The 121,896-nt window shown below is 43.2% G+C and overlaps 2 protein-coding genes across 5 annotated transcripts; both read left to right on the plus strand.

Annotated features, from left to right (window-relative positions):
• The first annotated feature begins 6,702 nt into the window (after positions 1 to 6,702).
• Positions 6,703 to 52,220, plus strand: GFPT2 (glutamine-fructose-6-phosphate transaminase 2). 2 transcript variants are annotated; one of them, XM_030844745.2, is made up of 19 exons: positions 6,703 to 6,839; positions 22,127 to 22,234; positions 23,112 to 23,210; positions 23,710 to 23,835; positions 26,258 to 26,316; positions 26,984 to 27,118; positions 29,414 to 29,475; positions 31,835 to 31,914; positions 32,352 to 32,469; positions 38,574 to 38,737; positions 40,176 to 40,271; positions 40,351 to 40,448; positions 40,735 to 40,855; positions 43,498 to 43,655; positions 43,806 to 43,920; positions 46,640 to 46,767; positions 48,771 to 48,938; positions 49,958 to 50,119; positions 51,345 to 52,220. In XM_030844745.2, the coding sequence occupies exons 1-19, from the start codon at positions 6,833 to 6,835 to the stop codon at positions 51,387 to 51,389; spliced, it is 2,049 nt and encodes a 682-aa protein (XP_030700605.1). In that variant the 5' UTR covers positions 6,703 to 6,832; the 3' UTR covers positions 51,390 to 52,220. The 2 variants fall into 2 exon arrangements, with proteins under 2 accessions (XP_030700605.1, XP_069901387.1); XM_070045286.1 differs by lacking the exon at positions 6,703 to 6,839 and having other exon boundaries at positions 22,216 to 22,234; positions 23,715 to 23,835.
• Positions 52,221 to 61,324: 9,104 nt separating this feature from the next.
• MAPK9 (mitogen-activated protein kinase 9) lies at positions 61,325 to 120,420 on the plus strand. 3 transcript variants are annotated; one of them, XM_060296704.1, is made up of 12 exons: positions 61,325 to 61,461; positions 79,746 to 79,916; positions 92,232 to 92,361; positions 94,869 to 94,927; positions 97,338 to 97,476; positions 106,836 to 107,001; positions 108,041 to 108,112; positions 111,712 to 111,894; positions 112,909 to 113,033; positions 114,056 to 114,119; positions 115,885 to 115,956; positions 117,319 to 120,420. In XM_060296704.1, the coding sequence occupies exons 2-12, from the start codon at positions 79,795 to 79,797 to the stop codon at positions 117,459 to 117,461; spliced, it is 1,275 nt and encodes a 424-aa protein (XP_060152687.1). In that variant the 5' UTR covers positions 61,325 to 61,461; positions 79,746 to 79,794; the 3' UTR covers positions 117,462 to 120,420. The 3 variants fall into 3 exon arrangements, with proteins under 3 accessions (XP_060152687.1, XP_030700544.1, XP_030700541.1); XM_030844684.2 differs by lacking the exon at positions 108,041 to 108,112 and adding an exon at positions 108,456 to 108,527 and having other exon boundaries at positions 117,314 to 120,420; XM_030844681.2 differs by lacking the exon at positions 108,041 to 108,112 and adding an exon at positions 108,456 to 108,527.
• The last annotated feature ends 1,476 nt before the right edge of the window (positions 120,421 to 121,896 follow it).

A 121,896-nucleotide genomic window follows, 5' to 3' on the forward strand; every position in this document is an offset into this window, starting at 1 on the left:
CTCCGCCAGTATGACACTCACTGGTTCTCATAGACCTGATTTAGGCCCCTTGTCCAGCCCAGACCCACCCCTGTGTTCAGAATATGGTGTCCTCATTATCCAGACCTGGGTCATGTGCTCACCCCGGGAGCCAGGCAGCAAGCCAGCCCTTGTGATCCAAAAGGCTGAGAGTAGAGAAGGGGTAATTCCACAGAGGAATCCAGGGTGTTGTCCCCAAAGGGGAGGGAAACAGGCCCAGATGTCTCCTCTGCCCATCGGTTACTCCAGAAGGCACCTTTGTCTGCCTACCTAGTGAACACCCAGACAGTCCCTCCCTGAAGCCTCCTTCCTGCGCCAGCAGGGTCTGGGAAGGTCTCACATCCCACTGCCTCAACAAACATGTAAATGAGGACACACATGGGTCAGGAGTAGCTCCAGTAATGCCCTGGGGTCCGGTCCCCTGCCTGGTGGGATTGGACTGACCCTTATGTAGGATGCCCTCCATCGCCCTGCAGGGTGGCCCACCCAGAAGCACCCCCTCTCCACTGATGGAGAGGGAAACCATCAATGAAACTTTCCATGGAGAGTCCTGGACCCCGCACCTGGGAAGTCCTGGACCCCGCACCTCCACCTTCCGTCCTTTCTCGGGGCTCTAAGAATCACAGCCAAATGCCGCTGCTAGACTGAACGACTTGGAGGGACACTAACCCTTGGAGAGCCCCCTTCTTCACTCCCCCACCCCCACCTGGGAAGCTGTAGAATATCAGCAGTGTGAAGGAGTATCTGGCCCGCCTGCCTTTGGGGCCAGGCAGGAAACCCAGGCAGGTAGGACAGGCAGCACCAGCCTAGGAGGAGAGACAGGGAGAATGTGGGGGTCAACCTCTTCTCAGGACACTGCCACACTCAGTGATGGGCAACTGATCCTCAGCGTGGGGCCCGGATGGCCAGCTCTTCTAATTGGTCACAAGAAACTGGAAATCCAGGGCACAGCCTGGGCCCGTTTTAATCTCGGTTTAGTAGAGGGGAAAGCAAGGAGACAAGAATGCATATCAGAGTCTCTGCAGGGATCGGTGGCAGCTAGAGTGACCAACTGTCACAGTTTACCCAGAATTGAGGGGTTCCCAGAACGTGGCAACGTCAGTGCTAAAACCACAACAGTCCCAGGCAAACTCAAACAGCCCAGGTCACCCTGGGTTGTGCCCTTGGACAGAGGGATTCAGAGCATTTCCTGAAGGGAATGTGCAGGGTTAAGGAGACCAGTAGGGCTGGGTCAGCTTCAGGGGGTACTCAGCCCAAGCATAACCACTCTGTCAGGAGCCAGAGAGGGCAGCTATGGGAGAGGCCACCAGACAGAACCTGAGGCCTTGGGGAGAGGATGGCTATCCTGACCGTACCCCCCACCCCAGGCCTCCTGCTCAGTTTCTCCCCCTGGCTAGAGCCAACCAGAAGTCAGAGGGCTTGGGACCCCAGATGAAGGCCAGCTTCCCAGGGCACAGAGCAGGGGGAGGGATGAAGAGTGAATCTGGTGCCTTTTTGTCTCTGAGATGCTTGCCTGAAATAATATACTGCTTGGCGTGGGTTGAGCTCTGGTAGTGCCATGCAGGCGTTACCATCACCAGCTCCTGTGTCTTGGCCAGAGAGCCTCCAAGGCCTGCACTCTGTGGGGTGGACCTGCTGCTCACCCCTCACTGCCATCCCACAGCCAATGCTTGATGCAACCTCAGATTTTTGCTCATCCCGCACAGACCCACACCCTCTCCTGGCCAAGCAGAGCAGAGACCCAGCTTTCTCTGGGTGCAATGGCACCAGAGGTACATCGGGTACAAGGCTGGCATCCCTGGTCAAATCCAGTCTTCACAGGACAATCTGAAATTCTTTCTAATCAGAATTCAAGCATCAGCTATGAAACAATTTTTGCAGTAAGGTGTTTTGCCAAAAGCCCGCTTTGGTTTCAATGTTTGTTGGATCTGCTGGCAAAATAACCACTCGTTTCACACAACTGAACAGATTTAATTAATTTTTTAATAGAAGATTATTAATTTATATAACTTCAATATACAGTCATTAGAAGGGGAAAACGTATGAGAGACATAACAGAGTATAAATCACCAGATTGGGCTGACACCTACATCCAGATTCAAACAGCAGCTGGGAAGTCCCGCGTAACAGCAATCTGGAGTCCCAACTGGGAGGGATCCTGGGCGGTGCGTCCACCCCACAGGTGAGACTTCAAATTGCAGTTCTCGGGACTTCCGTTTATAATCCCAGGTCGCAAACTGTTACCATCAGTTTGCGCGCAAAAACGCAGCTTTGATTCAATCATAACAATGCTGTTGGTTTCAACGTGTGAGTCACAAGATTTTCTAGACCTGGGGGGACTGGCCAGGTCCCCAGGGCTCAAGAAGTTCTAAGACCCACTCCCTTTCTTATCGTAAGTGCTGCTTGACTTGTTTATAACAATTGTGTGTGAGCAGGCACGCAGTCCAGGCAGGGTCACAGGTTGGTCAGAGGCCTACTTCTGCCTCTGAAGCCTGAACAAGACTACTTTACTAGTTTTCCCAACATAGGGCCATGTTGTTGTTTAAATAATGACTATATATGCAAAAAAAAAAGAGCGTTTGTAGTGGGGGCAGGGGGAGGTGGCATAAAACGTTGACAGTGATCAACCCTTAAAAATTTTTTTATTCTGTATTTCCTAAAATGGATATGTATTTCTTCCAAAGAATGAAGTTATAAAGATTTATAATTAGCCCTATTTTTTAAGAAATTAACTTACAATTATAAAAGAATACACAAGTTCAGCCTTGTGGCAGACCTCCTCCTCAGTACCTGCAGGAGAGAGAAGGTGAAAAAAGTTCTCCAAGGAACTCCTCAGGAAGGTCACCTCTGTGCAGCCCCAGCCTGTGCTGAAAGGGTGGTCTTCTCTTGCCTCAGACCTGGGGTGAGGTGGGGGTGGAGTGGAACCATCTGGCAGCCAAAACTTGAGCTGCACAACCCTCCCTCTTTCCCATGCCCTAGCCAAGCTTGAGGCCTTCCTCCCCCAGGCCCTCCCTCTGTGGAAGGATTTCTGCCTCACTTTCCCACCCAGCTCACCATTTTTGGCTGTCCTTGAACCCTGGCCCTTGGCCAGTCTCTCAGACTCTCCCTAGCCATGGGCTTTTTGTACCCCACTCATCCCCCATCCACCTACCCCAGCTCCCAGGAGGGAGGGGGTGGAGGGCTGGAGGGTGGCTTCCTGCCCCACAACCAGGTCTGGTCTCATGCTTTGCTGCTCCTTGTTCTCCCCATCTCAAGTCTGAGCCGAGGCCCAGCTGTCCTGAGTCAGGGTACTCCATCTAGGTATGACATCTAAGGTCTGGCCCAGGCTCCCTGAACCTCATCTGCTGTGGGGACCATTCAAGGTGCCCTTAGAATCTTGTGCCTGCCCCCAGATGCAGTGATCCAATACAGGGCTCCCAGATGCAAGCACCAGTACCCTGCATCCCCAGCTCCCTGGACCCTCCCGAGGCTTGGGAAGCACTGTATTCCACAGCTCTGGGCAGGGCTGGGTCTCTGGACAAAAGGAGTCAATATCGAGGTCTGCCTGGCATTTCTGCTCCCAGAGGGGTACAAAGAGATAAGGAAGAACAGGTCATCATCGCAGGTTGCCCAGTGGCCACAGCCCAGCTGGGGCAGTTGGAAACGGGGGGCAAGGCCCCTGATGGGAGTCCTTGGGAGCTAGTAACAGCCCAGCCAGAACTCCTGCAGGAGTTAGAGAGTGGCCTTCACCATACCACGACCCTGTAACACTCCCTATGCCCCAGCAGAAATGTCAAAGGGAAAACAGCTGAACAGGGCTTATATCAGCCTTCAGGAGATAGCAGGCACCTTCTTTGTCTTCCAGAACAGCCATGGGACTCAGCTGTACTGTGTATGGGGTGCAGGAGAGCAGATCTTTGGGTTGTTTGGGAGAAACTAGATCAATGAGCAAATCTTCTGACTATAAAAGTTGGCTTGAGGTTGGAAAAAATGTGCAGGTGAAGAAGCCATGTCTGTGGCTGCAGTTTGCAATCCCAGTGTGAGGTCCCACCCTGCTGGCCAGAGGGGTCAAGGTCACTCCTAACAAGTGGGGTCAGAGCTAGCCAGGGTGATCAGTCTGGGCACTAGACACCTAGCACCCACTGGGAGTAAGCTCAGAGCCCTGCTCCACCACGCCCTGTGGGCTTCTGGCTCCAGCTCCTCAGGCTCACCCTTCTGGAAGCACAGGTATGGGGCCAGGCTGGGGAAGGTGTCTATGCATGGTCCCACATCCTCCCTCCTCTGAGAGGGACCAAGCCTTGGTCTCCAGATCCAGACCAGCCCCCCACTTCCTGGCTTTGTGACTTTGATCAGATTGCTTAATTTCATCAAACCTCAGGGGACTCCTGGGCTGCAACCAGACAGGTCCCAGACACAAGGCGAGAGCAGGAAGGGGCTCCAGCCAGCAAGACCTTATGGGCTGGGGCCACCAGCTGCCTAATTGCTCCCCTGGGCCTCAGATCCCAGTTCCGACAGGTTGAAGGAATCAGGACTCTACTTGGTTGCAAATGATAGAAGTCACTTCAGAGTGCCTCAAGTGAAGATGGTAATTTACTGAGCTCTGATACTGAGAAGCCTAGCGATAGATCCTGGCTTCAGGCCCGGGTGAACCCAGGGCTCCAAAAATGTTTATCTTTCTCCATTTTAGGCATTTGCTTTGCTCTGGGTTCTTCACTCTCAGACAGCCTCTCCCCACCCAACCCCAAAGGTGACAAGAAGGTCCCCGGCATCACCACTCTACCCTCTAGCCAGCTGTGCCACTGGGCAAGGGACAAGCTCATCTTTTCTGCTGATTTTCCCATGTCCATAAGCAGATTGACAAGGGCCCAGCATGGGCCACACACTAATCCCTGAACCAATGCCAGGGCCAGGGGTATCTAGTGGTTATGTAGCCAGGCCCAGGCCACTGTCCTCCCAAAGGTCTCTCAGGGGCTGGTCCCCAAGGCAGGGCAGCAGTTGCAGATACCTCCACAGGGGTCCTAGCATTCATGCTCCTCTGCACCAGAGAGCTGTGAATCCCCGAGGAGGATAGGGGGCAGATGTGGACCCTGCTAGGACCTCAGGGTTCCTGCTGTCTTGGTGCTAGAAGAGGGCCTAAGAATATCATCCTATCCCCACCGCAGTTACAGAGGGTAGAGGCCCTGGGGCAGAACAGCCTGATCTCCCAACTCAAGCTCTAGCCCTCAGCCATGGGACCTTTGCACATACCAGTACCTCCGTTTTCAAGTCTGTTAACTTCCTCTGGCAACTGCCCTAACTCTATACTGACCTGCACCAGCCCCACCCTCAGGCCCAGCCAAGTTCCAGGCAGCCTGGAACCCTCCCCATCAGCCAGGTCTGTCCCTCCTCCCTATATCCCACTTGGAACCATCCGGCTCTCTGTGACACTAGACTAAGTGTCTGCTGCCCACCACTTTTTAAGTGCCACGAGGGCCCAAGCTGGATCTATTTTCACTCACCATTAGGTCCCTAGTACCAGGACAGGCATGAAGCCGGCTGCTTAGGAAAGAGGGAACGAGTGAGTGAAAGTTGACAGTGCACTGTGGAGGTTGAGAAGCAAATGCGGCAGCTCCTGAACCAGCTCTGCTGTTTCCTAGCAGGATTACTCAACCAACCCGCTCCTTACTGTCGCTGAGCCTCAGTTTCCTCAAAGGTCCAATGTGTGCAATAAATGCCTACTCCTGCCAGGGCCTGCAGAGCCTTGTGAAGCTAGAGACGGATTACATTAGGAAAAATGCTCTAGAGAAGACGTAAAAAGCTTCGTTTTTTCTCTAACACAACTGAAGAGTATCTGTTTAGAATTTCAGGACTTTTTTTTTTTTAAGTAAAATAAAAAACACCAGATGGCTTCGAAGTACGCAAATGTTGGGCCAGTTCTCGTGACCTTCCTCGTGAGACCCAGCCCAAAGTACAGGGGGAAGGGGAGGGGGCAGCCGGTATCCAGGCGGGGGAACGCAGGCCTCTGTGACTCACGGCGGGGCCAGATTAGGGCTCCTGAGATTAGGCCGGCGGAGCGCAGGCCAGCTGCGCGGAGAAGTCAACCAGCGCCCCTCTGGGAGGAGGCGGCTTCCTGGGTTCCCCCAGCTTTGCTCAAAACTTGGGGAATCCCGGCCTCCGACTTCCGGCTCTGCAATAAATCCCAGGTTCGAGTTCTGACACCGCCTCGGCTGCCCAATTTTGGCAAAGTCCCTTTCCATCTCTGGGCCTACCTTGTGCTGCGTCTCTGGTGCCCTGAGAGGAGTCTGGCACACAGAGGGGTGCACACCCGGAACACGTGTTATTATGCCCGACATTGTACTCTGTGACTTACACAGACTGCCTTAAACAACATTACGACCCGGGAGGTAGGTTCCATTGTTATCCCTATTCTACAGACAGGAAGGCTGAAGCGCAGAGCGATTCAGTCCCCTGCCCAAGGTCCCACGTCTACTCACTGGTTGAGTCTGGGTCTGAACTCAGGAAGCGTGCTGCCCCCACCGGCCCGTTTCCAGAATCTAACGCCGGACGCCCACGTGCTACAGCCGGGACTTGCGCCTGGGAGCCGCCCCTAGCCCGCTGCCCAGACTCCTGGGGGCCAAGTGCCCGCCGTTGTCACGACAACCGGGGGCCAATGGGAAGCGGGCAGGCGGGAGGAGGCCACGCCTCGACCCCGCCCCTGGAGGAGGGCTATGAGCTATAAGGGCCAGAGGCCGAGCGGCGGGAGCTAGAGTCCAGGAGCGCGAGGTGCGCACGGGGCTGTGCAGTGTCAGCTGAGAGTAGAGGCCCAGAGCTGGGAAGGGTGTGAGGAGCGGCCAAGATGTGTGGTGAGTGCAGCGCCCACCTGCGGCCCCCTCCGTGGCGGCCGCGGGTTCCGGCGCCCCGGCCTCTCAGAGCCTGGGCCCAAGAGCCGGGCCCTGGGGACTGGAGACGGCGCGAGATGGGGGCGTCGATTTGCCCTGGTCCCCGACAGAGGGACTTTCACGGGCTGGGCCTGCTTCCCCTTGCCCCGGCCGCCGAGTGGGTGTCCCAAGGAGGGGTGAAGGGGAGGGTGCTCAACCCCGTTCTCGAACCCACAGAGGGGAGGGAGTTGGTCCTGTCCTAGGCCTGGACCCTCGAAACACAGAGGTGTGTCCGCACCCCATGTCCAGTGAGGAAAGCGCCCCCAAGTCGCCCACAAGGCGGCCAGGCGCAAGCTAGCGCGCATCCCGGGCGCGGGGTGCCCAACGCGGCTCTTAGCCCATCGTGAACACCGATGAGAGGCGACCACACCTGCACCGTCCCCGTGGTGTCGAGAGCAGCCCCTCGTGCGCTCGGGAAGGGCCTGTGCGTCCTCTTCGCGTCCCAAAATGAACTTCTTGTCCCTAGAAGGGTTGATTCCGGATTGCCGCCTCTTCGCTGGAAAGAGCTCTCGGCGAGGCGCGGGGAAGAAGCAGCACCTACCGCCGAGCTTCGGGCGGAATCTGGGAGAGGGAGCCCTGGACTGGGAGCGGGGTCGGGCCCCGGCGTCTCGAATACCGCGGTGACTGGGCGCGGTCCCTCAAGGCTGCGGGACGGTGGGGAGGGCGGCCCGGCCTTGCGCGCACATCTGCAATTCCTTACTCTCCTTGCTGGACCGCCTCCGCTGGCTTGGGGAGAGGGCCGAGAACTTCTGCTGGGACAAAAGGTCACTGTGCATTTTTTTTTTTTTTTTCCTTGAGTGGGATTCAGTTTCCCATTACAGCCTCCTGTGGCTGGAGGACCTGGTGGAACTTTTGAAGCCATGAAAGGCCTCTGTCTGACCGTGCTCAGGGCTGCTGGGGTCGGGTGTGCCAGCAGTGAGCCGTGGGCCAAGGTCTGTACAGGCCTTGTTTCTGAGGCCAGGCGCTCCTGAAAAAGTGAAAAAGGACAGACTGACCAAGGAGCAGGCAGCTGACTTTTGGGGTGCAGCCTTCCCCAGGCCAAGCAGACATCAATTTAAATTCCTGAACCCTCAGCAAAAATGTCAGTACTCCTGAGTGTCATTGGTAATGTACATATAGGGCTGCCGGTAGGCATTCCTGGGGAGAGAGATAAGGCAAAGGTGGCAATTTTGCCAAGAAGCTTTGGGTTCCAAACTCCTTAGTGTGGCATTCAAGGCCCTTGGCCACCTGGTGGTCTTAGAGCCAGACTGGTGCACCAAGACTCTCCCACTGGGTCTGCCCCTCCAGCATGAGCAGCTTCCCTCCTTCCTCCTCTCAGATGCCCTCCGCCCCTACCACCACCCTAGCCATCCTGCTTCCTATGTATACCCACCTTTCTCTGTTGTCCTTCTGAGCCTGGGGGCGCTCAGACTCTCAATTCTGAGTTTGTTCCGCTTTCTTAAAGGGCTGCTGTGTTTTTGGCCCCTAGGGAAAGGATGAGCTTTGGTTTGTAACTACCTGTGTCCTCCCAACAGGGCTCCCTGCTGGCACACCCCACCCTCCAGTCCTCAGTGAAGTCTGGGAGTCTTGTGGAATTCCTGCATGGGAAAGTTATTTCCTTTTCAAGTAGCCAAGAGAAAGTCTCAGCTGGGTGCTAATGTGCCTTTAACATCTTTCTGACACTTGCTGGAGCACCCCTTGCACGGAGGAAGCTGTCCTGGGCTCAGAGCTCAGAGCAGCAGATGGCTAAAATTGAACCCATTGGTGTAGTTTGTTTGTGGGTTTTTTTTTTTTTTTTGGATTATGATCTGTGTATATATGGCAAGTGATACTAGTTTTCCTTTATGTTTGTTTTCTTTTGCAATGAATTTATTTAAGTTTTAAAAACTTTGGTCAGTTTTATAGAAAAATATTAAAGAAATGATTGTGCTTTTGGTACAAGGATAGTACAAAAATTGTGAAGGTGCTCCTGGAATAAACCACTTACCTCTTCACTTTACATTTGGGGAAATTGAGGCCCAGAGAGGTCTGTGCATACCTTTGTCTGAGCAGTTCTTTTAGGTCTTTTCTCTGGACTGGCTGTAGCCCTGCTGGGCTTGAAGCCACCTCAGAGCTCAGATCTCTGGGGCTGGTTCCGCAGTGGTCAGCAGGGGTTGAGCTAAAGGCCTTTCCTTATCAGTTCCTGATGACCGGGCTCACAGTGCCTCCTGCTCTCCCTTGTCTTTGCTGCTTCTCCCACAGGAAGCTGGACCCAGTTCTAGTTGATCCTCCACACACTAAGCAGATCACCCTCAAAGTTTTAATGAACTGAGAGTTTATCTGAAGCAACACATAGGTACTCATGGGTGGTTTTGTTGACATCTGGGAATTGCTGGCATTTTGCTGACTTTCTGCTGATGAAAATGTTACTATATTCCCTCTCCCTCCCTACTTTCCCCACTCTAGAGAATAACTGCTCCTGGAGAGGCCCTGTTTTCCAGGCCCTGGGGCTCTGTGGGCATGGTCCTCCCCTCAGAGAAGGGGCAGGTAGTTGGAGGGGCAGTCCAGAGGCTGACCAGGGATAGAGTAACTCATGAGGTAAATGTTGCCATAGAGGGAAGACCTAGGGCACGAGCTGCAGCCTGGCAGCCCCATATCAAACCGGCAGCCAGACACCTTTCTGTTTGGTGCACAGAATTTAAACTTTTTTTTTTTAAAATTATTGTAGTTACCAAATAACACAATTGGGAGATTTCACATTAAATAGGTAGGATTTTGACTTCTCTTGAAAAAATCGAAGATGAGCAACTCTGAGTCCATGTTTCTGAATAGTTTACAGTGATCCCTGGGATGACAGGTGCAAGCTCCCCATTTCTCCCACCCTGACCCAGCTGCCCCACTCACTGATGGTACCTGATGGCCCCCATGCAGTCTGCGGTTGGGACCCCAGCACAGTGGAAGCAGAGACACTGACTTTCCCCAGAAGAGAGAGAGGGACCTGGGACAGTGTCACAGGCCTGATTTCAAGTATGAGCTCTACAGAGAGAAGAGGGTGATAGGTGTGCCAGGCTGAGGGCACAGCATATGGAAGGGCATGGCGGCATGTGTGCTTGGGGATGTGACAAAAAGGATTGCATGTCCCGTCTATGAATTCTTAAATCTTCCCTGTCCTTCATTACTACACTTAGTCATCTATGAGGCGGGAAAAAAAGACTTGAAGAAGAAAAAATTCTTAGTTTTTGCTAGAAGGTAAAGCCCTTGCCTTGAATTCATCATCTTTTGTATTAGCTCCTCTGACTGCTGTAACAAATTGCCACGAACTTGCTGATTTAAAACAACATAAATCTATTTTCTCACAGTTCTGAAGACTAGTTGTCCAACAATCAGTTTTACTGGGCCAAAATGGAGGTGCCAACAGGGCCCCACTTCCTCCAGAAGCTCTAGGGGAGAATCTGTTCCTTGACTCTTCCAGCTTCTGGTGGTTGCTGGCATTCTTTGGCTTGTGGCTACTCATTCCAGTCTCCTCTTCCATGGTAACATCACTTTCTCCTCTTCCATATTAAATCTCCTTCTGCTTCCCTTTTATAAGGACACTTGTGATTTCATTTAGGGCCCATCTGTATAATTTAGAATAATCTCCCATATCAAGATCCTTAACTTAATCACATCTATAAAGACGCTTTTCCATTTACAGATAGATTCTAGGAGTTAAGACCTAATATTTTTGAGGACGATTATTCATCCTGCTACAGTTGGGTTCTTGCTTTCAGATGCCTTCTGCAAGAATAGTCCAGTGTTGCCAATCCCAGATGGGTACAAGAATGTTGACCAGAGGGCTACCAGCATCTGCACCACACACACCCAACTCCTCTGGTCCCAGTCAGAAGGTGAATGTAGGCATCAGTTAAATACCCCTTCCTTCACTGGCATCATGCCACACACCCAGATGGACCAAATAGTGTTCATACTTTCTCTAAAAGTCAGTTCCCATGTCATATAAATATCTTGCATCTTGCTTTCCATGTGTGTACGTGATACCCTTCCCACTCATCTCTTCTCTGCAAGAAACAGGCATGGTTTTATTCCCCAGAATCAAGAGGGGCCAGGACACACACCCGCACCCACACACAGTGTGTTTACTGCACAGCAGTCTTTCAGGAGAACTTGTCAAATGCTTACGGGGACTCGCTTGCCTCTCGTCTTAGGTGAGGAAACAGCAATCCAGGGAGATTACTTGGCTCGGGAAAGCTCATCCTTTTGTCCCAAACTTCTTTTGGCTCTCAGAACCCTGTCATATTTGACACTCCCTTCCTCCTTATAACAGTTCAGTTCATGGATGGATGCCTCAGAAGAGACTGGACTGGAGTTGATGGGGCACAGACTCTGGGGTCAGGACGCCTAGCTTGTTGCCTCTCCAAGCCATAGGAGCCTTGAGAAACAGAGCCCCCTACACAGTAGTGTGCAGATAAATGTTTAACAACCGGCTCTTTGGTTTGCCAGTTTCTATGGTGTGAATACTCTCACCGTGGCTAATTTCAGGTCACCAGCATGAGGTCCTTGAGCATGGAGTTGGGAAGAGATGCACACAGTTGGCTCTTCGGAGCCAGTCTTAGCAGCTCTTTAACACCCCTGCCCCTACTTATGGGACTTTTATGGCACTCTCTGGAGGGCTGCAGAGAGGCCAGCTGGGCGGCCAGCCAGGCAGGGGCTCAGCATGGCCTCCACCCTCCTCCACATCCTCCTTCTCCCCCCGCCGCATCATCATGCCATTTCCCCATCAGTCTTATTCATCAGGGGTTTCCCGAGTTCTGAGAAACCTTCTGGACACTTTGTGATATAAGATTAGTAAATAGTGCTTTTAAATTGAGGAGTTATTTTTATATTTAGCAAAATTTGCTTATAAAGGAGTAGTAACTTGAGGTTACAAACACTCTTGGGAGAACGTTCTGAAGATTCATTAGGTGCAAAGCCAAGTAATTTAATCTAGTCATCTGCCTCTTTTTAATTTTCAAAGGAAATATTTCACTGGAAAAAAAAGTCTGGCTTTTTCATAGCTGAATTTGGCAGTTTGAACTTCTTTTTTTTTTCTTGAAAGTTTTTTTTAAGTACAATTAAGAGTATTTGTATGTTGCTTCCCCTTTGTTTTGGTGAAGCCCTAACGGGACAGGGACACCAGGAATTTTCTATTAAAAAGAAAAATGCCTTGCCCACATTTACTGCAGGAAGCAGAGTCCCCTGTTATCTCAGGGATTAGAGTGTTGTGGTAACTTGAACCTTTGGAGTCCCAAGGAGGCCTGAAACAGGGTAAGGCTGTCCCCAGAAGAGCCAACCCCCTCCTGACCCTGAGCCAGGCCTGGGGACTCCTCTGCCTTTGTGAGAGGACCCAGCTGAGCGATCTCCACCTTTACTCTTACTTCTGTGAGGAAGCAGCAGAAATTGTCCTTCCCACTTCATGAATAAAGTGGCCTTCCCCAGTCTGCACAAGGGAGGCCTGGACATCCAGAGAGGCCACAGCCTCCTTTTGCAGCCCTTGCTCCTGGCCCAGTGGCCTCCCTTTCCTCGGGGCCTCACCTGGAAGGGTATACTGCCCGCCTCCCCTGGCATACCACACACACACTCAGGAATTTTATGAGGCATAAATCCAACTGGCCATGTCTTCCAATTTGGGACTTAGAATATTACCTAATCTCTAGTAGACTCACGGACTAAGGAGGTCAACCTCTTCAATTCTGAGAAGCATTGGATGGTGGTGGAAAGAGTGACCTTGGTCTGGAGAGGGTCCCATCCTGGCTGGGTGGTGACATAGCTCCAGTGGAGTGAGCCTTACTCTGTATGAGGTACAGGTGGTATCTCTGCCTGGGACTGTTCACCCTCAGTCACAGTGAGGGCAATGTCTTTCATTGGGAAGCTGATTCTTGGAAAGATGGAGAAGTTTTCCAAAACGATAGCCACAGAATCATAATGTGGACCCTAGCCCACCCACTGTAAACTTAGACCTTCTTCCCTCATCCTCTAGGCCCCAAACAATCCCTCCCCCCATCCAATACCCCGAGCACCCCAGGGGTTGTAGAGAAGGTTCCAGGAGTTCAGTGATCCTAGTTCTGGCTGGGAATCCAGAAACATTGCCCCTCCATCTTGTCATTGTCATTATCTGTCACTTGAAGGTCGAAGCTCCCCTACCTGCATGGATGGACCTCTGTGGTGCATTTGGTCCTGAGTTCCTACATGATCTCTCAAGCCATATTTGGAGGGAACATTAGAATTCCCAGACCCCCCCAAGGTGGGCTGGGTTAAGGAGCCACAGTCCCTTCTTAAAGGGCTCGTGTCCATCCTGCATCACATCTACAGTCTCTTCTGGAGTCCCTCTGAATTTATCTGGATTTTTCTACCTTTGGAACCTTTTCTCACTCACTTTTCCCATCAGTTTTAAGAGTGGGACCCTGAAAAGCTGTTTCGAAGCTCTGGATGCTAGGATGGCAGTGTAGGCAAGGGGTATACACTGAGCTGCAGTGGTTGGGCCAAGGCAGCCTCTGCCCTAGGGCTGGGCATCTCTCCAACCAGCTTGGAGGTATTTCGCCATCCCTCTTGGTCAAGGGAAGTGTGTAGTGGGAGCCAGCCTTGCTGTGGTTGCCTCTGCCCTGTGAGGAGGGGCCTAGATGGGAAGAGAAAGGTGGAGTTAGAAGCAGGAATGTCCCGGGGAAGGAGTGACCTCCCAGGGGTCAGGGAAGGGTGTATCAACATGGCCTGGACCTCACCAGGGGAGCTCTGAGTGTGTCCATCAGAGGCCAGATGGGCATCTCCCCACGGGCCAGGCCCCCTCTGCAAGCTATTTCTCATCCCTTGGAGTAGGATTCTAAGACAGGTCTTATGCTAATTTGGGGGGCAGCAGTGATGAGCCCCCTGCAATCAGGTGGACCTGGTTGTGATTTACTCAACTCTTTGGACCTGGAGCCAGAGATGCCCTGTCTGTCCATGGGAACCACAGCCTGGATATAGGCATTGTGAGGATTAGACAAGATGAAGTTATGAAAGTATTGGCACATGGAAAGACTTCATGAGTGGTGATAGTGGTGGTTGTGATTTACTTTGCAATCCCACCCAGTGGAGTTCCGGGATCCTTCCCCAGGACCTGGTTCATTTATCTAGAAGGCTCTCCACTCTATTCCTAGGGTCCTCACAGTGCATGATGGTTGGGGGTGGGTAATGCTGGGGCATATATGCCTTTGTGCTTGAGTGTCTTAGGGTTACCTTTAGAGCAGTGCCTCACTGCCCTGGTGAAAGGAGCTAACACTCAGGGACACCAGACTCAGCACTACCCACCTCTCTTGCCTTTCTGTCCCTCGTGCTTACACTTGGGGGTTCTCTCTGCTTGTCCGTGGTTGAGGGTGGCTGTCTCCAGCCCAGCTCAAAGGTCACCTTCTCTGATCAACGCCCCCCACCAAATCCATTCATTTATTCATGTATTCATTCATTCAAAAAGTAGTTACTGAGCACCTAAAATGTACCACGCTCTGTGCTGGGTTCTGGGAATATAGCAAGGAATAAGACAGATAAACAAGACACGTGTGGTCTCCATCCTCATGAAGGTTACAATCCAGTGGGGAGTCAGACAACAGACAAGAAGGGAAGTGCTATATAGGAAATAAACAGGGCCATGTAACTTTTTAAAAATCGGGATAGGAGAAGGCCTGTGGGTGAGCTGTCGGCCACCTTTGCAGAGAGCCGGTCCAGGAGCCTTCTGCCCCTTTCCCACCTCTCAGCTCTCAGCCTCTCTGCCTGCAAGTCTCCTGAGGGGTCGGGTGGTCCCTGTGCATCATGTCCTCTCATGACTTGCCTTGCAAGGCCCCCTGACTGGTCTATCTTGGCACTTCACAGCACGCAGCACAGTGATGAAGCCCCTGTGGGCCAGAGAAATGTTTATGGGATGATTTACATCTTAATCAATCTGTAACCAGATCACACATTTGCTTTAATCATCATTTCCCCAAGTAGAAAGCCAAAAATAAATACCAGTAAACTGGTACTGTTTTCCTTGTGGTTTTATTTAATGATAATTTCTCAAGGGCTTCCTCTGTGCTGTATACATACCTGCATTTGTGCTGCATGCTCCCCAGGAGGAGGAAGCTCTTTGCCTGCTCCATTTTCACAGATACAGACACTTACTATGCAGCAGGCACTGTTCCTCTTGCTTTACAAAGACTCCCATGAATTCTCACAACAACCCTAGGAAGTAGTGCTGCCATCACCACGCTCCACTGGGAGTTCAGTGACTTGCTCCAGGCCACGCAGAAGAAAGGAGTGGGCTGGGATTTGAAATGGATATTTGGCGAAGGTGGTAGGCCATAGCTGCCACCCTCTGTGCTTCTTGCTGTTACAGACTAGTAAGCAGGCGAGGGAGGAGGAACCCAGGCGGGGTGACCCTGACCCTGTCTTTTTACGCACTGGACCGTGTGCTCAGACTGCTTTCTGCCTTCTCATGGCTGTTGTCCCTCCAGGTGAGCAGAGCTGGGGAGCCACGGTGAAGTTGACTGGGCTAGCTGACAATCCTGTACCCACCACTCTCTAATTCATAGAGCGGTACATGGTAACATACTACATACAGGCACATGGCAAAATATCCTGACTGTACAAAAGGGACACATGCAGTGGGAGAGGAGTTTCTGCCTTCTGTCCAGCACGCTCGTCAGTGGCAACCACTGCTCCTTGGGTCTTCCAGGAACACGCTATGTGTCTCCCTGCCCCACCTTGGGTAATTTACAGATGTTCTGCAGGCCACTTTTTTCCCTTGACACATCTTGGAGATGTAGCCTGTTTTCCAAGAGAACACACAGCTTCACCTTGTTCTCTGTATAGGGCTGCCTGCATGTGGCCCTACAGTGGCCACGTGTGGCCGTGCCACCACTTACCTGGGCCCTGCCAGGCATCAGGCTGTCCCCAGTCTTCAGCTATCACAGACAGCGCTGAGCAACTATCCTAATGCATGCACAGTTGAATCTCTGCACAGATATCTGTTGGAGACATTCCTAGAAGTGCAGAAGCTTTGTGCAACAGATGTGTACATTTTAATTTGAGAGATTGCCAAATTGCCTTCCAAAGAGAGTGTACAAATTTAAACTCTCACTTGTTGTCAAACTGGTGGATCTTTACTGATTTCATAGGTAAAAAATGGATTCTCACTGCAGCTTTTATTGCAGATGAATGGGATTCCAGAAGGGAATTCTGATATGAATAGCAAACAAAATTCCTGGGAAAGCAGCTTTATTCTATTCCATTATTTTTTTAAATAATAAGAGCACAGTATAGGTGCTGCTTTATTCACTTTCATGTGGTGGTGTGCAGGGAGAATCCAGCCAAGAGAGAGGAGAGAGACAGTGCTTAAAAGAATTTACTGAAAAGAGGTTGGTATGCAAGAGATTTCATGTTAAAAATTAGATTTATGCCTTCTTGCACAAAGACCTTGAAAACCACTTCTTGGCAGCCCCTCTCACCACAGTAATCAACCAAACGGTGCTTGAGTGGCTGCCAAGCCTCCCAGCTGGGTGTGGACACAGCTGGTGGTCCTGATGGCAAGGACCCTTTAGCCGTTCCAGCCAGTTCCAGCCCACCAGGGGCTCTGGCAGCAGCACCTCCCACCAAGGGGGCTGTTCTGGGTCTCAGAGCCAGAGATGCATAAGTGCCTGACGTGAGTTCAGAAGTGAAGTTTGTGTATGGTGTTAGGGAGTGTTCTAATCTCATACTTTTACATGTACCAGTCCAGTTTTCCCAGCACCACTTATTGAAGAGGCTGTCCTTTCTCCACTGTACATTCCTGCCTCCTTTATCAAAGATAAGGTGACCATATGTGCGTGGGTTTATCTCTGGGCTTTCTATCCTGTTCCATTGATCTATATTTCTGTTTTTGTGCCAGTACCATACTATCTTGATTACTGTAGCTTTGTAGTATAGTCTGAAGTCAGGGAGCCTGATTCCTCCAGCTCCATTTTTCGTTCTCAAGGTTGCTTTGGCTATTCAGGGTCTTTTGTGTTTCCAACTATCAAACTCTTAGAGGAGAACATAGGCAGAACACTCTATGACATAAATCACAGCAAGATCCTTTTTGACCCACTTCCTAGAGAAATGGAAATAAAACAAAAATAAACAAATGGTACCTAATGAAACTTCAAAGCTTTTGCACAGCAAAGAAAACCATAAACAAGACCAAAAGACAACCCTCAGAATGGGAGAAAATATTTGCAAATGAAGCAACTGACAAAGGATTAATCGCCAAAATTTATAAGCAGCTCATGCAGCTCAATAACAAAAAAACAAACAACCCAATCCAAAAATGGGCAGAAGACCTAAATAGACATTTCTCCAAAGAAGATATACAGACTGCCAACAAACACATGAAAGAATGCTCAACATCATTAATCATCAGAGAAATGCAAATCAAAACTACAATGAGATATCATCTCACACCAGTCAGAATGGCCATCATCAAAAAATCTACAAACAATAAATGCTGGAGAGGGTGTGGAGAAAAGGGAACACTCTTGCACTGCTGGTGGGAATGTGAATAGGTACAGCCACTATGGAGAACAGTATGGAGGTTCCTTAAAGAACTACAAATAGAACTACCATATGACCCAGCAATCCCACTACTGGGCATATACCCTGAGAAAACCATAATTCAAAAAGAGTCATGTACCAAAATGTTCATTGTAGCTCTATTTACAATAGCCTGGAGATGGAAACAACCTAAGTGCCCATCATCGGATGAATGGATAAAAAAGATGTGGCACATATATACAATGGAATATTACTCAGCCATAAAAACAAACGAAATTGAGCTATTTGTAATGAGGTGGGTCGACCTAGAGTCTGTCATACAGAGTGAAGTAAGTCAGAAGGAGAAAGACAAATACCGTATGCTAACACATATATATGGAATTTAAGAAAAAAAAAGTGTCATGAAGAACCTAGGGGTAAGACAGGAATAAAGACACAGACCTACTAGAGAATGGACTTGAGGATATGGGGAGCGGGAAGGGTAAGCTGTGACAAAGCGAGAGAGTGGCATGGACATATATACCCTACCAAACGTAATGTAGATAGCTAGTGGGAAGCAGCTGCATAGCACAGGGAGATCAGCTCGGTGCTTTGTGACCGCCTGGAGGGGTAGGATAGGGAGGGTGGGAAGGAGGGAGACGCAAGAGATATGGGAACATATGTATATGTATAACTGATTCACTTTGTTATAAAGCAGAAACTAACACACCATTGTAAAGCAATTATACTCCAATAAAGATGTAAAAAATAAATAAATAAAAAATAAAAAAATAAACATAGAAGTGAAGTTTGGCCCAGAGAACGGGGAATTGCAGGGGAGAATCGGCAAACATACAGCGCTCTTGTAAAAGAATTTCGGATTTGAAAGAGTTGGTGTTTTTCCTTTCAAAACATTTAAAATAATTTATGCATATATTTGTTTGATGACCACCTCTCATTCTGACTATAAGGATCATGTATGTTTTATTTTCCTTGATATTTGTAAGACCTAACAGAGTGAATGCCATGTAGGAAAAAGGCTCTAGATATTTTCAAAAGAATGAATAAGAGGATGAATTCTTGCCAAACAAATAAAAAGAAGTTGAAGAACACAGTAGATTGTATATAAAACTGTGTATTATTTTTTTAAGGCATAAAGCCAACAAAGAAGACAAGGCCACTGAACAAAATAGAATAAAAAAATATATATCTTTTATTCCATGCTTATGGGAGAAAAATAGACAATAATTTGACTTTTGGAAATATACATTGTCTCCACCCAGCCCCCCCCACCAAAAGCAAAACAAGAGTTGGTGTATGGGCCTTTGTGTCATCTGCAATGCCTGTTAGCTCCCCTTTGTGAGGGTGCAGGTATAATTCTAGAATAATTCCCAAGGTGCCAGGAGAGTTTTGCAGTTTAAAAGACTACAAAAATGGTTTGTGAGTTGCTCCATCCTTCATATAGCCACCTCCCGTAGCTATGTGCTCTTTACATTGACTGGAATTTGACCATATCCCTCCAGGGAACTTCCTGATTTTTTTGCAGAAAAATTAATGTTATAGAAAGTTTTACCTAAGCATAGATTATGGTGATGGCTACACAACTCTGTGAATATACTCAAAAACCATTGCATTGTACACTTTAAATGGGATAATATTATGGTATGTGACTTGTATCCCAATGAAGCTGTTAAAAAATTTACATTAAAAAGTAGCTGTCTTTTTTTTTATATATATGTAAGGTGACAAAAATACATCCTCTGACCAGAAGTGTTTAGGTTTGAAGCGTAGGGTAAATTGTGAGCTCTTGAAGCACAGATGCTAAGCTGGGGAAGCGCTTCTCACCTGACCTAGAAGACAAAAATAGCTGACTGCCAAAATTATCCTTGGCCATTTTTAAAAGAAAACATCTGTAACTGCTCAGAAACCACAGTGTGCGTGTTTTTAAATATAAACCCTGCCCCTTAATACTTGTGTGCAAATATATCCTGTGTACAGTAGCATACAGTACCTAAGAATGCAAAATATAATTTTTAGCACTGTATAATCTCATCGCCTATTTTTTGACTGTGTCTAGATTAATTTTAGCAAGTTAAATTTCTATGATGTGACCCTACTTACTGCTTAGGAGTATAATATTTGCTTTAATCATTTAATTTAAATCATTTAGATTAATCATTCATTCAAAAATACTATATTGACTTGAATATAACCTAGAGTCATTACAGATATTACAGAGATATGACATGTGGTTTGCTGTATAATCATGATCATCCCTTAGTTATCTGCAGGCAGGTTGCCCTCTCCAAGGTTTATATCTGGCAAATATTTTTCCCAGTTTTATTGAGATATAATTGATGTATAACATTGTATAAATTTAAGATATACAACATAATGATTTGTATATGTATATATGTATTGGTATATGTTACATATGTATGTGTATATGTATATACATATTGCAAAATGATTACCCCAATAAGATTAGTTAACATTCATCACCTCACGTAGTTAAAAGTTTTTCACTGTGATGAGAACTTTTAAGATCTACTCTCTTAGCAACTTTCAAATATACAATAGAATATTAACTATAGCCACCATGCTGTACATTACATCACCAGAATTTATCTTATAACTGGAAGTTTGTACCTTTTGACCACCTTCACCTAATTCGCTCACCTCTCATCCCCCATCTCTGGCAACCACCAATCTGATTTCTTTATCTATGAGTTAGTTTTTTGGTTAGATTCTATATAAAAGTGAGATCATACAGTATTTGTCTTTCTCTGTCTGACTTATTTCACTTAGCGTATTGCCCTCAAGATTCGTCCATGTTGTCACAAACATCAGGATTTCCTCCTTTTTTATGGCTGGATGATATTCCATTAATATTACATATATAGGGCTTCCCTGGTGGCTCAGTGGTTAAGAATCTGCCTGCCAATGCAGGGCACATGGGTTTGAGCCCTGGTCCAGGAAGATCCCACATGCCGTGGAGCAACTAAGCCCATGTGCCACAACTACTGAGCCTGCGCTCCAGAGCCCACGTGCTACAACTACTGAAGCCCGTGCGCCTAGAGCCTGTGCTCCACAACAAGAGAAGCCACTGCAATGAGAAGCCCGCAACCAAGAGTAGCCCGCACTCGCTACAACTAGAGAAAGCCCACACACATCAACAAAGACCCAACGCAGCCAAAAATAAATAAATAAAATTAATTAATTAATAAAAATAATACTACATATATATTCCATGGCTACTTTATCCATTCATCCATCAGTGGACACTTAAGTTGTTTCCATGTCTTGGCTATTGTAAATAATGCTGCAATGAACATGGGAGTGCAGGTACAGGTATCTGGAAATTTTAAAATTTTGCTGACCTTTCTGTCATACCAGAAAAATGTTGAGAAAATTTAAAAATAATAAAATTTAAAAATTAAAATTGAGAAAATAAACCTTCTTTTAACCCTATTCATCCCCAAGGCAGTGCTGCCCAGAGGTTAGTATCATTTAAGTCCTAAAATCAGGTCTCTTTGGTTCCACTCCTGACTCTGGCCCAGTTCCAGAAGGTAAGGGGAGGGTAATGGCAGGTCCAACCTCTAAGACTGCTTCAAGCTTTGATTGATACCTGTGTAGCAGTGCTTAGCCCAGTGCCTGGCATATAGTGAGTTCTCAATAAGATGAGTTCCTTTTCACGATCCATATTGTTGCTTCCCTGCTTAATACAGATTCATGGTCATTCTATCCACATACATTTATTGAACAAGGACCATGTGCCAAGACGCCTGTGACCTTGTCAGGGGATGTAGATGTCTCAGGATGTAAGAGCAGGTGAACACTTCTGGCCAGGGCCTGGACAAGCCTGCCCTGGGAGGTGGGGTTGGAGCTGAACTTTGAGAAGGGAGGTTTTCCTGTGTAGGGCAAAAGGACAGAGGGGTAATGGGATGGGACACTCACAGAGCAGGATAGAGACAGACCAAGGGTCTGTAGTCTCAAGCAGGGAAGTGGAGGAGTTTGGAAAGAACCAACATGATGACTGTTTCTTCCTATTTGGGAAAATATTATTTTAATATATGAATGCAGAAAATAAAGCCAAACAAAATCTTCTAGGCTGGTGGGCCTCCCTTGAAGATAAGGATTCTCTATGAGGCCAAGAGATGATTTTATGCTTGCTGTCGTAAAGGTAGTGCTTATTGATGGTAATACTCCAAGCAGTAGGGCCAAGTGGAAAGTGGAGCAAAGGCCCCAGCCCCTGTTCCTACCTGTCATAGGAGGCTGGGGTGACCTCCTTTTGACTCTTCTCAGGTGTGTTCTGTGCAAACCAAGGAGTACACATAGTGGGGACTTCCAGATGGCCCTAGGTGGTTGCTTTGTTTTGCTGATCTTTTCTGTTATAAATGTTGCCACAATGAAAGGCGTCTTCTTCGAGTATGTCCATAGGAGAAATTCTCCACAGTGGAATGGCAAGGCCATGGTGTGTGAGTGTGTTCTTCACATGCTTTGTGAGTCCTTTTGTCACTGCAGGAGGGCTGCATACAATGTCCTTCTAGAAGCAGGAAGGGAGTTCTGCTCTTCCATTATGTCTGGGGAAGGCCACACCTTCCTCTGCAGGCAGCCTGGAAGCCCTTCAGCGATGCGCCTCCACTGGTATCTGTTTCCCCAGAAGTGTTTTCTTCTAAACACGAACCAATTGTTTTATAAACATATGGTTTTCCCTCTTTTAACAGGAATCTTCGCCTACATGAACTACAGAGTCCCCCGGACAAGGAAGGAGATTTTTGAAACCCTCATCAAGGGACTGCAGCGGCTTGAGTATAGAGGCTATGACTCAGCAGGTAGGCTTTGCAGGCTGCTGCCATATAAACATAATACTTGTTCATTAAACAAATTTGAAAATTTCTATAGAAAAGTAGAAAGAAAAAACAAAGGTAAAAAAATATCCATCACAAGCACCCCCATCAATATCTGTGTCCCTCCTGTGGTTGTCTGGGGTCTGGGGATGGTAGAGGTGTCATGCAGATATTTATTGTTTTATCTAATTATAATTATGCAATTCTGTAATTTTGTGTTCTTCTTCTTGCACTTACATTGTTTTTTTCCATTATCCTAAACACTTCCTAACATAATCTTTCTAAGTGGCTGCACAGTCCTCCACTGGATGCCTATCTCAGAGTTTACTCCTTCATCCACATAACAGGTGGATATTTAGTCTGTTTCCCATTTTTAATTAAGCAGCCTTAGGAGAAAAAGGAGAGCCAGATAATTATATATTCCTATAAATTCTTAATAGAAAGCAAGTCAGATGAAAGATTGCAGGAACACTAGTGCAATGGAAACACCAGCTAAAGTAGCAGAATGCAAAGTGCACAAATGTCCTTAAATGAGCCCACTGCCTTTGGTGGCAGACGTGGTGGCACCTCTCCTGCAGGCAAACTCTGAGAATTACCCTGGTTAGAAGCCGGGGTGAGGCAGCCACAGCCTGGGTTCTAGGCACATCTTCCCTGATTGCTGGTTAGCACTGTCACAGTCACAGCCTCCTCTTTCCAAGTCAATATCCTAACACTGTCTAGTTCTCTTCTGGGTAGCAAGCCTGGGGAATAAGAACTAATAAATCCACAGTTCTGTATAGCCCTCACCCAGGGTCATTCCCTGTAATGAAGCATGGGAGACAAAACTTAAATTCCAGTACAAAAAATCATGTTTATGTTACAGGTGTGGCAATCGATGGAAATAATAACGAAGTCAAAGAAAGACATATCCAGCTAGTCAAGAAAAGAGGAAATGTCAAGGCTCTTGATGAAGAACTTTACAGTATGTGAAAGACATTCCAAGTCAGAGTAATAATCGCAGCCTGGATCACTTTAAAATCTTTAATTCCAACAGCATTGGAGACTAAAAATATTAACCTACCCAAGCATGGAAAAATAGGAGGGTTAAGTTCATGTTGCAAAACTGTTTCCCAGAATGTGGGATGGTTTATTTCAGGTGATGGTGCGCTGAGAATTTTTTTTTTCAATATTTAGTACTTACGTATTTTAATGTTTCTGGCAAATGATACTGCTTTTCCATTTATGGTAGGGACCTGTAATTTTCTTTTTAAAGTAAGTTTATTTCAGTTAAGTGAGTTAGATTACTGATAAGTACTAACTAAAGCAAGGGTCTGGCAGAATTCTCCAGAATGGGGCCTTTGTGGTTGATGGTGGGATGTACTTTTGGTGTAGCTGATGTGTCTTCATGTAATGAAGTCACCTCATGTAACAGTACCATGTCAATGCTTAAAGTTCGGCAAACTTATTTTTCCTTCATCTAGAACAGGACAGCATGGACTTAAAAGTGGAGTTTGAGACCCACTTTGGCATTGCCCACACACGCTGGGCCACCCACGGGGTTCCCAATGCTGTCAACAGCCACCCACAGCGCTCAGACAAAGGCAACGGTATGTAGTATAGCCTTGCTCCCCTGTCCTAGTGGTTGTGCCTGGCCCTGACCTGTGCCAGGGTTGATCCACACCCACCACCAACTGGCTTCTCAGCATCCCTGTCTTCCCCGAGTATCCAAACTGTTGGCACTGGGCCCTAGAAAGGAGGCAAATTCAACCTGGACCCTGGTAGTGCTGACCCTGCAGGCATCCACAGGAAAACAGTGGCACTTCCCATGAATGCCTTTGGCTCTGGGGACCCAGCCTGAGTGGGACTTGGTGGTGTAAAGGGTTGAAGGCCTGGGCACTGCTCCTCAGTTAGGGACCAGAGTGTTCCAGAGGGCTGGGCACTTGAGGAAAGATTGGGGTTCCTTCCTCGTCCAGCTATACCCATCCCTGCCCCTGAAGAGAGTGGTCCTGAGCCAGGGCAGGTGGCAGTGCCGATCTTGTTTAACATCTGAGGTGCCTGCTCCAATCCTGGTCCCTGTAACGAGGGCCACCCAGTTCTCCCAATTCCCCCCTCACCATGTCAGCCCCAGCTCATGGGTCCACATCACTTGCCTGAGCCCCCAGGACAATTCTTTATGTGGTGGTTCTCTTACATGATGTCCCAGTCTCCTCTCATGGGGGAAGGACTGGTAGGTCTGGAGCTCCCACTGGTAGCTCTCAGGGACTCTGTGGTCAGCACCCAGGGGTGTCAGGCCTCTGGCAGTAGGACACATGGGCATATGAGATGGAGACTGGGCCTTCTAGTGGGTCTCCACTCTGGGTTGGGCCTGGTCAGGTCAGAAGCACCCATGACCCACACCTGGGCATGATGCGAGAGGGTGTCCGGTGGAGAGAGTGATTTCTGGAGTCAGCTGGGATCCTCCACCCCAAGCCGACTCCAGAATGTGGCATAATGCAGGTTCTTGCCAAGCCTCATATTAGAGTAAGAGTAGCTGTAGGGTATTTACTATTAGCTAAACACTTGGCACGCCTCACTGCCATTAATTGTCTTGGAAGTCAGGCCACAGGAGAGAGCAGCACCTCCCTGGTCAGTGTCCTTTGCCCCTGTGGACACTGCAGTGCCTGGAGGCAGCTCACCCTGCCCGATTTGGAAAGGAAAGCCTCCCGGAGAGAACAGGAGGGCCCCATGCACCTCTCTCATCAGAGCAGCCAGAGATAGCACAGGGACCAGGCTATACATACACCTACATGGTCAGAGACTTGGGTAGTGAGGTTTCTTTGCTGGGGACCATTCCTTGCATCTGGTCCATGCCCTGAGCCATGAGACGCCCCACTACAGGATCAGGCACCCTGCACTCAGGAGGGGGACAATAGACCCCACGGTGCTGAGGACCTACGATATACATCCAGCCAAACCCCAAGCCAGATGCAGAGGCTGGTCCCTGGAGCAACAGTGTTGGCTGAGGTAACACACTGTACCGAGACCATGTGCCCTGAAATGTCGCCACCTCAACCTCAGCCTCCTGCCCACTGAGATGATAGGGTGAACCCCCGCTTCACTGCAGACAATGATTCTGTGTCCCCAAAGCAGCTAGGCTCCAAGGAGATTGCCCCCACACCCAAATTTGGAAATGCCTGCCGTGACTCAGGATGAGTAATTGAAAATAAAACAACATGGGAAATAAGAAAAGATTTGTAAAATTTCTCCAACGACTTATCAGTGATATCTGAAGAGCATACTTTTTTTTTTTGCGGCGGGCCTCTCACCGTTGTAGCCCCTCCCGCTGCGGAGCACAGGCTCCGGACCCGCAGGCCCAGCAGCCATGGCCCACAGGCCCAGCTGCTCCGCGGCATATGGGATCTTCCCGGACTGGGGCACGAACCCGCATCCCCTGCATCGGCAGGCGGACTCTCAACCACTGTGCCACCAGGGAAGCCCAGAGCATACTTTTAAGGAAGACTTATACCCAGCAACTACACTGCATATGAAAATTACACAAAGAAGTTTTCACAAAGAAAACACAGATTCTAGGAAACAAATTAATGATGAGAAGTTAAGACAATAGGCTGAGATGAAAGAAAATGTGACAGGGTTAAGAAAATAATGTGAAGAAATAAAGTCACAATAGATATGAAAACAATGGAGAACGGGATGGTTGTGAAGACAGTTAATAGATAATGAAGGGTTAATCATCCCTTTTGACATAAATACCAAAGCCTATTTCATGCTACTGTAGGCCACAAGTCAGAGCTCAGTGCGTGGCCAGGTTGGTGGATGCTTTTTATCAAAAGAGAAATGTGTTATTTCCTTGGGTTTAAATTGCAGTCATGGCAGATGTCAGCTCTAATCCCTGTAAATGCAGTTTGCTTAACACAAGTGTCTGTATGAGCAGAGTTTGTAGGTTTCAAGCTGTCAAATTGTCTTTCTTCACATCTGACTTGAACTTCATTTCTTCATAGCATTTCTCTCTTGACTAAACTTTTCTTCCAGAATTCGTGGTCATCCATAATGGGATCATTACAAATTACAAAGACCTGAGGAAATTTCTGGTAAGATACTTCCCCTGGGTAACATCTAAGTCAAGTGGTATTGGTCTTTCCCAGAAACTTTCCAACCAGCTCATTTCCCTCCAGAAAAAAAGGCAGAAGCTGATTGAGGTCCACTCTTGGCCACGTCACCACATTAGACCCAAAACTCATCCCCAGCTCAGGCTCCTCCCCAGATCTTGCTGGAGGAGAGAGCAGGGCATTCTCATTTACCTCAAAGACCGTTGCAGAGTCAGAGCAGAATCAAAAGAACATGAACTTCTTTTTATTAAAGTATCTGCACTGAATAACATACCAACTCATACACCAAATGGAATGTGGGGTGGGAATGCAGGCGGCGAGAGTTTCAGGTATGAAGAGGTTGTGGTATTGGTTGGGAGGTGGGTGGATTTGACTCAATGTATTTGATCATTCTGATTGCTGTTATTTTGCAATGTCCAGATTAATGGCAAGGACAAGCTTCTGAGGCGGGATGATCTCAGGGAAGACTACAATGACTCAGCTGTGTTAGGCTGTGGGATTCAGGCAAACATTTCTCATCCCTTCCCCGTTTTCCTTGTTCTTGCCTTAAGTCACTCCAAGGACAAATCATAAGGGAGGAGAGGGAGCTGGCCAGGCCAGCATTGCACAACAACCATTATCTGACACTCTGTCCAACCAAATATTCCAGGAAAGCAAAGGCTATGAGTTTGAGTCAGAAACAGATACAGAGACCATCGCCAAGCTGATTAAATATGTGTTCGACAACAGAGAAACTGAGGACATTACATTTTCAACACTGGTTGAGAGAGTCATTCAGCAGTTGGTGAGTTACAAGTCTCACTTATCTAAATCATCCCTTCATTCCTTCAGTTTTTATAAACATTTATTAGGCAAACTTGCACCAAGTACCTGAGGATTAAAGATGGCTCATCTACAGTGCCAGGCCTTAAAATGTTACATCCTTGTAGAATTGGGAGAAGTTCTGAGGTTTTGGTAGTAAACATCAAATAGAAACTGCTTTGCTTTGTTTTAGCATCTCTGAAATGGTGATAGGCCTTCTGATCTGTGGCTTCTACCAATGGTGTGTTGCACAAGGGACCTTGATTGTGGCAGTTCATGTTGTCATCTTATCAGTTGACTTGTATGCATTGTTGACTTGTGTGCATACATACCCAAGATGAATTTAACTGATGTTGGAGACTTAGAATTGTAGTCTTTCCTCCTGTTTCAGTAAAGCAGTTATTCGTCATGTGGGAGAAATGCCCACAAGTCCTTACTGAGTGGAGTTAGAAGGAAGGAAGAGGCAATAAAGACAGCAGGTGTGGACTTTTGAGAAGTTTGGTTGTAGAAGAAGAAGGGTGCAAAGAAATGGCCCAGTGAAGGGAGAGGGTTGCAGTTCTGAGGCAGGATTGTATTTTTGTGGTAGGAGATATCAGATCATGTCTGTGTGCTGAAATGAATGATCCAGGTGGGAGAAAGAGATTGGTGATGTCCCGGAGGGCTGGACCCATGGAACAAGGTCCCTGCAAAGAGGCATATTGTGGAGGGATTGTCCAAGAGAGACACCTCGTTGGAGGAGGAGGTAGAGCAGACCCAGGCCCGCCATGGGACGGTGGAGGGAGGAGGAGAGGGCTCCAGACTTACTAGAATCCATCCTTCTGAGCATCAAAGCTGTCCAATAGCTCCCCTGAGATGGAGACAGCTTGGAGACTGTTCAGGGCCGAGAATCTAGAACATCTGGGGTCAGAGGCTGCTTTGGGTACAACACTGTGGTTTAAAATATATGACCCTTTGGTGTTTTCAGTCTTTTTTTAAAAGTAAGTCAAACCCTTTGCCCTATGACTCCCATTTTGGGGGACCTTAATTTAGAGGACATATTTATAAATAAAAGCCTGTCCCATAACTAATATACAGTAAACCAATATAGTTTTGCAGCATAGTACTTTCTCTTTTCCATTTGTAATTTTAAATTTTGGGAATGTCTCTCAGTGATGGCACTTTTAAACTTCAGTGATTTATCTGAAGCAACACAGGGCTCTTTTTGGCAGAGAACGGGAAGAGTTTTTCTATTTAGTCCTACTTCATTGCTGACAAAACCAGCAGGGTGAATGTCAGGCTCCTCAGGTTCTGTCTAAAGCCCCTTCATTTTGGGCAGTTTGAAAGGCCCTTAGGGACCTGGAGATGCTGGCCCTGGGGTCTCTCTGGTTGTGTTACTGAGTTGGCAAACTGGCCATAGCATGAGGCCATGAGGTCTGCCAAGTTTTCCAAACCTTGTAAATCCAGATTATAGCTGGCTGTACATAAAGTCAAGTAGGGTCATGATTAGTACAGGATGGTCAGAATGTTGGAGAGAATTTTGCATTGAACTTTTAAATAGGAAGAGCGTTTGGAGTCTTGAGTTAGGAGAACTATATTGTAACTCTGGTTTGCACAAACCAACAAGCTGAGGCACAGAGCACAAATGGCAGTCGTTGCCATAGAAATAATTGTAACAACTCATACTTCTGATGTGTCTCTATATGTCAGGCACTGTTCTAAGCATTTAAAATGCATTAGCTCACAGAAGCCATACAAGGTAGGACTATTCTCATTTCCATTCACCATGAGACACAAAGAAGGCTGCAGTGATTGCCCAGTTAAGGGGTGGAGCCATGATTTGAACCCAGACACTAACGTGTGTTGAGCTAAACTTAGGTCGTGGATTAGCCCCTTTAATCCTCACAATTGCTCCCTGAGTAGGCACCATCCCTGAGGCCCAGGGCAGGACCCCTGACTATGGTTCTCATTTCCTGAGGTTCTAACTGCAGCAGTCCACCCAGGTCATCACAGAGCTGGGAACTGTTCCTTGTGGTCCTGGACAGGGAGGTTTATATTGCTTACAATGAAATCCACAAGTTCTGGTCTTTGATACTTGACTGTGGTACTGCCTGTTTCACTTTCCCCTCCTGACATCACCCTGCGCAAGCTGTCCTACATTCAGCACCCTGAGTGAGTGACCCCAGGACTGCCCGCAGTGAAGAGGCTCCCAGGGAGAGCTGTCTGGGGTAGTGGGCTGAGCTGCAGCAACCTAGCTTAGCCAGAGTAAGTTGTTCCTCACTCTCCTTTCCCGTCTTTTCAGGAAGGCGCATTTGCATTGGTTTTCAAGAGCATCCACTACCCCGGAGAAGCCGTGGCCACAAGGTGAGGCAGAACTCATTGACATTTCCAGTAACAAATAAAATAAAATCACTTAGCTTGAGGCACAAGGGCCTCTGGCAAAACAGAAGGTGCTCACTCTATCTAAGGGACAACTGTGGCTTAGCCACAGAGAATGTACCCCACCAGCTCTGTGGCTGGAGCTTCTGATTTTTTTAAAGAGAAACTAGAAAGTTGGATTTTTATTTGAAATCTCTAGACTTTTTTTTAGAAATTGACAACAAATTCAAACTAAAAATAAAGTTGTATAGCAAGGGCAGGTCCAGGTTTCAGGTCAACTTCAGAGATTCCCTTTAGAAAAAGCATGCAAAATTATGAACATGAAATTAGGAACAAAAATGAATGTTGATTTGAATCCAGTAAAGAAGAGGCCTTGAAGGCCAAGAGCTCAAGCTTCATCACCTTCATGCCAGGTGTGATCCAGGAATCAGCTGAGAGGGCCTGGGTCAGCCCACATGTCCTTCTGTTAGAGCCCTGTGGCCCCCAGCAATGTGTGGATTCACACAAGTGGGCATGTGAGTGCCATCCTATAATATTATATTCAGATGGGTGGATTATCCACCCATCTGTCCATCTGTCCATCCACTCATTTGTCTATCTACCCATTTATCTGTCCATCTAACTATCCATCTGTCTATCCATCCATCAATCAATCTGACCATCTATCTACCCATCTATCTATCCATCCATCCAACTAATATTTGTTGAGTATTTACTGTGTGCTGAGCCCTGGGGACCTAGTGACACCCAACCTGGTCCTACCCTTAAGGTAGCAGTCCCCAACATTTTTGGCACCAGGGACCAGTTTCATGGAAGACAGTTTTTCCACGGACCAGTGGCGGGGGGATGGTTTCGGGATGATTCAAGCACATTACATTTATTGTGCATTTTATTTCTATTATTATTACATTGTAATATATAATGAAATAATTATACAACTCACCATAATGCAGAATCAGTGGGAGCCCTGAGCTTGTTTTTGCTTGCCAGTCACCAATAGGGTTTTTTTGTTTTGTTTTGTTTTTTTAAATTTATTTGTTTATTTATGGCTGTGTTGGGTCTTCGTTTCTGTGTGACCAATAGGATTTTGATATGAGTCTCTAGCAGTTGTTTTATTACAGTCTCTGTGCAGTCAAACCTCTCTGCTAATGATGATCTGTATTTGCAGCCACTCCCCAGTGCTAGCATCACTGCCTCAGCTCCACCTCAGATCATCAGGCATTAGATTCTCATAAGGAGTGGGCAACCTAGATCCCTCGCATGTGCAGTTCATAGTAGGGTTTGTGCTCCTATGAGAATCTAATGCCACTGCTGATCTGACAGGAGGCAGAGCTCAGGCAGTAATGCAAGCAATGGGGAGCGGCTGTAAATATAGATGAAGCTTCGCTCACTTGCCCACCCACCACTCACCTCCTGCTCTGTGGCCTGGTTCCTAATAGGCCACGGATCGATACTGTGGCCCAGGGGTTGGGGACCCCTGACTTAAGGACTGGACAGTTGTGCAGGAGGACAGAGCAGGGCAGAAGATGGTGATGCTCTGTGATGGGGGTTGGGAGGCAGTGCACGGGGGGCCTAAGGGGAAGCAGGTGTCAGCCTGGGGAAGGTAGGCAGAGAAACCAGCGTGAGCAAAGACAAGGAGCCCAGAGTGATTGTGGCGCTTTAGGGATCTGCAGTTAGGCCAGGATGGTGATAGGGAGGGGCACTGGTGGGACTTGAGGCTCTTCTAGTCTCAGTGTGTGCTTACTGACACCTTTTGTGTACCAGGCATGGGTGACAAGAGCAAACAAGATTGTAGGGTCACTGCCCTATGAAACTCGAGAGCTGGTGGGGAGTGGGGAGGTGGGCAGAGGCCCAGCTCTGCAGGATCTAGGTTGCCCTGTGGTTGCAGGCTTTATTGTGAAGACACTGGGGAGCCATTGAGAATGCACCTGTGGACCAGACTGTCATAGTATCTAGGCAGGAAATTATGTGAATATATTATGATTTTATTTTTTTCTGGGACAGGAACTAATTTACCATTTGGAATTTAAGTCTTTCAAATCAGAGAATTATAAAATGCCAGTTGGTCCCTATCAAATTTTGAAACTCCTTTTAAAATCTATTACCATGTTATTACTAGTTTGCAGAAGAAGATAGTGTGAAGAAGCAGTAAAGCTTTACTTTTCTAAAATGTCTATAATTAGTGGCTCTATAAATTCTGGGACAAACTTTGGCATGTCTTGGGAGCACTTTGCACTGGGGAGAGGGCTAGATGCGGGGACCCTCTCTTCAGTGCTCAGAGGACATCCAGCCAGGCCCAGGGTGTCAAGGCAATGGGTAACTCGATTCCCTCTTGTCCCTACAGGAGAGGCAGCCCCCTGCTCATTGGAGTGAGGAGCAAATATAAACTCTCCACAGAACAGATCCCCATCTTATACAGGACACGTAAGTTTCTCGAGAAGGACTTGAACAGCGCAGCACTGTTCTGGTGCCAGCAGCTCCCCTCAGAGGCAGGATGCCTTCCTTCACTCTGCTAGGGCCAGGTCCAAAAGGTTTTCCTGCAACTGGGACTTGGCTCCATTTTTTCAAAAGCTTTTTCTTGTGGATATTTTCAAGCACATACCCAAGTTGAGGGAGCTGCTGCTGTGGTTCTGTTATATAAAGGCACCTGTGCCCTGATTGGAGTGTTGATTTGGTTTGTTTTGTTCATAGCCGATTCAGTGCTCTTACTATTTGGGGATCTTTTACACAATTTGGCTGATGCAGCCAAAGCTAAAAATTGCCCATTTCTCCCACACATATTCAAAGGGGAAATTGGCTTCTTCGTGTTGTTCCAAGAAAATAGTCTAATGGGATTTGTGATCCTTTCCTTCATTTGCTAGGCAATATTGAGAATGTGAAGAATATCTGTAAAACAAGGATGAAGAGGCTGGACAGCTCGACCTGCCTTCATGCTGTAGGCGATAAAGCAGTGGAATTCTTCTTTGCTTCTGATGCAAGGTAGCTACACCTTGTTTCCTGTCTTTCCTAGGATGATGTAATCAATAATGACTGGCTAAACACCCCCATTTCTTACTTACTCCCCCGTTTGAGCTGTTTTCTCAAGGGTCAGCAAGGCGAAGCGGTGATGGTAGATTTCAGCTCTCGGTGGCCCTCCTGAGGGAATCCTTGCCCACTGAGCACTTTTTACATGGCTGTCATCAGCAGCCCTGGTGGCCAAAGGCAAGGTCTACTGATCTACACAATGTTTTGGGCCTGTACAGAATAAAGGAATTAGTTGCCAACATTTTAAAACTGGGAAATTTCCCATAAAAATCTGAATTTCTAGCTTTTCTAAAAAACGAGCAGATCTGAGCACACCAGACTGCTCCCCCAACCCTCTTTGGGGCCATTCAAAGTCTGCTCCCTTTAGATGGGGCAAGTGTCTCCAGACCTTTGGTCCTTCCTGAACCTTGCCTGCCTTTGCCAGAGTCTGACCATTCATAAAAGACAGAGCCAAGATTGAGGGTTTTGGTCCAAAGTCCATGTTCTCATCAATACACCAAACAGTAATTCTGAAATTTGAGAAAGTAGGCTTCATGCCCATTTTAGTACAAAAGATGTATACACACACATACACTTAGAAAAGACCAAAACACTTTCCTGCTAGTTGAAATAGAAAACCACCATAAACACCACCATTACTACCTCCTTTATCCAAACCTTTATTATGCCTCTTTCCCACCAGCCTCTGGTAAGGCCTTGCTGTGAAGCAGGGAGGACACCAGGTGAGGTCTCCTGGGACACGTGAAGTAACAGGAACCTACAGCCCAGGCTGCAAGGCCTGTTTCAGCCCACAGCCAGCATTGTACTTAATGCTGATACGAAAGGTCAGCATTTCCCAAACTGTGTTCCTTAGGGCACCATTTCAATGAGAAGCTAATATTATTTCAATGATTCTAGGACATGCAATTATTCTATAGATTTTAGCATCTGTAAGTGGCATCTGGGAATTATAATTTGCTACAGTTTTTATATACTTCTTAGAAGTATATAAAATAATCATGATCTTAAGATCAATGTTACCACTCTATGACATAAATCACAGCAAGATCCTTTTTGACCCACTTCCTAGAGAAATGGAAATAAAAACAAAAATAAACAAATGGGACCTAATGAAACTTAAAAGCTTTTTCACAGCAAAGGAAACCATAAACAAGACAAAAAGACAACCCTCAGAATGGGAGAAAATATTTGCAAATGAAGCAACTGACAAAGGATTAATCGCCAAAATTTACAAGCAGCTCATGCAGCTCAATAACAAAAAAACAAACAGCCCAATCCAAAAATGGGCAGAAGACCTAAACAGACATTTCTCCAAAGAAGATATACAGATTGCCAACAAACACATGAAAGAATGCTCAACATCATTAATCATTAGAGAAATGCAAATCAAAACTACAATGAGATATCATCTCACACCAGTCAGAATGGCCATCATCAAAAAATCTAGAAGCAATAAATGCTGGAGAGGGTGTGACGAAAAGGGAACACTCTTGCACTGTTGGTGGGAATGTAAATTGATACAGCCACTATGGAGAACAGTATGGAGGTTCCTTAAAAAACTAAAAATAGAATTACCATATGACCCAGCAATCCCACTACTGGGCATATACCCTGAGAAAACCATAATTCAAAAAGAGTTATGTACCAAAATGTTCACTGCAGCTCTATTTACAATAGCCCGGAGATGGAAACAACCTAAGTGTCCATCATTGGATGAATGGATAAAGAAGATGTGGCACATATATACAATGGAATATTACTCAGCCATAAAAAGAAACGAAACTGAGTTATTTGTAGTGAGGTGGATGGACCTAGAGTCTGTGATACAGAGTGAAGTAAGTCAGAAAGAGAAAAACAAATACCATATGCTAACACATATATATGGAATCTAAGAAAAAAAAAAGGTCATGAAGAACCTAGGGGTAAGATGGGAATAAAGACACAGACCTACTAGAGAATGGACTTGAGGATATGGGGAGGGGGAAGGGTGAGCTGTGACAAAGTGAGAGAGTGGCATGGACTACCAAACGTAAAATAGATAGCTAGTGGGAAGCAGCCGCATAGCACAGGGAGATCAGCTCAGTGGTTTGTGACCACCTAGAGGGGTGTGATAGGGAGGGTGGGAGGGAGGGAGATGCAAGAAGGAAGAGATATGGGAACATATGTATATGTATAACTGATTCACTTTGTTATAAAGCAGAAACTAACACACCATTATAAAGCAATTATACTCCAATAAAGACTTAAAAAAAAAATTTAGAGGAGAAGTCACAGAGAAACTTGTCTTTGACCTGAACTTGAGTTTCCATTAAGATTGCAATGCAGGGATATTACAGATGAAGGTAATCACATAAACTTACTATACCGAAATTTGCAGAGGTTATGAGTGTTGTTCAAGATCCCAAAGCAAGTGCATTGTGGAATCAGAATTTTAAGTGAGGCCTAATGAACTAAAAACAAGCCCTTTCTGTGATACCATGTTGCCTTTGAAGTAGTTTTTTTGGTGGGCTGGTAGAAACTGGTTCCAGTGTTTCTTACAAGAATGACTAGTTCTGTCCCCCTGTGGCCCCCCACCCCCGAGTTGATCCTCAAAGTTTCCTTTAGAATGGACTTGGTAAAATGCAGACATACAAGTATTCATGACGCCTGTGTCCAATCATTTCTCCTGCCATAGACTACTTCACTTCTAGGATTATACGAATTGAATTATGCTTTTCCCTCCTCCAAGAATTCCTTTCTCCCTATGGGGCATCTGGGAAACCCACTTCATTTTTCAAAACTCAGTTTACATATTATGTCTTTTGTGCAGACTTCTTTTTAGTGTTGTGATCACATGCTTCTTTTTGCTACCCTTGCACTTCTGCATGCCTGATTGTTGCACTCGCTACACTGTATTGTATTTTTTACATATCTCTGTCTTCTCCTGGGCAACATTCCTTGGGGCCAGGGACTACCTTTTTTCATCTATTGATGTTGCCTTAGCATGTTAACTTGTTGTGAAGTAGTTACTTATAAAAATGAGATTTGATTAAATTGAAAAATTGTTATGTAAAAAAAAAAAATCAATGTTACCTTATATTCAATGAAGTATGGTAGATGTTTCTCAAAAAAAAAAAAAGACAAATGCTTGAAAGGAGATTAAAGAATTATTTGTAGGCAATACAATTATATACTTTGAAAATCCAGGGCTTCCCTGGTGGCGCTGTGGTTGAGAGTCCGCCTGCAGATGCAGAGGACACAGGTTCGTGCCCCGGTCCGGGAAGATCCCACATGCCGTGGAGCGGCTAGGCCCGTGGGCCATGGATGCTGAGCCTGCGCGTCTGGAGCCTGTGCTCCGCAATGGGAGAGGCCGCAGCAGTGAGAGGCCCGCGTACTGCAAAAAAAAAAAAAATAAGCTAAGCGTTCTTTGGTTGAGAGTCTGCCTGCCGATGCAGGGGGCACGGGTTCGTGCCCCGGTCCGGGAAGACCCCACATGCTCGGAGCGGCTGGGCCCATGAGCCATGGCCGCTGAGCCTGCGCGTCTGGAGCCTGTGCTCCGCAACGGGAGAGGCCACAACAGTGAGAGGCCCGCGTACCGCAAAAAAAAAAAAAAAAAAAAAATCCACTTGAAAGGCTGTTAGAAGTTATACTTGTGGCTGGTCAGAGTATAAAGGTATAGAAATTCGACATTCCAGCAGTTGTCACTTTGCTGTCAGCTCAGTGAGGTGGGTGGTAGGGGACCATATCTACCCTGTTCCCCCTCATGTCTCCACAAGTGACTGGCACAGTAGGCTCTCAGCAAACTTTTGTTGAACTAAAAAAGTAATCTATTTACCAGAGCTGAAAAAAAAGTTTTAATCCCTTAAAATAAATTTAAATAAAAATAGTCCAAGAACCTGTTTGGGGAAGACTACAGAAATTTACCATGAGAAATAAGAAGAGATTTGAATAAAGGGAGAGATTCCACATTCCTTGGTAGGAAGCCTTAATATTATTCTGAAAACGTTAATTGGTTTAAAGTTAATTTAATAATTAAAAATTATTTTTAAAGATATTGACTTCTTAATCTGTAAATTCGATGCTATAATTAAAATCCTTGACATTATTTTGTTTGTTTAGGTTTTTGGAACTTAATAAAGTGATTCTATAATGTATTGTGTGTAGATGAAAAAGCATATATTGAAAAATAAGAGTGACCAAGGTGACCGTTTCAGGTACGAAGGCACATAGAGCTCTCGTGACAACAGTGGCCAGCATTGCTGTGCACTTATGGCTGGGCACTGTGCTGAGGGCTTCACCAAGACTATCCCATTTAATAATCACAACAAACCTCTGGTGAAGGCACAGGGGTCATCTCCCAGTTTAAAGCAGAGGAACCCGAGATGGGCTCAGAGGGGTCATGTCTGTGTTGCCTGAGGGCAGAGGCTGGTAAGAGACAGGGATGAGGATTCCACCTCAGGTCTAATTCCTGGGCCAGTAATTTTGATGACTGCCATCCATTCTGTAAATTAAAACAAGTAATTATATTTAAACATGCAGATGTACACACACAGGTGAATACAAACACACGTATTAAGCACTGTCTGAAGGACAATACTTGTAAGTAGCATTTATCTACTGGAGATTGAATCGGGCCGTTTTTACTTCTTCCTCTTGTTGCCTGTGTTTTCTGCTTTTTATTCAAAGAATGTATATTGTTTAAAATATTTTTTCCAGTGCAGTGGCTTTCCATCCTTCTTTGTCTTTCTTCCCTAGGATCTGGAGACACCTCTCTTAGAACCATAGAACTTGATTATTTCTCTTTTTAACTTTGCATCAGGAGTTTTAAATGCTCCTTTTTCTGCACAGGGCACATGTCGGTGTAGCACTTGGTAGAATGAGGGTTTTTTTCTCCCATGGTCCTTCAGGTACCACCTTCATGGTTTTTACCATATCTATGTACCACCTGTACTATTGATTACCTAACTTTCTTTTTCATTTACCAACTTTTCTAACAATTTTATTTTTAAAAGAAACTTTCTGTTTCCATCTCAAGGGAAAAATTCTTATTTCCACACAGAGAAAGTTACTATAAAAATAAACACAATGACTGCACATTTCATTAGTGGATAGATCTTATAGTTTGCTTTTAAGTCCCCCCGCTTTTTCTTGCTTTGTGTGTGTGTGTGTGTGTAAGAAAAGGAGTCATCTGTCCTAATGAGTTTCCCACTATATGGATTTTGTTGAGTGCCTCCTCCATGTTCTTCTGTTCACCGTATTTCCTGCAAACAGAAGTTTATAGGTGTCTAGAAGCTTGATCTTCAGGTTTGCTTTTTTTTTTTTTCTGGCAAGACTATTTAATAGGTAGTGTGTCCTTCCATCAGGAGGCACTATGTCTCATTGTCTTTTTGTAGTACTGTTAAAATTGATCAGGGGGTTCAAAGATCAGAAGCCTTATCCATCCATTATAAAGCTGCTCTTAGCTTTTCATTTCTTCATTTCAGTAGCCACTGATGGACCTTGATTAGGGCTATTAATGATTAGGAATTCGTAAGTTGATTATTATAATTCTATCATTCCTTCTTTATTAGCTATATTTCTCCTATAAAGAGAAACTTGCCTTCATAAACTGTGGTTATTCTGAAAGGTCATTTGGAAAGGCAAGATAAATGTTTCATTCTTTCCCTTTATTATTCAGAATGTGTTGGTTCCTGAGCATTCTCCAAAGGTGACATTGTTTGGATCCTGATTCGAGGAAAGCAATTATAAAAGGACATCTATGAGATTACTGGGGAAAATTGAACATACTGGATACTTGATGATATGAAGGAAAAACTATTGCTCTTAGATGTGATAATGGTATTGTAGTAGGGTGAAAAATAATCCTTGTCTTTTAGAGCTATAAGCTAAAATGTTTACACATGATTTGATGTCTGGACTGGCTTCAAAATAATTCTGGGTGGAGGGGAGGGGCGGGAGGTATGAATCAATGTTTATATGCCATATCCTAAAATGCTATTCAGTGTTACTGATATGGACCCACATCTTGTAACTGTCAAGGACAGGCCCCATCTCTGACACCCATATTTTCCTTGCTCCAGCGCTATCATAGAACACACCAACCGGGTCATCTTCCTTGAGGATGATGACATTGCTGCAGTGGCTGATGGGAAACTCTCTATTCACCGGGTCAAGCGTTCGGCTAGTGATGACCCATCTCGAGCCATACAGACCTTGCAGATGGAATTGCAGCAAATCATGAAAGGCAGGTGTCCTCTGAGGGTCCCTGTGCAGCAGCCTCATGGGGCAGGTGCTCTGTGGGGGAGCTCCTGAGACTCTCTGCCCTGTCATGGGTGGGCACTACAGCCTTCCTGCCTGCTGTGAGCACCGGAGTGGGGCTGCAGGTGGTCTGTGGTTCATACATCTCAGGGAATGTGGGGCACCTGGCCTGGCTACTCCAAAGGGGCTTCTGACCATGCCCCGGCACCAGGTCTCCCTGCTTGAACTGACCCCAGTCCATCAACTACCTCCCTTTACAGATTCTCTGGGACACATTCCTACACCCCAGGCATCATTTCTTCTCTGGATGAGAGGCCTGCAGTAACGGGGGACTGTGGACTACTTTCTCCTTGTGAGGGGAGTCTATCTTCCTGCACCCACACTTGTCTCCCTACACCCTCCTCTCCACAGGGCAGCCTGGGTAAACGTTTAAGAACGTGAATCATACCCTCTTATCATGCTGTGTAAAGCCCTCCAATGGCTTCCCACTGTTCTCAGCATAAAACCCACACTCCCTGCCACAGCCCACAGCCATCCACACACAGCCTGGCCCCACCTTGCACAACCCTTCTCCACTGTGCCCCTCCCTGCCCGCCCTGGCTGCCTCACTGTTACTCAGACAGGCGGAGTGCTTACTCCCCTGGGGGTCATCACACTCACTCAGCTTCGCACAGGACCAGCTCCTTTTGATCATCTCTCCTGAAACGTCACCCCCTCAGAGAGGCCTTCCCTGAGCCATATCTGCAATGGCCCGACCCCTCCTCACTTGCTCTGTTTGCTTCGTGGCACTCTTTCTACAAGTTCTCTGCCGAGGGCAGCAGACAGGGACACTGTGATGCTTGGCATCATGCGTGTGTGTATCCCAGAGGACACTCCCGCCTTGTCTGTGGACACCTGTCGACAGGCATCAGGCACAGCACCCGTCGGGGGTCTTAGATGTCATCCGGTTTCATTCACATCAGAGCCCTAGAAATATGTGGCTAAAAAGATTTTTGGTTTTTTGTTTTAATACAGTGTATAGGAGGGAATTTGGTTTAAAAAAAATTGCCTATTTCCTTAGGCTCGCTTAATTTGTACTTCCCTTAGTAGGTGGGTGTTAGGAAGTAAAACATTTTACTTTCCTCTGGCCTTGTTAAGAGGAGCGTGGCCCAGGAAGGCCAGCCATGCATTTGTTACTTACATCCCTCCCTCCCTCAAGTTGCAGGGTCTGATACGCACATTGAAGATAATAATCATACCTTATCTGGCTTGTCACCATGAGTATCAGGTGGGACAATACCTGGAGACACCTTTTGTAATCTGCAGTAGCCTTTACATGTGTCACTGTGACTAACTGCATAACAACTGTTCTTCTTGATTAAAAGCTAAGCAGTGAAAGTGTAACAACATTAAAATTGACATCCTGTTGATGTTTGTTTGACCAGGTAACTTCAGTGCATTTATGCAGAAGGAGATATTTGAACAGCCAGAATCAGTTTTCAATACCATGAGAGGTCGGGTGAATTTTGAGACCAACACAGGTAATCCCTCGTCCGAGCCCTGGGCCAATGCACAATCCCTGTGTCATGTCAGCATTAACACACTGCATGTGTCCTGCAGTGCTTCTGGGCGGCTTGAAGGACCACTTGAAGGAGATCAGACGATGTCGCCGGCTCATTGTGATTGGCTGTGGAACTAGCTACCATGCTGCTGTGGCCGTAAGTGCAACATGCTGGGCCCTTGATAGTGCCTGGGAGGCAGTGTTGGCTAGGACAAGATGAGTCTTAAATGCTGTCATGCATTTGGCCTTCCAAATTTGGTGCCATGAGCCAGTACGAGAACTGGCATGGAGCCATTTCTCCAGCAGTTTGGCCTGTGAATGCCTGAAGTTCCCTGCTCACCTGGACGCAGAGGTTCCATTTCATCAACTGTCTTAGAAGCCCAGCCACCTTTGTCCCTGTACTGTTCATGACTGACTTTAGTCCCCATTCTTGTTGGCTTCAGACGCGGCAAGTTTTGGAGGAACTGACCGAGCTCCCGGTGATGGTTGAACTTGCTAGTGATTTTCTGGACAGGAACACACCTGTGTTCAGGGATGACGTTTGCTTTTTCATAAGCCAGTCAGGTAAGGGTTACAGGTTTTCACTAGTTCATCTCAGGGCTCTGTCCTCTCAGTGACACACCATGCAGCTCCCTCCCTCCTTCATCCCATGAAGTTCTCTGCACATAGACCATGTGCCACACTCTCTCATGCCCAGGGTCATTCAACCCTCAGAGCCATCAGCTACTGTCCCGTTTTATGGGGAGGGCCATGCAGCCAGGTTCTCCCTCCTCCTGCTGTTCCAAGTCCAGGACTTAAGGGACCACTCACCGAGATACTCAGAAATGTGTGCTGGGTTTAAATTAGAGGAAAGTTTAATTCTGCTAGTTGAGAGTCACTTCAAGAACTGTGTGGGCACCACACAGTGCTCACGCAACCCAACAGTGCGAGGCATGGAGAGACACTACTCAGGTGTAGAGAGCCCAGGCTGCCCTCAGCTCAGGAAACCCTGCCTGGGCGGCATTCTAACACTAGGCTTGGGTGTTTGCTCCAGCTCAAGGCAGGACGGAGGGTCAGGGAGATGATCCATAGCCATATGCTTGGAGTCCCCATGAGCTCTAGGAGGATTTTTATACACTGAATTATGGAAAATCCCAAACTTTTATAAAAGAGAGACTTGCATAAAGAAGCACCTAGGCTCAGCAGTTATGTTATGGAATAACTCACCCATCTTGTGTCATCATATCTACTTTAACCCCTCCCCTTCACTGTGTTATTTTAAAGTCAGTCTCAGACATCATGTTATTTCATCCATAAATATTGCAGAACGTATCTCTAAATGATAAAAGAAAAAATATAACACCGATGTCATTATCGCAATTGAAGCATTAACAGCAATACCCTAATATCTTTTTATACTGCTTTCATTATGAAGTTTCAATACCATTTCCATTTCAGTAACAAGCTAAGAAAAACTAACACAGACACAGCCACCATCTAGCTGACCACCTCGTACCCAGGTGCTGCCCTCTGACTTCAGTTGCCACTGTTACCTTTGGGTTTACAATCCCATCAGAGCCTAAAAATGTTTCATGAATTGGTGGAAGCCACTAACCAAAGAACAGAAGTGGTTTTAATGTGAAAATAATGCAGTGGCACCTCCTGAGTGACTTCATAGAAGGGGTTTAAAGTTTCACTTTGTTCACCCCTTTACATTAAATTTTTTTAACTGTATCAAAAATGGGGATGTTGCCGATGAAGATAGAGCACCCCATGAAGATAGAGCTCCCTTGCTCCCATAGGTGCTAAGGGAAGGCCTTGTAGCACCCCAGTTCACTAGACGCAAGTCTGAGCAGAAACAGGAGAGGAGAATTGGGCCATAGTAGCACCAGCCTGCACTGCAGAGAAGTTAGGACAGCACAGCCAAGAGTGTGGCTCTGTGAACATTGAATGTTTGGTTTTATGTTCTGGATCATATTTAATTTAGCTTGAGTTCTTTAGGACTTACAAACATAGGAAGTTTGTGCTGGTTTGTGCATGAACCTATTTAAGCTTTTTTATAAAAATAATTTGAGTACACACTAGGACAAGAAATGTTTTCCTTTAAAACAAGATCTGTTTGAGAAACACCATTTAGGGGCATTCTTGCTTTTTAACTTAAATCTCAGCCCATTCTGAATAAGGCAGTTTAGAGTCCGAGAAAGGGCACTGGGAGCCAGGCCCACACTATCACCCACAGCTACTTGGCCTTGAGTGAGTGAGGCATTGATTTGCTCCATCTCTGAGTACCTCATCCTCAAGGGGAAATGGGGATGATGCCCCCTACAGAGTTGTCATGAGAGTTCAGTGAGACAGTGGATGAGCAAGCACTCGCCACATAAATAGTAGCAAAATCGTGAATCTGAGAATCAACCAGGGCACAAGGCCAGGCTGTAGTGTGTTGAATAGGAAATGGGAAGTGAGAAAGTGGAGAAGTATTTATAAACCACTCTGTCTTAATATTCAAGAGAAATTAGATTAGAGAAGAGCTGGGACAAGAGAATCTTGAACCATTTTTAGAAAAAATAATCTCACATATTTTTCATGAAAACATCAATTGTAGAACTTAAATGTTCTATTCAACACTTAATCATGAACAAACTTTTAATAAATTCCTTCCAAATTAGTTCCACTTACTAATCAGCTTTCATCTTCTAGTTACATAAATGATCACAATGAACCACATTAATTGCATTACTAAACACCCAAGTGATCGAGTGACTCCCATATGTCTGTGCTGTCAGGGTCCCCACATGGAGGCCCCATCCAGTTGAACAGTTTACCAACTTTCATGAGAAAGGTCTTAACATCCCCTAGAACATGCACTTCACACTGAGTGGTAAAATGAGAAGTGATAAATTAATTTCAACCTTCAAATTCAAATCCCTATGAATGTTTTATTTTCCTATTTACTTTTAAACCTAAAGAACTCTCCTTTTTCAAGATCTAAGTGCTAACTGTGTTTTTGGTATTCATAGCCCTTGAATAAAGAGCATCTTACATTAAAAAAAAAAAAAAGAATCAACCAGAAAAATTGTTGAGCATGCATTTTCCTTTCTGAGCACACACCAACTGTGTCTGGACATCAATTTCTGCCTAAGGGCCAGAAGTAAATGAGTTGGGGGCTCGGGGTTAAGGCTGGCAGAGCCCACATACCTGTGAGCTGAAAAGAAGGACCTGTGTGGCAGGTGAAACCGCAGACACTCTCCTGGCACTGCGCTACTGTAAGGACCGCCGGGCCCTGACCGTGGGTGTCACCAACACTGTGGGCAGCTCCATCTCCCGAGAGACTGACTGCGGAGTCCACATCAATGCAGGACCGGAGATCGGCGTGGCCAGCACCAAGGTAGAAGGAGCCATGTGGGCACCCGCAGGAGGGCCTCTGCTGGGTGGGTGGACAGGGGGCCAAGAGGGGAGCCCAGGAATCTGTCTCGTCTTGAGTGGTCACCACATGTACATCACCCCGGCTCTGCTAGCACCACTGTTTTGTCCTCAGGCTTACACCAGTCAGTTCATCTCCCTGGTGATGTTTGGTTTGATGATGTCCGAAGACCGCATTTCACTACAAAACAGAAGGCGAGAGATCATCCATGGCCTGAGATCTTTACCTGGTATGTTCCAGAGCTAAACTGCTCATTATCAAATCCTGTGGACTGTTCCTGGCTGCTCTCTTACTTGACTCTCTCCCATAAACAATGCTGTTAATCATTCCCTTCTCCTCAAAACTTTTACTTACCACTGAATCCCTGAAGCAGCCCCCACTGGGCCAAGATTAAAGTCCGCACTTGTCACCAGGCCACGGAGCCCTGCACTCTGGGCCCCTGTGCCTCTGACCTCATCGAGCTCCCTCCCCCTCCCTGAGCTGCCTCACTGACCTTCTGATCCTCAGCAATGCCAAGCTCTTTCCACCACAGGGCTTTTGCACTGGCTCTTTCCTCTACCAAAACCCTCTTCCTCCAGCTCTTCATATGACTGACGCCTCCCATTACCCAAGTCTCAGCTCAAATGTCACCTCCGGGACCCTCCCTGGCCACCCTAATAGGGGCACTAATCCCCTGCCCATCTCTCTAAAAAACATTAGCCCATTTCTTTTCTTTATAGCACATACCATGATCTGAAATTACCTGTCCTCCTGTGAATTGGCTTGTCTTCCCCAACCGTGTCTGCTCAGTGAGCACACAACCGTGTCTGTCAGAGTCACTGCTGGATGCCAGGTGTCCAGCCAGGGCAGACATTCAGTAGTTGCTCAGGAAATACATAAGAAGGAGTGAATGGCCTCACACCTCTTCCTGGCCCAAACTGCTCCTTCACAGTCTCACCAGACTTTATTCTGGAACCAAGGGCAAACCTCAGAGAAGGCAGTGAGGGAAAGCCACCATGTAACCATACAAGCTCTAGGGGTCTGAATCTGACCAAGACAACATGCTGAAAATTTATTGACAAGAAAAACTTTCTTAACTTTAAGCCAGATAATAATCCTGCAAAAACAGGACTCTATTCTGCTAGGCAGTTACCAAGATGTAAACCCAAAGGTCCTGGGGTCCCTTTCAGTCAAAACTATTTTCTTAGTAATATGTTATTTATAGTGAATAAGATGCTTTTGCCTTTCTCTCTGTGTGAACATCTGCAAAGGCAATGATGGCCGCCGCTGGCACTTTAGCACATTTCAAGGCAGAGGCATCACACTATTCCCGTGACAGAAATGCACATAGCTTCACTTAGGAATGTCTTTGATGATATGGTAAAATGCATTAGTCTTATTAAACTGCAACACTTTTTAATATTCTACGTGACAAATGGAAGGTATGCAGCACCCTGAGGTTGTTCCAGAGAAAAACGCCCTATGATTGATTAACAAGCTGAGTTGGTACTTGGCAGACATTTTCTCAAAAGTGAACCAAGTTATCCTGACACTTTGAGAAAAACAACTGATAACAGTTTTTTGGGGGTTTTTTTTGTTTTTTTTTTTCGTTGCGGAGCACAGGCTCCGGACGCGCAGGCTCAGTGGCCATGGTTCACAGGCCCAGCTGCTCCGCGGCATGTGGGATCTTCCCAGACCGGGGCACAAACCTGTGTCCCCTGCATCGGCAGGCGGACTCTCAACCACTGCGCCACCAGGGAAGCCCCTGATAACAGTTTTTGTTGCTAATGATAACCTTCGAGCTTTCAACCGAAACATGATCTGGAATACTTGTAGCTGTCAGCTCGAGTTTGACCTCCTCCCAATACTCAGAAACATCTCTGATGAGATCACAGTGATTTTAACAAATATGACTTTTTAAAAAAATATTTTATAATGAAATGTGTCCATTTTTAGAAGATTTGGGTAACTCAGTGAACCAATATTTTGCAAATGGCCAATGCAGTGTTATAAAATTATGCACATGTAAAAGACCCATTTAGGTAAGTGCAAGATAGACAAATACATTTTAATGTAACAAGGTAGGAAAAGTTTGTTGATATGATCTCAGATTCCACATTTGCACCTACCCTTTTAAGAAATTGTCACTTCTTAAGTTTGGTGTACTATCAAAGAACATTCACAATTATTTGAAAAAGTTGTTTAAATATGCCTTCTTTCTCCAACTACAAATCTCTGTGAGGCCAGATTTTCTTCCTGTACTTCAACCAAAAAACATATCACAACAGATTGAATGGGGAAGCAGATAGGAGAATCTGTCTTTTATGAAAAAGTCAGGCATTAAAGATTTGCAAAAATGTAAAATAGTGCCACTCTTCTCACTGATTTTTTTCATTTCATGGGTTTATTATTATTTTTAAATGAATGAATAAGTATCTTTAATTTTCTCAGCTTCTATTCTGGTAAATATTGATAGCTATAACCCACAAAAATAAAGGTTTTTAGAAATTCACAGTAAATGTTAAGAGCGTAAGGGAGTCCTGAGACCAAAAAATTTGAGAAGTGCTGGTCCAACCTACACTGGCTTTGTTTCCAGACATGGCATGTGGCCCAGATGAGGGGCATTAGTATGGAGTGTCAGCTGTGTGGCTGGTCAGCTGGGGATTTAGCCTCTCTGAACCTCTGTTGCCTTGCCTGTAAAATGGAGCTAGAACACTTCCCTACTTACTTATGTGCTCAGGAAAGTATAAACACAAATACGAATCACCATCACAATAAAATCCTGGCCGATAACACAAACTATTTCCCATAATCTACATTTAAAGTCCTTTGAAACTAATACAAGGAAGGCAAGTGTGTAAGTGATGTGAGTTCTAAAACCTTGTCTTATACACCATGACTTTTCTTTGTGAATCTTGTTTTATAATTGGTGTGACTGGCTCTCCCCCTCTGCTATGTGCTTCACTTAGAGCTGATCAAGGAAGTGTTGTCACTGGATGAGAAGATCCACGACCTGGCCCTGGAGCTCTACACACAGAGGTCGCTCCTGGTCATGGGGCGGGGCTATAACTATGCCACGTGCCTGGAAGGAGCCTTGGTGAGCCCCCTCTGACCAACCCCCACCTCCACTGGCCCCTGCATGATGGCAGGCATGGGAGACACCCCAAGAAACCAGCAGGAAGGAGGGCAGAGCATTGTGCTAGGGGAGGGGAGGGTTTCGCTCACTGACCAGGTATTCTAGCTCTGGCCACACGGAGATGAGGGCTCCTGATCTCCTGAAGACAAAAGGGGCAGGGCAACCTTATGAGAGCCCCTGAGGTGTCAACCTGCACCAGGCTCCATCTGGAATAGCTCATTCTTACCTCATCAGTATCTTCTGAGAGGCTGGAAGTTATTGTTTACATTTTACCCAGGAGCAAACTGAGCCTCCAAAAAATTCATCTTGCTCAAAATTACATAGTGGAAGTGATCAGCCTAAGATTCGAAATCAGGTCCATTTGGACTTTGCTTTTTTCCACTGCCACAAGCAGTCTGCATGGGAGGATTTGGGCAGACCAGAGTTGCAGGGTTGGGTCTCTGTAGAGTGTCCCTCTTACTCCTCAAACTTCCAAGGGGAGCCGGGATCCTTCAGGAATGAGCATTGAAATTCCTGTATTTTTTATATCAGTGATTGGCTGTTTTGCCCACTGCAGCTATAAAGATCCATACCGGCTTGAGAGAAAGCCGTTGGAGTAGGGGTAAGATGCCAGGACCACAGGGCTACTGAGAGGGTGGGAAGTGATGTCCAGGGACCCGAGCCTAGTGCTTGCCCTTTACTCACTATCCACCTGCTGTTTATGGATCAACAAGCAAGGTAAATGGGAGACTGTCACAGGAGACACCCCGAGAAACCAGCAGGAAGGAGGGCAGGGCATTGTGCTAGGGGAGGGGAGGGTGAGGCAGCATTTGGTACCCACACATGGGTATCATCTATAACTCAGCTTGGCTGCCCTTCTCTCCCCGTGGGAACAAGTGGCTGCTCCCCACCACCACCCCCATTTGGAAGAACGATGCCAGTTGTGGGAAACATTCACAGTATTACAGGAAGTGGGGAGTGGGTGTGGGGTACAAGCCATGAATTGCCTGACTGCAGTGAGATTCAACTCCCACATCCTTCCAGTGGATATTCTGACCCCTGTCAAAGGAAGTGAGAGGCCAGGCACACTGCTTCTCAAGGGTAATAGAGGCAATGCCTCGGTGGGGCACACTTTTGGCGCCCCAGCCCCGTGCCTCTGCCATCTGGTGTGGGGTGCTCAGCTGCAGCTCCTGAGTGTGCTGGTGAAAGATGAGTATTCAGCTGTGTCTCCAAGTTAGTCTTGGGGGAAAGAAAGAAGCTTTTACGCTGCTGCTGGCACAAGTCAGTGGCCCCTCTGTGGTGACTTGGGTACCAGCACTTCAGCCGTCTGCGGCATCCAGGATGGAGCCACACTCCTGACAATGTTTCCCTGACCCAAATAAATAGTTCTAGGGAGTTGAGAAATGTTTTCTTCAACACTCTCACCAGTTCAATGACATGGGTTTAATGGTAACTGAAAAAAAATGTGTCTCTCTAAACATAGGGGGAAAACTCCATTAACACCCCAGTGTGTGTGTGATTTTGCTTGATAGTTAAGTTGGAGCAACCCTTTGGAAGTTATTAATGATCTAGAATTGGGGGAGTGATTAATCAGATAATTGAATGAAGGTGTAGAATAAAATGCCATCATTACAAATTATAACTGTTAGGGAGGCCATGTGGCTGGCTACAGAGGGGAAGGGGGAAAGCTAGATTGACACTGACTTGTCCATCCAAGGCGGGTGACTGTGTCCCAGAGCTGGTCTGGGTTCACAGGCTGTGTGCTGGGCTTTGTGCATGCTCTGGACAGCAGCCAGCCCTCTCCCCTGGCCCTGGCCTTTTCGGCTGCCCTCAGTGCTGTTGACCGCTCCATGTGTCCATCTGCCTCTTGGCCCTCAGCTCCCTGCTTCCTGGAATCATTCCTTCCCGCCTCCCCTTTCTCCCCTCTGGCTGATCTGCTCCCTGTCTTCTCAGTGTGACAATGATCCCACCTCGTGTTTCCCCAGAAAATTAAAGAGATAACCTACATGCACTCAGAAGGCATCCTAGCTGGGGAGCTGAAGCACGGACCCCTGGCGCTGATTGACAAGCAGATGCCCGTCATCATGGTCATCATGAAGGATCCTTGCTTTGCCAAATGCCAGAATGCCCTGCAACAGGTCACAGCCCGCCAGGTGAGGGCTCTCTGCCACACATGCCTCCTGTTCTCTTCCACACATGCCCGCCTCACCCACCGTCTGCCGGCACCAGCTATGGGTGTTCCTGCTGGGGAGTAGGCGTGAGCACACACTCTCTCCTGGGGCCCCTCATGTGTGGTGCACATTCAGAAAGGGACTGGCCAGCCTGCGGCCATGCCCACAGAAGCTCTTAGGTGAGGCCCAGTGATCCAGATTGCCCAGAGGGGTCCTGGATCCCAGGCATGGAGACCAGAGGAGGTCTGGTGGAGAGCCCTGGGGATAGTTCTGATATTGGCCACCCAGAGTTAGTCAGATTTCACAGGTGAAGGGCACTGTCCTCCACAAGACCGCCCTCACTTCAGCCACTAGCTACAATCTTTGGGTTTCCTAGGCCACCCACACTTCTGACCAACTGGATCCAAATTCAGGAATTCCCACCACCCCCTCAGTTTCAATAATTCGCTAGAACTTGTAGAACACAGGCTGCTCTCTCTGCCCCGAACATTCTTCCCACACTTCTTCGGGGAGTTGGCCTCTCATCATTCAGGTCTCAATACAAATGTCTCCTTTTTAGAGAGCTCCTCGGACCTCACCACTGTCTCCCAAGCATGTTACGGGGTTTTACCGCCCAGGTGGCTTTTATCTGAAATTCATTGTTATTTATCGGTTTGCTTATTTACATTTTTGTTTTCTTACCACTTGACTATGAGCCCCTGGAGTAAGGGGTAAGAGCTCCTGCTCTTTGCAAAGCACATTGGAGCCACTCACAAATGGGTGCTGCATGAACGCAGCAGGAGGTGACCCCCTACCAGGGAAGAATACGAACCTCACCAAAAAAGCCTCCAAACTCTTTGTCCTTTACACAAATCGGATACATCACCTCATCCATAACTCCAGCAAAAGCAAAAGATCACTGTTATGATTGCAATATGTTTATCTCAGAAACTCTGCTGTGTGTGAGGGATTGCTTCTTTCAGAGATGATCTGCATCTTGTGATCACATTTCTCTGTCTTAGGGTCGCCCAATCATACTGTGCTCCAAGGACGACACTGAAAGTTCCAAGTTTGCATATAAAACAATCGAGCTGCCCCACACCGTGGACTGCCTCCAGGGCATCCTGAGTGTGATTCCACTACAGCTCCTCTCCTTCCACCTGGCTGTACTCCGAGGATATGACGTACGTCTAAAAATTGCACATCACCCAGCAAAGGGGAGAGACATAACCCAGAGTTCCATTTGGTTCTTAAATACTTATTTGGCATAAAAATTCATAAGAGAAATATTTACATTTAAAATAACTGTTTTTAAAGTAACTTATACCCCCTGAAAACAAGATGGGAACTGCAAGATGTATGAAGGCCATATTAAACCATAAGCTTCTCACCCAGAGGCAATGTTAATTAGCAAATTTAATATTTTATTCCAGTCTTTTCCTTGTGCCTGTGCATTTTTAAAGATTTTTTTGAGATAATATCAAGGATGAACTTTTATAACTTCCTTTTTAACATATTACAAATATTTTCTCACATCTTGAACTTGTAAGCAACACTTGATCATTGCACAATATTCCACTGCAGTCTTACAACACAGATTTTAACAATTACTTAACCGGTCTTCTATTATTTAAACTGTTTCTAATTTTTTGGAATATCTGCATAAATAACAATTGCAGTGAATTATCTTTGTATATACATCTTCCTCCCACATTAGAAGATTTATCCTCAGTCTAGCAAATCATTCAACATTTTGGAACTCCTATATTGTCGATTTCTGTTCCAGAAAAGAACCAGTTTATGATCTCACCAGAAAGTATGTGTGCAAAGAAATAGTTTTACTACAATTTTGAGAAGCTTTAAAAAATATATATCAATACCAAAAACAATATAACAAACATCCGATGGTATATATACCATCCAGCATTGACATTTGCCAACATTTTGTCATTTTTGTTTCTTCCCTTTTTTAATGTTATTGTAAATGAAATAAGACCCTGTAGATAAAGTTGAAGGCTACTTTATCAACCATCCTCAGTCACATTTCCTTCCCAGTCCCCACCCTTAACCAATAATTTAGTGCATCTACTTCCAAGAAAAGTGAATTTTTAACAGTACAAATTGAGCTAGCTGTTTGTAATAGCATGAATCATATCCTTTTAATAGTGTTAACACTGCGTGACACAGGTGCCCCATAAATATTTATTGCATAAACTAAACATTGTACAGTTCAGTGAAGTTTCTGGAATAAGGAACTGCTTCCAAGATGCAGGTCTCAAGGAGCTCATGGTTGGAGGTGCCCAGGAACACCTGTCTCCTTGTCGTCAAGTACTCTGAGAGTAGGCTTTATAAACACAGTGTGTTGCTGAGACTTGTGGGGTCCTGAGCAGCTACTTTCTGTCATTTTAGGTTGACTTCCCCAGAAATCTGGCCAAGTCTGTAACCGTGGAATGAGAACAAGAGTGTGAGAAGACCATCACCACCTTTAATCTGATTTAAGACCTTTCCCAGTGACATCAAGTGGGAAGAAAAGCTGGCATTCTGCGTGTTCTGAGTAGATTCCAGTAGAGCTTGACAGCTTTGACGTGCCTTGTACCCAAGTGCTTTGCTTACAGCAGATAGTGTTTCTCTGTGTCCTGAAGTTGCCAGAGGAGAAGGGAATCATTGTTTACACATGGGATCTGAGTGGACTTTTCCAATACCGTGCAATAGAGATACAGCTCTCTTCAGAGTAACTGTGAACCTTTTTTAACCAACACTAGTTAGTTTTAAAGACAAAATATTTATAATGACAATTGTATAGCTTTTAAGTTATTTTTCTAGTATGTGGCTTTCTGTAGCCAAGGTAACGCCCAGACCATACCCTCAGGCTACCCAGTGCACCCAGGGTCCTGGCAGGAAGCATTCATCTCAGATTTGAGCACCAGGCATTGCCCCTCTGGACTCCTTTCTCCTTTCCCATCCTCTCTTGGCTGCTCCTGAGTCCTGTCCCCTGACTTCAGGGAAGCCCCCTCCCACCATCTTCCTATGCCTCTTATAAGTCCTGTCAAATCTCAACTCCCTTCATCAGTGTCTTCTCATCTAAATCTCTCCGACAACTTCTCTCTGATCATGGTTCTTTTTAAGATCAGGCAGTATTTTGGTCCCTGCTCCTGCCCATAGTAAAACAGCCTGAAAAATCCCATGCAAGAGAGTAGTTTCAAGAGGGCTAACTTGCCCTCTATTTAAAAGCATGCACAATCAAAGTACTATGCAATTTTAAGACAATAAATACAGTACAATTTTTTTGTCTTGTGCGTGTGGATTTTTGTTATTCTCATTCTTTTCGCATGCTTTTGAGGGCTCCTCAAAACAAACTCAGCAGTGTCTCGTGGGGGCAGCCCTGTTTGTTGGTAGCCACACCCGTGACCTATGTGCTTCTAGGATGAAAATGAGCACTATTTTAACAGAATGGAACAAAATGCAGGAGATTTGGGACTTTGGAATGAGAATCCACTGAATAGCTGTTGGAGGGGGTTGCCCAGAGCCTGAATGAAGCATACAGAGGTGAAACTCAAATTTGTACTTTTTTCCCCCAGTAAGCCTATAAAGTCACCAATTTTATTAATAGAATCAGGCAGGAAGATAGAAAGCCAGAGACAGAATTCTTGTAGAGTTGGAGTTTGGCTCCCTATGAAAGTGCTATCCCAGACAGCTCGAGTGGTGTCTTCATGGCAACTAATTGGTATGTGTAGCTCTAGAATCCCATCAGATCTTTGTTCTGGATTACCTGTGGGCTATTCAGTGACCTTTTTCATCCTATTCTATGCTCTACTCTGTATCACAGGGGTTGGAAACCTGGGAACTACATTTCCAGGTTAAATTCCACCAGTGAGAGACACTTCTGGGAGATTTGAAAGACAGTTTAGAAATTATATTATTCAATGAGAAATTCATATCACTCATTCATATAACTTATTTCTGTGCTGGCAGAGGCAGACAGGAGGTCCTGTTGTGGCCCTTGGCCCCAAAATATCCTCTATGGTGGGGCTCCCTACAACTCACCCATCACTCAGTGCTCCAGGCTGTGGTGGCCACCAGCAGAGCTTTCCTGTGGCTCCTCCAAAATCCTAATTCTGGAGAGTTGGCAGGAACCCAAGGGGCTGTGATGGCATTCTCTGACCTTCCTCCTGCCCTTCTCACAAATTAACAAGTGTGTAAGTCTTGTTGGAAATGCCTGCTCTGGTTTCTGTCTTCCTGACCAAACAATGACCAATACAACTTCAGGTTAGGAGACTACAAACTAGCCAGAACATTTTTATCTGAACAAGGACCAGAAAAATGTATTTCATCCTTAACACCTGAGAGGTGATGACCATCCTGACTTCTGTGCTCATTGTTCCCTTGCTTTTCTTTATAGTTCTACCTGTGTATCTACCCCATACAATAATACTCAAACAATAATACTGCCTAGTCTTGAAATCGGAGGGCAAGCACACACCATTCATGCAAGGAGTGGGCAGCACTGTCCCCGCTGGGCAGAGGCTCCAGGAGGAGGTGAGTGGAGCAGTCTTCGGTCATGGTCTGACCTCCGCTTCTCTGGGAGGTGACAAGGCCCTTTCTGGGGAACTCACGAGCAAGGTCACAAGTGAGTCTTGGAAAACACTGGGCTCTCCACAGTCAGGTGCCTGGCAAGACTGAAGTGTAGACCAGGAGCTGGACATGCAGCAGAAGTCCGGTCAGTGAGAGTGGGCTGCTCTGTCCTTTCTATATCTGAGCCCATCGTGGTCTACCTCCCGCTTTCAGGGAAAAGCTGGAAACTTCTGTGAGTTATATGCGTGTCCTCATCAGAGCCTGAGGGGAGAGACCCTCATCAGCACATGGTCAAGACAAGCCAAGTACTGATGAGAATCTGGGCCAAGTTCTCCTGGGCTTTCTGTCCTCAGGTTAAGAAGATGGACTGATGGAAGGGGGGTCTTGGTGATGACAGTCTATGTGCCAGGTCACACTGCTGCAGTGTGGCTCAGTTGCCCTCCACAGCTGCTGCAGAGCTGTCACCTTGGGATCACCTTTCACCATCCTCCAGGGGATTCTCTCCTCATCTCTCATGTCTCTTGCTTCCTGTCTCTGTGTCTTCCTTCTTCTGAGTCCTTTTTTGTTTTGGTGGAGCACATACTTCTTGAGTAAAGATGCTGGGAGATAAATGTTTTGAGACCTTGCATGTCTGGAAATGACTTTATGACTCACACTTGATTGAGGGTTTGGCTAATTATAGAATTCTAGGTCAGATAAAAATGTTTCTTTCAGAATCATAAAGGTAATGCTCCCTTACCTTGTTCCCAGTATTGCAGTTGAGGAGTCCAAAGTCACTCTGGTGTGCCTTTGTCAGTGACCTCTTTATTTCCTTCTTTTTGTTCCCTGTGTTCTGAAATATCACAGCAAAGGTGCCTTGGATCTCTTTTCATTTAGTGTTGATTTCAGTCTGGTTACTCGTGATCTTCAAGTCTGGGATGTTTTCTTGAGTTACTTTTTTATGGATTTCTTTTTGTTTCTCTAGCCTCTCAATTATTCAGAGGTGAAGCTGCTGAGGGTTATAGCTCAGGGGTAGAGCATTGGACTGCAGAGGTGAAGCTGCTGGAATGGCCTGTAATTTCTTATCCTTTCTATTGTCCATCTTATCTTTTTTCTCTACTCATTGGGAGATTTCTTCAATTTTCTCTCCCAACCTGTCTACTACCAAGATTTTCCATTTCTGCCAAATGATTTAATTTCCAAGAACTCTTTTTTTGGCTCTGAATATATATATATATAATATTTTAAATTAACTAAAGCCCATAATTTATTCATATCTTCTTAATTTGTATCTAATTCCCCTTTCCTATTCAAGGACATCACATGTCTCCTTGGGCTCCTTTTGGCTGTGCCAGTTTCTCAGACTTTCCTTGTTTTTGATGACCTTGACAGTTTTTTTTTTTTTTTTTTTTTGCGGTACGTGGGCCTCTCACTGTTGTGGCCTCTCCCGTTGCGGAGCACAGGCTCCGGATGCGCAGGCTCAGCGGCCATGGCTCACGGGCCCAGCCGCTCCGCGGCATGTGGGATCTTCCCGAACCGGGGCACGAACCCGTGTCCCCTGCATCGGCAGGCGGACTCTCAACCACTGCGCCACCAGGGAAGCCCACCTTGACAGTTTTGAGGACTGTTGCTGGGTATTTTGTATTGATAGAATGTCCTACATTTGGATTTGCCTGGTGCTATTCTTGTGGTTAGACTGGCGCTCTGTGTTTTGGGGAGGAAGACCCCAGAAGTAAAATGCCATTCTCATCACTTCATATCAAGGGTACATACTATCAACATGTTTTATCACTGTTATGTCAGGTGACCCTTGACTGAGGTAGTGTTTGTCGGGTACTCTATTTTTCCCCCCTTTCCATACTGAATTTTTTGGAAGGAAGCCATCATGCCTATCCCACACTTAAAGAGTAGGGAGTTATGCTTCACCTCCGTGAGGGGAGTATCCACATAAATTATTTGGAACTCAGTACAGATTTGTCTGTTCTCCATCTTTTTGTTAAATCATTTATTTCTGTTACTATGAAACTCATGGATATTTATTTTACACTTTTGAGTCATAACCCAGTGCTATGTTATTTTGTTGTTTGAATTGTTCCAGCTATGGCTATTGGGAGCTCTTTCAGTTGGCTCTTGTGACATGACCCCTCGTTTGTGTGTGTACTTTGTAAGCACTTCCCTTTCTTGCACTACAACTTGTGCTAGGCTCATCTTGTATATTCCCTGCCCCTGCCCTAGAATCAGCCATTGCTCCAAGGACCCCTGGTTTCCTTTATTTGTGAATGGCATTAGAAAACAAGACCTGGGCTCTGGCTGTGTTTTCACTCCTGGGATGTCATTGCTTCTAGGCCATCTCAGCTGAGAGAGCAAGACATAACTTGTGTGCTGAATTTTTTAATGGTGGTTCTTGTTACTAGGATGCAATATTTTTTCATACTCTTTGAAGCCTGCAATGATTTTTTTTTTCCTTTGGAATTTTCTTCTTTACATAGTCTCTGTTTCTTTCAAGATGCAGTTTTCTGTTTGATTGTCTTAATTTTCTTTGCCATGTGACCTTGGGCTGTCCAGTCAGATTCAAGGTAGGTGGAAAGTCCTGAGCACACAGTGGGGCTTATTTTGATGCCAAGATTCACTGCCGGTCAATCTGGAAGGGGGCTTGTGGGGGGATGGAGGTCAAGCCTTTACTTTAGGCTTCAGGGCTGGTCAGACTCCCAGAGAAGAGCTTTCCAGTCCCTTGCCTTTGAGCAAGGGTCCAATGGCTGGTGCTCTGGGAGAAACCTGGAAGAGGAGGGCTGAGGGTCACTGCATTCAGTCATACAGTCATGGATCAACCCCATTTTCATACAGCTCCCATGCCTTCAGCTGTGCCCCCAGCTCAGACATGCTTTTTTTTCTTTAACACCTTTATTGGAGTATAATTGCTTTACATTGTTGTGTTAGTTGCTGCTGTATAACAAAGTGAATCAGCTGTATGTATACATATATCCCCATATCCCCTCCCTCTTGTGTCTCCCTCCCACCTTCCCTATCCCACCCCTCTAGGTGGTCACAAAGCACGAGCTGATCTCCCTGTGCTATGTGGCTGCTTCCCACTAGCTATCTATTTTACATTTGGTAGTGTATATAAGACACCCTGTTTCTTATTACCAGAGAATAAAACCCAGACTTCTGTCTTTCCCAGCTGTTTTCTGCCCTTTCGCCTGCCACGTCCTCACATGAGCCTGACTGACCAGCAAAGGGTGGGAGCCCTGCAAGGGGGAGCCATCAGAGTCCTCCCATGGGGGTTTTCAAACTTGACTTGAGACAGAGGGTCACTCCCCTTGGGTGGTGGAAGAGCAGAAGGTGACATGGAGAGAAGGAAGCTGACACAGAGGAATGGGATGGGTAGAGAGCTTGCCTCTGGCTTTCAAGGCCTCAGCCTGGCTCTCAAGCCTGCAGTACTGAAGCCAGCTCTACCTCCGCTCTCCCTCAGGTGCAACAGTGCAGGAAACTCCCCCAAATTGTCCCCATTGGTTTAAGTGCAATGTGGCTTTCTATAACACACAACTAAAACAGTCCTAACTTGAATCCTTTGGCACATCTGTGGTCCTGGTAAGGGCTGGGGAGAAGAGAGAGGAGGGGTTAATGGACTGTGGGGAGAGCAGGCAAAGTCGAGGGAGGGGGCCAAAAGCAGCCAGAATGAGAACACTCACATACCCTGTGTGTAAGGTCGGCACCCCGCGTTTGGTACTTTGCTCCTTGAGTCCTCGCATCAGGTTGGGTTCACCACTTCCCCATTGAACTGAGGCTCTCTGAGCCTAATCCCTTGCCCAGAGGAGCACAACTAAGTGGAGAGCCTGACTGGAACCCAGGTGAAGAGGCCCACATGGGATGGGGAGGTGGGCAGTGTCTGCCAGCAGCAGCATCAAGGGCAGGGAAGGGCAGCCAGAAATGCTCTAATGAGGCTTGGCAGAAGCATGAGCAGGCCAAGGGCAGAAGTCCCCAGCCAAGAACCAAGCCAGGTTTTTCTGACTACTCCTCCTCTCTCACCCCTACATCCTACCTGTAAGACCTGACAATTCCACCTCTTGAACAGTTTTTTTTTTTCCTTTACATCAAGTTTGTTTTGTATAATTTACACACATTAAAAGTCATCCTTTCTTAGGTGCACAATTCTGAGTTTTGACACATATATAGTCATATGAGGACCACCATAATTAAAATACAACAGAGTATGCCCATCATCCCCAAAAATTCACTCATGGCCCCTGGGAGTCATTCCCCTCCCCACACTTGAGCTTTGACAACCACTGATGTGACTCTTTTTTTTCCAGAAGGTCATATAAATGGAATCATGTATAGTTTTATGTTTGGCTTCTTTCACTTACCATGTTTTTAATACTTATCCATGCTGTGCTGTGCACTCGCCACCAGGCCAGTCCTTTCTGTGTCAGGTAATATCCTACTGCATGGATGTACCACAGTTTTTCTTTCCATTCACTGAATTATGGACACATGGGTTGTTTCTAGTTTTTAACTGTTTTGAGTAAGGCTGGTATGAACATTCACGTAAGCTCTTTGTGTGAACATGCTTTTATTTCTCTAGGGTATATATCGAGGAATGGGATTGCTGGGTGGTATGACAGCTATGTGTTTAATGTTATCTGAAACTATCAAACTGTTTCCAAAGTGGATAAACCATTTTGCTTTTCCACCAGCAGTGTCTGGGAGTTCCATTTGCTCCACATCACCATCAACACTTGCTATTGTCTTTTTTCATACAGCCATCCTAGTGGGGTGTGTAGTGATAGTGGGTTGTAATTTAATTTGAATTTACCTAAAGTCTTGAAACAGTTTTAAAATCAGATCCTTCCTTTTGACACCTGCTGCCTTGGCCCCAGACCAGACCTCATCTTCTCTTACAGGGACCTTTGCAATAGCTCCCTAATTGGTCTTGTGGTCTTAAGCCCCTCATCCCTGAAACTTCATGTGCCCTAGTGATCTTTCCAAAATAAACATCTAATCACTCTGCTCACTTCCTTTCTTAATACTCCACAACAGCTGCCCTTTACCTCCACAGCCAGGTCTCCACCCTGCGATGCCCCAAGGCCTATTAGGTAAGGGGTGAGTGAAGTTGCAGGCAGATGTGGATAATAGGGAGTTGTGGAGACTGTGGTGAACTAGGGGTCTCACCTAAAGGGGCAGCTGCCACTCAGTTCCAGCTGACTACTATGCGAATCTGGGCCCCATGTTGCCAGAGCTTTAACTATTCAAGAGAAACCAACAATTGAGTGTTTCCAAGGTGAAAGCTCCCAATTTTTAAATGTTGGCAACTAAAAAACTTAAAAAACAAAGAAACAAACAACTCTCAGGGTTAAACAAAGCATATCAGTGAGCTGAAGCCAGCCGATGGGGCTCCGGTCAGCTGTGCCAGTCCATGCACCTCAAAGCCCTCAAAACTCTCCAGTCGCCCTTCTCCATCTCCAGCAAGACTAGGTGATATGTGGTTTCCTGAATATAGCATGCATGTCCTCACTTCTGAATCTCTGGGTCTGAGTGCGCTTTCTGCCTAAAGCACTGGCCCAGAACATTCCTGCTGGCTTTCCAGCCTCAGCTGGGGCTTCCTCCTGTCCAGGAGGCCTTCTTCAACTGCTCCTCTCCACCTGGCAGGCTAGATCAGCTGTCAGTGCTCATGTGTTCCCCCTTCCCCCACCCCTGCAGTTCTCACCACACTTGTGACAGGATCTTCTCTCTTGTTGGCCTCAACCGGAATCCTGTGCACTCTTCCAAGCACAGACCAGCTCCCTGGCCCCCACCCTGTAACCTCAGCTCTATGTCCATAAATGTTCCCTGTACTTCATAAGCCAGAAAAAAGCAGAATCCTTTCAGAAAACTCAGCAGGAAATGTATATAGGTTTGTATGTGTGTACAATGATTTTTGGTACTCACTTTCCATGGGATGAGTGCTGCAAAGTCAGGGCTGGATTGTGTGTGAGAATGGGTGCTCCTTCCTAATCTGAGAAGAAGCACCCATGAGTGCTCCATCGTAAAACCACAGCTCCGATGGTTTCCCATAATCCTTGATGGTGGTAATTTTTGCTCCCTGTTTTCTGTTGTGCACCTGGGGCAGGTGGCAGTAAGGTTGAGTGTGGGCAGGAGCCTATCAGGTGGGCCCTCCTCAATCAGGCAACACTCAGGAGTTACAATTTCAAGCAGGGATGGGCCACACTCAGTTTTAGAAAACTTGTTCTGGTAGCCAAGGTAGGGGTGGCCTAAGGGGGACACTGCACCTGGATCCCTTCCTCTACCCTACCTCTCTTCTGAGGTCCTGGTGCCCCCAGCCTGGCCATGGGTCACAGGCTTGCCAGCTTCCCCCAGTTCTGCCACCCTGCTCCATGCCCCTCAGCCCCTTAACCTCCCCCCTCTGCAGAGTCCTGCTCCTTCCCCCAAGTTTGGCCCCTGCCCTGGCCACCCTGTGGTCCTGGCCACCCTGTGAGGGCTGTTCCTCCTTCACAGTCCACCAGTCTCCCCATCCGCAAAGTCCAATTCCCCTCACCCCATCCACGGACCTCTGAGCTTTTCCCCACTGTGTCCAGCCTCCTTGCCTCACTTCCAGCCTTGCTCATCCAAACACAGATCCGACACCACCTCTCCCATCATTTCACATGACTCCAGACATGCTGGAACCAGATCCAGAGGCTAGAGGGCTGTGGGAGATGCCTCAAAAGAAGGTCAGTGTCTATATGTCAATGCTACTCTCTCTCTTCGTCCCAGCTTACCCTTCCTCCTCCCCGTGTCCTCAAGTCCATTCTCTACGTCTGCGTGTTTAATCCTGTCCTGCCCCTAGGTTCATCAGAACCATTTTTTTAAAGATTCCATTCACTTTGTTATACAGCAGAAACTAACACAACATTGTAAAGCAATTATACTCCAATAAAGATGTTTAAAAAATAAATAAATGAAGTGATCAGGATAAGGGGAAAAAAAAAAAAGGTCAGTGTCAACAAACCCCAGGTCCTAGAGGCCCTCAGCACTGCATTCCCTTCCCTCCATTTACGACTCTGCCATTCTCCTCTGAGACAGAAGCTTGAACTCTGCCCCAGGAGCACCAGCCTGTCCTCTCCTGCCCTGTCGCTGACCTGCCGAGGATACTTGTCTGCACATGGCCACCTCCTCGCATCTCCGTCCCCGACTTCTGGGAGCACCCCTACAAACTCGTTCACGGTGAGCAGAGGAATCCAAGGTCCTCTCCTCTCGTCCCCACTCCCTCGCCGCCTCCGCCTCCCGGTCCTGGACGCCAAGGCCCCAGCTTCCCTCGCCCTGGCTGGCCCTCGCCCTCACCCTCACCCCGGGTTTCCCCCAAATGGACCGGCTCCGTCTCCCTCCAGGCCGACTCGCCGCTGCCAGTCTGCACCTGCAGCCCTGTGGCCCGGCTTTCGGTCCCACCAGCCCGCCCTCTCCACCGTCTCCCGGGTCCGTGTTCGGCCGCCGCGCCGTGGGCCCCTGTGGGGGCAACGAGCTCAGCTAGCTCGCCGAACAGTGCCTGCGTCAATAAGGCGCGGATCCGATCTGCTGCGCTACCTTCGAGCGCCGCTCACCAGTCACTGAGGGCCCTGGCTCCGCCGGCCGCCCCGCCCGAGCCGCCCGGCAGTAGTTCGTCCCCACCACCCCGCGCGCGATTGGCTGCACCAGCCCGACTTACCGCGCGCCGATTGGTCGGCGCGCGGGTCGGTCAGGCCGAGCGCCGCTGCGGCGGCGGCGGCGGAGGAGAAGAGAGCCAGACCGGAAGGGATCTAAGCGCTCCGGCGCCCCTCACACCCACTGCGGCGGCGGCGGCGGCGGCGGCGGCGGCGGCGGCGACGGCGGCGGGGCGGAGCGGAGCAGAGCGGGGCGGGGCGACCGGCCGAGCCCCGGGCAGCGGAGCCGCGAGCCGCCAGCGCGCAGCGCCGCCAGTCCGCCCGCCTGCCCTCTCCTCTTGGCGCGGCGGCGGGGAGGCGAGGTGAGCCCGGCGGGCGGGTTAGGCCCAGCGGGGACTCTCGGGCCGAGCCTCGCTGGGGAGGGACGGCGGGAGGGCCGCGCGGCCGGGATCCGCGGGGAAGGGGGAGCGCGGGGCTGGAGGACCGGGTTCTGTGGGGCCGACCGGGGTCTGCGGGGTGCTGGTGACCCCGGCCGCAGCCCCTCGTCCCCCGGGCTGCCGCAGTCACCCCTCCCTACCGGCTGTCAGCACCCCAAAGCTGAGGGCCCGCTCCCTAGTCTGGCCTTGGCAGACCTACCGTAGGGTCTGTGGGCGCCCCCCCCCCCCGATTGTTTGGCACACAGCAGCACACCTGCTCCGGGATGCTCAGAAGCCTGGGATTTGGTTCCTGCGACCTTAGCAAAGGCACTGACACTTGATGTTTCTCGGTTTTCCCCTCAGCAAAGTGGGAGAAATGTCTGCCCTTTGGGACAGTGTTGTTGTCAGGCTATATGAATGTGTGTGAAAGCGCCTGGGCAGGAGCCCAGTGCACATTTGTGAAAAATTGGGCGGCATACTGCTCCTTGCTGGTTTGAGTGTGGCAGGAACCCCCTCCCCATTCGCCCATAGTCCCCCATACTAACGCTGCTCCAATGCCTTGTCATTGCACACTCAGTGCCCAGCAACGCCAGAGCGGGCCCTGCCCACCCCACCCCACCAACCCACCCCTCCAACCCCCCACCACTCCCCCAACCCAGAGCACCGTTCTCCTGTCCCACCCACCTTACTTGCCTTGAACGTTCTGTTTACCTCAGGACCTTTGCACTTGCTGTGTCCAGTGATTGGCGTTGTCTCCCGGATCTTTGCACAGCTGGCTCCTTCTGGTTCTTCTTCTGGTCAGATGTCTCACTTTACACAATGCCTTCCTTGACCAGCCTCTTTCTTCCCTTAGTAATTCTTTCTCATTATGTTGTTTAATTTTCTTCCTAGTATCTGGTTTGAAACTATTCTATTGATTTGCCTGTTTATTTTCTGTCTCTCCCACTAGGATGTAGCTTTATGAAAACAGGTAGTTGTCTGATTTGTCCACTGCTTTATCCCCAGTGCTTAGAAAGCACACAGTAAGTACTCAGTAATATCAGTCCAGTGAATGAATGAATGACCCTGCCCGCCTGTTGCTTTTCCTTTATGTTTGTTTAGTGACTTCTGACTAACTTGTGAAACTAGTATGCAGATGGAAACTTGCTTTCATTTTGTGAAACATTTTAATGTCCTTGACCCCTTTATTTGGTAACTGTCAGAACAAGCTGTGATATAAAATCTTACATTTTTGTAATGTTTTAGCTGTAACTTCCTTCCACACATTCAGGAGACATTTACTGAATTCTACATTATCTAGGTCAGGCTTTCTGCTCGGCCCTGGGGACACAAAGGCAATAGCAACAGGGTCCCTTCCTCCAGAGAGCCCAAGAGCCCAGTAGGGAAGGCAGACATGTAGAGAGTATTAGGACAGCTGGCTGTAGAGGGGGGGCTGTGCCATGGAAACTTGGAGGAGGTGATGGCTGGTGCTGGAGTTGAGCCTTGAATGGTGATGAGAAACTTGTCAGGTGGGGGAGGCAAGAAGTGGGAAAGAGCAGGGTGAAGGAAGAACTTTAGACCAATGTGGGGTCAAAATCAGCCTGTTGGGCCAGGTGTAAGAGAGCTTGGAGTAGTGGGGACCCTGGAGAACCAGACCCAGCTCACCCAGCAATTTTTAGAAAGAAGTCAGAACTCGACGTTTGTATCTACACTCTCTTGATTTTGAAATGTTGGCAGTAGCTAATTTTAAAATGTTTTAAATGCTGTGAAACAAGCAAAATACAGACCTCATTCAGCTTTGTTGCAGGATTGTCGACCTCCAGTGCAGGTTGTATAGGAGGGAAGAGTTGCAATGAGCTGGAAAGGTAGCCCAAGGCCAGAGGAGCTAGGCTCTATTTGTCCAGGTACTCTCATTTAATTGTCACTGGAGCTCTGTGATAGCAGCTATGAAGCCCATTTCTGCAGAGGAGGAAACAGAGGCTCCCAGAGTTTCAGCAGTCTTGTTTCATAGCAAGCAGCTGGAAAGTGAAATTTGAACCCAGGTATCCCCCAGATCAGCATTCTTTCCTGGGTCCCTCAGCTCTGAGTATTCTCTTTTGGCTCTTCATTTGTTCTGGAAGAACAACATCCAATTTAGATAATGTTTCCCTTCATTTAACCCTTTTTTTTCCCCTTCAAAAGGATTCTGCAGGGTTAAAAATAATACTATTTTGGCATAGTCTTCTCTGAAAAGTTTTGATTCTCCTGAGTCTCCTGAGGAGAATCCACTCCTGAGGATTTAATTTTCAGGATACCACTTTAAATAATTTGTTGACAGATTAAAATATGTTTATTTGGCCTCCCTAAATAAATGTTAGAGGATACACCTCAATTTGTCTATTTAAAATCAAATTTCTTAATTTTCTGGATAGAGAAAAGTGCCAGATGAAGCAATTAACAGTGAGTAAGCCAATTTATTTCATGATGCCTAAGGTAAAACAAAACCACAATTATTTCTTAAGACTATTGATTTGGCAGTAGGGCAGCTATTTCCAATCTAAATATGTAGTTATACTTGGTTAAGAAGGTGACATTTTTACATAATTTTCCCTAAGAATTAAGGAAAATTAAATTTGTATTTGGCCTTCTGTGATTGTATGAACTAGTTTCAACATCAGTCTTTAACTGTTTATTATGAGGAATTTCAAACATATACGGAAGTAGACAGAGTAGTATCTGGCTTTAACAATTACCAACTCATGGCCAATCTTGTTTGTCCCTAATCCCATCCATACACCTCACCCCACCTATTATTTTCAAGCAAATCCTAACTATGATGTCATTTCATCCATGAATTTTTCAGTTTATGTTCTAAAAGATAAGGAGTCTTTTAAACTTTGAAAAGCAATAATTCCTTAATATCATCAAATAGCCAGTCAGCATGCAAATTTCTAGTTGTCTCATAAATTTTATAGTTTCTTTAATAGTTTCTTCATTGGAATCAGGATCCAGATGAGGTCCATACATTGTGATAAGTTCATATGTCTTTTAAATTTCTTTTAATCTGTAGATCCCCCTTTATTTCTTTTTTTCTTTTCCTTGTAGTTTATTTGTTGAAGCAATAGCTTTTCCATTATTGGGATTTTACTGATTGTACCTCTCCAATGTAATTTCTTGTTCCTCTGTATTTCTTGAAAAGTTGTAGTTGGATCTAGGCGAGGTTTGGTTGGATCCAGGGTGCCTTCCTAAGGGGGTGCACGCTTCCTCTAGAGGCAAGTAGTCCTGGTTGGCTCACACTATGATGTTAGCCGCTGTTGATGCTCAGTGCCTGGACCCATTGATTCATTAAGAGGGCATATTATTTCGGGGACAAGTTTGTATATCTTTTGCCCGGCAAGAACTCATTTTTTAGAAAGGACTGTAGATCTTTTCACATTTTTTATTGGCCTTTGGATTGCCAGTTAAAGTATTGTTAAAAGGTGCCTCAAATCCTCTTTGGAAAATGTTGGGGTGTAAATTAATAGATATAAAAATAATGAGCGGGGCTTCCCTGGTGGCGCAGTGGTTGAGAGTCCGCCTGCCAATGCAGGGGACGCGGGTTCGTGCCCCGGTCTGGGAGGATCCCACATGCCGCGGAGCGGCTGGGCCTGTGAGCCGTGGCCGCTGAGCCTGTGCGTCCGGAGCCTGTGCTCCGCAACGGGAGAGGCCACGGCAGTGAGAGGCCCGCGTACCGCAAAAAAAAAAAAAAAAAAAAAAGAGAGACATTAATATTAACTCTCATTATGTTAAACGGGTTCTTGCCCATTGTGAAGTTGTTATTTGAATATTTCTATAGCTGAATTATTTAGCTATTAGGAGAATGAACAGTGTGAAAACCACCTGTTACTTTGTCCTTCCATAGGCCAGTGTAGGAAAAACTTGGGGATTCGTTTTAAAAACATATGGTTTTTTTAGAACAATTTGTTTAAAAAACATATCTCCACTCCCCTACAATGATTTTAAGAGAAAGAATAATTGAGAATGATTGCTTTTAAAAAACTCCTTTTCCTTAAAAAAGAAAAAAATATATATATACACACACATAAACATACACACACATGTATTTCTACAGAACTGTAAATGATTTAATTTGTTTGACTATTTAAATATTGTATATCTAAACTGATGCTGCTACTAGTTTGATTTCAGCATATCTAAGCATGAGGGTGCAACCCAGGTAGTAAATCCTCCAGCTCTGATTCTAGAATCAAATCCATTTTTCCGGGCTTCCCCGGTGGCGCAGTGGTTGAGAGTCCACCTGCCGATGCAGGGGACACAGGTTCGTGCCCCGATCTGGGAAAATCCCACATGCCGCGGAGTGGCTGGGCCCGTGAGCCATGGCTGCTGAGCCTGCGCATCCAGAGCCTGTGCTCCACAACGGGAGAGGCCACAACAGTGAGAGGCCCGCGTACCGAAAAAAAGAAAATCCATTTTTCCAATTCTTAACTCTCAGAAACATAACTACTATTATATGTTGGAAAGTGGGTGTCTTCTAAAAATTTCCTGAGAAGATGGAGGAGTAGAAGGACATGTGCTCACTCCCTCTAGCAAGAGCACTGGGATCACAACTAACTGCTGAACAGTCATTGACAGGAAGACAGTGGAACTCACCAAAAAAGATACCCCACATCTGAAGACAAAGGAGAAGCCACAGTGAGATGGTAGGAGGGGTGCAATCACAATAAAATCAAATCCCATAACTGCTGGGTGGGTGACTCACAAACTGGAGAACAATTATACCACAGAAGTCCACCCACGGGAGTGAAGGTTCTGAGCCCAACATCAAGCTTTCTAACCTGGTGGTCCGGCAACAGGAGGAGGAATTCCCAGAGAATCAGACTTTGAAGGCTACCGGGATTTGATTGCAGTACTTCAACAGGACTGGGGGAAACAGACTCCACTCTTGGAGGACACACACAAAGTAGTGTGTGCATCAAGACCCAGGGGGAAGAAGCAATGACCCTATAGCAGACTGAACGAGACCTACCTGCTAGTGTTGGAGGGTCTCCTGCAGAGGCAGTGAGCAGCTTTGGCTCACCACAGGGACAAGGACACTGGCAGCAGAAGTTCAAGCCTGTAGGTTCCAGTGCTGCGTTGCTTCAGGCCAAACAACCAACAGGGAGGGAACTCAGCCCCACCCATCAAGCAGATTAAAGTTTTATTGAGCTCTGCCCACCAGAGCAACACCCAGCTCTACCCACCACCAGTCCCTCCCATCAGGAAGCTTGCACAAGCCTCTTAGATAACCTCATCCACCAGAGGGCAGACAGCAGAAGCAAGAAGAACTACAGTCCTGCAGCCTGTGGAACATAAACCACATTCACAGAAAGACAGACAAAATGAAAAGGCAGAGGACTGTGTACCAGGTGAAGGAACAAGGTAAAACCCCAGAAAAACAACTAAGTGAAGTAGAGATAGGCAACCTTCCAGAAAAAGAAATCAGAATAACGATAGTGAAGATGATCCAGGAGCGCTGAAAAAGAATGGAGGCAAAGATCGAGAAGATGCAAGAAATGTGTAACAAAGACCTAGAAGAATTAAAGAGCAAACACCTTGAAGAATTAAAGAACAAACAAACAGAGATGAACAATACAGTAACTGAAATGAAAAATGCACTAGAAGGAATCAATAGCAGAAAACTAAGGCAGTAGAATGGATCGGTGACCTGAAAGATAGAATGATGGAATTCACTGCCGCAGAACAGAATGAAGAAAAGAGAATGAAAATAAATGAAGACAGCCCAAGAGACCTCTGGGACAACATTAAACGCACCAACATTCGCATTATAGGGGTCCCAGAAGGGGAAGAAAGAGGGAAAGGACCTGAGAAAATATTTGAAGAGATTATAGTCAAAAACTTCCCGAACATGGGAAAGGAAATAGCCATCCAAGTCCAGGAAGTGCAGAGAGTCCCAGGCAGGGTAAACCCAAGGAGAAACACGCTGAGACACATAGTAATCAAACTGACAAAAATTAAAGACAAAGAAAAATTATTAAAAGCAACAAGGAAAAAACGACAAATAACATATAAGGGAACTCCCCTAAGGTTAACAGCTGATTTCTCAGCAGAAACTCTACAAGCCAGAAGGGAATGGCACAATATATTTAAAGTGATGAAACGGAAGAACCTACAACCAAGATTACTCTACCCAGCAAGGATCTCATTCAGATTTGATGGAGAAATCAAAAACTTTACAGACAAGCAAAAGCTAAGAGAATTCAGCACCACCAGACCAGCTTTGTAACAGATGCTAAAGTAACTCCTCTAACTGGGAAACACAAGATAAGAAAAGGACCTACAAAAACAAACCCAAAACGGTTAAGAAAATGGTAATAGGAGCATACATATCGATAATTACCTTAAATGTGAATGGATTAAATGCCCCAACCAAAAGACACAGTCTCGCAGAATGGATACAAAAACAAGACCCATATATATGCTGTCTACAAGAGAACCACTTCAGACCTAGGGACACATACAGACTGAAAGTGAGGGGATGGAAAAAGATGTTCCATGCAGATGGAAATCAAAAGAAAGCTGGAGTAGCAATACTCATATCAGATAAAATAGACTTTAAAATGAAGCATGTTATAAGAGACAAGGAAGGACACTACATAATGATCAAGGGATCAATCCAAGAAGAAGATATAACAATTACATATTCACCCAGCATTGGAGCACCTCAATACATAAGGCAAATGCTAACAGCTATGAAAGAGGAAATCAACAGGAAGACAATAATAGTGGGGGCCTTTAGCACCTCACTTACACCAATGGGCAGATCATCCAGACAGAAAATGAATACGGAAACACAAGCTTTAAATGACAAAATAGACCAGATAGATTTAATTGATATTTATAAGACATTGCATCTAAAACAGCAGATTACACTTCTTCTCAAGTGCACACAGAGCATTCTCCAGGATAGATCATATATTGGTTCACAAATCAAGCCTTGGTAAATTAAAAAAACTGAAATAATATCAAGCATCTTTTCTGACCACAACAATATGAGATTAGAAATAAATTACAGGGAAAAAAATGTAAAAAACACAAACACATGGAGGCTAAACAATACGTTACTAAATAACCAAGAGATAACTGAAGAAATCAAAGAGGAAATCAAAAAATACCTAGAAACAAATGACAATGAAAATACAACGATCCAAAACCTATGGGATGCAGCAAAAGCAGTTCTAAGGGGGAAGTTTATAGCAATACAATCCTACCTAAAGAAACAAGAAACATCTCAAATAAACAACCTAACCTTACACCTAAAGCAATTAAAGAAGAACAAACAGAACCCAAAGTTAGTAGAAGGAAAGAAATCATAAAAATCAAAGTACAAATAAATGAAATAGAAATGAAGAAAACAATTGCAAAAAATCAATGAAACTAAAAGCTGGTTCTTTGAGAAGATAAACAAAATTGATAAACCTTTAGCCAGAGTCATCAAGAAAAAGAGGGAGAGGACTGAAAGCAATAAAATTAGAAATGAAAAAGGAGAAGTTACAACAGGCATCGCAGAAAGTCAAAGCATCATAAGAGACTACTACAAGCAACTCTACGCCAATAAAATGGACAACCTGGAAGAAGTGGACAAATTCTTAGAAAGGTATAACCTTCCAAGACTGAACCAGGAAGAAATAGAAAATATGAACAGACCAATCACAAGTAATGAAATTGAAAATGTGATTAAAAATCTTCCAACAGGGCTTCCCTGGTGGCGCAGTGGTTGAGAGTCCACTTGCCGATGCAGGGGACATGGGTTCGTGCCCCGGTCCGGGAAGATCCCACATGCCGCGGAGCGGCTGCGCCCGTGAGCCATGGCCACTGAGGCTGCGTGTCCGGAGCCTGTTGCTCCGCAACGGCAGAGGCCACGGCAGTGAGAGGCCCGTGTACTGCAAAAAAAAAAAAAATCTTCCAACAGACAAAAGTCGAGGACCAGATGGCTTCACACGTGAATTCTATCAAACATTTAGAGAAGAGCTAACACCCATCCTTCTCAAACTCTTCCAAAAATTGCAGAGGAAGGAACAATCCCAAATTCATTCTATGAGGCCACCATCATCCTGATACCAAAACTAGACTAGGGTACTACAAAAAAAGAAAATTACAGACCAATATCACTGATGAATATAGATGCAAAAATCCTCACCAAAATACTAGCAAACAGAATCCAACAGCAGTTAAAAGGATCATACACCATGATCAAGTGGGATTTATCCCAGGGATGCAAGGATTCTTCAATATATGCAAGTCAATCAATGTGATACACTATATTAACAAATTAAAGAATAAAAACCACATGATCATCTCAATAGATGCAGAGAAACTTTCGACAAAATTCAACACCAATTTATGATAAAAAAACCTCTCCAGAAAGTGGGCATAGAGGGAACCTACCTCAACATAATAAACGCCATATGAGACAAACTCACAGCAAACATCATTCTCAATGGTGAAAAGCTGAAAGCATTTCCTCTAAGATCAGGAACAAGACAAGGATATCCACTCTCACCACTTTTATTCAACATAGTTTTGGAAGTCCTAGCCACAGCAATCAGAGAGGAAAAAGAAATAAAAGGAATACAAGTTGGAAAAGAAGTAAAACTGTCATTGTTTGCAGATGACATGATACTATATGTAGAGAATCCTAAAGATGCCGCCAGAACTCTACTAGAGCTAACCAATGAATTTGGTAAAGTTGCAGGATACAAAATTAATGCACAGAAATCTCTTGCATTTCTATACACTAACAATGAAAGATAAGAAAGAAATTAAGGAAATAGCCCCATTCACCATTGCAACAAAAAGAGTAAAATACCTAGGAATAAACCTACCTAAGGAGGTAAAAGACCTGTACTCAGAAAACTGTAAAACACTGATGAAAGAAATCAAAGATGACACAAACAAATGGAGAGATATACCATGTTCTTGGATGGGAAGAATCAATATTGTGAAAATGACTATGCTACCCAAAGCTATCTACAGATTCAATGCAATCCCAATCAAACTACCACTGGCATTTTTCACAAAAGTAGAACAAAAAATTTCACAATTTGTATGGAAACACAAAAGACCCCGAATAGCCAAAGCACTCTTGAGAAGGAAAAACGGAGCTGGAGGAATCAGGCTCCCTGACTTCAGACTATACTACAAAGCTACAGTAATCAAGACAGTATGGTACTGGCACAAAAACAGAAATATAGATCAATGGAACAGGATAGAAAGCCCAGAGATAAACCCACGCACATATGGTCACCTTATCTTTGATAAAGGAGGCAAGAATATACAATAGAGAAAAGACAACCTGTTCAATAAGTGGTTCTGGGCAAACTGGACAGCTACATGTAAAAGAATGAAATTAGAACACCCCCTAACACCGTACACAAAAATAAGCTCAAAATGGATTAAAGACCTAAATGTAAGACCGGACACTATGAAACTCTTAGAGGAAAACATAGGCAGAATACTCTTTGACTTAAATCACAGCAAGATCTTTTCTGACCAACCTCCCAGATTAATGGAAATAAAACCAAAAATAAACAAATGGGACCAAATGAAATTTAAAAGCTTTTGCACAGCAAAGGAAACTATAAACAAGACGAAAAGACAACCCTCAGAATGGGAGAAAATATTTGCAAATGAATCAACAAAGGATTATTCTCCAAAATATATAAATAGCTCATGCAGCTCAATATTAAAAAAACAAACAGCACAATAAAAAAATAGGCAGAGGACCTAAGTAGACATTTCTCCAAAGAAGATAAACAAATTGCCAACAAACATATGAAAGGGTGCTCAACATCACTCATTATTAGAGAAATGCAAATCAATACTATGATAAGGTCTCACCTCACACCAGTTAGAATGGGCATCATCAGAAAATTTACAAGCAACAAATGCTGGAGAGGGTGTGTAGAAAAGGGAACCCTCTTGCACTGTTGGTGGGAATGTCAATTGATACAGCCACTATGGAGAACAGTATGGAGGTTCCTTAACAAACTAAAAATAGAATTGCCATATGACCCAGCAGTCCCACTACTGGGCATATACCCAGAGAAAAACAATTCAAAAAGACACATGCACCTCAATGTTTATTCCAGCACTATTTACAATAGCCAGGTCATTGAAGCAACCTAAATGCCCATTGACAGACGAATGGATAAAGAAGATGTGGTACATATATACAATGGAAGGAACGAAATTGGGTCATTTGTAGAGACATGGATGGACATAGAGACTGTCGTACAGAGTGAAGTAAGTGAGAAAGAGGAAAACAAATATCGTATATTAACACATATACGTGGAATCTAGAAAAATGGTACAGATGAACCCGTTTGCAAGACAGAAATAGAGACACAGATGTAGAGAACAAATATATGGACACCAAGGGGGGAAAGCAGGGAGGGGGAGTGATGGTTGTGGGATGAACTGGAAGATTGTGATTGACATATATACACTAATATATATAAAATAGATAAGTAATAAGAACCTGCTGTATAAAAAAAAAAATTCAAAAATTTCCTGAAACATCATCTGCCTACCACACGCTAGAATGAAAAGTAAATTCTGTGCATTGCCTCCTGTCTATTGTGTCTTTCACTGAGGTGCTCACCAGTATTAACCACGTCATCAGCTTTTGCACTTACCAGATTTTAATTCACATTTGCAGAATGCAGACATTTGTTGGGATAAGTAGAATGGGTGTCTTAAGGTCAGCTGACGTTGAGACCTTGCCCTGTGCTAGACACTGTGCTAGTTTTCCTCTGAGGTTGATTCTGCAGTTATTCCCATTCTACGCATGAGTGTAATTGCTTGCCCAAGTTCACTCACCCAGATAAATGGCAGACCCACTGCTCTCTGACTCCAGAGTCCTAATCTTAGCCATTGCACGAAGCTGCCTTACCACATTTACTCTCCTGCTTAGTTTTGCCTTAACATATATTTCCTGGGCACCCACTGTGTACTTAGTAAAGGATTGAGAAGTAGATCAGACACATTTTCTGCCCTTGAGGAGCTCACAGGTAGAAGTAGAGATAGACTTGCAATGCAAATGAATACATGATGTGGTGCCAAAAAAGGGACATGCCCTGCACAGTTTGAAAGGAAAGCCTATAGAGGAGAACTTGCAGGAGAAGCAGGTGCTTGCACTAGGCTTTGGAGGATGAAGTTTGGCCAGGAGAGCAAAAGGGGGAGGGAAGTCATCTCAGGCAGATGGGACAGCTCAGGCAGAGACCTGAGGTATGCAGTAGCTGGGGTCTGCTGCTCCCAGGTGGTTTGATAGTGCCGAAGAGTGGGCCAGAGGCCCTGCAGAACTCCTCTGCTGTTATAAGAATTAGAATTTTACTGTCAAGGCAGTCGGTCACTACTGAAGGAATTTAAACAGGAGAGCAGTATGATGACTGCATATTTTCAACAAATCTCTTTTAATTCCTTATTTTGAAATAATTATAGATTCACAAGAGGTTGCAAAAATAGCAGAGAGGTCCTGTACACTCTTCACCCAGTTTCCACCAATGGTTGTATATTTATGTAACTATAGTATGATACCAGCATCAGGCAGTTAGCATTGGTACAATGCTTGTACAGTTCTATGTCATTTTATCACATGTGGAGGTTCATATAATCACCACCTTTGCCATCAAGATACAGAACTATTTCATCATCCCAAAGATCTCCCTTGTACTACCCGTTTATAACCACACCACCCGCCTTGCCCCCCACCATCCATAACCCCTGGTGACCACTAACCTGTTCTATATCTCTATAATATAGGTAATTTTCATTGCAAGAATGTTGTATAAATGGAATTATGTCCTATGGACCTTGTGAAATTGGCTTTTATCACTAAAAATTGTCACTAAAATTTCATAATACCCTTATGACCCACCCAAGTTGTAATGTATATCAGTAGTTCGATCATTTTTATTGCTGGGTGATGGTCCATGGTATTGACATACAGCAATTTGTTTAACCACCCACCCACTGAAGGACATCTGGATTGTTTCCAGTTTTGAACTATTACAAATATAGCTGCTATAAGCATTCATGTAAAGGTTTTCAAGTGGACAGATCTTTCTTTCTAATGTGGTACATATACAGTGGTTTGGAGGTATCAGGAATGGAGGCTGGGAGAGCACTTTGGCTATTGGTATGTCTGGGGAGCAATGAGGCCTTTACTCACAACACTGGGTATCGGGCATTGGGCCTGGAGATGGGGAGACTGACGACTACAAGGAGCTGGCAGGAAGAATCCTTGCTGGAGTCACTCACGTCCCTGTGAGTGACATAATAACCAATTCTGTATCATAGTATGTACTGTAACTTAAGAACTGATGTTCAGAAGAATGGCCCTGTGGTGCTGTGAAGATTTTGGTTATCCAAGAAAGATTAAGTTGTTGTGCTATGCTATTTTTAATATGAATTAAAGTAGGAAAAAACAATTTGATTAAAACTTTCAGCAGCAAACATTGAAACAAAGAGGGTGATTGTGAAAATCTGCTTTTAATCACAGCAGTCAGTTAATTTAAATATTGAATGTCCTGGGTATTCTGAAACATTAGTGTGATTAAAGGTTTGAGTCTATGGATCACTGAATTATCTTCATCATCAGAAGAAAGTGTCTTAGTGGGGTGAAGACAACAAGATGAGATGTGAAGATCTGCGTTATTCTGGCCTGGTCTTGACCAGGCCTTGGACAGTCACTTTACTTTCTAAGTAAAATTAGAGATATTACAGTAGTATATTGGGAAAAACATGGATATAGTAGTCAAATACACCTCAATTCAAATCCAGGCCGTGCCACTTTCCAGCTGAGAATTTGGGCAAGTTCCTTACTGTCTCAGTTTTGTTTCCTCATTTGCAGAGTGAGGACAGTACCACGCACCTCACAGGCTGTTAGGAGAAGGTGTATAACTGTGTACTCAGAGCCTGGCCCACTTGCCTTCCTGCCTCCAGTCTCATCTGCCTCAAATCCATTCTCTGTAAAGGTGTCAGAGTGACCATTTTGCAACTTTTCATTTAAAAGTGTTTGTTCAGTTTTTAAAATGTGAAATATGTGCATAGTTTAAAAAAAAAGAACAGGAAGTTATAATGGCAAGAATGAAAGTCTCATTTCCCACTGTTTCTCTGCACTTGCTAGCATATTGTGTGTGTGTGTGTGTGCATGTGTTTGTGTATTTTTCCATACATTGGAATTTACTGTATGCAGTCTTCTTTAACTTGCTTTATTTCCTTATATATCTTAGACATCTTTCCATATCAATGCATAAAGTCCCTGCATTGTTTTTAATGGCTTTATTATACTTTTGTGCCGTAATTTATTCAGTCATTCCAAGGGTACTTTTTAGGTTATTTCTAGTTTTTTGCCTGTTACAAGCAGTGCAACAAACATCCTTGCACAAATATCTTTGAATATTTGTACACATGTATTTGTCAGATACATTTATAGAATTGTAGTTGCCAGGTTAGGAGTCTTGTGCATTTAAATTTTTCCTTAGGTATTACCTGTTTTGCTTCCAAAAAATGTTTTACTAATTTATAGTTCTCACCATCATGTGTGAAAGTACCTGTTTCGTCACACCTAGGTTGATACTTAACTTGCACGCAGGTCTTGCCTCCTCCAGGAAGCCTTCCTTTACATCCGTCTCTCACTCACACATTCCACTTGTTCTCTCACTCTGCCCTCTGGACACTACTCTGCTGGGCTTCTGCCATGCAGCCTGTGCATTCCCCTAGGACACCTCCTACGTGGTGTGATAAATATGCAGTTGGTGGTTTGAGGGAAGGGACTGTCCAATTAGTACTCCATTGACAGCTGGTACCTCATGCTTGGCACACAGGAGGCCGTCAGGAGTTTGTTAGGAGAACTCAGTAAATGGTAGCTGTCATCCCCACAAGACTCAGACTGTATGCTCTCCACTGTTCTTTCCCACTTTAAAATTTTATAACTATGTAAAGCTGTAGTTAGAGCTAATTTTTCTATTTAGAAAAGTTAATCAGATTTAATATTTATAGTACCTGAATTGCTTATATTTAGAATACTAGAGGTAGAGAAAAAATTTTTTAAAGCATTTCTTATTCTAGGCTCTAAACAGGTAGGAAGGTTTCTCCTGCCCAACGTGGGTAGATTTTACAGGTCTCCAGTCTTGGAGAAATAGAGATTTTCGATTAGAGCATTTCATTAAACAAGCATTCATCAAAGCAGTATGGTAAGTGGGGAGAGTGTGGACATGAGCCAGATGCCTTTAGCAAAGGCTTTGCCAATTCCTAACCTCAAGGCACCCACTCACCACAGTTAGGTCTGTAGGAGCAGAGTGTGTTCTTCTAGGAGCTTTTTCAGTGGAAAAATGGTGGGCATTGAACAATGTCTTATGAGAGGGAAGACAGGCCCTCCCTGCTTTTGAGGAGCTTCTGACTTGGCAGAGGGAAGCAGAGGCAGACCTGCAGAAGCCGAGTGACAGTGAACACGGTAGGCACTGGGTCCCACTGCTGGGAACCGAGGTGAGGAACCAGCATCTTCTGGTGAGGGAAGTTAAGGCAGGGACTGCACCTTCAGTGTGTTGGTAATGTGGTTGCATGAAGAATTCTTAATGTGTTGGTAATGTGGTTGCATGAAGAATTCTTAACACCTCTCAATTTGTAAATTGTCTTCTGAAACCAGGTTGAGGTCCATTTTGTTGAAATACAATCTCAAGAGAGAGTTGATTTCATTAATAGCTAAATTACATGCTTTCTTAGTTTGGTTTGGGGTTCTTTCTCTTGCTCTCATGAAGCCCATGAAGCCCAAGATTGACAGAGGAGGTGGCTTTGACAGATTCTGTCTTAGGTGATTTTTTTTTTCTGCCTAATAAGGGAAACTTATTTTAATTTTAAAATTATTTAAAATCTTGAGATGAAATTATGTTAATTATTGACCTAATAATGTAATGTACTCCCCAAATTCACAAAAGCTAACCTAATACTGTACCAGTCTGAGTACAGGTTACAACAGCTGTAGCAGAGAGAGTTCCAGAGTTGCTCAACAAGGTTGAGATTAATTTGTGCCAATCTCAATGTGGGCAGGTGGACCAGAATGGGGGCCACCTCAGTGCCACAAGTTCATTCCAGACTCAGGCTGGTGGGTGACTCTAGCATCTTCAGCATGTGACTTCCATCTCTGGATCTATGACTGCTGATCCCTCAGCCAACAGCAAGGGAGAAAGATAGATTGAAAGGCAAGCAGCTTTCTGTTTAAAAAAATGATCTGGGAGTAGCATACATCACTTCTGCTCACATCTCATTAGCTAAAGGTTAGTCATCTGGCCACAGCTGGCTGCCAGGAAAGTGACCAGATGTCATCTCTAGTTGGGTAGCCATTTGTCCAGCTGGAACAGGGTGGCTTCTGTTACTAAAATGAAGGGAGGAGTGGATCCTGGAGTAGGTCAGCAGCCTAGGCCTGTCATACTGTCCCTTGGCCACTTCAGACTTAACAAGCCGTACTTTCCAACTCAGCTATCTCTTGCTTACCTCCAGCTGTTTCACCTTTGTTTCTCCCCATCTCCTGCAGGGCAACAAGTCACGTACATTCTTCCTCCAAGCCGTGCATTTCCTTCTTTTCCCCACCTGCCACAATCCTGCCATTTTTGTCAGGTCTGCCTGTTTTGAGTCCTACCCATTCGAATCCAACCCTTTCTCAGCTTCCCGAATGACCTCTCTGAAAAGCAAGTGTGAACCCATGCCTCTCGTGCTTTGATGGCTCTACAGCCCTCAGGCCCAGGCCCAGATGGCTCTGAGCGTCTTCCAGGGCCTGGGGTGATCTGGCCTTGTTTTCTCTCCAGTTTTTTCCCCCCATGACCCAGCAGAATCAAATCTCAAATGATTTGTCATGCTTAGAAGGCACCTCCAGCTCTCTGCACATGCTACTTCCTTTCCCTTCACCCTAAACCTCCATTCTTCTGGGTTTAGGGCTCTCCTTGCATCCGATCTCTTCTGAGTATACCCGCAGTGTACGCTCTCTGTAAGCTTGAAACGCAGAAGGCAGGTTCTGGCAAAGGACCTGGTCCACAGTGGTGCTCAAGAAATGCTTTATGAATGACCAGTATTGCTGGTGCATTACAACATGGCCAAGAAATAGCAGGTTGTAGTGGCTCCTGCCTTCTCGCTGAGTCTGTCTCTGATCCTTTGCATTTTTACTCCACTAGTCAAGCTGAGCAATTCACCATGTCTGAGCACAGTCAGTTTGAGTTCTGTGCTTCTACTCTGTCTCTGGCAAAACTATCCAGGGCAAATGCCACCTCCTCCATGAAGCTCTTCTTGTTTTCTGCACCCCTGCTTGTGGGTAGGACCTCTTTTGCCTTTCAGCTTTGTTTCTATTTTGCTTATGGCCCTTACCTCTTTATAACTTATATTACAATGTAGATAATAGACTCATTCTTCACACTTCTCCCCCAAATAGTGAAGTAGGGGCTGCTTCAAGACCAATACCTGTTTGATCTTGATATATGTCTTCTATATTATTTATCACTTTCTTGTACAAAGGTACCCCGTAAATGTTGAGATGAATTGTCTCGGCCTCTTAAAAACTATAAATAAATTAAGAAAAAGATGCTCCTTCAGATGTCAGTAAAATAGAGCAGCATCGTGAGGGAATCATTAGCTGCAGTGTTATGGGTCTGATCAGCAGAGGTATATTGAATGGTCACTCTGTCCCAGGGGCCAGGCCCTCCCTGTCCTCCTGTCCTGGGAGTACAGGGTGCCACCATGAACAAGACAGACCTATGCCTCCCCTCCTAGAGCTTAGGGCCCCCTTCTCACAGCAGCATGGCTTGGCCAGCTCACTAAGCCTTGGGTCACTCCAGTGTAACACAGGGCTGATAATTTCTGTCGGTTGTTGTGAGCAGTGTGTTAGTTTATCTAGTGCAACGCTGGCCTCCCAGACGCAATCCCCAGCCAGTGTGCAATGGCTCTTGGTCAAAATGGCTGCTGTGCCTACCAGCTATGCCTCAGCCACTGCCCTGAGAATGGTAAAACATGAAGCAACAGTCAGTTGGAGAAACTATTCATTTGATTTAAATTCTTTGTTCAGTCTTGTTGTTAATCAATTTCCATGTTTAATGGAAGTCCTAGACATCATTGTGTTGAAACACATATCATCACTCCAAAAACTCAGTGGGTAGATATTAAATATTAGGTGTTAGAACAAACAAGCAGGAATTTGGGGAAGCTGTAGAATAAAATTTAAATTCTGTGTTTGTAAGCAGTGTAGAATATTTACCTAAATGATTTTATTGTTGGCTTTTTAATTTTTAAGAAATGACCAATATAAATAGCTTGCTAACTTTTGAATAAACATTATCAGACAAGAGCCAGGGAACGGAGTAAAGGTAGCTGCCTGCCGATTTCTGTTTGCTTTGTTTTCTGTATAAAATCATACAGGCTCCTGCAGCGTAGGAATCTCAGCCTACTATCTAAACCACAGAAAGGCTGCTCTGGGGCTTCCAGTTTATATTCATGCCTCGTGGATAACATAGTGTCCATGTTATTGACTGTAGCTTATGACAGAGTTCTCCGTCTATGGCTGTCTGTATTGAAGCCCACTAGTGATGTAGGGTTTAGGGAATGTAGGCCGGCTCCGGGACCACCTCACAAGGTAGGAGCGCACTCACGAGCATCCACGGCACACACAGGTGTCACCAGGCCTCCAACACCCCGTTGTTCTTTAACTTACCACTTTTACAATCACTTTGGCATCGGACTTGCTTTCTAGTTCGTCACTTTAACCTGAATTTGTGGACACAGCAGAAGACTGGTCCATTTGTTTTTCTGCATGAATGAATTGTAGACGTTCATTTTGCAGCATCTCCAGAGTGCCTCCATATCTGGTTGAGACAGCACGGTGTAATCTGGTCCCACAGGAAGCAAGCTGATGGGAATCACATAGTGATGTAGTCTTGTCATGGCTAATAAAAATGTACAAATTCTTTTCTCCAAAGGTGGTTATTTCCTAATCCAATCCCTTAAGATGTGGTCATGCAGGGTCTCAGAATTCCTTCCTTTCATGATAATCTTGTACCATTAAAATGTCTTTGCATTTTTTGCATGTTGCTTAAGTTCAGAACTTGGTCTAACTCAGTTTACCAACTTACAGCCACATTGTCTTATATACCAATGAATTTGAAACACTATTAAGTGAGCTATGCATGTATAATTTCAGTAAGAATCCATGTTCATTCTGTTTCTCTTTCAAGGAATCTGACGACTGTACCAGCTCTTCGGAATATTATATGACACTACATCATGAGTGACAGTAAATGTGATAGTCAGTTTTACAGTGTACAAGTGGCAGATTCAACTTTCACTGTCCTAAAACGTTACCAGCAGTTGAAACCAATTGGTTCTGGAGCCCAAGGAATTGTCTGGTAAGTATGGTCTGTTTCAGTAGTGTAGATTGAGTTTTTGTTGTAATAAAAACTTAATAGATCTAAGTCGTCAGAATTTAGAAACACTGATGATAAAAATACCCTTTTCTTTGCTATAGGTTTATAAGCTAAATTGAATCAACCTCTTGCTTTAGTTACATATAGTCAGATTGTAGGATACAAGCTCAAATTCTTAGAATGCTGCGTAAATTTAAATAGGTAGCAATTTTTCTTTTTTCTTTGTTTCTTTTCTCTTGTTTTTCTTTTCCATTCCCCCTGTCATTATGATATTAGAGTAATAGGTATGACAGTGAGTTGTAACAGAAATTTGGAGTTTTATTCATTTCTTCATCCTGGCCACCTTTCCCCCCTCCCCCTTTTATTCCCAATCACTCCTATTCATTTCTAGGCGCCGTCATTGCAGTGCCTTGCCCTTCATTGGCAGGATGAGGCCAGTCAGTGTCATTATCACCCCATGGATTAACCAGGAAGGGATGCCGTATGAGGGGTTGGGCTGGCCGTCTCTTCCTTGGTGTCTCACTTCAACTATGTGTCCAGCCCAGAACGTCAGAACCGTTGGTCTGACCCTGAACCTTAGTCTCTTGCTTGGTAAGACAGTCAGCTGCCGCGACATCACTGGCCAGCTAAAGGTAAAGTTTTTCACATGTTTTCTAGACTACAGTTATCAGCACTTCCCAAGCTTTCTATCCCTTAGTTTTTTGGCAAATCTTTTCTTCTTTTTTTGGTTAGTAAAAACTAGATTGTCTTTGCATCTAAAAGGAACTGTGGTAAAGCTAAACACCCAATGATTACAGCTTGTAGGTAAAGGGGATTCAAGATAAAAGAGAACTCTTGGATGGTCTGGTAGGAGAGTTTATATTTTTATTAGAGATGTTGAGTTTAGAGAATCTGCATCAGTGGTTAGTAATTGATCCTCTGTTGTAGAGATATGTGATCAGGGAAGTTAGTTGTTTTCTTTGGCTTAGGTAGTTAGAGGCCCTGGAAGCTGAGAGGAGGTGGTAGTTCAGAGATTCCCAGAAAAACTAATGAGGGGGAAGGGGCTGTTTGGAAGGAATGCCTGGCTTGCATCTAAAATAGTGGTGATCTTAACTTCCAGTTGATAACATGCTATATTGGTACTTAAATCCAGTGTGCCAGGAAAGTTTTAAAGTGAATGGATGGTTCATATTAGGATACTTTGATGTTAATAAAAAGTTCTAGACAGTAAAATATTCTTTTGATTTATAACCCATCTCTTATTTGAAACTGGATGGTAATTTGACATAGGGAATTAAGCAAGACTGATATCAAGGACATTTAATGTAATAACCACATTAAGAGCTTGACTAGAAATTCATAATTAATTGTATAATGGAGAGCTTTACAAGGGTTTTGCAGTTAAAATTAATGACTTCATTACAGCATGGTAAATGACAATAAAATTACATGCTACTTTAAAAAATACTGTTTTTCAGAGATTAGTTTTGATTTCCAGTTTTCATATCCTACTTCCTATCTTTGTTTTTTAAAGAAATGTTTAATAATGAATTTACTCATTATGGGTGTATATTTTTCATTAAAAAAATTCTAGTTTTGAAATGAAAGTTCCCAAATAAACAGTTATAAGCTAAACCTCCTCTGGTAAAAGCAGTGGTAGAATTATAAGATGGAAAGTTCTGAATTTTTAAAGAATTTTAAAGACTAAGAGTCCAGAAATAAACCCATACATCTGTGGCCAGTTGATTTTCAAAAAGGATGCCAAGATTATTCAGTGGGGAAAGAACAGTCTCTTCAACAAATGGTGCTGGGACAACTGGATACCCACATACAAAAGAATGAAGTTGGACTCCTACTTCACATCATGTAAAAGGTTAACTCAAAATTGATCGATGACCTAAATGTAAGAGTTAAAACCATAAAACTCTTAGAAGAAAACAAAGGGGGAAGCGTCATGACTTTGAATTCTTAGAAATGACACCAAAAGCATGAGCAACAAAAGAAGAAATTGGACTTTATCAAAATTAAAAATTTTTGTGTATCAAAGAACACTGTCAAGAGAGTGAAAAAACAACCCACAAATGGGAAAATATTTGCAAATCGTGTATCTGGTAAGAGTCTAATATTCAGAATATAAAGAACTCCTACAACTCAACAGCAAACAGACAAACAACCCAATTTATTTATTTTTAGGTAAAAGCATCTTTTTTTTTTTTAATTGGAGTATAGTTGCTTTACAATGTTGTGTTAGTTTCTGCTGTATAACAAAGTGAATCAGCTATACGTATACATATATCCCCTCCTTTTTGGATTTCCTTCTCATTTAGGTCACCACAGAGCACTGAGTAGAGTTCCCTGTGCTATACAGTAGGTTCTCATCAAACAACCCAATTAAAAAAAAAAAAAAAAAAACAGGCAAAGGACTTGAATAGACATTTCCCCAAAGAAGATTTATGGCCAATAAACACATGAAAAGATGCTCATTGTTAGCCATTTGGGAAATGCAAATCAAAACCACAGTGAGGTACTACTTCATACCCACTAGGTGGTCATAATCAACAAAATGGAAAATAACAAAGATTGGCAGGGATGTGAAGAAATTACAACCCTCATACACTGCCAGCGAGAATGTAAAATGGTGCAGCCACTTGTGGAAAACAGTTTGACGGTTCCTCAACAAGTTAAACATAGAATTATTACATGACCCAGTAAATATCCCTAGATATATTCCCAAAAGAATTAAAAACAGATGTTCAAAAAAGACTTGTATACAAATGTTCATAGCAGCACTATTCTCAATAGCCAAAAGGTGGAAACAGCCCAAATGTCCATCAATAAATGAATGGATACACAAGCTGTGTTATATACATACATGGAATATTATTCATAAAAAAAATGAAGCACTGATATATGCTACAACATAGATGATCCTCAGAAACATGCTAAGTGAAAGAAGCCAAACATAAAAGGTAGTATTATTATATGAGTCCATTTATGTGAAATATCCAAAGTAGGTAAATCCATAGAGAAGGATGCAGATTGGTGGTAACAAGGGCAAGGGGGAGAGAGGAATGGGGAGCAACTTCATAATGGGTATGGAGTTTCCTTTTGGGGTGATGAAAATCTTTTGGGGTTACTTAAAGGTGGTGATTGCACAACACTGTGAATGTGCTAAATGCTACTGAATTGTTCAGTTTAAAATGGTTCATTTTATGTTTATGTGAATCCCCCCTTAAAAAAATTTTTTTTGAAAAAAAATGTAAACTGAAAGGTGCCTTAACTTAAGGATATTTGTCATTTTTAATGGATATTTAACCCCTGATACTATAGTATTATATGTAATATTTTCATGTTATATTATGCATTAAAATATGTTGTCATTTTCTTGTAACTTACGTTACATATTGATATAGTCTTAACTGTACTTTCACTTAACTCTTAGTATTTTCATTTAAATAATTTTATGACAATTTTATTAACATTTGTATGAGCAACTTTCACCTCACATACATGTAGAGGCTAAAATTTTAACACCATCCTAAATTTCACGTCTTGCAAATTCCCACTTCCATAGCCTGAATTTTGATTTTAAGGAAGGATCAAAAACTGGGTTTCACGCTTTTCTGCTCAAGAAAGAAGTCTTTGAACTGATTAAAATAGCTCTTAATGAGCCTTTTGCACAGCTAGAGTTTATTTTGTGATCTTTGATGTAATTATTCACTTAACTTTGTAACCCAAGCCAGTTATTCATTACCAGATCAAAACCTTTTAGTTGGGTTAACTTTACTGATGCATGGAAAAGAGGTTAGTTAACTTGATTCAGATTATTGATACTTTCTTTTAGAAATGTTTGTGCAATTATGAAAATTATTCTTAGACTTCTGGGATGTTTTCTTTTGGCTTTTAGAGGAGGTGCCGTCACGAGAGCTGGGCCTAGATGGTTGGAGACCTGGTTTCCATTATTACTTTACTGCTACTTTCTACCAGAGCCTGTGCTGGCTTCCTCTCAGCCGGGAAGGTGGGTGACTACTCCTCACCTTCCTTCTAGGCTTGAGGCTTTGTGGTACCATTGAACTGCAGCAGTGGTGGTGCAGGCAATGGTAGTCCCAGACTGACAAGAGAGAAACGTTTCCTGTGATACTTCCCCCACATGTCTTCAGAGGATTTTTTCCTGGCTCTGTTTTGCACAGAGTCTTGGATATTGGCATTATGCTTTAAGGTCCTTAAAAGAAAAGTGTTCTTTTTATACACGGTTCAAGGAGAGGATCTTTTACCTTGTTCTGCTGTGTAGATAGAGCAAGAAACTATGAATAGTGCCAGTTAGACTCCTTTCTTCCTCATCAGTGATGGAAGGGCTTGAGTATACCCACCATCAAGCCCTAACTTTTAGATAACTTCTTATCTCCAATGGTCCCTTCTCTGCAAATATGACAGGTTCTTTCCCACGCCCATCACTTTTGTCCCCACTGCATCTCCTGGTTGGAGTCTCCTCTGAAACCCTGCTCTTCTGTCCCTGTCCTGACACTATCCCTGATCTTTTGAGACTTACCTGTGGAACTTCAGATAATCTCACCTCATGCTTGGAATAGAGCCTTCTCTCTGATCGAACCAAGGAGTATGTGATTGGTTTGATTGATGCACACGTGCACATGTGTGCACACACACACACACACTCCAGAACTGTAAGATAATAAATTTGTGTCTTAAATCAGTAAATCTGTGCTAATTTGTTATAGCAACAATAGGAAACTAATATACATGTGTTTTTACATTTTTGAGAAGTAAAATATCATAGTAGCAATAATGAATGGTTTACAAAACTTGTTAATCATCTATTTAAACTAGAGCTTGATAAAGATATAGGGACAGGTGTGCAGGTAAACCAAAGTGCAGGTATTGATACAGGATTAAAAGGAGGAGCTGGGGTCCAAATAAAATATTCTTACTCCTAATTTTGAATTGTTTTTACAGCTATCTGATTTATTTGTTTCTATGTTTTTGTTCATTAAAACTGTTAGTAAAATAATTAGGAAGTAAGTTTTAAAATGTTTATCATTTGAAGTATTTATAAAATTAAGTTATTAGTAGAATTAAGTAATTCAAGGTTTTAAAGCTCTACGGGGAAAATATGTGTACATTTCTTTCATATATATATATATATTCACTTTTTCTCTCTCCTTCTAAAATGTCAAGCTGTTTAACCAAAGTAGTAAGGACTATTTGTTTTATGAAACAGTTCTACGAAGTGCTTAACTTTTTTTTTCTGCTTTTATTAAAAAAATTTTTAATTGAAATATAGTTGATTTACAATGTTGTTAATTTTTGCTGTACAGCAAAATGGTTCAGTTATATGTATATATGCATTCTTTTTTTAAAATATTCTTTTCCATTATGGTTTATCGTAGAATATTGAATATAGTTCCCTGTGCTATACAGTAGGATCTTGTCATTTATCCATTCTAACATATAATAGTTTGCATCTGCTAACCCCAAATTCCCAATCCATCCCTCTCCCACCTCTCTCCCCCTTGGCAACCGCAAGTCTGTTCTCTATGTCTGTGAGTCTGTTTCTGTTTCATAAAGGTTCATTTGTGTCATATTTTAGATTCCACATATAAGTGATATCATATGGTATTTGTCTTTCTCTTTTTGACTTACTTCACTTAGTATGATAATCTCGTTCCATCCATGTTGCTGCAAATGACATTATTTCGTTCTTTTTTATGGCTGAGTAGTATTCCATTGTATATATGTCCCACATCTTCTTTATCCTTTCATCTGTAGATGGACATTTACTTTGTTTCCATGTATTGGCTATTGTGAATAGTGCTGCTATGAATATAGGGGTGCATGTATCTTTTTGAATTATAGTTTTGTCTTTATATATACCCAGGAGTGGGATTGCTGGATCATATGGTAGCTCTATTTTTAGTTTTTTGAGGAACCTCCATACTGTTCTCCATAGTGACTGTACCAGCTTACATTCCCACCAACAGTGTAGGAGGGTTCCCTTTCTCCACACCCTCTCCAGCATTTGTTATTTGTAGACTTTTTATATATATATAAATTTATTTATTTATTTATGGCTGCATTGGGTCTTCATTGCTGCGTGCGGGCTTTCTCTAGTTGCAGCGAGCAGGGGCTGCTCTTCATTGTGGTGTGTGGGCTTCTCATTGTGGTGGCTTCTGTTGTTGTGGAGCATGGGCTGTAGGCGGGTGGGCTCAGTAGTTGGGGTTTGCGGGCTCTAGAGCGCAGGCTTAGTAGTTGTGGCGCACGGGCTTAGTTGCTCCGCGGCATGTGGGATCTTCCCAGACCAGGGCTCGAACTCGTGTCCCCTGCATTGGCAGGCAGATTCCTAACCACTGTGCCACCAGGGAAGTCCCTTGTAGACTTTTTAATGGTGGCCATTCTGACTGCTATGAGGTGGTACCTCATTGTAGCTTTGATTTGCATTTCTCTAATAATCAACAATGTTGAGCATCTTTTATGAAGTGTTTAAAAAAAAAGTGTAATATTAGATCTGACAATGCTTAGAAGTGACAGTTACAACCTTAACATGAAATGGTTGGTATAGCTCTTATCCCTTTTTGCTTCCTCTAGTTCTGTACAAGCATGAATGTTGGCCTGTTCTTATACTGTTTTGTTTTCTGTTAGTATATATAAATAAACATAATGTCCACAACAAAATTTTTGTGATAAAGAAGATATGTGCTATAAGGCATAGGAAGGCTATGATTCAGGAGAACTGAGTTCTAAGTCCAGCTCAGATCCTCATAGCAGTAGTTCTTAGTGACCTTGGGCAAATCATTGTGTCTTTATAGTTACACCTCTAAAATGTATAGTTTGGAACTTCTAATTTAAGATCAGACACCTAAACAAAGAGACAGGAGAGCAGTAATCAGTGGATATGAGAGCATTTAACAAGTTTCTGCAGAGGAAGTGAGAATAAGTAGGTAAGACATTTGCCACAAAGAAGAGAACCTATCTATAGTAGAACTCCAAAGAGGTTGTGAGTATACAGATGCCAGATACAAAAAACGAAGATGAAACGGGTGGCTAGAAGTATGGATGTTAATTAAAAGTGTGTCTATGAAACAGTTTTGCTAGTTGGCTCCCAACATTCCCACCCCTACCCCCATGCTCAGCATTTGCCCCTAGAGAGCGAGTAAGTAAATGAAGAATTATTAGGCCAGTATCTGGAGAAGGAGAAGCCTAGTAAGAGGAGCCCAGGATTTGGGGTGTTCTTTCCCTTGAGGGCATTTGAAAATTCTGGAGTGGGCAGCTGAGAGACTTAGAGTCCTTTGGACTGCCTTGTGGGGCTATAGGAGACAGGGTTTGGCGTCCAGGGCCCTCTAAAGGGGCTTAGTGAACTTCCTTTGCTTTAACTGGGTCCGATAAAGGGCTGCATCCTAGAAGTAAGGATGAACCAAAAAGAAACTGGCCCTTGCAGGAACTGCCACTTAACTTCACATCATCTCATTTGCTGAACCCAAAGTGAGGTGAGCCCAAATTGCTAGTGCCCCCAGGTACCCAGCAGAAATAAATGTAAATTCTACCTGGAGGAAGATAGATCATACTGGATATCAAATTATTTCTAGATAGCAAACAGTTTTGCAAGTTCAAGGTGCAAGACGTAATCAGAAATAACTAGTCACACAAGGAGATTGTACAACATTCACAAAATCCAGCACAAACAACAGAGAAAAGAAACAGATCCACAGGGGTTATTGGCATTATTGGATCCAGACTTCCAAAGAGTTATGATGTTATGTTCCGGATGATAAAAGACAGTATGAAAAAGTTTTGGTGGAAAATGAAAACTTAAAACAACTAAATAGAAATTATAGAACTATAAGACATAGTAATTGAATTATGAAGTTAATGGGTGGGTTTAAAAGCATATTAGATATAACTGAAGAGAGAATTGTGATCTGAAAGATAGGTGAGGAAAAAAGTATCCAGAATGAAGCCTGGGGAGACAAAAGGGTAGAAAAATATGGAAGAGAGGATGTATTTGTTTTCTATTGCCACGTAACAAATTACCATAAACTTAGTGGTTTAAAGCAGAACAACAACCATTTATAATTTCATAGTTCTGTAGGCCAGAAATCTGGGTGGGCTTCCCTGGGTTCTCTGCTTGGCATTTCACAAGGCTGAAATCAAGGTGTCACTGGACTGGGCTCTTATCTGGAGGCTCTGGGGAAGAATTTGCTTTCAAGTGCGTTCAGATTCTTCGCAGAACCCAGTTCCTTGCAGCTGTAGGTCAGAGGTCTCCATTCCATTCCCTTGCTCTCTATCAGCCAGGGGCCACTCTGCTCCTAGAGGCTCCCACATTCCTTCTCACGTGACCCCCCTTCCATCTTAAAGGCAACAACATGTCTAGTCCTTCTCAGGATTCAGATCTCTCTGACTTTCCCCTCTTCCCACCAGCCAAAACAAACTCTGCTTCTAAAGGGTTCTCGTGATTGGATTAGTGCCCCCCCACCCCTTCCCTTGTGATCTCCCTTTTGTTAAACTTGGCCCTCTTGCAGGACACAGGGTCAATATACGACAAAAAAATCAAATGCCTAGAAATTGATAGAACAAACCACTTCAGAAAACAGTTTGGCATTATCTACTAAAATAAACTATATGTAATACCACTTTTAGCTATCTACTCATCAGAAATGCATGCCCAGAACCATGTACAAGAATGTTTATGACCATGTTTTTTGCTTGTAAACTGAAAACAACCAATGTATCTATCAACATTATGTCATATAATCATAACAAAGGAGTATTATAGCGATGACACAGAATGAGTTATAGCTTCACACAACAACGGATGTACCTCACAAATATAATGTTGAGTGAAAGAAGTCAGACATAGACAGTTTCAAAAACCAGGCAAAAATAAATGATGCAGGGGCTTGAAGATACATGTTTAGCTGGTAAAAGCAAGGAAGTGATTATGATAAAAGTCAGAAGTAGGGGACTTCCCTGGTAGTCCAGTGGCTAAGACTCCATGCTCCCAATGGAGGGGGCCCAGGTTCCATCCCTGGTCAGGGAGCTAGATCCCATATGCCACAACTAAAAGATCCTGCATGCCGCAATGAAGATTGAAGATCCTGCGTGCAGCAGCTAAGACCCAGCACAGCCAAATAAATATATTTAATTATAGTATAAAAATAAAGTCAGAAGTAGTTATTGTCTTTGGGGGGCAGGAAGGATAGTGATTAGTGGGGGGGAGCGCTTTGGGGTTGTTGACAAAACATGGTTCTTTGTAATAAATCATTAAGACGAGGAACAAAAAAGGAAGCAAAAGAATGAATACCAGACAGGCATACGCCTTCTCACCAACAGCACTCAACTTTGGAAATCATTGGAGCTCTGAGAGAAAATTGATTTCGAGCTTAGAAGACAAACTATCAATCAAGGATAAAGGAAGAGTAAGATAATTTATCTTCCATGCCCTTTTTTTCTGAGGAAATTCCTTGAGAGTGTACTCCAACAAGAAAGAATACAAGAACGTGTAACACCAGAAACAGTGGAAGCCAGAGAAAAGAAATCCCAGGGCGATAGGTACACATCAGGCCTTGAAACCCCAAGAAAAATGTCTTTCTGAAAAATGGAATAGATTCCAAACAATAGATAATGTGAGTAAGGAGGTAAGAAGTACTAGTGACAGCTCTAAAGAGGTATATTTGTCTTCTCTTAATAAGAAAAAAAAAGTTTATTAGAAACTTGTGGTAGAAAAGTTAGAAAAAGTCACGATCTAAGAATAAAACAAATTTAAAGCAGCATGATGTTTGAGAACTTACGGAATGTTAGAAGAGAATCCATTTAACCTTAATGCTGGAAACAATCACATTCCCTTATGAGTGGCAAGGGTCATGTGATCTTTAGAAATGAAATGTAATCCTCGCTCTGAAATTAGTAATGTTTACATGTGTGCACATACATACATACACTCTGTAAGTCGATTTTCAACTTTTAGACACATCCTAAGGAAGAAACACAGAAGATTTAATTATAGGGATTGAAAGATGTGTTATTAAACTTGACCATTTAAGACAGAAATTGGAGGAAAAGAGATTAGAGAGCTGGAGGAAAAAGGAGATGAAGTGTAATATTCTCATTTTACATAGTGGGGAGCAAGAGGTTCCTTTGAAAGTTGATGCAGCAAGTTTAGGCATGTTATTTAAAGTTACAAGGGTGACCAAGGGAAAAGTTAAAAATAACATGAGAGGTCTTCCCTAGTGGCGCAGTGGTTGAGAGTCCGCCTGCCAATGCAGGGGACACGGGTTCATGCCCTGGTCTGGGAAGATCCCACATGCCGCGGAGCGGCTGGGCCCGTGAGCCATGGCCGCTGAGCGTGCGCGTCCGGAGCCTGTGCTCCGCAACGGGAGAGGCCACAACAGTGATAGGCCCGCGTACCAACAACAACAACAAATAATAATAATAATAACAATAACATGGGAACAAAAAACTAGGAGGAGTTGGGGGTTTCAATGAAGTGACTAAATCCTCAGTGTTCGTAATGGGGAGTAAATAGCTAATTTCTGAAGTTGATAAATGAGGAAATAGTGATAAAAGTATATTCTTTGGAGTTGAGATATTACTAAAAGAAGTAAAGCCAGGAATAACTGAAGGTAGCTCCTCCTGGAGTTGGAACTAGGAATGGGGAAGCATGAGTCTGCTCAGATATTCAGAATTGGTCCATTTGGCTCATTGGACAAAAACTTTTGAGACCAAAAAAGGTGTGTCTGTTTTTAAATTCTCAAGACTGAGATATATATATATATATATATATATATATATATATATATATATATATATACAAATCACATGTGCATGTATTAATTAATGATTTGTTTCACAAATAGATTTATTTTTGACATTTTATAATCCATATGAATATTACATTTGCATATGGGCATGTGATTTTAATTAATTAATTAATTTTCTTTATTATTTTTTTTGGCTGCGTCAGGCCCTAGTTGTGGCACGCAGGGTCTTCATTGAGGCGTGTGGGATCTTTCCTTGTGGCATGCGGGCTTCTCTCTACTTGTGGCCCATAGGCTCCAGAGCACATGGACTCTGCAGTTTGCGGCATGTGAGCTCAGTAGTTGTGGCACACGGGCTTAGTTGCCCCACAGCATGTGGGATCTTAGTTCCCCAACCAGGGATTGAACCCAAGTCCCCTGAATTGGAAGGCGGATTCTTTACCACTGGACCACCAGGGAAGTCCCTGGGCATGTGATTTTACATCTGTGTATACATGAACACATAATGTGAATTAAAGAAAAAGTAATTCCAAAGTAACAGGAAGCTTCTAATAATTCTTAACCAAATGCTACAGCAGACAGCCTTTAATTTTAAAAAGTTAAAATTGAATTAAGTTTGGGTTTTTTGGCAAAAAAAAATTAATAGAAGTGAATAAGTGTAAACAGTGTTATAAACTGAATAGAATAAATAAATAGAAACAGTATTTTAAATGGTGCTTAGGTTCTCTGATGGTCTTTAGCAGCTTTTAACCCCTGATGAGGAGCCAAAAGGTAACAGTGACGGCAATCATACTGTTAGTGCTAGCTTGAAACTAGTACAGAAGGTACTCAATTTTTCCTGTCTATTTTCTGGAGGAAAATTAATCATAAATTTCAGCTGGGAACTTGAGATTCTGGAAACAAAGATCCTAGAAGATTTTATTTCTTAACCATAGTAGTATGAGGAGGTATTTCTAGCAGAATTTTATGTATAGCAATTGCTTATGTTAGGGATTTTGTATCTTGGGGATTTACCATGAACTGAGATTTTGGCTTCTGTTTTCCTTTTAGATTCTTACATCTGGGAAAAACACAATCAATCAAAATCTAGATTTATTATATCCGTCTCATGAGTTCAAACCATTTTCTCCACTGTGATACTCCAAAATATACTTATATTTCATTCTGTGATACCAGTGACTTTTTTTCAACTTATTGGCATATTTAAACTGAAGATTTTGTTTTCTGGGCAGTCTTACATGCTCTGTATTAAATTACTTGGTTCTGAACATAATAATCTCAACTAATATAATGAGACGTCCATGTGCAAAGATTGCTGAATCCCATCCTAGCTTCAGCTGCCATGGTGACGCCTCTGCAGAGGAGTCCGTTCGTCCTGCACGCTCAGCCAACTCACCTTGCTCTTAATGTGCAGAAGTACCAGAGTGGAAGCAAGCAGATTTTTCCTTATTTGTTATTCATTTAAAAAGATAATACATTGAATGTACATTCTGCATTGCTGTATATTCCAAAATCATCCTAATGGGTTGCCTATTATATTTCTTAATTATAGTGCTGCTTTTGATACAGTTCTTGGGATAAATGTTGCAGTCAAGAAACTAAGCCGTCCTTTTCAGAATCAGACTCATGCAAAGAGAGCTTATCGTGAACTTGTCCTCTTAAAATGTGTCAATCATAAAAATGTAAGTTATGTCTATATTTCCTCTAATACTTTAATGTTGTCAATGCTGCCATAATCATCTGGGTCTTTGGAGATACAATGAGTTTAGACCTAGGGTAAGCGAGTGATAAAAATACTATTTAAATGGTTATATTTTATTGACAGAATTTTCAATCAACATTGGAGATATTGAAGTCAGCAAGAGGCATCATTGTCCATAGGAATTTAGGTCACTCAACACAGATGGGAATGTCAATTAACCTTGTAACCATTTGGTTTTCACTGTTTCCCTGTGTATAAAATGGCAACAGTATTGACCTGGCAAATTGAGAAATATCCAAATACTTTTTAGAAAAACGTTGTTCTATAAGTAGCTTTTACATATTCACATTTATTTAAATAAATGTTATTAGATGATGTTATATTCAAGATAGTTGTACTTGGCATCTCTACAGAAATCAAAGCATTGTAAATTTTAAGGAAAAACAGTATATCTCTAGAAAATGAGGTACTCAGGCCCATTTTATGTTCTACTACTGATGCCTGAGCATTATTTTGAACATGATTTTGATAACCTTGCCATGTTATAAAATTATAAAATGTTAAGTCTGGCAGGGGCTTTGGAGATCCCCTCCCATGTGACCTCTTTTTGTTACGGGGTGGGGGGGATAAGTATTTAAAAGTACACTCAACTCTATATGGCTCCTTTTGTTGTAACATTTATGCTGGATTTTTCTGGTGTAGGGACATTAAACACAAAACTAAGATAGGTTCAATCTTTTGAGTCTGTGGTTTGAGTTTGTTTTTAAATTCTCCAATGCATGCTTTATTTTACAGGTTTAAAACAAAAAGTAAAAAAGTTTTTTTTTTCAGGTTACAAAAAAAATGTTTATTATTATTTTTAATTCAAACAGTATAAACAAGAAAGAAAAATCCTTGAATCCCACCACCCACTATCATTAACATTTTGGTGAGCATTCTTATGCATATATATACACACATACATAAATAAGCTCAGTTATGTTATTACACATCCTGCTTTTTCCCTAGTGGAATGTTGCTAGATCTCATATACATTAATGAACATAGATATAAACCATTTTTTAAATGGCTACATAGTACAGATGCACAGTTATTCATTTAACCAATCACCTATTATCAGATATTTAGATTGTTTCCAGTTTTTTGCTATTATAAGCAGTGCTGCAGTGAACATCCTTATACATTGCATCTTTGCACACTTGTCCAGGTGAATTCCTTGGCCAAGATAGCTGGGTCAAAGACTATGCACACTTTTGGTTTTAATAATATATACTGACATTAACCTCAAGGAAGGTTAATTCCTTGAGGAATTAACCTCAAGGAAGACTGTCAATTTTACACTTTTATTGAGTATCTGAGTATGTCTTTTATTTCAAAATACCCCAGAGCTACATACTGTTTGTTTTACCTTACCAAACTGATAGATGACAAATGATACCTTATTTTTATTTGTGAGGTTGATTTTCTTTCCATATCTCTATTAGCCATTTATTTTTATTTCTTGAGAGTTTGTTTTTCATGGCCTTTGTCCATTTTTCTCTAGGACTGTTGGTTTCTTTCTTATGCATTTATAGAAGATCTTTGTATATTAAAGCTGTCAACCCTCACTTTTCCATCTGACCTAATTTAGGTTGTTTTTGTCATACTGATTTTTGTTGTTGTGTTTAACATAATCAAATCTCCTAGGTTTCCTGTCATGCTTAGAAAAGGCTTTTCTACACCAGAATTGTATAAATGTTTATTCATATTTTAATGTTTCATGGTTTCATGTTTTAGATTTAAATTTTTGTTCCATTTTGAGTTTATCTTGGTGTAAAGATTGAAGTATGAATCTAGTTTTTTCCCCCTTGGCTAGCCAGCCACTCCAATCCTATATACTGAATAATTCATCTTTCCCTCAGTCATTTGAAATGATTGAGGACGTGTGTTTGATGCTCAAGCAGCAGAATTCATTGTTTAACCATTGGGGTGCCAGGACCAAGGCCTGTGGTGGGGTCCGTTCTTGAATCCTCCTTACATAAAGGTAATGTTAATAGGTAATGCTATGAGGCATTTCATCTTTATCATACCAAAAATATAAGCTTAGCCTTTACATTTCAAAACTTTTTAGAAATTTGGATATTGTATTTAAGTTTTCAGAGTTAACATATTGCTTTATTTAGTGTTTTTCTACTTGTAATTGCTACTTTTTTATGTTCAGAGCTAGAAAGACATTATGTGTTAAAATTCTATAGTAATAAGTTACTGGGGACACATAAAAGTGATTTGATTAAAAGTGCATATTATTTCCAAGTTGAGAATCCTAATCATTTAGCTTTTTTCAAATGCTGTGTAATAGAATGTTTTGGTAAAAGCAATAACAATAATAATAAATACAAAGCTCTGCTGTGATTTTTTTTCTAGTTTTAACACACTTTAATGTTAAACTTAATTTTTATAATCAAGTAGAGTCATTTGACATGCTGAGATATAATTTTCTCTTTTCAGATAATTAGTTTGTTAAATGTGTTTACACCACAGAAAACTCTAGAAGAATTTCAAGATGTGTAAGTATAATTTTTATTCAGTAATACACTGCTCATCAAAGAGTGAAAATTTAGAAAAGAAAGTAACTCCTTTTTTTACTTAGGAAATATAGGTGAGAACACATTTTTAAATGATATCCTAGCCACTTTTCTCTGTGGAAGAGAAATATTAAGGAAAATGAATAATAGTATTCAACTATTTGTGCCTAGATGGTTATCATTTCTACAACAGATAAAGGATGACTGAAAATAATTCTTCAGAGCAGACAGTGCCATTAATGCTGCTGATTTCCTTTACTGAAATATAAAATATAACATGTTTTTCTCTAGTCCCCAAGATTGTAGGGTTTAGGTGTTTATAATTATTATTTGAAATGGGTAAGTCATTAAGCTTCCAAAATGTGAAATAGAATTATCTTAGTAATGATGAAATGAGATATTAATTTATTATTGAGATATAATACACAACTTTATCCTAAATTTATTCATGTATTCATTCATTCATTCAACAAATATTTGATTGCCAGGAATTCCCTGGCAGTGTGGTGGTTAGGACGCCATGCTTTCAGCCCGCAAGCCACACGGTGAGGCCAAAAAAAAAACCAAACAAATATTTGATTGCCAACTGTGTGCTAGACAGTCTCTTGAACTTGGCATACTTTAGTGACCAAAACAGCAAAAATCCCTTTCATTTTTTAAGAATCGCAGGTGGTCATATTTCTTCCTAGAGCTTGCAGGAAAGCCAGGGAAGATAGACAGTCAACATAACAAATAAGGAAATGATGTCATTCATTAGGATGTGTGGCAAATGTTGTAGAAGAAATGGAGCTGGGTAAGGGGGTTCAGAAGTGCTGGGCGTTAGGAGTCAGGTTGCAACTTTAAGTAGAGTAGTTAGGGAAGGACCTCACTGGATTGGTGACATGTGAAGAAAGCCTTCAAGGAAGTGAGGAGGTTAGTCCTACAGATATTTGGGGGAAGGTAGTATCAAGATAGAAGGAACAGGCAGTGTAAAGGAGCAGAAGAGGGAGTGTGCCTGGTGTGTTATAAGAACAGCAAGAGCCAGTGTGGCTGGATCAGAAGAAGCAGAGGAAAGTTGAAGAGGTGGGTTCAAAGAAGTGACAGGGCCAGACACTGCTGGGCCTCTAGGCCACTGTAAGGATTTTCCTTTACAAGTCAGTAAGACTTTCAGCAGGAAGAGTAAGCTTATCTGACTTATGTTTTAAAAGAATAACTTTGGTTTCTGGGTCGAGAACCCACTGTTAGAAGTAGGACACAGAAGACCAGTCAGGAGGCTATTGCAGCAATTCAGGTGAGATTATGATGGCTGCATTTAGACCAGAGGGGTGATAGTGATGGTAAAGGCAAGAGATAGGATGCTGACACTGTTTTGAAGGTAGAACCCCAGTGTTTGCTCCTAGAGAGGATGTGTGGTATGAGAGAAAGAGGAGCTGAGAGCAACACTTGGAGTTTTGGCCTGAGCACCAGAAGGATAAAAGTGCTCTCAACTGAGATGTGGAAGGCTACAGTCAGAACAGATTGCGAGGCAGGGTAGAAGGAACTCAGTTTTAGTTCAAGATGTCTGTTGGACACCCAAGTGGAACTGTGAAATAGGCAGTTAGATAAATGAGCCTGGAGTTCAGCAAGGGGGTCTGGGTTGAAGGTATTAATTTGGTAGTTGTCAGTCTATAGATGGTATTTAAAGTCTTGAGACCAGAGACCAGAGATCACCAAGATTGTAAGTACAGTTAGAGAAAAGAAGACCAAGGACCGAGTGCTGGCACTTCAACAGTAAGAAGCTGGGGATAGGAAAAGGGCACAGTCAGCCAGGATTGTAGGACTGGCCACTGGATTTAGCAACACGGAAGGCCGACATGGAGCCTTGAGGACAGTTTCAGCAAAGTGGTGGGGGCAAAAGCCTGATTAAAGTGGGATTAAGGAAAAATGGGAGAAAAAATTGGAGATGATAAGTATAGACACCTCTTTGGGGAGTTTTGCTTGCATAGGGAGCAAAAATATAGGATGGTAGCTGGTGGGGGAAGTAAGGTCAAAGTTTTCTTAAGATGAGAGCAATAACAGCATGGTTTCTATATTGGTAAGAATGATCCAATAGCAAAAATGTTTAAATATAGGAGAATTTGAATGTTTGAGATTCTATTTACTATGATATAAAAATTGTTTTGTATTTAACTTGAAAGGCATTTTATTGTTAGTTGTTTTCATTTTTTGAAAACTTTTACAAACTTTCATCATACATTTGCTTCTTTTCAAGATACCTTATAAATGTTTAGGGAAAACAAGTTATCTTTTTACTTTAGCCAGTGCAGTGACTAGGTGGTAAGTTATTACTATTTCATAAAAATTCTAGTTTAATAACCATAAAGGAATTTTGGATAATTTTCATGTGTACATAGCTGATCATTTATTTCCCCAGGTATTTGGTTATGGAATTAATGGATGCTAACTTATGTCAGGTTATTCATATGGAGTTGGACCATGAAAGAATGTCCTACCTTCTTTACCAGATGCTCTGTGGTATTAAACATCTACATTCAGCTGGTATAATTCATAGAGTAAGTAGTGATACCATATTGTTTAGTTTTGTTTTTTAATCACAATCATTTCATTGTCATAATCTCCAGTTACAAAAGAACATAATATTTTTTAAAAATTTGTCAATGTCGAAAATCCAAATAAACTATGGGATCATGTTACTCTTCCAAATATAGTTGAGATTAGAAGACATTTGTGGAATGCCTGGTTTGCCTGGGCCCATGTGAGCCACCCTGGATGCAGGCATGAGCCAGCTGTTCAGACTAGTACTGCAGAAAAATACTTCTTTTTTTTTTAAGTTTTTATTTGAAAGTAACTTAAAACTTAGAGAAAAATTGCAAGAATAGGACAAAGAACTTTACTCTTTACCCAGATTTACCAGGTGTTAATAGTTTTTCCATATTTGAAATCCTATTTTTAGTGAGCAAGGAATTTGGATTTGGGGTGGGGGAAAGTTAGAGGCCAAGTAGTATATGATACAGTTGCTTGAGAAGTCTTATGTGAATTATGGCCCAAGTGTTCATTGCTTACATCGTAAAATTCTACCACTCCAGCATCCCAGCCATACTGGTGGGAGCTTTCGGAAAGGTTCCAGGCAGATCTTTTGAATAGGCCAAGGCTGGAATTTGAATGATGGTGTTGCCTGTCAGGGGGTACATATTTAAAAACCAGAGAGATATTCTCTAAGCTGGTTTTATGAGTTTTTGTTATTTTCTTCACTTGTACTGCTGTGTGGGCAGATTATGATAGAGTTGTGTTTTTTTGTTTGGTTTTTTGTTTGTTTGTTTTTTTAGCAACTATAATGTTGAGTGAGACTAGAGGCAGAGATAGTTTTATTGAAAACATTCTTAGCATTCCTTAAATTATTACTATACTAATTTTGTTGACAGACTGTCTTTCAATATTATGTTTCAACAGCAAGAAGTTGTATTTTCTCTGAACTGAAATCTGTGGGGGGAAGAAGATAGTGAGACAAAAACAATGAAGCCTTTTCATACAAAAAAGAATAGAGAGATTTTTGATGGTGTAGTAGTAGTAATTCTTTTGGATCTGTTGGGTGCCAGGAAAGACTGTTTCCATCACAGCCACTGATCAGAGACCTAACACAGTAGCAGAGCCCACCAATCCAGAGAGGGCCAAACTCTTGCCCCTCGTGAGCATGAGGCCTGAGGCCTGAGTGAGGTCTGTAGCCTGAGGCCAGTCCTGGCCCTCCCAGTGCCTGTTGCACGCCTGGCACAAAGAGTCCTGACCAGTCTTCAGTCATTTAAAATACAGCCTTTGCTGCCGCCAAGTGTTCAGTTTAAATTATATAAATACTGTTGACAAACTTGCTTTAAAAATAGTAACATTGGTCTTTTTAATTAAAAATAAAGATTTCCCAGCATAACATTCTATTTCTCTTCAAAAATATTTACAGACCTTTATATAAATTAAGGCACTCCTAATTTCTCTTAAATACATTTTGTATTAAAGTCTTAACTGAGAATAAGTTCCCAGATTATTAGGCTTCATTATGTTAGGCCTTATTAATTTTGTAAAAGGAAACAGTTTGTCTTGCTTGTATCTCCCCTCTTGGGCCCAGATATACATGGGGCAGCAATATCCTCCCATTTTAGGGGGTCTTGTAAGAGCTGCAGCATGCACGTGCCTGTGTTAGGTGATGTTCCGTCCCTGCGGTTTAGGCCCATACCTGTGGACCAGAAGGTCCAAGAAAGTTTTGGTTTGCCCAGCATGATTCTGCCAACCACCTCTCCATCCCATTTACCTCCCCACTGGGTCTCCCTCCCCTTGTCTTATGCCCTCCTGTTCACACATTTGTGGGTCTGCCAGACTTTGTGTCTGCTGTGAAAGTACCACGTGGTCATTGTGGGAAAGGTAGAGAAGGCACCTGTTTGCACACCCACCACCCCTCCAGGTCCCAAGAGGTGATGAACCGCAGTTATCCCTTTAAGCCTGTTAACGGTTTTCTGTGAACTTTTCCTGTCCTTTTTTCTGTATACTATACGATAGGCATAAATACACACATTCGGTTTTGCTTACTAAGATGGTTTCGTTCTAAACATAAAATTTAATTACTTGAAAAATAAAACACCTGTAATCCCACCAATTTTTACCTTGTATAATTCAAAAAATTGAATGGAAGTCCCCAGCCCACCACTGTCACCTGGAGGAGGCCAGTGATGGCAGTTGGGTGTGTTTCCTTCCTAACTTTACACTGACACATTTTCTTACTGATGCTAATACCAACATATCTGTCTATACTAACGTCCTTTTTAACTTATATTTTTCAAAAACAGGATCATCTTGTACATATATTGTTCTGCAACTTGCTGAATTTTGTATTTTTATCAAGGATCAAATAGTTTTACAAATACTTACTAAAAAAGAGCCCCCACCTCCTCCCTCTTATTTCTCTCTCCCCAGAACAAATTCTTTCAGTTCTTTTAGCTGTTATTTTGGTGTTTATCTCCATATCTTGAAATAATATGATGAGATCTCTATTTGTTGATCTTTCTTCAGTTTGGGACATAAGGTACTGACTTAGCTCTTTTTCACCAATCGTGCCCCTCACCTGCCACCTTTCCTGTCCCCCTGTCCTCCCAGTATAGTTACAATGTAATTGGTTTGGATCAGTGTCCATAGTGTGTTTTACGTCATCATGACCCTATAAACGCTTTTCACAGCTAAGCCTATATTTACACCATGATTATATTTCTTTTCCTTTCAACTTTTTGTCCCTAGAGTTAACAACACTTGTCTTTTATTTGTTAGAGTTTTGGTCTTTGTTGTTTGTTTTAAGGAGGGAGCAGTTTTCCACATCCTTATTGCTAATTAAACCTTAGGGTATCTAAGTCTTCTCTCACTGTATCCAAATGTCTTAGCTGTTCCATCACCTTGATTGTCTCCTGGCGCCTCAGCCCTGCTCACATCTGGACTGGCTGCCCCCATACCTGATGCAGAGACCTTATCCTGGACCTCGCTCCAGCGTTTTCCTGGGGATTTCCTTCACCTCTCTCTGGAGTTGGAGCCCACTTCCTGATCCCTATCTCTCCTTTGTTTTGGTGGGACACATCCTCCAATAGCTTCCCCAGAAGTGATGCATGGGAAGTAAAATTTTTGAGGCCTCAGATAGCTGAAACTCTTTATTCTGCCCTCTCACATGATTAATAATTCAGTTGGATAGAAAATTCTTAGTTACAAATCAGTTCCCCTCTAAGGTGTAAATACAGTACCCTGCTGTGTAGTGTTGTATGGCTTTTGAACTTTCTAATGCCATTCTTATTACTGATCCTTTGCAAGTGCCCTGTTTTGGGTTTTGTTTTATCTCTGGAAACATTTTTTAAAGTTTCTTTATTTCTTGTATTCTGAAATGTTAGGATGATATGCCTTGATATGGAAATTTTTTTCGTTAATTGTGGTGGGCACTTCAGTCTGGAAGAACATGCCATAGAGTTCTGGAAAATTTTTTATTATTTCTTTCAGAATGCCTTCTTTACTGTGTTCTTTATTCTGTCTTTCTCTGAAGTACGAGTTAGTTGGAGCTCTTTTTTATTTTTAAAAGTTCCTTTTTATAGCATTTTGTTCTTTTTTTTATTGGAGTATGGCTAATTTACAATATTGTGTTAGTTTCAGGTGTACAGCATAGTGATTCAGTATTTTTTCAGATTACATTCCATATTACCAGATAATGGGTGTAATTCCCTGTGCTATACAGTATTTCCCTGTTGCTTACCTACTTTATATATGGTAGTTTGTATCTATTAATCCCATACCCCTAATTTGTATCTGTTAATTTGTATCTGTTAATCCCATACCCCTCTTCCCTCTCCCTTTTGTTTTTGTTTTTGTTTTTTTTTTTTTTGCGGTACGCAGGCCTCTCACTGTTGTGGCCTCTCCCATTGCGGAGCACAGGCTCCGGACGCGCAGGCTCAGCAGCCATGGCTCACGGGCCTAGCCGGTCCGCGGCATGTGGGATCTTCCTGGACCGGGGCACGAACCCATGTCCCCTGCATCGACCAGCGGATTCTCAACCACTGCGCCACCAGGGAAGCCCCCCCTCTCCCTTTTGTTAACCACAAATTTGTTTTCTATATCTGTGAGTCTGTTTCTGTTTTGCATATATATTAATTTGTATCAGTTTTTAGCTTCCAAGTGATATCATATAGTATTTGTCTTTCTCTGACTTATTTCACTAAGTATAATATTCTCTAGGTCCATTTATGTTGCTGCAAATGGCAGTATTTCATTCCTTTTTTTATGGCTGAGTAATTCCATATACACACACACATACCACATCTTCTTATTCAGTCGTCTGTTGATAAGCACTTAAGTTGCTTCCATGTCTTGGCTGTGGTAAATAGCATTTTATTCTTCTTGCATGGAGACACTATCATCTCTACAAGGCTAGAATTTCTTTGAAGTTTGTTTTCTGGGTTTTTCTTGTTTGTTTTTAGGCACACTGTGTGGCATGCGGAATCTTAGTTCCCCGACCAGGGATCGAACCCTTGCACCCTGCATTGGGAGTCTTAACCACTGGTCTGCCAGGGAAGTCCCTTTGAAGTTTTCTTATTGCTGCCTGCAGTGTTTTCCTTTCCCCTGAGGTTTTGTTTTGTTTTGTTTGTTTTAGTGCATTTAGTCTCTCGCTGTCACGTGTGAGGTTTTCCTCAAACGTCTGGTGACCTTTTGTCACTGGTCCTATTTAAGACTGAAGGATTAGAAGGCCAAGTGGAAGTGCATGGGTTGGGATTGTTGAATGAGGGGTTTTTCTCTAGAGCAACACATAGCCACAAGTGTCTCTGTTTGCAGGTCTTTTCTCTGGACATCATTTAGTTTCTCTAGAAAAGGCTCCGGTCTCTTGACTGAGGGAGAGCAGTCTGGCTGCTGGTATGAAAGGCTGTGTGGGGTGGGGCTGAAGTTCTCATGTGGCAAAATGCAGACCTTCGCTACAGCACCCTGTCTTCAGGCTGGGCCCCTCACCCATGCCCTTCCTGTGTCTCATACCAGCAGATCTGTTGGTATTGTGCTTGAGGCCTGAGTCTGGAAACTTGGTTTCAGTTTTTCTAGATAATAGGCCAGTAGGAGTAAAGGAGGAACCAACACCTCTGTGTGGATCTGGGAGGTCTACCTTTACCTTTCTGTGAACCTTCCCCCACCCCAGATCCCTCAGTGTCCTGCTCCCTGCCCCATCCTGCCTTCCACAGTACTTGTCGTTCAATTCCTAAGCCCTTCCCAGGTGTTGTGGTCCACATTATTTCACTGTGGGCCACTCACTGAGGTTGGAATTTACTCTACTCAGCCAAGTCATTTATTCCTTTCTGCTGCCTTCCCTCCCCATAGAGCATGTGGGGTTTTTCATTGAAGGCATTAGTGTAGCACGATGGCATTAGACATGCAAGAGATGCATGGGGAGAAGGCCTGTGAGGAAGAACAGAGGGAGTGAGTCAGTGGAGGTGGGGAAGCTGACAGGGGTCAGCCCAGTCTGACCCCTTGGAGTAGAGAGGGCACGAAGGAGGGTTGGGAGCTGCCCGTCCGAGGAATCTGGTGTCTCATAAGAATGGACCTCCTTCCCCATGCAGTCATTAGCCAAGAGCCACTGTGGGGTGTGTGGCCTTGTCATAAGCAAAGGGGAGGGTCAGGGTACCTCAGTGGGGTGTCTGTCAGTTGCAGTCCCACAGCAGAGAGCCAGGTACGCATTTTCATGGCTACCACCATCCACCCTTGCCCCCCTCAGCTCTGCTTCTCCACACAGGTCAGGACCAGCCCCCTCAGGCTCCCTGTGGGCCTCCCTTCCTGAGGGGAAGGGACCAACTATAGCCCCTTTCACTACAGTTGACCTTGGAGCCACAACAGGTACTCATTCTCTCCATTCTCCATTATTCATACCCTCAGCCATCACCTTGGCAGGTCTCTGTGCCTTACCTGAGTGTGACCCAGACCTTCATTCCTGAGGGGTCTAAGTCTGGTGGCTCACAATGGGCCACAGGGTCCATGGACCCACCCAACAGTCATCTCCCCAGTCCTCAAGTGTGTGATTGGAACTGATACAGTTGGCAGTTGGTACTCTTAGCAGAGTGACCCCTACATTGGTTCTCTGGTCTGTGAGGTAAGAGTTATGATGGGGAAGGCCAAGTGGAAACCTGAAACTGCCCCCCTCAAGATAGTACATCAAAAACATTGTTGAACTCTGGGAGGTGGGGGAGAATGGAGGAGATTAATGCTGCCATTAAAACCCAAAGAATGCGAGGATGGTGGTCCCTCATAGCTCAGTTTAATTCACTAGTCCAGCCCTTGAAGAAACTAGATGGATGCTAGAGAATGTAGACTATCGAGCCTTAGCTGATCAGTAGTCCTGATTGCAGCTGCTTGTGCTGGACACGGTGTCGTTGCTAGAGCAGATTAATAAGGCCTCAGGTGTGGCATGTAGCCTTTGACTGGGCAGATGCATTCTTCCATACTGATTAGAAAAGACGATCAGAAACCATTCACACTCATGTGAGGTGAACAGCAATATTCTTTCACAGTTTTGCCCTAGGCCTGTGTCATAATATAGCTGGAAAGATCTGGACCAGTCTCCATTTATTACCTGGCCTCCACAACTCACCCCCCACCACCAGCTAGAGGAGGCATGATGTTGCTTTGGGTCTTTGACTTTCAGTATCCACTTAGAACTTGTGTCTAACACTTCTCCAAATGACTGCTGTTCCCAGGTACAGTCACCTGAGTAAGGGGTCATAGGTACCTGTGGGGAAATCAAGGCAGTGGACGCTTGTTACAATGTGCAGGGACACCTCTTCAGTCAGTGGGTTCTATACCGAGAACTGACCAGGAATAGCAACGGTCTCAACCTTCCACTCCTCTGCTCTTGCCCTTTTTTGGTTGCAGATATTTTGTGCATCCTTATTGGCTGCCCCAGTGATGCCATCCCCGCACTCTGGGTCAAGCCCCCAAATTTAGGTGTCATTTTTATTTTGATGTGTGTTTCTTGTTTGGAGTGGTTTTCAAGATTTGAAGGGGCAGAACTGTCTTTACTCTGCCATCTTCAAACTACAAGTCCAGTTCGTTTGTGGAAAGCTTCTTCTGGTTGTGTGTGGAGACTGGTGGGAGAGCGGCTGCGCATGTGGGGAGCCCTCAGGCGCCCTGAGACCTCTTTAAGCACCTTCCCATCCGCAAGCGTTGGGAGGCGGGGCTGCCTCTCCCAGTCCTGCCAGGACAACAAGCCACACCTTTGACAGCTTGGTTTGCATTTTATTATCACAGTTTTCCAGCAGATGGCAGTAAAGTGCATTGTTCCAACAAAATCAGTGCAAGAGGACAATTTTCTGACAGGTGGAGGTGGCTGGAATGGGCATGTCTACTAATCACACAGCAGTTCATCAGACTGGCCGGTGGCACTACTCTAATCATCCTTGTTCATGTGGCGCTGTGTTAGTTCAGGGCCAGGTTGGATTTCAGGGGCTGCTGGTGGTAAAGTATAGACGTCTCAAATTTTTAAAAACATCAGTCTCCTAAAAAGAAAGCACCTATCGACGTCCCCACCAACAGTGTAAGGAAGGGTCTGTTTCTGCTTCTTCCTCCAGCACTGGATATTGCCATTCTTTTCCTCATTGCCAGAAGAGAGACTAAAAATTGTTCCTTGTCATTTGGGTTTTTAATTTTCATGAAGTTGAGCATTATTTTATGTGTTAGTAATTTGTATTATGAAATGCCTGTTCTTGGCATACTCTTTGGTTTTAAAAAAGGAATCTAGAAACAGATTGGTTTGTTTTACCTTAGCTGTATTACTGCTTTCTCACAGGAAGGGGTCACTGGTTTGAGCGTGGGGCTGATTCTTCGCTTGCTTTCCTTTGTGCAGAATAGCAGCTGTGGGTGAGTTGGCAGTGCTCCCCACAGCACATCTCCACATCGGGACATGCACAGCGGAAGTGCTCTGGGGCCAGCCAGGGACCAGTGCATCTGCATGGGCTTGGTGGGAATTTTAATTATGTTTTCAAGCGATATATATTTATAAGTTATATTTTACTGAATTCCGGATGTTTAGAAAGAGAGTGCTTAGCAGTAATGAAACATAATTTTAGCTGATGTAATTTTTAAGTGTTTTTCTGCTTATCCCAATAACACCTGGCAGCCATCACTCAAGACACACCTATGCCCGTTGGTGACACATCGATTGGAAAGTTTCAGCCAGGTGCTGGGCCTGAAACGTCACTAAAAGTGATGGTCTTACTGTGTGGTGTGACTTGGCAGTTTGACGTTGTAGCTACACATTGGAAAGCACTTGTGAAAAGAATAGATGTGGATTGTTTAGAAGTCATAGTTTCTAGGGTGAGTTTGCAGGCTGGAGTCCAAGGCAAGAGTCAAATTCCTGTGGCCTGAGGAAGGGTCTGGGATGTGGGGGATGACCGTGGAGAAAGTCCCTAGAGTTATGACGGAAAAAACTGCAGAAGTGATAGGTTGTGTTGAGAGTGTGGTGGAGTATGATGTGTACATTCACTCAGCAAACATTTTCTGAGAGTTTGCTGTGCCAAACTCCGGGCTAAGAGCTGAAAGCACAGAGAGACCCTTGAGGCCTCCTCTTACAGAGCCCATGCTGGGAGGGGCAGAGGAGGGACTTTGAGGGTAGTATGTGTGGTGGGGAGTGGTAGGTCCCAGGGAAGGGTGGGAAGTTGGGGTTGGTAATCATGGGATTCTTCTTCCAAGGAAAGAAGCCTTTGGAAGATTCCAGGGTCAGAGAATTCTAGCCATGTGCTGTCCAGTATTATAGCCACTAGCCACCTGAGGCTATTAAGTACTCAGAATGTGGCTATAATTATAAATAAACACTGGATTTCAAAGACAGTACCAAACAAAAAGAATGTAAAATATCTCATTAATAATTTTTATATGTTGGTTACATTTTAAAATGAATATTCTGGAAATATACTGTATTGGAGTAAAGGAAAATATTATTAAAATTAATTTTACCTTTTCTAGTCACTTTTTTTAAGGTGGCTGTTAGAAAATGTAAATTACACATGTGGGTTGAGTTATATTTGTATTGGACAGCAGGGAAGAGCCAGAGTGTTGGGAACTGAAGGATGACCAGACGTGGAGTGAGGGAGGAGAGGGCGTTGTGGAAGTTCTCAGAAGGTTTTAAGCAAAGGAGTGTCATGAAGGTTTCCACACAGGGGTAAGGGCAACCATATGGCCTCTCTAGGCTGATTTGTATTAGTTTCAATATGAGAGTAGGATTTTCCAAAATGGTTCCAAAATCCCAGGGTTCAATTCTAACTTTCCTCCTTCTCCCAGCACTCTCACATACCTCACAAATCCTTACCAATGTGAGATTGTTTACTTAGCATGCTTTGGTTCCTTTTATTAATTTAAATCATTTCTGCCCTAGGATTTGAAACCTAGCAACATTGTAGTAAAGTCAGACTGTACCCTTAAGATCCTTGACTTTGGCCTGGCTCGCACAGCATGCACCAACTTTATGATGACCCCCTACGTGGTAACGCGGTATTATCGGGCACCTGAAGTCATCCTGGGCATGGGCTACAAAGAGAACGGTGAGTACAGACAGAACTGGAAGAGGCCGAGATGTGTAAAAATAGTGCTGTTCATCATCACTAGTTTTTTTCTCTTTCCTGTGAACTGTATGAAGTATAATGTGGAGGCTGTGTTATACATAGGTTATCATAGTTCACAGATGAGAAATAATTAATTTTATATTTCCATTGGCTAAAATTATCCACTTTAAAAATTCACTTTTAAAGTTAATATTTTTGAATGTTTATCAAAGTATAACATACTTACAGAAACGTATGCAAATCCCGAGTGTGCAGCTCAATGGGAGCACACCCACATAACGAGCAGCACCCAAGGCCTCCCCAGCCCCGCTCTGGGTCTCAATCCCCAAAGGAAGCCATTATCCTGATTTCCAGCAGCAGAGATTGATTTTGCTTATTTTTGAACTTGATATAAATGGAATAATACAACATGTGCTTTTTGTGTGTAAAATTGGTATTTTTTTTCACAGCAAAACTTATTCAAGCAATATCAGAGCTCTTTGAAGCTTAACTTTTGAAAAATTTGTCAAAAAGAACTAAATCACATTCACGTGTTAAAAAAAAGAATCTGAAAGTTTGCCTAAGTCATCTGAAATGAGTTGTGCTTCAAGTTTATTCAGATGTTTTATAACCTGTGCTCCCATTCTGAGAGACACAGCTCTGTGGGCTTCCAGTCCTCTGTGGACATGAGAGAAAATTAGGTCCCCTGTTAGTTCTCTCACCCCACCCCCAGCAGCAGGGGCAATAAATAGCCCTCTGCCTGGTCACCTGAGGCCTGTAATTCAGCTGGGCCCCCACAGAAGATGGTGAACAGCCAGAAGCTGGGGCACCTCTGGCCCTCACCTGGAGCCCAGACAAGCCTGTCCCTGTGAGGCCCTGCTGACTTGACAGTTTAAAAAGGATCATTCTGGAGGCGTGGTGTTCATATTTTACAAAAGTCCTGCTGACAAGCTGGGTTTGTCTTTGTTTGGGAGGGGGTTTGAGAAAGGACATGTGTTGGAGGGTCTCTGGCTGGTTTTAATCACCTGGTGTTTGGTAGTGGACATCTGGTCTGTCGGGTGCATCATGGCAGAAATGGTCCTCCATAAAGTCCTGTTCCCAGGAAGAGACTGTATCCTTCACAGGGAGAGACCCAGCACTAACCACGAAGGCTGGGGGCACGGGTGGGCATGTGCCTGGAAACAGCTTTGTGGGGACAGGCACTTCTTGTTTCTGGGACTTTGTTTGTTTCTGAAGCTGTAAAGTATTGGACTCTTTGGCACTAAAAGCCCAGATTGCTGCAAACCGAAGGCCAAAATAGAGGTCAGCAATATTTCATACTGTGTAAAAAAGTTCACCCGTTACTAGCAATTTATTTTCCTTGTTTGTGTGTTTAGTACACTGTTAGAATCCTTTTCCTCACCTTTGTTTTGTTCATGGCACTTCATAATTTTGTCATTTCACTTTATTTTCAGTTGATATCTGGTCAGTGGGTTGCATCATGGGAGAGCTGGTGAAAGGTTGTGTGATATTCCAAGGCACTGATCGTATCCTTCCCGGGGGACCTTCCCGGCCATGTTTTCCATAAATACCAAGGGCAGCAGGAGGTCAAAAGGAAAATGTCATAATTCTAGACTGTATTCTAAGGGGGTCTTGATTATGTTTGTTAAATTAGTGTCACACACCAAATGGTTCAATTTTATGTTTCTTTTTTGCTTGACTACCTGTAACAATTTTATTGAGGCATAGAATTAAGTTAAACCAATTTATATTAGTTCTTAATTTTATTAAAAATAGCTTATAAGAAATGTATTTACTCTTTGACAAATGTATTCTGATATTTAAATGAAAATTCTGTTTAGTTAATTCAGTTAATTTAGCTATCTAGAAAGTTGTTGTCTAAATTTAATAGGCCAATAATTTGTAATTTGTTTAATTTGTTTAATATACTATTTCATTAGTTACCAAGATGAATTAAAATATTTTCCTCCAAAGTAAGAACTGAAGCACACTACATAAAGACCTAAATGAAAAAGATTAAAGTAAAAAGTTTGTGAGAAACAATATTTGCTACATTTTTTTGTTTTGTTACTCTTCTGACATTTTGTAGAAAATTTTAGAAGATCCACTTAGGTTATTTTGTGACACACTGGGGAAGTTTAACAGACATTTAAATAAATATAAAATGCAAAAGGTTAACTTATACTGTGGTCAGCAAATCATATTAATGATATATAGCATAAAGGAGAATAGATATATGATAGTTTCAATAGCTTTCTTTTCTCATATTCCTCATATTCTTCCATCTTCAATATTTTTTGCTCTAACATGGTTTTTCACGTATACCCTTTTTCATTTGTGTTCTAACCACCTAAAATTTTCATTAGTCTTTTGATTTTGTTTTTTGTTATGAAAGTGGTCTCTGCTGGCAGATTGATGGTTATCTTTAAAAGAAATTAAGTTATATAGTCATGTTTTATATGTATTTTATTAAAGTAATTTTAGTTTTTTATAGTTTTATGAGGTTGGTTTATTTGTAATATAAATTCTTCACAACACAGACCTGGAATGAAAAGATTTTATTCCTATCATTTTATTTACCTTCCTTGACATTTTTCACATCACAGATTTTATGTGAAGTTAAATACAGCATTTTATTTTGTTCTAATAAATTTTCTAGCAATTTTCCATAGCCTTACCTTAGATTCAGTTGTTTCAATATGTAAAAAAGGAGATCTTTAATTTGCAAATAAATTCATTTAAAAAGGGAAAAGTTGATGTATTCTAAAGATTGGTTGATTGATTGATTGATTGATTGATGGCCATGCCACAAGTCTTGTGGGATCTTAGTTCCCCCACCAGGGATTGAACCTGGACCCACAGCAGTGAAAGCGCAGAGTCCTAACCACCAGACTGCCAGGGAATGCCCTAAAGATACATAATTAGAAGTATCTACTTAACATTCAGTTTGTCTCAATTTTTAATTCATTTTGTGACTTTCCTTTCTTTAATTAATTAAAGGTTTTCTTCAGAAAGTACAGAAATGAAAAGTGTAGGAACTCTTTGGTACACTATTAAGTAATTTAAAATTCTTAATTTACATATTAACATCTTGCAATGTCAGTAATAATAATTTTATGTATAACGTCACCTACTGTCATTCTCAGAACATACACAGAGATTACATCATTTTCCAAAGACAATTTTGCTAACTTTTTCCAACATTAGATAGAAAAAGATTCCAGAAACCAGATTGCAGTTCTCAGAGATTTGTTTTAGATTCGTAACCTGAGGTAGAAAAGGAACTCCTGTCCCAACATGGCCTAAGAGAAAGAGAAAGCTTTAGGCAGGCACCTCCCAGAGAGCAAGGGACCCTGGAGGCCAGGAAGCAGGTTACTGAGGGAGGCTCACTGACACTGTCAAAAAGGTGAGGACTGAGAATTGAGGGATGGTCACCTGCAACTTTGATGGGCGCAGTTTTCATGAAGTGATGGGGGAAAAGCCTGATGAGAGGATGTTTAAGAGAGAATATGAGAGACTGGGAGTTAGAGATACAAGTATAGACAACTCTGTTTTGCTGCAAATGGGAATGGTAGCTAAGCTACGATGTTCAGCCAAAGGAGAGTGGCTGTTGCTTTAAGATGGGAGAAAAAAAATTGTTTGATTGGTGATGGAATCCTCCAGTGGATGGTGTACCAGCAAGAAGAAAGACATTACAGGAAGCGAGAGGGTCTCCTCCTTTGTTCTTTAAAGAACACGTGTCTGTTCCCTAGGTTCTTTCACAGTGGTGTCATTTTATTTTTCTAAGACATACCTCAATTAGTCACTTTTTAAAGATGCTGTTTATTTGATTCATCTGGCTTGCGTTCTCTTGTATAATTTTTATGGTTTTATCAATAGAATCCCTTTCCACATTCATCTTGCCAGTTATCTCAAGCCCCAAGTGAAAGAGGCAAAGCTGGTATTGTCTGCATTTTACAAATAGGAAGGTGAGACCCAAGGGAGATTGACTGCCTGACACCTAGTGAGTGTCTAATACACAATGGAGTCTGAAACCCAGGTCATATACTTTGAAAGGAAATGAAACACACTCCTTTGTATTGCAGTGATGGTCCGGGTCAGTGCCAAGTAAAACAGAATGACCTCTCAAAGCTGTCACTGCTCAATGTAAGCACAGCTACAGTGGGAAAGGACATGGTGAGAGCTCAGAAAGTCCAGAGCCTTGGCTCCTGCCCACCCCCTCATGCACCCCATCCCTCCAGGCCTGCCTCGCAGGGGTGGCTCCCAGCTGTAAATTGAGCAATCAGATAGGTCTCTCTACTTTAGGGAGCTTTAGATCTAACATAGTTTTATTATGAGAACTGATTTCAATTTGCCTATATAATTACTACCTAATTTCATGTTTAAGCCTTTCAGTCATAGGTATTCTTCAGTTACAAGATAACTTTATTTTGATCTAGAATGGGAAGGCATATAGACTTCATCGTGTTGATTTAATAAACTGTGATCAGAGTTTATAAAGATGCAGAGTTTTTTTTAAATAGTCTTAACTTGGAGCCCAAACCTTTTTCGAATATTATTTCAGAATGCTTCTGCTGACCCAGTGAGGTGGCCTGGTTAATTACTTGTTGATAAGTATAAATATAATTTAAGTTTTTCTTTGAATGATGCTACTTTATGTAATATGAATATAAGGCATTTCAGTTGTATTTTCCTCAAGAGACTCCTTAGATATTGATCAGTGGAATAAAGTTATTGAGCAGCTAGGAACACCATCTGCAGATTTCATGAAGAAACTTCAGCCAACTGTGAGGAATTACGTAGAAAACAGACCAAAGTATCCTGGAATCAAATTTGAAGAACTCTTTCCAGATTGGATATTCCCATCAGAATCTGAACGAGACAAAATTAAAAGTAAGATATCATTTTTTCTTATACTGGGTGAAGCTTTCACTTTATGTTTGCATTCTAAAACCTGTGAACATTGAGAGACAAAATAGTTGAAACCCTCAAAGTCATTTACAGGTAAAATGAAGGCATTTCAGAAAGAAAGCTTAAAGACCTAGAAGTTTTGTCCTCAATAAAGTGACGTAACTGAAGCCTGTGGTCAAAATATTTACATCAGTCTGAAAGACTCTTATGTTAATTACAGCAAATGGAATTCAAACAGTTTTCAGGTATAAAGAATACTTGAATACAGATTCTAGCCCAGTTGAACAGTCAGAAATTTTAAAAGGCTCCTTCTCCCCTTCTCCTGTGCTTATCACTAAGTGTTTTAAGGGAAAGAATAGATTTGTTTCTCTCTACATCAAGATAAACTGTGCCTCATTCAGAAAAGCCCCATCTCTTCTTTGCCTATACTAGTGAATTTTAATTGCTAAAACCTAGGTGAGCCTTATATTTAACCAAGTTATCCAAGTTGTTGGATTTTTTTCTAACTACTAATCTCTAGATTTTAAAAAAAGTGTATGTTGCCAACATTGTATACAGGTAGGCAAAGCAGAGGTATCTGTGAAGTGTTCTATACTGTGCAAATATGAAATCATTGTGTGGCTTAGTCTGTTCTAATTTCACTTCGATGTGGCATCAAGAAAAAACACTTGCCTCTGCTTCATGCCTGCATTCTTGGCAGTGACACCCTTAGCTTAGCTCCTGCACCCTCCCTGGATGTGGCTTCTCAGCCTTGTGCCCTGTCCTTCTCCCTTCCAAATTCAGAAGCTGAAAGCACATTTGAAAGCCTGGTTTGTAGTGGAAGTGGCTGCTTTACTTACTGTTAAAGAAAAAGACTCTAATAATCTTGAAGCTATCAACAATTTCTCAAAGTTAATATATTTTTGTTCTGTCTCTGCTATCACATTTAGTTCTTTATTGTGTGATTTTCAGGTTAACGGTATTACTTTATTAATCTAATATTTGTTTTTACCCTAGCAAGTCAAGCCAGAGACTTACTATCAAAAATGTTAGTGATAGATCCCGACAAGCGAATCTCTGTAGATGAAGCTTTGCGTCACCCTTATATCACTGTTTGGTATGACCCTGCTGAAGCAGAAGCGGTAAGCATCTATTTTGAAAAGACTTATGTGTAAAGGCAGGGCATACATTTCCTTGGACCTTCTGTCTGTTAGTCTGGAATGGGTACATAAAGTCCTAGATTTAAAAGGACTCCTGATTACAACGAGGCCATGTAACATGGCTCACAACCCCTTTTGGGACTCTTGTTAGTGGGGCTCTACTCAGAGTACCTCAGGAGTGAATATGCTTATGCTGTGGTGATATAATTATCTTCATTTATGCAGATGCTGATGTGTGATCATAATATCACCTTTTTTAGGCATCCATTTGTGTACCTGGCACTGTGCCTTGGGCTTTGCTTTACATCATCTTGTTTAGGCACCCAGTCAGGCTAAGAAACTTCCTGAAAATCACAAGTTTGTTCATCCTTCCCCAGAGGTACCTGCTAGGGGGGTTCCACTTCTGAGTTTGGTGCTCATGTGCATTTTTCTGTAGCAGCATTGGTATGGATGGTCTTTAGTTGGAAGTGAAATAACCACATAGTGGCATGCTCATTATTATGTCTTGGCCTATGCATTTAACCACCATTTTAAACATTGTTTTATATGAAAAGAATTTGATTTATAAACACATGATTTTAAGCAAATTTTTGAAGCAGTCCATTTATGAATTGGGGGTTGAGTTTGGGAGTTCTAACAGGAAGAAATATAAACCTGAAATGTGTTTTGCAGCTTCTGTATTTCATAGCACAGTACCTTGTCCAGGGTGGATCTCTAAGAAGCAGCCTGTGATTACTAATTTTATAATTACATTTGGGCAGATGTCTTTAGAGTGTGATTATTAAGAGGACTATAATGCTCTATTTTTTTGGTTAACTTTTCCTCAATTATTTTGATTCTGAAACTGATGGAAATCATACTTATAAAGAAATCTTTAATAAGCCAAGTATTTAATGAAACTACATCCATATTATAAATATTTTAGAAGTCTTACAAAGTGATTCTTTTTCTTCATGCCTCATTATTTTTTTAACTATTGACTTTAGCTGTAATTTAACTTTTAGCCACCACCTCAAATTTATGATGCCCAGTTGGAAGAAAGAGAACATGCAATTGAAGAATGGAAAGGTAAAGACGGAACTTATTTTGATTGTTACTTATGACATTTCTTGCAATGGGGCAAGATTTTTAAAAAAGTGTATGTTGCCAACATTGTATACAGGTAGGCAAAGCAGAGGTATCTGTGAAGTGTTCTATACTGTGCAAATATGAAATCATTGTGTGGCTTAGTCTGTTCTAATTTCACTTTGATGTGGCATCAAGAAAAAACACTTGCCTCTGCTTCATGCCTGCACTTTTTGACAATAGCCTTTCTAAGAGAGGGTTGAGAAACCCTGAAGCCCATTTATCCTCTCTCTTCCTATTTCCCAGTAGAAAAAGAACTTGAAGATAACAGAATTAGAGAGGAACGTGTATGAATTGCATATTATTTGCTTCAAAAGAGAAAAATAAAGGCTTTTTCACACAATCTTACATTATCAAATCTTGGTTTGTAAACTAAACTCAGTGATTGTATCACACTTACCTTGACAACATGTTGCAAATTGTTGAGTAACCCCAATTCACAGGTCTCTGTAAAGCAGACGTGGGAGACCCCACTGGGGTCATGTGAACTTCTGCTGTATTTGTAAGCCATGTAGTTATATATGTGTTTTAAAATAAGAGTTTGGGGAAAATTGCAGATCAAAAATATGCAGATAGTTATTATTACCACTCTAAGATTAACCAAACAACCCACAGCAAACTAAACCAGTAAAAAAGAGGCTGAACTAAAAATTTTTCATTAAAAAGAAGAATCAGTAGTAATTGAGAACTATGGTCAGCGCAAGTCAAACATGGTGATGTGTCCTTCCCAAGAGCCCCTCCCCGGGATATAGGGATACCAACAACCTGCATGTGCACACACCCATAGGCCTCACTAACTGCTTGCAATATGCTAATTTTATTTCATGAATAGCAAAATTTTAGGAAGCTGCTTAGTTAATAGGTAATTAGTTTTTCTTACAAATGAAAATTGAGGAAAACTGAGATTGAAGCCAAGAAAAAACTTAGGTAATTAGATTAGTTTCTGACCAATCTGGAGGGGTTATATTTGGAGAACCACAGTAAAGATGGAGGAAAACATGTGCAAAAAGATGTGAGAGTATCCAGTACTTAAACTGTTCTGTTAGAGCCACTTTGCTAGTACTTTCCCTCCCTCTCTCCCCACCTCTCTCCCTCTGTGTGTCTCTCTCATTCTCTCTCCCTCACCCCCACTTTGTAAAACCCCCATCATGGATCCAGAGCTACCATACATTTTTGGCTGTCTTCTTTTTTTTTTTTTTTTTTTGGCTGTGTTGGGTCTTGATTGCGTGCGGGCTTTCTCTAGTTGCGGTGAGTGGGGGCTACTCTTTGTTGCAGTGCACAGGCGGTGGCTTCTCTTGTGGAGCACGGGCTCTAGATGTCCAAGCTTCCGTAGTTGTGGCACGCGGGCTCAGTAGTTATGGCTTGCGGGGTCTAGAGCACAGGCTCAGTAGTTGTGGCACATGGGCTTAGCTGCTCTGCAGCATGTGGGATCCCGGACCAGGGATCGAACCCATGTCCCCTGCATTGGCAGGCAGATTGTTAACCATTGCGCCACCAGGGAAGTCCCTGGCTGTCTTAATAGCTGGGTTGAAGAGATATAATGGATCAAATTATATTTTGGTCTAGGTAAACTATATTACTTAATTGTCTATCACAATTAAAAATAGCACATCACAGTGCCCTTGGAGTGGTTCCAATTGATTTGGAAGCAGTATTTTGAGATGCAAAGAAACTGATGAAGCATTTTAACTTGCATTTCTATTTGAAGAGCTAATTTACAAAGAAGTAATGGATTGGGAAGAAAGAAGCAAGAATGGTGTTGTGAAAGATCAACCTTCAGGTTAGTGATTGCTTTAATAGTTTGACTGCATAATATTTTTCTTTCCCTATTCATTTTTTATAAGTGGCAGCAGTGTGTTAAGTGCCAGCTTGACCAGCATTGGATTTGAAAACTCCTTATGTGAAATAGTCTTCTCCTTTTCGGTTTGTCCTGGTGGTGGCAGCTAACATTTTACTGTTGTGCCAGGCAGCGAACCAACTATATTATAAACATTCTTGTTTCATCCTTGTAACAGCTGCTGTCAGTTTTGTTAATAGATAAGGAAATTGAATTTAAAGCCTTTTCAATGTGCATGACCCTCGTTGTACTGCCCCTAACCAGTTAAAAACGAAAATTAATGTGAATCTAGATAAAATGGAATTGGGTTTTCTTTTGAGAAAATTGTTCATATAATTCTCTCATCTTTCTACATGTTTTACTTAGTGGTAGAAGTCTGACAATTAGGTAATTGTATGAGTATTAAAGACATAGTATATATGGTGTCCTGTAGGGTTCTACTTAAACAAAACTCTTTAGTTATATTTATTTTCTCACTCCACTCCCACTGGAAAGTGCATGCACACACACACACGTAAGTACATGTTGGACTGCTTCTTATTCTTGAATTTTATATTCAGCATGACAAATGTGTCAAGTGTCTAGAGATTATATAACTTCAATACGAATTTAGGTGCTCGTTGTTAACTCAGCACAAATTTAAGACTTACCTCTGGGAACCTGGATGTTTTGTTTTTGTTCAAACCAGACTAAAATATAGATAGTAGGAAATAGGATAGTTTCATTTGCCTTAACATGTCAGCTTTGGGGATTTAGAAAGCAAAAATAAAATGAACAAGAGTCCACTAATTTTTTTTCCTTTTTTAATTTGCATATAATCCTTCTTTTAGAAGGTATTTTTATTGCAAAAGAATTTTTCAAAGGTTGATGCTTTTTTCCTTGGACTAAGTGTTTATGATTATAATTGAAATGTCTGATGACACTTGAATCCTACTTGGGCTTAAGCCTTTTGTGATACTGATAGTTTTAGGATAAATTCAGCAATTTTCTTTTAATATCTTTTTAAAACCAGCAGGTATTTTTAAAGAAGTTAATAACATGATTATACATGAGTACATGTATGATGTTTAGCCACTGGGAAGAAAGAGAATATTGCAGGGAAAGACGGAGGAATAATTGGGATTTTGAGCCTAAAGAAAGACTCCAGGAAAAGTTCAAAATATATAGTCAAGTAACTTCTTGTTTATACTAATAGTATAGGAAACTACAAAAGGACAGAGCTGAGAAATGACCTGAAGTCTCGTTGCCTGGATTTGCAGCAATGTCGTGCCTCAGATTTTATTATATTTGGTTTTCTTAGCACAGATGCAGCAGTAAGTAGCAACGCCACTCCTTCTCAGTCGTCGTCTATCAATGACATTTCATCCATGTCCACTGAGCAGACGCTGGCCTCAGACACAGACAGCAGTCTGGATGCCTCAACAGGACCCCTTGAAGGTTGTCGATGATAAGTTAGAAATAGCAAGCTTGTCATCAGTGAAGGAACTCTCGCTTCCATGGGCCTGAAATACTTGGGAGTTGATGGAACCAAATAGAAAAACTCCATGTTCTGCATGTAAGAAACACGATGCCTTGCCCCTACTCAGTCATACTAGGCTTGCCTTGCTTAGATTATAAAATGAAGCAGATTATGTCTAAAGAAAAAAAGTGCAAACCACACTTTTAGAGATTTTGTTCAAGGTCATTTCAGGTGAGCAATTAGAATAGATGAATTTTTTCTTAAGTTGTACAGTAATAGTGACAGTTTCTCATCCTCAGTAACCGTTGGGACTTATATGCATGTGACCACAAATGCTTGCTCAGACTTGCCCTCTAGCACTTTGGAAATCAGTATTTATAAAGCCAAATAATCTTCAAGGTAGTGCTGCTTCTAGAATTGTCTCTTAATCCTCTTAAGTAATTTGGTGTCTGTCCAGAAAAATAGATTTATGTGTATTAATTGGCCACCATCATATTATCATATATTACCTTCTTTTAGGGTATGAGTTATTTTCTTTCGTATTTCAGAAGGAATATAATTAAATCTATAAATTTAAAATGTAACTTTTCTTAAATTTGTCATGTTTGGGGCTGAGAATTACCACTGCTAAGACCAGGACACTTTGTTTTCTCTAAATTGTCTTAGTCTGGGTGACTGTACATTCAGCTTTACTGCATGATAAAATTTTAAGTTTTGTTTTGTGCTGCTTAAAACATATATACCTTTAAAATCCTATCTTCCCTATCTCTTTTTTCTTGGTCTTCTGGACTTATTAATTTAAAATGCTACCTAGAACTTCACCTTCTTTTTTAGCCACCTAATACCTATGTCAATAATATGATGGCAAATAGATTCTTGAACCCATCACCTGCTGTTAGAGTAGAATTTTATGAAGTGATCACTGAAGATGATTGCAGTCACTTACTAAGTGCTTGCTTTGCTTGAGCCTGGACTGGGTCCTTTCTTACCTTCTGTCACTCAAGGTGAGATACGTGATTTCACAAGGCAGAGTTTCCCTCTTCCAACACAGCATTCTTACTCGACTTTCTTCTCTGAAAGAAACCACATAAATCCCCCTTTGGTCTGTTTTAGGAAGCAGACTGATTCAGAATGCCTGTTTATGGTTTGTTTTCCACTTTGTGGAGGCATTTCCTTTTCCTAAGGGAAATCCATGAATGTTCTGGAAAAACTTCTGAGGGATATGGAGGAAATACCCTAAAGGGTAATAATTAACTATTGAACATTTTCTGATTTTTAAACTGCTCACCTGAAATTGATACTTTCAGACTGATATGGAAATCATTCAAAGTTCAGTAAAATACTGGGTATTGAAGTGTCATTGCAGAAATGGAGTTACGATGGTCACATACGGCTACCTGTGCTCATAATGCTTTTCCCTTGAGCTTATTCTGTTACAAATTCATATCTTGTGTTTAATTATTTTGGAAGCTATTGAATCAACATTGTTCACATTCTATAGAATGTGTTCTGAGGAGGAACTTTGATAAGAAAGTTTATTATAAATATTATCTAAAATATATGATTATCTCTACACCAGTTGTATCTTATTGGTCTTATCACTGGAAACTGGAACCCTTGATGAACAAAATTAATATTGAAGTAATAAATAGTTTTATATTGTGAGGTTTAGACACATTCAACTATAAGATGGAAATACTAACTTGAATTGAGGCAGAAACACCTATTACATGGCTTAGGATTATTTTGGTTTTGGAGGCCTGATGGTATTGTGAAGCAAGTTATCACTATACATATATAAACATCTTAAAATGGCCTCCTCTCTAATACACATTCTTTAAAAAGACTTTACTAAATCTATCTTTAAAGAGAAAAACAAAGGTGAGAGTTTTAAAAATACATTATCTGTCCTAGGCTTATGTATATGCAGCACAGGGATGCTGAGGGCGCATCAAGGTTTCGCTGGGTGATTGTACATTCAGCCAGGCGTCATTTGTAAGTGGAGCTAGGTGCCGCACAGATTGGCTTTCTGCTCACTCATTCCTCTGTGTGTTCACGGATGGAGTCCGTGATGGTGTGGACGGGTTTCCTGCCAAGACCACCTTCCATCAGAGATCAGTGAGTGCACCTAGGACAGGCCACAGGGCTGCAGACAGCCGAGCTCCATAGAAATACCTCACCCCACTTCAGGGTCCTCCCTCCTGAGCCAAGATGTGCCAGGGCCCTGGTGCAGTGCAGATGGTTTCAAACTGCTCTCCATAGATAAATGCTGATGTTGGATAAAGAACTGAAAAATTATGCTCAATTTTTCATCTTTTCTATTTTATTTTTGTAATTTATATTGTACACAACCCTGAAGTAACTATTTTGGACACATATTTTTATAAACCAGGTAATTTATTATTAGCCTGGAATTTGGACTAGGTTCGTTTTGTTTGTTGACTTAGTTTTTTGTTAAAAAGGAAGTGACTGCCTCCCCTATGTCAGGTCTTGATTTCAAGTACAGGTTCCAGAGAGCAGACAGAGTCTGTCAGAGTAGGAGAGCATTCTCGAAACACATCCTGCTCAGTGTTGATCAGCTGTGGAAACAGGAGATGGAAACAGGGCTCTGTGTTTATCTCTGCACCCTGAAACTCAGAGCCGCAGTGCTGAAAGGAGAAAACCCTTGGCAGGGCCCCTTACTGACACCCAGAGTCCATAGTTGAAACACTGAATGGGATACTGGTTTAATCCAGATTTGATGCTGTGTAAGTCATGGTAATGATGTATGATGAATTTGTCTGGTTGATTTCTAATGTAACCCCTCTGGTGTTTCACACTGGTAGTAAACACAGGTGTGACCTTTCAGATTGCATATCTCAAAAGTAACACTGCCTAATGTTTTATAATAAAATATATTATGTGTGTTTTGATTGGTGAAAATAATACAAATACATTTTAAAAGAGAAGTGTATAGCATGTCCAATTTTTGTGGTGTGTTTTTAAGTGACAGTTGACTGTGTATTTCTACATCACCATCTCTGATTACAGATTTAACATGAACACAGGTAGATATTGGAGTGTCATCATTTCAATCAATATTAGCAAATGTTTTTAAATTGAAAAGCAAAACATTTCTGTTAGATCTCTTACTGAAAATATTCTGCAGATTCCTGAATCTGAGTTTTCAAAAACATGCAGTGCAAAATCGAGTATTCGGAGTAATTGTTTTCTCACAAGGTGTGGCCAGAAGAATCCACCAATCCGTCAGTCTTTCCTTGTATTACTTCAAATCGTTAATGGTGCTTGTGTGCTTGTGGGTTTTGTTTTTTTTTACATCTTTATTGGAGTATAATTGCTTTACAGTGGTGTGTTAGTTTCTGCTTTATAACAAAGTGAATCAGTTATACATATACATATGTTCCCATATCTCTTCCCTCTTGCATCTCCCTCCCTCCCACCCTATCCCATCCCTCTAGGTGGTCACAAAGCACCAAGCTGATCTCCCTGTGCCATGCGGCTGCTTCCCACTAGCTATCTATTTTACGTTTGGTAGTGTATATATGTCCATGCCTCTCTCTCGCTTTGTCACAGCTTACCCTTACCCCTCCCCATATCCTCAAGTCCATTCTCTAGTAGGTCTGTGTCTTTATTCCCATCTTACCCCTAGGTTCTTCATGACAATTTTTTTTCTTAAATTCCATATATATGTGTTAGCATACGGTATTTGTCTTTCTCCTTCTGACTTACTTCACTCTGTATGACAGACTCTAGGTCCATCCACCTCATTACAAATAGCTCAATTTCGTTTGTTTTTATGGCTGAGTAATATTCCATTGTATATATGTGCCACATCTTCTTTATCCATTCATCCAATGATGGACACTTAGGTTGTTTCCATCTCCGGGCTATTGTAAATAGAGCTGCAGTGAACATTTTGGTACATGACTCTTTTTGAATTATGGTTTTCTAAGGGTATATGCCCAGTAGTGGGATTGCTGGGTCATATGGTAGTTCTATTTATAGTTTTTTTAAGGAACCTTCATACTGTTCTCCATAGTGGCTGTACCAATTCACATTCCCACCAGCAGTGCAAGAGTGTTCCCTTTTCTCCACACCCTCTCCAGCATTGTGCTTGTGGTTTTGTGCATGGATGAGCCTCTTTCATTTTGCTTCTGGTTTTGAGGCACTTTAGGATGTTTACTACTTAAAACCATAGGAATAGAAGGGCCCACAGTGGCTCACTCTCTTCACTGCTTTAAGGACTAGAATCATTCCAGATGGATGAGTATCAATCTTAATTTTAAAGGTTTCTAGAAAAGGAAAACATTTCTCTTGAAAATGATCTAGGTTCCATTTCTCTATCTTACCCCCTTCCTACTTTCAGAGTAGATAGTACTAAAATACTTTTAATTTATTGACTTAAATGGTACATGTAGGTGGGT

This window comes from Globicephala melas, chromosome 3 (assembly GCF_963455315.2).
Source record: "Globicephala melas chromosome 3, mGloMel1.2, whole genome shotgun sequence".
Lineage (NCBI taxonomy): Eukaryota > Metazoa > Chordata > Mammalia > Artiodactyla > Delphinidae > Globicephala > Globicephala melas.

Coding starts and splice junctions, on each gene's coding strand:
- GFPT2 (XM_030844745.2), top strand. Junction 43,921..46,639: donor TGGCCTGAGATCTTTACCTG/GTATGTTCCAGA, acceptor TGCTTCACTTAG/AGCTGATCAAGGAAGTGTTG. Junction 46,768..48,770: donor CGTGCCTGGAAGGAGCCTTG/GTGAGCCCCCTC, acceptor GTGTTTCCCCAG/AAAATTAAAGAGATAACCTA.
- MAPK9 (XM_060296704.1), top strand. CDS start 79,795: ATGAGTGACAGTAAATGTGATAGTCAGTTTTACAGTGTACAAGTGGCA. Junction 94,928..97,337: donor CTAGAAGAATTTCAAGATGT/GTAAGTATAATT, acceptor TTATTTCCCCAG/GTATTTGGTTATGGAATTAA. Junction 114,120..115,884: donor TGCAATTGAAGAATGGAAAG/GTAAAGACGGAA, acceptor TTCTATTTGAAG/AGCTAATTTACAAAGAAGTA.